The sequence below is a fragment of the Castanea sativa genome, chromosome 10 (genome assembly GCF_040712315.1).
Source record: "Castanea sativa cultivar Marrone di Chiusa Pesio chromosome 10, ASM4071231v1".
NCBI lineage: Eukaryota > Viridiplantae > Streptophyta > Magnoliopsida > Fagales > Fagaceae > Castanea > Castanea sativa.
Genome location: NC_134022.1, coordinates 3,856,107 through 3,957,738, shown reverse-complemented (window position 1 = coordinate 3,957,738; position 101,632 = coordinate 3,856,107). Strand labels below are relative to the sequence as shown.

At 34.5% G+C, this 101,632-nt stretch overlaps 8 protein-coding genes and 1 pseudogene across 10 annotated transcripts; 3 read left to right on the top strand and 6 right to left on the bottom strand.

The window, feature by feature from the left end:
* Nucleotides 1–12,687: 12,687 nt before the first annotated feature.
* On the top strand, nt 12,688–22,478 carry LOC142613378 (conserved oligomeric Golgi complex subunit 6). Its single transcript, XM_075785710.1, has 9 exons — nt 12,688–13,244; nt 14,516–14,623; nt 15,369–15,436; nt 19,645–19,768; nt 19,868–20,014; nt 20,111–20,374; nt 20,451–20,735; nt 21,279–21,425; nt 21,751–22,478. The coding sequence occupies exons 1-9, from the start codon at nt 12,819–12,821 to the stop codon at nt 22,264–22,266; spliced, it is 2,085 nt and encodes a 694-aa protein (XP_075641825.1). The 5' UTR covers nt 12,688–12,818; the 3' UTR covers nt 22,267–22,478.
* Nucleotides 22,479–26,674: 4,196 nt separating this feature from the next.
* LOC142613542 (uncharacterized) lies at nt 26,675–27,154 on the bottom strand. The gene has a single exon (XM_075785925.1). The coding sequence runs from the start codon at nt 27,152–27,154 to the stop codon at nt 26,675–26,677; it is 480 nt and encodes a 159-aa protein (XP_075642040.1).
* A 10,613-nt stretch (nt 27,155–37,767) lies between these two features.
* LOC142611791 (WAT1-related protein At4g19185) lies at nt 37,768–50,337 on the top strand. The gene is made up of 7 exons (XM_075783936.1): nt 37,768–38,201; nt 38,399–38,461; nt 39,088–39,204; nt 39,334–39,619; nt 41,851–42,006; nt 49,559–49,710; nt 49,968–50,337. Exons 1-7 carry the CDS (start codon nt 37,813–37,815, stop codon nt 50,176–50,178), a joined length of 1,374 nt encoding a protein of 457 aa, XP_075640051.1. The 5' UTR covers nt 37,768–37,812; the 3' UTR covers nt 50,179–50,337.
* A 3,040-nt stretch (nt 50,338–53,377) lies between these two features.
* LOC142612886 (uncharacterized) lies at nt 53,378–57,668 on the bottom strand. The gene has a single exon (XM_075785062.1). The coding sequence runs from the start codon at nt 57,441–57,443 to the stop codon at nt 53,613–53,615; it is 3,831 nt and encodes a 1,276-aa protein (XP_075641177.1). The 5' UTR covers nt 57,444–57,668; the 3' UTR covers nt 53,378–53,612.
* A 4,551-nt stretch (nt 57,669–62,219) lies between these two features.
* LOC142613541 (uncharacterized) lies at nt 62,220–63,493 on the bottom strand (annotated as a pseudogene).
* A 5,196-nt stretch (nt 63,494–68,689) lies between these two features.
* Nucleotides 68,690–74,462, top strand: LOC142613660 (putative apyrase 7). 3 transcript variants are annotated; one of them, XM_075786108.1, is made up of 4 exons: nt 68,690–68,964; nt 69,156–71,242; nt 73,225–73,549; nt 73,995–74,462. In XM_075786108.1, the coding sequence occupies exons 2-3, from the start codon at nt 69,211–69,213 to the stop codon at nt 73,524–73,526; spliced, it is 2,334 nt and encodes a 777-aa protein (XP_075642223.1). In that variant the 5' UTR covers nt 68,690–68,964; nt 69,156–69,210; the 3' UTR covers nt 73,527–73,549; nt 73,995–74,462. The 3 variants fall into 3 exon arrangements, with proteins under 3 accessions (XP_075642223.1, XP_075642222.1, XP_075642221.1); XM_075786107.1 differs by having other exon boundaries at nt 73,930–74,462; XM_075786106.1 differs by having other exon boundaries at nt 73,225–74,462.
* A 5,086-nt stretch (nt 74,463–79,548) lies between these two features.
* On the bottom strand, nt 79,549–82,496 carry LOC142611769 (putative carotenoid cleavage dioxygenase 4, chloroplastic). The gene is made up of 2 exons (XM_075783900.1): nt 81,019–82,496; nt 79,549–80,251 (listed from the first exon to the last, which is right to left on the bottom strand). Exons 1-2 carry the CDS (start codon nt 82,404–82,406, stop codon nt 79,822–79,824), a joined length of 1,818 nt encoding a protein of 605 aa, XP_075640015.1. The 5' UTR covers nt 82,407–82,496; the 3' UTR covers nt 79,549–79,821.
* Nucleotides 82,497–89,088: 6,592 nt separating this feature from the next.
* LOC142613018 (pentatricopeptide repeat-containing protein At1g31790) lies at nt 89,089–91,447 on the bottom strand. The gene has a single exon (XM_075785197.1). It carries the CDS (start codon nt 91,106–91,108, stop codon nt 89,801–89,803), a length of 1,308 nt encoding a protein of 435 aa, XP_075641312.1. The 5' UTR covers nt 91,109–91,447; the 3' UTR covers nt 89,089–89,800.
* A 5,017-nt stretch (nt 91,448–96,464) lies between these two features.
* On the bottom strand, nt 96,465–99,399 carry LOC142613004 (pentatricopeptide repeat-containing protein At4g19220, mitochondrial). Its single transcript, XM_075785184.1, has one exon. It carries the CDS (start codon nt 99,374–99,376, stop codon nt 96,554–96,556), a length of 2,823 nt encoding a protein of 940 aa, XP_075641299.1. The 5' UTR covers nt 99,377–99,399; the 3' UTR covers nt 96,465–96,553.
* Nucleotides 99,400–101,632: the final 2,233 nt, after the last annotated feature.

Here is a 101,632-nt window from a genome sequence, read left to right as displayed (position 1 = left end):
TTTTTGTTTTTTTTGTTTTTTTTTTTGTATCTAAATGTCGAGCACAAGTTAAGAGATCAATCAGTTTTTGGTGTAGGTGAGATTCAAACCTCATCTCTCTTATTCTAAGACAATAGACGTTATCAATTAAGCTAACTAGAAATAATATTAAAATCTACTGCTAAAACTTAGAAAAACAGAAGAGTCCATTTTTTAGGAAAAAAAAAAATATTAGAAAGCCAAATTAACATACATCAAACTATTTATTGCTACATTGCTTGATTTGTATAGATGCAACTAAAAACACATTACATCACATTTAGAGGCTTCCTTTTTAATATCCTATGCATTAAATATTAAGTTTAGTTTTGAGGAGGAAATTAAAAAGATACTTTTGGGCTCTCATTCAAAAAACAATAGGTTGGGGAGCCTATTAGCTTAGAACATATTAGGCCCAAATTCCAACATGCTTGTTTGAAAGGGAAGCGGAACTCAATGCGATTTTTACTCTAATCTCACACCTTAATAAGAGAGAACTCTTTGTTCTGACTAATAGCTCTTTCAGTGAAAGATGAAAGTGATGTAAAACAGACTGCTATGGCCTTTCTAGACTCTCAAACGTGTCTGAAATTGCTCAAGGCAAAAAGGCGCTAGTAAAAATCATTTGGGCTATGAAGTCTGAATCTCATGAAATTTGACAAGCTAAAGGGATACGGTCTTTTGACCAATAGTCTTCGTTTTGCCACGAGAGACCCCTTGATTTTGGTGAATTCCTTTGTTTAGCCCCTGAAAACCCTGATTTTATTATTTTTAGTAATTTTTGTTTCCTTAATTACTTTTTTGCTCAAAAGTCAAAACAAGGTCGCACTTGTTTTGAGACAACCCTTAGAGTCAATAGTTTATAATTTTGCATTTAGCTCAATTTTACCATTTGTGGTAAAATTCTGTATTTTGCCACCTAATCTCGTAATTAGTACAAATTAGGGTTTCAGACGTTTCCTTATCGTGCTAGAGTTTTACTTTCTCAGTATGTATATGTTTTATAGCCTCCAAAGGCAAGACAATTGATTATTACTAAAATATAAACGTTTTGTCAATTTCTTTCTTTGGTGGATTCTAGTTTATCACCTTATGAATTCAAGGAACCCTTCATAGATTCGATGTTTACTATCAGAAGCTAATAGTTTACTTTCTATTCGATCAAGAGAGCATCGTGTATGCTTTCTTCTGACTTCCGTGACATCAGAAAGGTCCCAACAACCTTTTCTAGGCCATATAGGTTAGCCAAATAGTCTTCCTCAAGATTGCGTAGCTTGGGGTTTGCCCTTGTCAAACTAATGGGCTAGTGTAAGATTTCGTACAAAGTTCAAGCACTCCTTCCCTCCTATTATCTCTGCATTTATTAGTGTCAACTATAATGAATCGCATTAGATTTGTGAATTGGGTAGGGAGAAAGGCATCGTCCTTTCTCTTGGAGCTCCCTAACAAGGCGTGAGGATGATTAACTAACTTGTTAGACTGTTGTGCTACTCTACCTCAAAACTAATTGGTAATGAACAAAACAAACTCAAGTCTTTTATGGCATTTGGCGTCGTGCCCTACGGACCTATTTTTAGATAATGGTCGTAGAGAATCAAATTGTATTTTTAGAGTGGTTGTAGTATTACTTTCAATTTCTTTTTCAATACTTAAATACTTATCTTTCCTTGAGTCTCATTTCAACATTTTCGAATTCTATTTTATACTCTCTTTAATTTAGTATTAATATTTGTAGACTTCACGCATCTATTCCAGCCAATGAAATGAATAAAAGCTTTTCATATATAATTTCTTTTTTTATACCAAAAATGAAGAATGTAGTCAAAATAAATGATGTAATTATAAAGATAAAATTGAATAAGGAAAATAAAATCTAATATGAATTATGGGAAAATGGTATTCACAAAACGTCACCTCCATCTTTTTTTTACATCATATTTATACGGGCAATTATTGGGTATTCCTGGAGTACCATAAATGCGTACTCCCTCCTCTTACATATAATTATGGGTTCTACTAACTAAATTTATGGTGAAACCCATAATTCATATGAGAGGAGAGAGTACACATTTATGGTGCTCCTGGAGTATTCAATAATTTTCGTATTTATACTTATTATCAAAATCAACAAAGAAGATTTGATATTGAAGCCAACACTTTACTTAATTATAACCATGATTATTTGATTTCCCATAAAAATTTGTCCACGCTGGTATAATATAAAACATGGACATGCTCACATGCACTTGAATAATTATACATGGTGTGTAGGGAGTATAATCGTCGTTTTTTGTGTAGTAGTAATAATTTTCATAGATTGACTAGTTGAAGTGGGTGCGTGGGAGGAGTACAAATTAATGGATGCAAAAGAATGCAGATAAGAGAGAGACACACGCATGGTTTTATGGGTTCTGCTGTCTACAAAATCTTAATAAATTGACTAAGTAACTCACTGAGTTAATTTGCATTGAATTTGCACACATTTCATTCTCTTCATCAAGTCCACATCATCCCACTTTAAAATGACTGCCCTCTCTCTCTCTCTCTCTCTCTCTGAACTCTTGGAATGGTGGCAGCCAGGGACATCATTTGGAATCTGTGAAAATATAATGTGTATCACACTAACGAGACTAACTACTATGTACTGCTATACCTATATATTCTTAGGGATTGGAAGAGAGCATTCATTTTGATTTCCACCCATATATATGTGTGTGTATAGGCCAGAATCTAGCTAGCTCTTATTCCAAGCCTTTCTTGTCTAAGAAAATTGCACTGAAAAAAGAATGCGGTGTAAGTAAATTACCAATCACTTTTAGCAGGACCTTTTCCATCATTTTCTACTGAATGTTCTTTCTCATGTGCTCATAATAAAGACAGCATCTAACACCAACTTGTCCTCCTCATATGCTCATAAAGACCAATATATATGCTCATGAAGAGACATTGTATGTAGCGTTGTTTGTGACCCAGAATCTGATATTGCGGAGATTTTTCAAACAAAACACAAGGATGACACGCATGCTGATCAGATTCTGGTTTGCACACATCGAATGAGTGATTGTGTATAGATTTGAATCAGCGATCTTAGACATCTTGTCGAATTATGTGGGTCTAGAAGGTAAAAAATTCATTTGAAAGATCGAGCACCCACATAAAATCATCATGAGAACCAAAATATATCCTTTCAAAATATATCCTTTTGTTTCAACTTTGTCATCTATTATTTCTTCTTTACAAGCATGCGACTTTACATTACATATGCCACAATCAACGTTAATTATAGACTTAATACCTTTTCTTGTCATCATTGTTGATTAATTCCTATTAACTTCTTGGAAAAGTCCACTGTCAGAGCTTTCTTTTGCATGAGTTTCCCTCAGCTCTCCTCTATTATGGATTTATGATTTATCAATTCAAGGTTTTGTACATGCATTTTACCAACATTTATAAGAGTTCTACAAGTGGATATCATGTTTTTCGATTACAAAAATTCAAATCAAAACTCCATTTTTATTATGGGCTTGTGTAAAAGATCACAAACAAACATTCAATAGGAGCTGATATATACAGAGAGAGAAATGATATGTTCACAACATTTTCACAACATTTTTGCAACAAATCTTAAATGACTGGTTGTTATTGTGGGGACAAAAAAGTAATCTTAGTGTTAGGTTCAAACTTGAACCAATAACAATTAACCACCTATGATTTGTTGTGAAAATGTTGTGGACGTAGCATCTCTCATATATATATTACCACAACTAAGATGAAATCACAATATTTTGAAAGAGAGAATACAAAGTGTTTACACACTCATAGAACACTCACAAATGAATAATAAAATCACTCTAGAAGTACCGCAAACTACTTCAATAGCATCAAGAAGGCTTAATACGTCCAACTGTGCTCTCTCACTTGAACAATAGACAAACACTCAAATTACGATTCAAAGAAACTCACTCCATATTCTTTTAAGAGTTTTTGTTTTCCTCCTAGGAGAAAACCTTTAAGCCAAAGCCACCAAATCTTTTCTTTTTCATAAAACTTCATTATGTATTTGTTAGTGGACATAATATATCTTTTTATATATATATATATAAAAGAAGATACCAATTTACTTCTTTAATAAGGAATAATTTCCTTCTACCCTACCGAAAAATGCAAACAAAGTCAAATTAAGATTAAAAATTACTAGAAATATAAAATATTTTACAATATTTATTAGGTACAAATTGTTAATGTAGTGAATAATTATTGGTAAGTGAAAAAGTGATATTAATAGTGGGTCTAAATGAAAACTAGTAAGTTAACCACATCAAGTTTATAAAAATATTATAAAATAATTTGTAACTATAAAATTAAAAAAATGAGACAATTTCTAACAAATCTCCCCATTGCTTCAAATTCTACCAAACAATCTTCATTTTCTTTTTTGTAAATATTCCATGTCAATACAAAAATTAATAATAAAAAATTAAACCAAACTCCATAACAGTTACAACCTCACCTAAACTATAAGATGTTTCCCGGGTACCATTATTAAAATATTAGCTTATTTGTCAAATATGTAAATATGTTGCCTTTTAAAAAAAAATTGGTATTAATCAACTTTGTAACATTTATTTATTTATTATTATAATATATATATATATATATATATATATATATATATATATATATATATATATATATATATATATATATTAAGGACAACATGAAATGAAGTGGCTCTACCATATATGACATAGTTCAGGAAGTAAATATGTTAAATGATGGAGTAAAAGAAAATGTAATTATTGTTAGTTAGCAAAGCAATACATTGGCTCATCAATCATCATCTTTGTCAAAGGAAAGTGGTTTTCCAAACTCATCTCCACAAGACGCATCATATCGATGTAACCCCATAAAAATTTTTAACTCCAAAGTCCAGGCTTCCACTCCATGAAAAATATATGCGTGCAACTTAACACTTACAACAGATGAATCTCACATGTGCACTTCAAGATTAAATCAAGGGGTGCCATAGTGGAAACCATGAAATTATGTTCTTGTCCTCAACTTTCAACAATTTTCTTGAGACATATATATAAGTCGAACAAAAGTCAAGAGACTACACACTAACTATTAAGATTTCCTGCATTTCAAATGACATAAGCATGTTTGGTATATTGAATGCAGATTAAGTTAGAAATAGTAATATGTGTTGTTACTTGTTAGTAATAAATAATAAAGGAACTATTCTTATTCATGCACATATATATTTGATTGTAAACTTAGAATAAAATCCTGCATTTATATTTCACAAATTGTATTTATAAAATATCTTACTTATGAAATTATATTTACACTCATTGTAGGACTAGATTGTCCTAAAAATTAAATATTTTTGAAGTTAACATCATCACTAATTTTTCAAATCAATAAACATAAAAAGAAAAAAAATCATATCCCAATTGCATAACAACACACACAACCAATGACAATAAACTCATAAACTTTAGTTTTCACTTTCAAAAAACGAGAAGAATTTCATTTCATTTAACCCAGATGTAGCTTGCTTCTTTTTGGGTATGAAGTAGTGTCAAAGTAAAATATCTAACAAGCATTAACTTTCCCTAAAAGATGAGGTGATTCAGCCAAACCTTCTATCATGGATATCTTGTTAGAGCATTCACACCTGAAAAATGAGGTGATTCAGCCACACCTTCTAACATGGATATCTTGTTAGAGCATTCACATTAGTCACTAATGTGAATGTTCTTACGAGTTCACTCTAATCACTTGTTTGCCTTTGGCATCACCCTCTTTATGGTTAAGATAACAACTTCGGGGTAGGACCTAGGGATAGGAATCCTCCTTGAAGTCTTAAGTTGCATACCTTGATAATCTTTACAGCATTCTTGACTAAAGGGGTATAGTGTCAATTTCATTTCTATATTTTGATAATTCAATATTGAGAGAGAGAGAGAGAGAGAGAGAGAGAGAGAGAGAGAGAGAGAGAGAGAGAGAGAGAGAGAGAGAGAGAGAGAGAGGGATTTTAACTCTGAATATCTTTGTTATAATTACCTTGAAGTGTCAGCTAGGGTTGATTTGATTGGAGGGGTGAAAAAGTGGGAGGATAGAAAATGGTGGAAGGATGGAAAAAAGAGAGAGGATAGTAAAGATTTTAATTTCCCTCATTTTTGTTTGGTTAGGAGTAAAAAAATGGAGGGATAAAAAAAGTGAGTTTGTATAAATTGGCTCATATACCATTGTTAAAAAATGATGCCTAATTAAAACAAAAAAGTGACAATAAACAAAAAAAAATACAATCACCCAAATTTATTAAAAAATAAAAACATGTCCAAAAAAAAATCATTTCTAAAAAAAAATGGAATGAGAAAAAAAGAAACACTTAACAAGGGTACTGAAGCCAAGGAAAGCAAAAGTTAATCGCTTATTAAAATTGGAATTGAAAAAATAAAAAATAAAAAATCGTACTGAAGCCATGTGCAACTTGCACATGGTAAATTTTGTCCTTCAGCCATTAGATTTTCCCTCACCAAGTTTCATCCCCATTTTAGGGGGGGGGGGGGGGGAGAATTTTGTGGGCCTAGGTGGGCTCTACCATCATTTTCCCTTCTCTCCCTCTCAACCAAACACCCTTCAAAAAGTTTTCATACCTCATTTTTTTTTTTTTTTTTTTCTATCCTCCTTAAAATCTACTCTACCAAACACACCCTTAAGTTACAAGGCTCTTTAAGATAGAATAATACTAGAAATATAAACTATTTTACAATATTTATTAGGTACAAATTGCTAATACAGTGAATGATTATTGGTAAGTGAAAAAGTGATATTAATGGTGGGCTTATATGAGAACCAGTAAGTTAACCACATCAACAGTTTATAAAAATATTATAAAATAGTTTGTGACTATAGCATTAAAAAATTGAGACAATTTCTAACAAATCTCCACACTGCTTCAAATTCTACCAAACAATCTTCATTTTTTTTGTGTAAATATTCCATGTTAATCCAAAAATTAATAATAAAAAATTGAACCAAACTCCATAACAGTTACAACCTCACCTAAACTATAAGATGTTTCCCGGGTACCATTATTAAAATATTAGCTTATTTGTCAAATATGTAAATATGTTGTCTTTTAAAAAAAAAATTGGTATTAATCAACTTTTTAACATTTATTTATTTATTATTATAATATATATATTATGGACAGCTTTTCTTTCAAACTATGGTTATAATTATATAATTGTGACGAAATTGGGAGGCTCATAGCAACATGAAATGAAGTGGCTCTACCATATATGACATAGTTCTGGTAGTAAATATGTTAAATGATGGAGTAAAAGAAAATGTAAATAATGTTAGTTAGCAAAGCAATCCATTGGCTCATCAATCATCATCTTTGTCAAAGGAAAGTGGTTTTCCAAACTCATCTCCACAAGACGCATCATATCGATGTAACCCCATAAAAATTTTTAACTCCAAAGTCCAGGCTTCCACTCCATGAAAAATATATGCGTGCAACTTAACACTCACAACAGATGAATCTCACATGTGCACTTCAAAATTAAATCAAGGGGTGCCATAGTGGAAACTATGAAATTATGTTCTTGTCCACAACGTTCAACAATTTTCTTGAGACATATATATATATGTCGAACAAAAGTCAAGAGACTACACACTAACTATTAAGATTTCCTGCATTTCAAATGACATAAGCATGTTTGGTATATTGAACGCAAATTAAGTTAGAAATAGTAATATGTGTTGTTACTTGTTAGTAATAAATAATAAAGGAACTATTCTTATTCATGCATATATATATTTGATTGTAAACTTAGAATAAAATCCTGCATTTATATTTCACAAATTGTATTAATAAAATATCTTACTTATCTTTTCAAAAAAAAAAAAAAATATCTTACTTATGAAATTATATTTACACTCATTGTAGGACTAGATTATCCTAAAAATTAAATATTTTTGAAGTTAACAACATCACTAATTTTTCAAATCAATAAACATAAAAAGAAAAAAAAATCATATCCCAATGGCATAACAACACACACACAACCTATGACAATAAGCTCATAAACTTTTTAGTTTCCACTATCAAAAAACAAGAGAAGAATTTCATCTCGTTTAACCCAGATGTAGCTTGCTTCTTTTTAGGTATGAAGTAGTGTCAAACTAAAATCTCTAACAAGCGTTAACTCTCCCTGAAAAATGAGGTGATTCAGCCACATCTTCTAACATGGATATCTTGTTAGAGCATTCACATCAGTCACTGATGTGAATGCTCTTACGACTTCACTCTAATCACTTGCTTGCATTTAGCATCACCCTCCTTATGGTTAAGATAACAACTTCGGGGTAGGACCTAGGGGTAGGAATCCTCCTTGAAATCTTAAGTTGCAGACCTTGATAATCTTTCCAGCATTCTTGACTAAAGGGGTATGGTGTCAATTTCATTTCTATATTTTGATAATTCAATAGTTGAGAGAGAGACTGAGGAGGGATTTTAACTTTGAATATCTTAGTTATAATTACCTTGAAGTGTCAGCTAGGGTTGATTTGGTTGGAGGGATAAAAATGTGGGAGGATGGAAAATAGTGGAAGGATGGAAAAATGAGAGGATAGAAAAAATTTTAATTTTCCTCATTTTTGTTTAGTTGGGAGTGAAAAAGTAGAAAGATAAAAAAAGTGAGTTTGTATAATTTGACTCATATACCATTGTTAAAAAATGATGCCTAATTAAAACAAAAAAGTAACAATAAACCAAAAAAAATACAATCACCCAAATTTATTAAAAAATAAAAACATGTCCAAAAAAAATCATTTCTAAAAAGAAAAAAACTGGAATGAGAAAAAAAGAAACACTTAACAAGGGTACTGAAGCCCAGGAAAGCAAAAGAAAAAAAAAATAATGAGAACAAAAATCAAACACTTATTAAAATTGGAATTGAAAAAATAAAAAACAAAAAACCATATTGAAACCCATGTGCAACTTGCACATGGTAAATTTTGTCCTTCACCCATCAAATTTTTCCCCACCAAGTTTTATCCCTATTTGAGGGAAAAAACTTTTTGTGGGCCTAGATGGCTCTACCATTATTTTCCTTTCTTCCCCTCTCAACCACACACCTTCCAAAAAATTTTCATTCCTCACTTTCTCTCATTTTTTTTTTCCATCCTCCTTAAAATCCACTCTACCAACCACACCCTTAGGATATGTTTGGTTGGGGTGAAAACAGGGAGAATGAAAAATAGGGAGAGAAAAATAGGGTGGAAAATAACATTTTTCACTGTTTGGTTGAGGAAAGAAAACAAGAGAGACAGAAAATATGAGAGAAAATTTTCCCTCCGGGTCCACATTTTTTTATCCTCCCAATTTTGGAGGAAAATGAGGAAGGAAAAATGCTGAAAGATGCACTTTACATCAATACTCTCAATTTAAGTTACATTTTTTTCTTTCTTCTCTCTTCCTTGGGCAGCAATGTTTCCCCATTTTTTTTCTTTTTCTGGCTTCTTCTTTTTTTCTTTTTCTGGGCAATCACGTTGTCACTTGTCATTTTTTTTCTTTTTCTTTTTTTCTTGGGCATTACCATTGCCTCTTTTTTTTCTAATTTTTTTTCTTTTGATTTTTTAGGGCTTAGGCGTGATAGTTTATTTTTATTTTTACTAGATGTGATTTTTTTTGGAACATGTTTTTTTATTTTTATAAAAAAAAAAATGGGTGATTGCTCTTTTTTGTGTGGTTATTTGTCACTTTTTTTAATTTGACATCATTCTTTAACAAGGGTATATGAGTAAATTTATTCAAACTCATTTTTTTTATCATTCCACTTTTCCACTCCCAACCAAATAAAAGAGAAAAAATAAAATTTTTTTTATCCTCCCACTTTTCTACCCTTCCAACCAAACGGACCCTTAAGTTACAAGGCTCTCTCTTAAAACTGTTTTTGTTAATATGATCATTACACCAACAAGGACTAGTGTGATTCCATTTTCCAAAAGCATGCTTTGAGGTTTTAAGGGTTTTTGTTGGCAAAATCTTCTTTGGAAAGATTCTATAGCAGAGAGTCATGCAAAATAAAATAATAAACGATTTTTTTTTCTTTCCTTTATAAGGGGTTTTATTTTTTTCTCTCCAAAAATGATTGTCAAAGCATGATGTTTTATCATGATGACTGATCAAGCTGCACAAGGAGGCAGTGACGGAACTATAGTTAGACTTGCCCACCAAATGTTTTTCAAAATTTTTTTAGTGTATATATGTGTGTGTGTATGTATGTATGTATGTATTAATTTGTAGAATTTGTTTCAATAAATTTGCATTTTGCCCTCTCAACAATTATTGATCTTTTTAAACCCCATAAAAAATTTTATTGATTTAAAATCTGAAATAAATTTAACAAGCTCAATAACAAAATTTACCAATAACAAACTTTAAGCCCAAACAACACCCCAAAACAAACCCACGCAAAACACAAACAAAAAATAAAATAAAATAAAAAAATTCCTAAGCCAATTCTAACTAGTCTAAGTGAACACTCACACACATCTGACAACACACAAGACACCTAAAAAAATGTTTAAAAAAAAAGCTTAACTTTCTAAATTAAAAAGTGTTACGTTCACAATATTGTACATGCGGTAAATTATTATTGGTTATAATTTGAATCTACAACTTAAATTACTTTTTTTTTCCACTCATAACAATCAATAATAACCTACCACTTACGATTTGTTATGAAAATGTAGTAAAAATATTGTGAACATATCATTTTTTTTTTCTAAATAAATGCTTGTTTGGAGTTTCAAAAAAAAAAAAAAATTTTAAATTTTGCCTCCTAACTTTAAGTCCTACCTCCGTCCCTGCAAGGGGGGAATTGATATCATTTGATAAATGTAAGAATCTTTGGTCATTGATTTGAGCAAATGAAAAAAAGATCTAAGGAGCACTCAAAGAAAAAAATATCTAAGGATCCATTCAATTTGTACCTTTCCTTTAGAAATTTTCTATTCAGTTCTCAGTCTTCCCACCATGACAATTGACATGTCACTCGAGAAAAATTCATATCAACTTTTAATGTCCCACCCACTGTCCTTATTTTCTTCCTCCACACTGTTTTTTCAATAAGGTACTGTTCGGTTGACATGATAGTTTAATGTAAGTTACCAAATTGCCTATTAAAGTGAGTAAAAGAATTTCGACAAAACTAATGAAGTATATTTAAAGACATGAATGGTTAAAAATTTTAACAAACACAAGAAAACATTTTACACTAAAAAATAAATGTGAAAAAAAAAATATATATTCACTATGACTACTAGATCAATTGTACAATTTTTTTAAGAGCATTATTGGACAAACTTAAATATGTAGAAAAGGGACGAGTCCTATTTTTGTAGGATAATAATTAAAATGTTAAATATTTATATATAATATTAAAATATTTTTAAAGTTTTTAACACCCACACATACATGTAGCTCCGCCCCTAGGTGTATTAGTTTATAGAAAAATTTTATCCGTATAAGCTTTTTTTTTTTTTTTTTTTTTGAGAAAGAAATATGTGAACTTTTTTCTTTTTTGAGAATCAGAAATATGTGAACTTTCATTAAAGTGAAGAGGCAAAATAGGCTGCATTACCATTACATCATAGAATTGAGGTGGAAGTAGTGGAACTTTTTTTATTGTTAAACAAGTAAGAATCAATAACATGTTTGGCATATCGTGCAAACCTATTTCCTTGGAGACGGACATTACATGGATAAAAAAAATTCAGCCGACTGAAATCAACTTTGCATCTTTGGAGAATATATCCCATAAACTTAATCTAGAAAAAGAAAAATATTCATTAAGCTACTATCTTTTTTGGACGGTCGTTGACTATATAACAAAAAAAAATAAAAAAGCTTCTTTTTTTTTTTTTAGAAAAAAAATATAGGATAAATTGCAAATTTCATCCCTAGAGTTTTAGGGTGTTTGGATTTTATACCATGAAGTTTTAGAATTTAAATTTTACTCCTAAAGTTTAAGGTGATTAGATTTTACACCCTGATATTTCAAAATTTAGATTTTATCTCCTAAAGTTTGAGAATGTTTGGATTTTACACTCAAACCATGAAACTTTAGGGTATAAAATCCAAACACCCCCAAAGTTTAGAGAGTAAAATCCAAATACCCCTAAAATATAGAGGTAAAATTCAAATTCTGAAACGTCAGTGTATAAACTCCAAACACCCCCAAATATCAAAAGATAAAATTCAAGTTCTGAAATTTCTAAATGTAAAATCTAATTACCCCAAACTTTAGAAGTATAATTTGCAATGTACCCAAATATATGTATATACATGTGTGTGTGTAAATTAAGTTACAAATCTTATGTAGAAAAAGTTACATATTAATATGTCATTCTTTAAAAATAACTATAATATTGAAGAAGAAAAAAAAATCAAGTTGAAAAGAGCACCTCAAATTTAGGAAATTCTTATGATTTTTGAAACCTAAATTATAGAAAGGAAAAAGAAAACGTTAGGTTTGGAAACTTGTAATATAGGGTCCAGCCCATACCAAACCACATTGGGCTGGGCTTTAGGGAGAGACTCACTCCTCTAAGAGACTCACTCCTCTAACTCTTCATCACTCTTCATTTCCATTTCCAACAAACAGATTTGAGAAAATCGAAACAACAATTTCATTCAGACATTTTCGCAAACACTTGGTACGCACTCACTCAAACTCTCTCTCGATCTCGATCTCGATCTCGAGAGAGATCGGAAAATGGGAAGCAGCACGGTGGGACTAGCGCCAGGACTGTCAAGAAAGCTGAAGAAGGTATTAGAATGCCGAACGGACTCGCCGGATCTCTTATCTTCCCTCAACACACTATCATCGTTCTACACCGAAAACACTCCTCAGTCTCGCCGCAACCTCAGGTACACTATCGAGACGCGCGCTCTCGACATCAACCGCGAGTTCCTCCGCGCCTCCGATCCTGCTCAGCGCGCCTTGGATCGCGTGGAGGAGCAGGTCAATGCGCTCTCCGATTGCTGCGACAGGATCGCCAAAGCATTGGACAGTTGCAGCGCTAAAACTGGAGACATCATCAGTACTACTGAGAGATTGAAGCAGGAGCTTGAAATCACTACCCAACGGCAAGAGATTGTTTCGTGCTTTCTTCGCGATTATCAGCTCTCTAACGACGAGGTTTGTTCTTCTAAAGTTTCTTGTCCTCCAATAAGAGATCTAGATTTACTTTTTTTCTTACTTTCTTTGAGTATGATTTTGGATAGAATAGAATGGAAGAAACGAATATTGCATTCATAGTGGACCTCAAATGCCATAACTATGCAAATGATCTCGAAATATAGTAACTCAAGAACATGATTGAATTTTTTATTTAATTTGTTGACCCAATTGCTTTACAAGTTATGCCTGTTGGGAAAAGATGTTTTGAATGTGAATTAATTAGGGAATCACATAGAAAGTTGGGAGCCCTTTTCTTTTTTATACAAGATAGAAATTTTACTCTAGCCTAAGTGTATATATGTGTGAAACTTCCTTTGAAGCCTTGAATCCCGGCACTTGTCCCCTACACTCCACAAGCACTTATGGAGTAACCATTGCATTAAGGATATGCAGCGGTGTTGGGAGCTCATTTCTAAATTCATTAGAACAGGGCTGTTTAAAAATTTGGAAGTTTCAGGAACAATTGAAGAATAATGACTTGTATTGTCATTTGCGAATGCATTATAATAGACACTTGAGTTGATGTTTTGAAAAATAGTGTTCAATTTTTGGTTTTAGGCTTATGCATGGTTCAATTCAAACAAGAATTTCATGTAACTCTATAAGCTTTTGTGTTTGGGAACCCCCCATAGAATTCATCATTTTCTGTACACTAGAGTTGATAAGTTTGCAATTGGTATTAAGGTTAAAGATGGCATTTTCCATTTGCAATCTAATAATTGTTGTTAAGGTTATGGAAAGAACTTTGGGACCAAGGCTTTGTTGTTGTTGACTTTTTCCTTCATTTCTTTCAAGTTTCAATTCAATATTTCTATCTAATTATTCCATTACATTTCAATTAACGAAACAAAGTAAGAATATGGATTCTGATAGAATAAAACAAAGGAAAAGAATACATGTGATTGACATTGACGAATCTATTGATGATCCCTAGCTAACCCCAAAAAAAAAAAGGGACTCGGCTATGTTATTGCTGATTTTTTGCTTCCTTTATGTCAAATTTCAATTCAATCTGTCTGTCTAATTATTCCATTACATTTCAATAAACGAGGTAATAAAGGGTATGGCTTGAGATAGAATTAAACAAAGGAAATAATACATGTGGCCTACTCTGACTAATATGTTAACTATGTTGACTATCCATAGCCGTTCCTAAAAAAAATTGGGATTAAGGTTTTGTTGTTGTTGTTGACTTGTCTATCTAATTCTTGCTTTTAATGCTTGGTTAGATAAATGCACTGAGGGATGAAGACCTCAATGAGAATTTTTTCAAGGCACTCTCCCATGTTCAAGAAATTCATGCCAACTGCAAATTACTGCTTAGGACACATCACCAGGTATTTCTTGTTCCTGAGATGAACATGTATGACAACCGTTTCATGTGCGCATTAGTTGTAATGCTTTCTTGTTCTTAATGTATCTGCTCATGTCTACAAATGGTTTATGGTCTTGATTTTTTCAGCTTAAGTTGTCCATAACCATAATAAGACTGGTAATTTAGTGCTATGAAGAATTGACTTCAGATATTACTGTTGCGAGATAATTTTTTTGGTTGATAATTCAATAGTTACAATAATGAGGGTGGGGGATAATTCGAACCTGGTTCTCCTAATAAAGGAGAGCAACAAACGTCAGTAAGCTACAAGGCTCTTGGCACTATTGCTAGATAGTAGATAAATCTGAATGCCTGGGGGGGGGGGGATAATTCGAACCTGGTTCTCCTAATAAAGTAGAGCAGGAAATGTCAGTAAGCTACAAGGCTCTTGGCACTATTGCTAGATAGCAGATTGATCTGAATGCCTCCAAGCAAAAGGGCTACAACCCAAGTACTTGTGGAGTAGACAAGAGAGTACTAGCCTAGATGGATCTGAATGCCAGGAGATTTAGTATTTATGTTGTTGGTTAATTTCTGATTTATTGTCCCTCTGTTGTCTGATTCACTCTTTTTTTTAACTTGTCAGAGGTTAAATTTCTTTTTTTGTTTCCATGCTTTTGGATGAGAGAGTAGCTTTCTTTTTTTCCTGCTTTTGAATCAGCTTAAATATATTGATAATTACCATTCACATGAGGAACTATTCACAGCGTGCTGGCTTGGAGCTCATGGATATGATGGCTGTGTACCAAGAAGGAGCATATGAGCGCTTGTGCAGGTGAAGCTTCTCTGAAACACACACACACACACATATTTCTTATATAAAAAAACATGTATATACTTTTTTATAAATTTTTTACTTCTGCACTTCCAAGTTGTGGAATGAGGTAAATTGGATCTGATTCTTTTTTGATAACATTAGATCTCTAGTTCATGGAACAAAGTGAATGTATTATATTTATGGTCAGTGGTTCATAATCAAGTTGATATTCTCTCTTTTATGGACAACCACTGAAACATAGATTTCTTTCACCAATTGGAGCTTTTTTCTAGCTGGCTGCACCTTTTTCTGCCTAGTTTCTTCAAATGTATTACTTGGCTTTTTGATTTTCATTTTAGTTTTCTTTGGTGGAAATGTGGAATATTCTTTCTTGGTGCTTTTCTTTTTTGGTTTAAGGTTCTTTGCTTGGGTGCATTAAATGTGTGATATACTCTACTCAGAAATGTCAAGGAATAGTTACATTTTGCACAATCATTCTCTTGAAAACCATGTAGATTTAATTATTATTGCCATTGGGTTTGACCGTTAGGAACCTAATCCATCTAAACAAAGACTGAATCTTCTCTATCAGTTAAGTGGATCATTGCTAGCAGAAACTGCCCTTGATCTACATGGAAGAGTTTTGAAGTTTGAGGACACGATCTAGACCCTCCTTTGTTTGAATATGAATTTAACCCATTCAAGTTGGTTGGAAAGACTCAAGATTGGTTTTCATTGTTGATTTGTTATTGTTCAACAAAAATGAAAATTTGAGTCTGCCCCATGAGGAATTCAGGCCAGGCGCGCAGCTCAAACTTATTCTGGGTAGAAGAAATGGGAATGCACTACGCACCATGTGGAGGAGATCCCAAATCACCAGGACTAGTGGGTTATAGAATCTTGGGACATTAGAGGCTTAGGAAACTGAAGAAAATGAGAAGGATAGTAGGTCAGATTTGCTATTATTGCTTGAAATTTGAGTCGGCAACCCATAGTTCATCCCTACTTATAGTAACTTCATGATGAAAGGTATCATCTAGAATATCCGGAGTATGTCAAGATCTGAATCTTAACTAAAAAAAAAAAAATCTGAATCTCATATAAAGCAATTGAGAGCAACTGCGTGAATTTGATCCACTTATATTAAGAGAGATGACCAAGGAAAAAGGCTCCATGCTCTCCAAGTTGTTGATCATAGCATGCTTGGCTGCTAGCTGGTGCTTCATTTCATATACTGAAAATGCTCTCTCTTTCTTAGCCCCCCTTCCCCCACTTCTTTGTATGGTAAGCGTAACTCTGGTTGTGTGGCTTTCTCTTATGGGGGTTTATTTTCTCTGACTTGACTTAGGGTTTCATTGTTGATCTGTCGTTTTTCCCTTTGTTATCAATAACAGTTCCAGTTATATGCTTTTTCTTCTTGTGTCCTTTGTATGATTGGATGGCTATGATGGGTGGTTCTTCCTTCTCTTTTGTTGTAGAGTTTTTAGATTTATGTACCTTCTGTTGAGTGTTGTCCTTTCTTAGTACACTGCCTGTGTACATGGAGGCAGGCATTTTTTTTTTTTTTTTCCTGTTCTTTTCAATAAAGTTTTCATTACTATTATTATTATTTTTAAAAAGTTCCAGTTATATGCTTTGTTTCTCTTTGACCCTAAGGTATTCTAAAAAATGATTGGATTAAATTAAAGCTCTTTCTCTTGCTTTGCATATGATTTTTTTGGTCTGACTGTGACAGTAATGTTTCTGGTTGTCTATAGTCAACACCTAGGGTTGGCTAGAGTCAACACCAAAGCATTGGGCAAATTTAAAATTTTAAAGAAACTTTATTAATATAGCAGATTGTCCCCATAGGTGTACAATTATTTGCTTATATGAACTACTAGGAATAAACCCTAAATCTAATTGACTTAGAAAATCCAAATTGTTGAATTAAAAATTCCCTTGAATCTAGGACATTTAAATAAACTAGAAATAACCCAATTAACTAATAATACCTAAATTAAAAATCTAGAGGACCAAAAAAATGCAATTGATTTCTAAAATTAAAAAAGTCTAAAGTAAAATAAAAGTTTCTTTGCGCTTCCAACATCCCTTGGTTGGAGACAACTCGTACTCGAGTTTTAAGGATAAGAATTATTGCTTTGGATACATGCACCAACTCTTGAATCATCTTTGGTAGCACTAAAAAAAAGAAAAAAAAAAGAAGCTTTTTGTTCTACCTTACCGTTGAGCTTGTCTGGAATGACAAAATCAATGGGTGGAATCATCATTGTAAATGTTATTGATTGTATCTTGATCCTCAGGAAACTTTACTATATCAAATTTTCCTGCTTCATCAAGCATGCACCATAGAGGGTTTATCAGAAAAAAATACATTTGCAACATGTGCACTCACTAATTCTTTACTCTCTTGCTGAAATTTTCTCTTCACCATGTAGTGGGAAATCTTCATTGTTATATATAAGCATCATACTTGACTCTCCAATAGGCTGTATTAAGTCTACTATACTTTGTTCAGGTATTTCAACTTGTTGATCAGACGTTGCATTATGTTCTTTTTGTGCTATAGCAAGGTTTGTTACTTCCATTTCAACACAAATTGGTGTCTCAACGTTATTTCCTCCCATGTGTGAACCTTTACTTTCGAGATTATTGGGTAGTTTTTGGATGGAAGCCATTATTTTGTCTAATTGGGTATTTTGCCTTGCAGTTTCTTGGTTTAGGTCTTGGATGGTTTTCAAGAGAGTTGCTAGTTTCTGTTCCTTGATATACTAATCTAAACTGGTTGTGTTGGGTTGGTCTGACGTGAACTTGTTTGGGCTCAGTTGAAGGGGATTATTTTTAATAGTAAGGGTTGAAGGGACTGTGGATTCTTTGATGGTTCTGGTTGTGATCTTTAGAAAACTGGGTGCAGGCCCTGAACTCTAGAAGACTGATTGAGGTGTGCTTAGAAAAATGGGTTGAGGGGCTTGGTGGTAGTGGCGAATCAGCCTCCTCAGTGGGTTGCATCGAAGTAATGTCTTTTTAGGCTGAAGACCCATATAAAATTTGATCGAGGCTGCCCATTAATATGAGCTGTAGGATCAAGGAACCAAGCTTGAGCTTTGATGGTTGTCGAAGAGTTTGTGTCATGGGCTCATGGGTTGGGTCTTGTTGTGATGGGTGGTGATTGGATCTGGATGTTGCATGAGTGATGGCAATACTGCTCTCTCTCTCTTATTCTTCTTCTTTTTAATTCCTTTTTCTTTAGAGTTGTAATGTTAAGGTGCTGATTAAGTTGTCTGTCATCGTTCAAGGTTGGGGACGATGATGTGGAGAGGATGGTGGTGACTACACTGGACACAAAGGAGCCGTTTAGGTGATGCCGGTGCGATGTTGAGGAAGCATACATGATGGATGAAGGGTTTTGGGTGACCCAGATTTGGTAGATGTCTTTGGGTGTTGATGGTGGGGGTTGAATAACTGGACTTTGTTAGCATGACTTGTGATTTGGTGGTAAAATGGCTTCCGATCAATGGAGGCTTCTTCTTTTTTATGTGGGGTGGGGGGGGGGGGGGGGGTGTTGGTACAAGTTCTGGGTTTGATTTCAATGTTTAGAATGCCGTTGAGATTTGGATGTGGGTGGGTATAGTTGACCGAATAGGGTCGCAATGATTGAACGCTTGGCTGGAGTTTTGGTGGTGCTGCTCGGGTAATAGTGGTTGTGGCCCATCAAAGTTTGCTCTAAAATTGATGTAGAACAATGATCTCTAAGACCAAAACTTGACACGGGACAAATACTAAAAGAAAATTGCAATAAAGAAACAAAGAAGAAAAGGTAAAAAGTAAAAACCTAGGAATCAGCACCTAAGGTTGGCTGGAGTCAACATCACACCATTAGGAAAATTCTAAATGAATTTTTTTTCAAGCAAACTGTCTCCATGGAAGTACACTAGTGTGCTTATATAGACTTGTAGGATTAAATCCTAATCATAATTTGGTTAAGAAAACCAAATTACTGAATTACAAAAATAGCCTTGACTCTAGGAAATTTAAATAAACTATGAATGACCTAATTAACTAATAATGCCTAAAATAAAAATCCAAATCCAATGGACCAAAAAAATAAAATTGACTTGTAAAATTAAACAAGACTAAATTATAATAAAATTTTCTTTGCACTTCTGCATGAAGTGATTGGAATGATTTAATCATACATATATATATCTCTTATACCTTTTTTATAGGTGGCTTCAGGGAGAGTGTAGGAAATTAGGCGACACTGATAATCCTGAAGTTAGTGAGCTTTTGAAGACAGCAGTTCGCTGCCTCAAGGAGCGGCCTGTCCTTTTTAAGTATTGTGCAGAAGAGGTGATTCTTTGGATAGCTTGCTGATCAGTAACTCAAAAACATGACATACATGGGTTTTCTAGCAGCTTGTCATAAAATGTGTATTCATTATTTTTACAGGTGGCAAATATGAGGCATAATGCATTGTTTAGAAGATTTATAAGTGCACTTACGCGTGGAGGACCTGGTGGATTGCCTCGGCCTATTGAAGTGCATGCTCATGATCCCTTACGATATGTGGGGGACATGCTAGGTTGGCTACATCAGGTGTGATATTAATGCCATCTGATTTTTGGTTCTGGCCTATTCTAATGGCGCCTCTAAAAAAAAGTTGTTAATTGTGTTTTATTGCTTTCTATGCAGGCCTTAGCATCTGAACGAGAACTTGTTCTTGCGTTACTAGATCCCGATGCTGTGGTAGATACTGGACCAACTGCAAAGAGATTTTCTACGAGCCTGGAGAGCGATTCTGGGAAGACAGAGTCTGACATGACATTTGTTCTGGATAGAATTTTTGAAGGAGTTTGCCGGCCATTTAAAGTGAGAGTTGAACAAGTTTTACAGTCCCAACCTAGTCTTATAATTTCCTATAAACTCAGTAATACCCTGGAGTTCTACAGCTACACTGTGAGTTGAGCTCTTTTCTTTTATTGATATACTAATTGTCTCAGATGCCTTGTTATAACTATGTATTTGTGTCTAGATTTCAGATTTACTTGGGAGAGAAACAGCTCTCTGTAATACTCTTTGGGCACTGAAGGATGCTGCTCAGAAAACTTCTTTTGATATTCTGAAAACTCGAGGAGAAAAGCTTTTACGGTATCCCCCCCTTGTTGCTGTTGATCTTTCCCCTCCACCAGCAGTGAGAGAAGGGGTCTCCGTGCTTCTTGAAATAATTGAGACCCATAACAGTGTGATGGTAACAGCTTCAGGGAAGAAGCCTGATTTTGGTCCAGTGATATCTGCTTTACTTGATCCTATTATTCAGGTGTGTTTTCCATATTTTCTGGTAAACGCCATATGCTTGCTAATTTGCATGATGCTTTAACAAATTTGCAGAATTTTTTCTGTGTACTTGGTGTTTTTCTAAAATGTCATCTTATATAGAGAACATTTTAAATGTTCAGGAGCTTGTCATTGTAGCATAGTATAATGCTGCAAAAAAGTGCTGCCTGTAAGTAGCAGAGCTCACTCAAGGTTCATGTTTGCATGCTAAGACTTGTGAGCCAAACTTTTGGAGTAAACCTGTTTGATCATGTCATCGTAATGCAAATGATGCAATGAGAACTTTCTTTTCTTATAACTTCATATAAAATTGTATTCTGGATTTGATTCAAGTTGAACTAAGTTGCTCAGTTGTACAAAAACTGGTCTGATTATGTAAAATAAGCTGAAGTACTACATATGTTTATTAGTTCTTCAATCTTCACTTATTTGTTTTATCACTTCAGTTCAAAACTTTAGAACCATTATTATCTCTTTGGTATATGCAATATTAAAACTGAAAATTTTAACTTCGCATTCACTGCAGATGTGTGAGCAAGCAGCAGAGGCCCACAAATCCAAAGGTGCTGGTTTCTCATCAAGAAGAAGTAGAATGAATTCTGACCCAGGACAAATAAGTAAATCATCAGTTGATGCTCTCCTATCAAGCAGCAGCTCTGTTCCATCCTCCCAGGTTTGTGCTTGTCTTGATGGTGCTTGTGTCCTCTCTGTGTTTCTGCTTGCTAGATTTCAAAATGTTCCCATGCCAATACTAAGATGTTCTTAACTCTCCTAGTGTTGTAAATTGTATTTGTTTATGGATGGAATGATGGTGCATGTTATTTTTTGAATAAACATGCATTGCTTTTCTATCCACAAAGTGATTTTATGTATGTATCCTGGTTGACAAAACTTTTTTGTTTGCGTGTCCAAAATAATATGATGTAATAAATTGATCTTGTTTGAAGTTTTCCTTGTTGCTTCTTTCTTAAAATTCCTGATACCATGTATTTGAGCAGAATAATGAAACTCCTTCCAAGATCTTCCTCATCAACTGCTTGAGTGCCATCCAACAACCATTATATGGACATGAGGTTGCAGCTGAATATGTAAAGAACCTGGGAGCAATGATAGATAATCACATGCGTGTCCTTGTGGAAAAGGAAGTTGAGGCCATCCTAAGAAGGTGTGGCTTGTCACAAAAGATGCTTCACTTCCATAACTCACTCAACAAGGAGGCTGGCAATACAAGGGCCCCATTAGCAGAGTTGGAGGACACAGCTCCAGCCTCTCTTTCAGAGTGCTTGAAGGCTTTCTTTGGGCTTGTTTTGGCAAGTGAGAGTTCTCTGCCGGAATTTGAGCAAATGCAGGTTCCAAAGCTGCGTTCAGAAGCTTGTATCCAGGTTGCTAAATCACTTGCTGAAGCTTATGAGCTTATGTACAAGGCAATCATGGATCCTGCAAATGGCTATCCAGACCCCAACTCATTGGCAAGGCACCCTCCAGATCAGATAAGGACCATTTTAGGAATATGAAGCTTTATAAAAGTGCAATTTTTTGTTATGTAATTCTTTTTTGTTTCTTTTTGTTTTCACATTATAAAAAATGTGTTTTTCTTTGTATTATAACTAGATTGATGCTACTATTTTCTTCAACATGATAGTTTTATTGTTGATACGACCGTATTAATATTCTTTATTTGTAGTTTACATAATTAATAAATGGGTCATTTATATGTTTTAATAAATGGGATTGATGGATGTCTAGTTAGATGTTGCTGGTATAAATTTCAGTAGATGGATAATAAGGTGTTTTTGGTACATGTTGGGTATGTATTCATTTTCACTTTTCATTTGCTGTACTCATTTTCTCTTTCTCAAATCTTGTACTTACTTTCTATTCCCAACTCATTTTATGTTTGGCACAAATTTCCGATGGATTTGAAATTCATTTCCATTTGGTCGCTCCAGTTCTCTTAAGCAGATTCTCCAGCTGAACATCCGTAATGCACACAAAAAAATAGATGGTCCAATTAACGTTTGTGCGGGGGTGGGGGTGGAAAGAAAAACAAGCGTAACTCAAATGTCAGTTTTTATTAGTAGAAATTGCTCGTATACAAATGGATCAGGTAAAGGCTATTGGTTCTCTTTCAGACGGAACTCGTAACTCAAATGTCAGTACTACATTGTTACTGTGTTTTAGCAGGGATTACTTGGTGCATCAAATGTATTGTCTTACTTTCACATATTTGTAGTGTCCATTTTTATATGAGAGGTGTAGAATACTGGGTGCGGCGAATAATTTCAGTGTTTTAAGCAAGCATAAAGTTAGTTCCAGAGAGGTATGCAGGTGAAAATGGCCAAATATCACCATTTTCAGAAATTTGTGGCAATTAAGCACTGTTTCGGAACTAAATGGGAATCTACCATTTTTTAGGTACTCGAGCTCACTAAACTCGAGCTCTAAACGGTACTCAAGTTCCTTGTTTCCTTCCACCGTGGCGCTGCTAACCTAGAATTTGTGCAATTAAAAAATAATAATGTGGTACTTGAGCTTGGTAAACTCGAGTTCCATGGAACACAATACTCGAGCATGTCGGGCTCGATTATGTTTATTTTTATGTTTATGTTAATTTTTTTTCTATGGTACTCGAGCTTGGTGAGCTTGAGTTACTTGTAATATGGAACTCGAATTTGCTAAGCTCGAGTTCCTTATAACTTTTTTTTTTTTGTTTGTATAATCGACAAATAGATATAAACATAAAAATAAGTAGTTTTTTATGTTTTTATTTATTTAAATAGAAGCATTGTAAAATATAGAGATTTTAATTTCAAAATATGAATTTTTAGGCCACTCATATCCCTTGTTCATTCATTTTTAACACACTCATGCGTCTGAGGTTTTGTTAGGCTAGGACTCGACAGTGAGGAGAACAGGGTCATTATTGGCAAGTGGGGGCATTTTATATAATATAGGCCAATATGTGGCTACATGTTTGACAGGACTAATTTTACTGGTAATTAAAGCATGGACTTACTCCTCTTGTATGTGTAACATTTAGATTAAACTCTTCGTTTTGTGCACTGAATTAACTCACTTGCTTAAATTTTAATTTGAATTGTAATTGAATTTTCTCTCAAGTTTTAATTAATGCAGAAAAATAGATTCGATTATTGTAAAATTCAAACATGAAAAATCATTCAGATTTGGCTTTTAAATTTAGAAAACACAATTTCATTAGGTGTTTTATGATAAAACAATAAACAATTTGAGAATTTTCTTTTACATGTTCTAATTTCTCATTGTAATCCCCAATATTTTAACCAATTTGACCATAATGCTTTTGAGAAGTTAGAAATTGATGAGTGTGTTAAAAATGAATGAACAAGGGGTATGAGTGGCCTAATAATTCATATTTTGAAATTGAAATCTCTATATTTTACAATACTTCTATTTAAATAAATAAAAACATAAAAAAAAAACTACTTATTTTTATATTTATGTTTATTTGTTGATTATCCAAAAAAAAAAAGTTATGAGGAACTCGAGCTTAGCAACTCGAGTTCCATATTACAAGGAACTCGAGCTCACCAAGCTCGAGTACCGTAGAAAAAAAAAATTAATATAAACATAAAAATAAAATACTCGAGCCTGGTATGCTCGAGTATTGTGTTGCATGGAACTCGAGTTTACCAAGATTGAGTACCACATTCGAGTATTGTGTTGCATGGAACTCGAGTTTACCAAGCTCGAGTACCATATTTTTTTTTTTAATTGCACAAATTTTAGGTCAGCAATGCCACGGTGGAATGAAATTAGGAACTCAAGTTTACTAAAATCGAGTACCATTTAGAACTCGAGTTTAGTGAGCTTAAGTACCTAAAAAGTGGTAGATTCCCATTTAGTTCCAAAACGGCGCTTAATTGCTACAAATTTCTAAAAATTGTGGTATTTGGCCATTTTCACCAAGGTATGCTTGCTTATTATTGATTTGAGTATGCATCATATGGCAGTGTTTTTATTGTGAGGTCGAGTCATATAAATTATTGCTACAGTATTGTAGTGTATGGGTTCTACAAGTTGTAAGTATTACACGAGCCTTGTTCATGTGGGTGAGGTAGTTGTAGTATTGGAACCAAGGGTGTCCAGACCCAATTGGAGCCCCAAAAACTGACCAAACCGTCCGACGTTGACCTGATTCCGGCCTGAATCGAAACTCCAATCAATCAACAGCAGGTAATCAATTCCAAGAACTAATGCGGGCGGGTCGAGTGGTGGGTTTGCTTCCCCAAAACCTAAGCAAGCCAAACCCGACTAGAGCTATATAAGAAATCTAGCCAAATCTAGCAAAATCAAGCTAGATCTAGCGAGATCTCAACTAGATCTAGTGGATAAAATTCAACCAAATCCCAGCAATTTTTAGCAAAATTTGTAGTTTTTGGCAAAAATTTTGTAGATTTTGGCGGAAAAAAATGCAGTTTCTAGCAACGCTTTGTAGTTTCTGGCAATTTTTTGCATATTCTGGCAACCAACTGGCCCCCACCCGAACTCGAAACCGACTTGACCAATTGATGCGGTCAGTTTCGGGTTCCTCCACCCTCCACCCGATGCCGGCGGGTCGAGTCCAAGTTGGGTCCAAAACTGACCTGCAAATAGACCTAACTGGAATAGGTTAACCATGATATTTTATTGGGAAAAATACACAAAATCCCCTTGTGATTTCTTCATAAAACATGAAACCTATTGAAGTTAAGTTTCAAGTGTAATACTTAATCCCGCGGTGTTATTTTATGTATGAACTATTAATTGTATTACACCTAATCCTCTTGGGTAGTGTAGTACAAAACCTCCCCATGTGATATTGTTTTATGTGAAAATGGAATATATATGAACATATGTCACCGTACGTGAAACTTGTTGTATATTTTAATGGATGTTTTAATGTTTCACGCATTGTTTATTTTAATGGATGTTTTAATGGTTCACGCAATGTTTTGTTTTAATGGATGTTTTAATGGTTTACGTATAAAACAATACCACAAGAAGTTAAGAGTTTTATTTAAAGGGAAAAGTTAATGGATACTTTAAGGATATAAGTTTAGGAAATATTTTTAGACCTTTTTTATGGGAAAAGGAAAAAAAATTATTATTTTTAACATTTTTTTTATATTTCTCATGAAAATGGTATCAAAGTTTTCTTAAAATGGTCTATTATTAAATTCCTGGGCACTTGTCAACAAAACTCTTATTTAAAACTTGAGAGAATTCCATGTTTTAGGAAGGAGAAATTACATGGAGTTTGTGTATTTTACTATTTTTCCCTACTTTATTAGAACATCCACAACAGTGGAACTAAAAATTTAGCTATTTAGCACCACAAAAAGTTACTTTATCTATTTTACCTACTCACTTTACAAAACATACTGCAACAATGGATCTATTTTAGCTCTTAACACAATAAAATAATATAAACATCACAATAAAATAATATATCTATTACAATAAACAACAATTACAACCACCTACAACCGCTATCGCCGCTGCCACCGCTGATTTTGCCACCGCCGCCGCCGCCATATGATAGCATATAATCGTCTAGTAATAACAAGTGATTTTTTTAACCCTAAATTATTCTTATACATTTTTTTTTACTAAAACAATTTCTCAATCATTATGATAGCAAATAATCATCTAGTGTAACAATAAGAAATGGAGGAACTTTATAAGAAAACATATAAAATAGAACACATATTATAGCTGGAACAATGTAGTCCATATATTAGTCACATACATAACTCAAACCAAATTACAATAAAACTCACACACTCGCACAAGTTCCTATGACTCATGCTTCTCAACATATAAAAAAGGAAGTTTCTACGACCCGCTTTGCAATTGCCATAAATGTTCAATGAGGTCCAATTGGAGTTGAAAATGAATTTCTCAATCTCTAATGCGTCCATACCTCACAATGTATGACATAAATCCATCACTTTGTTCATGTAACAATTGCATAAGAGGATTATCCACTCCATCAATTTGTTCATAATCTAAGTCTACCACTTCATTATCATCCCGCTCATCTTCAACAAGCATGTTATGGAGAATTACGCACGTTTTCATGATCTTTTGGAGTGTTTCAAGATGGAAAAATCGTGCAAGTCCACGAACAATTGCGAAACGTGCTTGAAGCACTCCAAATGCACACTCAACATCCTTCCTATACACCTCTTGGGCTACTGCAAATAATTTTTGCTTATGTCTTTGTGGAGCTATGATTGTTTTCACAAATATTGCCCACTTTGGATATATGCCATCAGCAAGGTAAAATCTCATTGTGTAGTCATGACCATTGATTGAGTAATGTACTACAGGAGCACATCCTTCAGCAAGATCATTAAATATATGAGACCGCTCTAACATACTAATATCATTATTTGAACCAAGTAACCTAAAAAATGCATGTCATATCCAAAGATCATATGATGCTACTGCCTCCAAAATAATAGTAGGCTCACGAATATGACCACAATATTGACATTTCCATGCAAATGGACAATTTTTTCACTTCCAATGCATGCAATCAATTGAACCTAACATACCTGAAAAATCTCGGCTTTCGCCATGAGCTAACAGTCTAGCAATGTCTTCATTGTTTGGCTTTCTCAAGTATTCCTCAAAGAAAACATCAATTACCGTAGTAACAAATTTTTTTCAAACTTTCTAATGCAATAGTATCTTCAAACTATTGGTGAATGGGTATGTTAACACTATTGCAATATAATTTATACCTTATTTTGTTCAGTTATACTACTTTGATGATGTGCGTTAACTTAAGCCATGCACCCAGAAAACTTATTTGTCTTTTCACTAATCGTTCCCCAACGACTTAATAAGGAGATAACAGTACGTGTAGTACCGGATGTATTGTACTCTGTGAAGTATTCCCAAACTTTTTTATGAAATGTATTTTGTGTTTGTTCATTACTGTTTATGGCATCAACACTAGTATTGAGTCATGCTGACACTAGGAGTTGATCTTTCTCTACACTAAAGTTAGAGCCCCGTTTTCCTTTTGTAGAAGAGGCATTTTCAACTTGAGATGGAGAATTAGAAATTGACATAGGAGTATTTTGAGATGTTCCCCAAAGTTGTGAGTCAATATCTATATCTCCATTCATGATACCCGTGTAATATGTTAGGTCTCTATGTGACTCCATAAAATTAGAAAGAAAAAAAAATGTAAACTTCCCTGCATACAGAAAATTCTCAAAGTAACATTTATATCAAAACTTAAAATCATTGACCACAACAAAAACTAAAAAATAACATTGTAGCCTTCCCTGCACACAAAAAGTTCCCAAACTAACATTTTAAAACAAAAATATAAATTCCTGCAAACAGAATATTCCCAATACATTCCAATCCTCAACTCACAACTCACAACAATATATATGAATCCAAACTGAGTAACTCACAACTCATTGAAATAAGGCATGAAGCAAAAAAAAATATAAATAAGGTAGTAAGCAAGTTTCTGTCCATTCATGGATGCTCTAAATCAAAATGACTGGATGCTTTGAGATCAAATGCCAGAACTTTTCATTAAGTAAGAACAACAAAAAAATTGTTGCATCTAAAATAATAAATTGAAAGAACAAGAAAAAGAAATCATTGACCACATTGCTAGTTATCTCAATTTTGTCTCCTAAACCCCCAAGCTGAAATGGAAAATAGAGGACACCCGTTCCATTAGAGAACAAAATATCCATCTTTTTCTTTGATGTTATACCCATTCTTTGATGTTATACCCAAATCAAAAATCCCAAGCATGTAGATGAAGAAGACAGAGACAACTGACCTGAAGTGGATCAGCAGAAGAGAAGTGATCGGCGACGTGGGTCTGAGGCTGATCGGCGGCTTGGGAGTTCGACTAAGTGGGTTGGCTGGTGGGATGGTGACGTCGAGCTTCGGTGGGCGGTGACGTTAAGGATCAAGTCAGGCCGACGGCGGTGAAATAGAGAGGTGAGAGTTTGAGAGAGTGAGCTTGAGAGAGTTTTGAGAAAATGTGAGACAGAGAGATGTGAGAGCTTCAGAAAGTGAGTTGAGAGTGACACTGAGAGAGAGGCACAGTGAGAATAAAAGAATATAAAAAAAGAAACAAACATATATTATTTTAATCCAGCTGGAGAATCAAACAAAAAAAATTTAGCACTTAGCTACAGTGCATAGCCATATATAGTTGTGCAGTGTAGCAATGAAGGTAAAAATTTTACCTTTAGCTTCACTGCTGTAACCTTCTTTTTTGTTTTGTGTTTTGGTGTAGCTAAAATAGCTATATAGCTATTTAGCTACACTGCTGCTAATGCTCTTATGCACGGGAGACATGGATGAAACATTCCATGTTATTCCACGTTATTCCACTATCATGGAGAAAATGTTGGGAAATTGCCTTAAATTCCAATTGTGACTTGGAAAGTCAATTAAGTTTCCTAGTTGAATAAGGAAAAATTAATTTAGGTTTCCTTGTTGTAGAATAAAAGACTATTCCTTGGTGTGGAAGGAAGTCTATTCTTTGTTAAAGAGGTAATGTATTTCTAATCCAAGAGGAAATAGACTCCTTGTTAAATAGGTAATGTATTCCTAGTCCAAGAGGAGATAGCAAAAGAGTCTTATAAATAAACAATACTACAAAGAATTTGATGGTTTTGGCCCAAGGGTCCTCCCTATGGGGAGAGAGGGAAAATAGAGCGTGAAACAAAGAGAAAGAAAAGAGATTTTCACTTGAGAGGAACGCAAAAGGAAGGAGAGAGTAAGATATTGCCGCCTCAAGAAGATAGCCAAGGAGGAGAGAGTAAAGGGTTGCCGCCTTCGAGAAGATAGTCAAGGAGGAGAAAGCAAAGTGTTACCGTCTTTGAGAAAGATAATTTGTGTGTGTGAGAGTAAAAAAAAATAAGAGAGATTTTTTTCTTTAGCCGTGAGACATACATAAGAATTATTATATTTGATTCGATAATAGTAAAATTATTTGGAGTTTGTCCAGTGGTTTTTTTCTCTTCAAAGAGAAAGGGTTTTTCACATAAATATATGTGTTCTTGTGTGTGATTGCTATTTTGGATTGCTAATATTGTTGATAATATTATTTGGGACCCAACAAGTGGTATCAGAGCCAGATTAGAATGGAAGCAATGGCCGGAGAAGAAGGCAAGGCTTCAGGAATTGAAAAGTTTGATGGAATAGACTTTGAATATTGGAGGATGCAGATTGAAGATTATCTCTATAGGAAGAAGTTGCATCTGTCCCTTTTGGGGACGAAACCTGATACTATGAAGGATGAAGAATGGGTTCTTCTTGATAAACAGGTATTGGGAGTTATTCGATTAACTCTATTAAGATCAGTTGCGTACAATGGTGTGAAAGAAAAGACCAACAGTGGTATTAGAGCTTGGTTGATTTAGTGGATGAGTCTTTGTGTGAATTAAGATGGAAGAGAAGAGATTGTTTTGATTAAAGTGGAGCTATTCCAAGAGGAGAAGATGACTACTTGATTAAGGTGGAGCTATCCCAAGAGGAAAGAAGATAATTGAGGACATTTGATGGAATTTGAGTCAAGGTGGAGATTGTTGGGAAATTGCCTCAAATTCCAATTGTGACTTGGAAAGTCAATTAGGTTTCCTAGTTGAATAAGAAAAAATTAATTTGGGTTTCCTTGTTGTAGAAGAAAAGACTATTCTTTGGTGTAGAAGAAAGTTTATTCCTTGTTAAAGAGGTAATGTATTCTTAATCCAAGAGGAAATAGACTCCTTATTAAAGAGGTAATGTATTCCTAGTCCAAGAGGAGATAGCAAAAGAGTCTTATAAATAGACAATACTACAAAATATTTGATGGCTTTGGCCCAAGGGTCCTCCCTATGGGGAGAGAGGGAAAATAGAGCGTGAAACCAAAAGAGAAAAAAAAAAAAAATTGCTTAGAAGGAACACAAGAGGAAGGAGAGAGTAAGGTATTTCTGCCTTCAAGAAGATAGCCAAGGAGGAGAGAATAAATGGTTGCCGCCTTCAAGAAGATAGCCAAGGAGGAGAGAGTAAAGTGTTGCCGCCTTTGAGAAAGATAATTTGTGTGTGTGAGAGTAAAGAAAAATAAGAGAGATTTTTTTCTTTAACCGTGAGACATACACAAGAATTATTGTAATTGATTTGATAATAGTGAAATTATTCATTCGGAGTTTATCCCATGATTTTTTTCCCTTCAAAGAGAAAGAGTTTTCCACGTAAATATTTGTGTTCTTGTGTGTGATTGCTATTTTGAATTGCTAATATTGTTGATAATATTTTTTGGAGCCCAATAGAAAATTGGTATGTCATTTACTCATTTCCATGGAAGCCGTGAGAATTGCAATATCATCATGGTTTTGTTCTTTAGTGATTGTCCATGAGCATAATCTTTTGAGGAAAAGGAAAAACTAATATACCCTTTAGTTAATCAAATGTTTAAGTCATGTTAATGACATTTCCTGACCTTTCGATTGGCAAATAGAGGTTTTATTTTTCTCTGGGTTTTTATGTTTTGCTTATTTAATTTATTTTTATTTTAAGTGAGTTTTCAAGTTGTTGAAAAGCCCCCTTCCATCTAAATGGAAACTTGGTACACCAAACTTCTTAATGTTGCTTGTGTAGGAAGAATGAACCTTATACAACATCTTCAATTTTGTTTACATCTTTATAAAGTTATATTCAGGCTTCGTTGGCATTTCCTTGATCTGGTTATTGATTTCTTTTTTTGCCTCCTTTTATTTGCAAAGTTTCATTTTTTTTAAAAAGGAAGAAAATTTCCTCTATCTCATCAATGCTTTTTAAGGTTCAAAAATTACCAAAGAAAAACAAAGAAAATAAGGAAGCAACAATTCAATAGAAGAGCAAACAAAATACTGTTACTTTTCAAAAGCGTTAAAGAGATTAAATTCTTTATATAATAAATTGTTATTTTTCATAAAATTGAACATATAATCAATCAAAATTGAAAATAATCAAATAAAAAATCCATAATTTGATATTGCTCTCAAGTTCAACTCAAAAAGTTTAGACTTATAAATGGTTAATATGATTAAAAATTGTTATAATTTAAGCATTTTATTAGTTTAACAAAAATTGACATAAACTACACTTGAGATTTATCTAATTACTAAAAATCATTAATGAGATTTACAAGTAAAATTTTGGCAATAAAAAAATTATAACACGACTTTTATATATATATATATATATATATATATTAAGAGGATTTAGAAAGTTAGTTATGGTTTCAAAAAATGTCAAAAATACTCATAATTTAATTAGATAATCATTATTCTTTAAAAATAAAAAATAGAGTTAAAATTGTAATTTAACAAAATTCAAAAACAAAAAACTACCCAAGAAATTTTTTTCCTAAAAATTAGCACACTTTCTATTTAAATATATCTCATGCACGTTTGATACATTTTTTTCTAAAAACTAACACACACTAAATCCAGCAATTTACTCCAATTCAAATCTTAAATTTTAGTTTCTTAAAAAATTCTTCCTATATAACCTCACTAACAATAGATAAATTCAAATTGAAAAATGACATTAAAAAAAAAAAAAAAAAACCTCATCGCACGTGTGGATCGCATCTGATGAGACTAGTATATATTAATAGCCAAAGTTGAGAGAAAATACAATTAAATTCTCAATTAGGGTCTAATTTTGCACCACATATCTAATTTTTAAATTTGTGTGTCAAGTGAATTATTAGGTGTAAAAATCAAATATTCTAAATTCAATTAGATTCGATATATATATCTATATATATATATATATATATATATATATATATATATATATATAGATATATATATATATATATATATATAGCCGAGCTAAAAGAAAATACAATTAAATTCTAAATTGGAGTCTAATTTTGCTCCATGTGTCTTATCTAATTTTTAAAATTGTTTGTCGGGTGAATTATTAGGTGCAAAAATCAAAGAGTCTAAATTCAATTTGATTCTAAGTTGAATTTTAATTGAAGTTCAATTTTGTGTCATGTGTCCTATCTAATTTTTTAATTTTTGTGGCAAGTGAATTATTAGGTGTAAAAAGCAAAGAGTCTAGACCCAACTAGATTCTAAATCATGTCTAATTTTGTGTCATATGTTTCATCTAATTTTTAAAATTTGTTTGTCAAGTGATTTATTAGGTGCAAAAATCAAATTGTCTAAATTCAATTAGATTCCAAATTGAATTTTAATTGAAGTTCAATTTTGTGCCATGTGTCCCATCTAATTTTTTTAATTTTTATGGCAAGTGAATTATTGGGTGCAAAAATCAAAGAGTCTAAATCTAATTAGATTCTAAATCATGTCTAATTTTGCACCATGTGTCTTTTTTAATTTTAAAATTTTTGTATCAAATAAATTATTAGGTGCAAAAATTAAAGAGTCTAAATTCAATTAAATTCTAAATTGAATTTTAATTGAAATTTAATTTTGTGTCATGTGTCACATCTAATTTTTTAATTTTTGTGGCAAGTGAATTATTAGATGCAAAATTCGAAAAGTCTAGATCCAATTAGATTCTAAATTTCACACACACACACACACACATAATTGTGATTGGTTTTAAATGTACCCGTGCATATGCACAGGATTACACACTAGTCTACACATCTACACATATATTAATAGGTAAAACTGAGAGAAAATTTAATTAAATCTCAAATTGGATTCTAATTGTTGTCTAATTTTGCGCCACGTGTCCTATTTATATATATTTTTTTAATTTTTAGGTGAGTTAATGTTGTGCAAAAGACAAATAATCTAATATAAAAAAAATAAAAATAAAACATTAAAAAACCCAATAAAAAAAGGTAAACTCGTGTGTATATCAAAAAAATAAAAATAAAAAAAATAAAGAAGAAAGAAAGAGTAAAACTCATATATATATATATATATATGACTTAAACAATATATAATTTGAATTCATATATGTGTAATTGTGTTGTTTTTAATTGTACCGTACATATGCACGGAGTTTACACTAATTGACTTAATGGATGTGTTATCTTTTTATGGATTTTTTAATATTAAAATATTTCAAGTATAGATAAATTCAATGCAATTATATGTCTAATTTTCTTATTTTTTTTAAGTAAACAACTATGTATTTATAAGAAACCTAACATAGTGTTTTAAATTACAAATTGTGGTAGGCTTAAATGTGACGTAATAGACAAATTGGTGTGGTAGGCTTAGGTGTGACATAATAGAAAAATTGGTGTGGTGAAATTGTTATGAATGTCTTTCGAGAAAATGGGTGACTATTATTTATCTATTTATTATTATTAATATTATTATTATTTAAATTTGATTAAATTTCAAAAGATGTGATGAAAATATGCGTAAATGTACTTTTAGTCCCTACATTTTGATATTTTTTCATTTTAGTCTTTACATTTTATTTTTACCACTTTTAGTCCCTAAACCAATTTACGCGTGTTATTTTCGTCCTTTCCGTCTGTCAACCGACAAAAATAGCTGAAGTGGCAGCCGGAGACATTAAAATATTATTAAAAATATCACGTCAGCATCTATTTTTTTTAAATAATTTGTAAATTTTAATTAAATAAAAAACAAAAATAAAATAAAAAATCACTAAAATTAAGATAAAAAAACTCTCTCTGCTGTTTTCTCTTCTATCTCATTTTTCTTAAATTAGTTTTTCTTCTCTCTCTCTCTCTCTCTCTCTCTCTCTCTCTCTCTCATTCGTGTTTCTCACTCGTGGTACCTGGTGGTGCAGTGGCTCGTGGTGGGTTGAGATCGGGGTGGGGTGGATGGTTTAAGATCGGCTGAGGTGGGTTGAGGTTGGTCTGGGTTAGGTGGGTTGAGATCGGGGTGGGGTGGATGGGTTGAGATCGGCTGGGGTGGGTTGAGGTTGGTCTAGGTTGGGTGGGTTGAGATCGAGGTGGATTGAGATCAGGGTGGGATGGGTTGAGGTTGGTCTGGGGTGGGTGGGTTGAGACCGACTGGGGTGGCTGGCGTTGAGCTCGGGGTGGCTGAGTTTGAGGTTGGGTTAAGGTGGGTGGATTGTGAGCCGGCTTGGGTGGGTGGGTTGAGACCGGCTGGGGTGGCTTGAGTCGGGGTGGCTAGGGTTGAGGTTGGGTCGGGGTGGGTAGAGATCGTGGTGGCTGGGGTTTCGACCGAGTTGGGTTTCTGGGTTTGTTTCTGGGTTTCTGGGTTTCTGGGTTTGATGTTTGTTTCTGGTTTCTGGGTTTGATGTTTGTTTCTGTTTCTGGGTTTGATGTTTGTTTCTGGTTTTTGGATTTGATGTTTTCTGGGTTGTTGTGTTTTGAATCTTTGAAGCTCTTTTAATTTCCTTGGCATTTGATTCGTGTTCTTGGGTTTGATTTTTAGGGTATGTGTTCTTTGATTTTCTGGGTTTGTGTTATTGTGTTCATAGGCATTTGATTTTATTGTTTTTAATTCTTTTTTTTTTTGTGGTTAAAATTGACAATTTTTTTTTTAAATAGATGCTGACGTGGCATTTTTAATAATATTTTAATGTCTCCGGCTGCCACCTCAGCTATTTTCGTCAGTTGATTGACGGAAATGACGAAAATAACACGCGTAAATTGGTTTAGAGACTAAAAGTGATAAAAATAAAATGTAGAGACTAAAATGAAAAAACGTCAAAATGTAAGGACTAAAAGCGCATTTACGCTAGGGCTGTCCATGGGTCGGGTCGGGTCAGTTTTGGACCCAACCCGGACTCGACCCGCTAGCGTCGGGTGGATGGCGGAGAAACCTGAAACCGACCGCCGAAAAAATTGGTCGAGTCAGTTTCAGGTGAGGGTGAGCGTCGGTCTGGTCGAGTGGCTCGCTGGAATATAGAAATCATCGAAATCTGGAAAAGAAAAAAAAAAAAAAAAAGTCTCGCAGGAATCTGGAAATACCTACCGGAATTTGGAAATACTTACCAGAATCTGCATTTTCTCGCCGGATTCTGCATTTTTTAGCTAAAAATAGTTGAGATTTGGTTGGAACTCCTCGAATCTAAGCTTGATATCGTCGAATCTCCTCGAATTGAAGCTCGATCTTACCAAATACAGTTGAGTTCTCACCAGATCTCCTCGAATCTCCTCGAATCGAAGCTTGATCTTGTCGAAGTTGAGGGATTTGTACATAACATCGGTCGGGTCGGGTGGCTGGGGTTTTGGAGAGGAAAACCCGTCACTCGACCCGCCGGCGTCGGGTCTTGGGTGCAGAAACCCGTCACCGACCCACAGGAGCGTCAGTTCGGGCTGAAATCGGGTGAAGGTCGGGCAGTTTGGTCGGTCCAACGGGTGTGGGTCGGGTTTGGACAGCCCTAATTTACGCCATGAAAATACTTAGTTTTATTCCGAGGACGCAAACTTTTTTGTCTTTTTGTGAAACAAAAATAATTTAAAGATCAAATAAATAAGTTGATGACTTTTCAAAGTTGTGATTTTTGGTAAGAAAAATAAATAAGTAAATGACGACAAGATTTAGGATAAGGCAAAGGGGTAGGCTCATTTGGCTACGAATAAATGGCAACTAGTGGTTGTGTTGTGCTTGTGCTTCTGGGGCTTAATTTGGTTTGGATCCAAGTCTCATCTTTGTCAAAATATAAAAGATGATAAAACAAAAACAAAAAAAACCTTTATTAGCGGCCTGGCAAATGAAAAGTCCAAAAAAGAATTTCACTATATCTCAATTGATATTTTTTTTTGTAGTTTTCAAGTTTCAACCAGATATTATAATTCAAATTAGAAGAAAAAGTCAAAGTATACAAACACAACAAGATTTTATAACATTTTGTTTTGAGTCGGATGTATCTAAAATATTCTGTCTTTATTTTATTTTATTTTATTTCATTTTGATTTATGATAAGTTCGGAGTAATATATAAATTTGTTATAAAAATATGGTAGAATTTTGCTATAACAATAAAGAGGTAAAGAATTCAAAAAAAAAAAATCATAAAATATCTCAAAATTTCAAGGTAACAAGTTATAAATAATAAATGGTAAAGTTACTAAATAAAATAAAATAAAATAAAATACATGGTAAAGCGATATTAATGGTGGGTCTAAAGTAAACCAATAAAATTTGTTTCCCCCTCTAATATAAGGAAGCAGTGTCCTAACTTCAAGCTTACTATTCTGTTCTCTACCCCTGAAAACCCTATTGACCAATAGCTGTAGCCGATGACTTTAGAGTTCCGAATTTATAATGTATCATTAAATTTATTGGAAAAATTATTGTATACTTCTAGAGTACCATACATGCGTACTCTTTTCTCTCACATGAATGGTGGATCATACTAATTAAATTCATGGTGAGACTCACCAAACATGTGAGATGGGAGACTACACATTTATGATATTTCGGGAGTACTTAATAATTTTCCAATCTATTGAGCTCACCATTTGGGTATCCTTAAAGAGTGAACTTACAATATAAAAAGTAATGTATTAACTTTCGGCCGGACTACTTCCTTTTTCTGGTAATTATTAGGTACTCCCGGAATACCATAAATATATACTCCTCCCTCTCACGTAACTATAAGTCATATTATTTAAATTTATGATGAGACTCACAATTTATGTGAGAAAAATAATTACGTATTTATGATACTCTCAGAGTATTCCATAATTTTCCCTCATTTTCTATCCATAAAGACCTAAAAAAAAAATCTCATAGGTGTATGGTATTGTGGATAGAATTTTGGAATTTCAGATTGGGTATTAATTATCACACAATTAATGTTGCGCACACCGGGTATATACTCTTTTGAAATCGTGTTTAAGTAATGTTGTGAGAATTATTGTGAAAATTAGCATTATTAACTCAAAATAATTTTTCTTCTAAAAAAAAATCAAATGAATTTAAGCAAAAGAAAACAAAAGGAATTATTGAGATGGATATTAAATATGAAATCTTGTATCATGAAAAGCACGTTTCCATAACCAGCAAGTACACCAACAAAAGGAATTGCTTTCCATTCGTTTCCTTACAAACCAAGAATGAATACAAACAACCTTTGATGTTGAAAGGGAGACATGGGAATTTTCTATTGACTCTCTCTCTCTCTCTCTCTCTCTCTCTCTCTTCAACTTTCATGAACACAAACAAACACACACACAGATACCCAAAAACCACATTGACTTCAATCAAAAGGCAAGGAAAAATCGTCAATAGTAGTCTCTGTCTCTGGAGAAGAGTGATGGCCATGGTGGCAGCAACTGTAGGAGGAGGAGCAGGAGATATATGGAAAGCACACGCAGCCATGGCAATGGTTCAGCTATTCAATGGAGGGTATCATGTGGTAACAAAAGTTGCACTCAATGTTGGGATCAATCAACTCGTTTTCTGTGTCTTCCGTGACCTCCTTGCCCTTGCCATCCTTGCCCCCATCGCCTATGTTCGTGAAAAGTACTCTCTCTCTCTCTCTGGCTTTTACATATTCAATGAAATTCGTAGTATAGATCATGGTATAAAATTACTGATGTTTCATTATTCAATGGATGATTCCCTGATATTTGTTTATGTTAATTATAATTGTATGAATATTGAACACACAAACAAAACACTGCCATCTTTGTGACATTGATTTTGTGCTCTGTTTGTAGACGGATTCGACCACCGATGACTAGACGCCTCCTCATGTCGTTTTTCTTTCTTGGCTTAACTGGGTATGTTTCCATATGCTTTAACTTCAGTCTCAGTTGTCTAGTTGTAATTTACTAAAGGCCGGACCCAGTGTACAAAGCTCTCATTTTTGTGGGGTTTGGGGGAGGTGATCGGTAGGCAGCCTTATCCCAATCTTTTTTGGAAGAGGCTGATTTTCGGAATCAAACCCATGGCCTGTCACTTTTGGGGCAAGCCTGCAAGCCACATTCCTGACCATTTGGGTCATAGATTACTATATCATCTTATTATTGATTGATCAATCTATCTTATTTTGTTTTACCTTAAATTCAATTACTAAGATTGATCAATCTATCTTGTTTTGTTTTACCTTAAATTCAATTACGATATTTGACATTATAAGTATAGATAAAAAGTTCGCACTTTTGCGGGGTCTAAAGAGGTGATTGGTAGGCAATTGTACCACCTAATTTTTTTTTTTTTGAGAGGCTGATTCCTGGATTTGAACTAGCGACTTGTTGCTTTTAGTGGAAGGCACTTGCCATCCCACCAAGGCCCAACCTCTTACTTGTAGATTACTGTATAAAGTTGTTATTTACTGATCAATCTATCTTGTTTTATTCTTATCAAAAAATTTATTTTGTTTTGTTGCTTCTTTAAATTCAATTAGGATATTTGGCAATCAGCTTTTATTTCTCATTGGTCTTGGCTACACAAATCCAACTTATGCTGCTGCAATACAGCCTTCAATTCCAGTCTTCACTTTTTTATTGGCTACAATGATGGGGTCAGTTTGATAAATTCTTACCTTAACTCTAATTCAGCTCATATTTGTTTTATGCAAATATGCTGAGATGTGTGTTTCATTTCATTGGATTCTACTTGTTCAATGTCATATTTGGACCTGTTCATGCAGCACAGAAAGAGTGAACTTGCTCAGAATTGAAGGTCAGGCCAAGGTTGGAGGTACAGTCATATGTGTTTCTGGTGCCATACTAATGGTTCTATTCCGTGGCCCAGCTTTGATTGGAAATCCAGAACCAGATTTTGCAGCACAAAATGAAATAAGTGCCAGGGGTCAGCCAGAGCCTTCTGGATGGTTGATGTCCAGTTTTCTTGAGTATGGGATTGACCATTTTCACCTTGGAGTTTTATGCTTAATAGGAAACTGTATGTGCATGGCTGCATTTCTAGCCATTCAGGTATGGGACCATTATCTTTGTTTTTAACTAATGATTTACAAAGTCATCAATGAAACAAGAAAACACAGATAGCAAAGATGAAAATATTCTTTTCATTTAGATAAGGTACTCGTCATTTTTTGTCTGCTGAATGCATCATTAGTTCTTTACTTTTAAAAATGTATGAGACAATTTAATATATTCTGCCACATCACTGATGTTAGACTACCAGCCAATCTAGATTGGACAAAATCCCTTTGTATGCCACATCTTTGCCTGGTAGGTCTTAATTCACAATTACATTCAATTGGAATCCTGATCAATTTTGGATTAGGATCTTTGTTCATGCAGGACAGCTGGGTAGTTCTTATAACTAAACTACTAAAGGGATGTTGTGCTAGAAAGGTAGTGAGAATAAGTGGGGAAATTATATAAAAGATGAAGAGAAGCTTGGGGTGGCTACTTAGAGGGGGGGAATAGCCAGATTTGATTAGAAATCAAATTATGAGAGATTATGAGATGAGAACGCTGAGAATTTCAGCAAGGGGAAAGGAAATAACTAGTGATACTATCAGAAACAAAGGGAGAAAAAGCTGCTGAAAATATCAAGAAAATAGGATAAAATAGAGAAAAATAACATACAAATATTTTTTATCAATACAATTAGTCTTATTTATCAAATGAAAATATATAAAATACTAGAAAGGAAGAGACAGAGTGGGATGGAGGGTGATTCCTAGTAAACTCAAACAAAGTCAACTTCAATTCAAATCATCACCTCCAAAAGAATATTAGTTATATCCTTTTATAGCCAAGATTACTTCCTGAAGAAGTATTCACATGGTCCAATGAAAAACAACTCACAAGTTACTAGGATAGTTCAAAGTATGGCAGCTGACAGCTAGAGACAGCCAGCCTTCTTCTCTGTAAGTTGCAAACTACTTTTATTCTGAGCAACTTACTGCTAATTGACATAAATCTAGAAAACTATCGGTACTTGGCTAAAAGTTAAGCTAACAAGAATTTCAAGAACCAGCTGGTGGTTGTTCTGTGTGTCCTTGTATGGCTGTTTGGCTTTGTACATAGCATGCTTTGTCCTGCCAGCTGCTGTTTCACTTGGTTTCTAGGCTAGTGACTTGCTACTGCTAAATCATCTATGCTTTTTATAAAGATGATGATAGAGCACATAGGTGAGCTGCAGTCCTGCAACTAGATTTACATGGCTTTGCAGGTGGTTGCCTTTGGCTAGGTGAGCTTGTTTGGTTAATAGTTCTTGAACTTGTTGCTTTTTTTTTCCTTCACAACCTAGTGATGGTTGTTTATTTATTTATTTTTTCCTGCATGAAATAGAAGTGGGTCTCAGCAAAAGATGTGAGCCTGTTAATTTGAGTGCATGTAGCAAACTGTACAGCAACACATTTAGATGATAAGAAAGACATTAACTGTATCTGTGTATATATATTCATGTCCTGGTTCTAAGAGTATGATGGGATATTGTATTTCCATGTGTTGAAGGACATCACTAAATGGGAATGTTGATAACTTGGTATGTTATTGCTACATTGAACCTGGGGAGATCAAGTAGAATTTACTAGAATAAACTTCTAGCAGTTGAGTCAGCATACACACAAATGATATTTCACATTTGCAGTATGATTTTATAATAAGCAATTATGCTGATGTAATTGAGATTTTGGTTTCAAGTTTCTGATTTGGAAGTTGATCAAATTCAAGAAATGTAATGTGTTTGTGGGCCCAAGTGGGTTTTTGCTTATAGTCATGGTGTTGATTGAAACTGTTACGGCCTAGTGCTGCTATATATGAACCATTCTGTACACTTTTACTCTATCAACGGTCCCTGTGCCCCTTCCTCCCAAAAGAAAAAAAGTGTCTCAGTTCTTATCACTCTCCTACACTTAACTCATAGGTTTTCAGTTAAGTAAAGATCCCCTTCAACACCTTCACTTGTGGGAGGCAAATAGGCAATGGATGCCAGATGGTGGGGAAAAAGAGGGCTGAAGAGCGCCTTTTTTTTTGTGGCTGTGGAGGGGGGCTATAATTTCTCTGATAATAACAAAAAGAAGGATTCATAATAACAAGCACACTCTATAAGAAATTTGGGAATTAGCTTTACAATGATTAGATACTTGATGAGTCCATGTATTTCAAGATAAACATTGCTGCTTCAATTCTTATCTGTTTTTTTGGTTACTTTATGTCTGTGTTCAATCTAATGCTGTGAAAATTTTCAGGCTCCACTTCTAGCAAAATATCCCGCAAGCCTATCAGTGACAGCATATTCATACGTTTTTGGGGCTCTATTGATGGTGATAACAGCATTCTTTATGACCAATGAGTCGACAGACTGGAGTTTGACAGAGTCTGAGTTTTTGGCAGTCATTTATGCTGTAAGTTTCTTACTAGTATCTTGCCTCTGACATTTCTCCATGCCAATTTGTTGCTAGTCTAAGCTATAATTCCATCTGACGTCAAAGAATATTTTGGTGGTTTTTTGATCCTCTGAGTCCATGTGTGATGGTGATAATTCTGCTTCTTTTTTTCTTTCCTTTTTTTAAATAAAAAAAAAAAAAAAAAAAAAAAAGAGGGCATTCTCAATTTGTGGAGACTATAGTCAGTTGTGATGGTTCGCCTTCACCAATCATGCAAGTTGGAGAACAGTTTTCTCTAATCTTTTGCTATGTGGCTCTTCATTTCCTGATTTATAGTTTGATTGGATTTAGCTGTGCATTCTATGATGCTGACAGGAAAGAGTTTCAGGAAAAACAAGATTAAAAATAAAATGATTTAAGAAATGTGGTATAGTTTTGAATTTGGATGTTGGGCCTTCTTAGCACCCTTCATAGTTTGAGTCTTAGTATTAAGTTTCTAGAAAGTTGTTGGTTCAGTTTTAATTAAGTTTTATTAGAATAAGGGCAATCTGGAAAATTCTAGATTTTTTTGGAATGGGTTGTCCTTGGGTGAACCATAGGCCCATGAATCTTATATTGTATTTTGAGTATTTTCCTTTTTGGTTTTGAAGTTCTTAAATGCTTTATTTTTGTTATTGATAGCCCTAGTCCTTCTAGGAATAGGTTATTTTGTATTTTTGAGACATTTTCCTTCTTGGTTTTGAAGTTTTTTAATGCCTTTATTTTTGTTATTAGTAGTCTGACTCTTTCTAGGAATAGGTTATTTAGAGTACTAGTTCTTCTAGGAAATGATTTAGCAATAGCCTATATAAAGGCTTTATTGTATTGAATAACATTCATAATGAGATCGATTTTAATAACATTCCATCAAGTTATTTTAAATTGACTGTGTGATTACCTTCTCCTATCTAGGTGTGATTTCCTAGTGTTTTATTTGTCTTTATTTTTCATTCTATTCACTGGTCAATACCAAACATTTTAAAGATCCAATCTTTTACTACCTAAACCTTAGGTAAACCGTTAAACATGAAATCCTATTCAAGAACCCTTCAAGATCTCACCCACAAATATAATTTAGTTGAATTCTGAAAGATCTAAAATTGGTATCAGAGTCCATTAAGGCTCCTGTCCTGTGTCACTCTATGTCAAAATAGTCATCCATTAAATAGGTGGGAACTTTTAGTACAACATAAACAAAGCATTAGTCCCCCAATTTTTTTTTGTTTTTTTTTTTGGGGGGGGGGGGGGGGGGGGGTTAGCAAAATCATTATTTTATTAATTTTTTTCAACATCTAGTTCTTTCGATCACACTAAAGCACGCCAATGATCTTGGGAAAGGAAGACATTACTATGGTTGGTTCAGTGGTAGCATTGACTCAGCTGTTCAGACAGAGTTCCCTGGGGAGAATGCCTATGACCTCTTAGGAGTTTCATAGACTAGCTCATTCACTGAGGTCAAAGTGTTGTTTCGCAAACTAGCTAAACACAATGGTGGCCGTGGCCGTGGCTAGCACCACTTTCTGGTGTGACTTTGTGGACTGCATCATCATTCAAGTGCTGTTTGATTTGTGGATTTAGTGGGTTTTGATTTGATTGTGGGTTTGATTTGGGCGTGGGTAGGTAGAAGATTGGGTTGTGGGAGAGAGAAGATAAACAAAGAAGGAAAGATTAAAAGAAATTAAGAAGAAAAAAAAAATGAAATAGAGTTTAGAATTGAAATTCGGATTAAGGGTGTTTGAAATTGTCTAACTAAAATACAAAATGATGCAGGGAGCACCAAATTGATGTTCCCTGCATCATAACATGTAGGTTCTTATTCTATGATTTTCCTATAATTATGGCTAAGCCCATGTGAGTGCTCTAAAATCATATTGTCTGTTACTTTAATTAACATGTCATTTGTTACTACTTATCATAGTGGTTTTTTAAGTATTTCTTTATCTTTTTCATTACTTAAACCTGATTAATCTTCCTCATTGGTTTATTAATTTCTCTCTTTTGCACATGAATAAATCATCTTTAGCTATTCCCTCTTCTTTTCATTAATAGGAGCCACTTTGTCTTTAAAAAAATTCCATCATGTCCTATCTTTTCTTGTATATATACTTATCCATTTCATTCGCTCATTTATGGACATGTTACTTTGTACTAGTCCAATATTCAGGACCATATAGCATAGCCAGATTTAGTACCCGTTTGGGTACAGCTGAAACGCAATGCGTCTATGTTTCAGCGTTCTTTTTTTTTTTTTTTTTACCAGCGCCTCTTGCACTGTTGTGTATTAAGGCAAATGAACAGTGTTTTGTGAGTGTGAATAGTAACTGGAAATTATTTTCTTATTGTTTTCAATTTTCATTTTTTAGCAAAATAAGCGGTATCCAAACGCACACTTACATGAATCCTGTAAAACTTTTGCTTTAACTTAGTTGGTATTCTATGACCACACAATAATTTTGATGTGTTTCTCCATTTTATCCACCTTACTCTCATTCTATGATTCATATCATTTACAATCTATCCATAAGATAATGCAAGGGAATTTAAGCCTAAGGAAAAAGGTCCACTATTCCATTGTCTTTTATTTATCTATGTTATTTTTTTAATGCCTCAAGTATTAGGAAAGATCATGTGCATAGCATATTAGCATGTGACTTTTTAATGAAGTTGGATGGTTAGGATTTAATTGTTATATGTAAGATGATGGTTTAGGATTCTAGGGTTACTAAAGGCTCTTATAAATATCATCTTTTGAGTCATAGGTAGTCTTTTCTTATCTATTAATAAAAAAACTATTTGAATATTTTTTTAAGCTCCTTGAGGCTAGAAATTGATATATGATTGTCCCAAACTACAAACTTTTTTTTACTTGATTTAATCTTGTTTGTTGCTGAAATTTTTCTTAAACGCTTCTTCAACACCATATCTAAGTTCTGACTACATCAAGTGGTATAATTATCAAAGCAAAAGACCCTAGATTTAAGCCACAAAATTCAAATGTTGCAACTTTAAGCTATGGTTGGTCTAGGTAGAGATTGTGATGGTAGAGGAAATAAAGGTAGCAAACAAAGATGGCTAAGATGAAGTGAATGATTGAAGATTTTCACAAGCTGCAAAAGCACTTTAGCAATGGAAACCAGCGGGAGTGTGTATGAAGATTTTGAAACCCTTTGTCTACCCCATATTTAGTTCTTCTAACCATGTAGGAGCAATAATCGACTTTTATCTAGAGGGTTGACTTAGCAGTTGGGTTAAATTTGATCCTACACGTAGATTTCATTGAAAAATGTCATGTGGACTAAGTGAACACTTCCTTGAGTGAACTTTTGATCTCTATTTTCAAATCTTAGGGTTAAAACTCAGCAAAGTCATTTTGTCTAGTGGAATGCTTGGCCACAAGCAAAATTTGTCTTTCGTAGAGCTGCAACGGTGGGACCAGAGATTCAAAGCTGGTGCCAATACTTTGCAGTTAGGATTCTATTACTAAACCAAATGGATCCACTGGTCAAATATGAAAATCTGGGCATTATGTTTGATTTTAATTGGTTAAATTTTGGTGTTGGTGTGATTTTATCTGCTAAGATCTGAAGCTGATTAGAATAAATTAATAATAATAAATTATATATCAAGATATACTTTATGAGCAATAAGCATTTCTGATTAAAAAAAATATTAATTAAACTCATGCATAAATTTATTGACATATGGATCAAAATGAAATCCTGATGGTTAGGACTCAAAGCCTACCTAGTCCACACTGTCAGCCCCAGTCCTATAGGCTGAGCTGGGTTTTATGAACCATGCATGGTGATGTAAGACAAATTAGGGATTTGACTACGTTTAGTTGTGGTGGGTTTAGGGTTAGGAAAGAAGAAGAATTAAAATGCTATGACGTGCACCATTGAATGGTAACAGAAGGGCGTCTAATTTCAAATTAGAAGGACAACAAGGGGTTAGTTTGATTTTGACCCAAAGTTTAAGTGGAGTTTTTGCATTTTTTGTAAAATGTTCAATCAATGATTTGACCCTTAATTATGCTTCAGATTCCAATCTAGTTACTTATGTTAATTTAGTCATTGAAGTTTGAAAACGCTTCAATATTAACTTTGGCTTACTTGCCTATCAATGGATCAACAGAAATAGCTGGCGTGACTAACATCATTGTACATCTGTCTTAATAAATTGCTGATGTGGCACATGTTGATGTTACATGGTGTCAAAATTTGAAAAACACAGGTATGCCATCCTTAGGCCAAAATAATCCAAGCAACCCCAACAAAAAATTGAGCCATGTCTGCATGGTTTTTGGTGGGTTCTGCACCACAAAGTTGTAGTCAATGGGGCTCCACAACACTATTGGGTCCGCCACCATTTCATATGCCTTGCTTAGGAATGGTGTTGCTGGTGTATTCGTGCTAGACATTGATTACAATGACCTTACCTATAGAAATAAAAAAAATGGTTACAATGACCTGGCTGCCAGCCTTCACTGCTGCTTGAGCGGGATGCATTGCCCTTACAATGATCAGAAATACTACAGATTTGGCCAACAGCATCCTTTTGTTTCTTTCCATTCATGGGTATTTCTCTTCTTTTTTTCTTTCTTCTTTTTTTTTTTTGTAAATTTTTATTTTCCTCTTTCTTCATTTGCCTGGGTTAAAACAAGAGATTCAAAACCCTTTTTTTTTCTTGGATGTGGCTTTAGTTGGTTCACATGTGCTTTTGCGTTGCAGATTGGCGCACCATGTGTTGTAGTTTTGTTGGTGATCAAGTTTTCTTGGGTTGTGTTCATTGAAAAGCCTAAACGGGTTTGTGTTTCTTAGAGTGCAATAATTGGAGGATGTGTGTTTAGTAATCACGTGTTTAGAAAAATGTAGATATTGAGAACTCCACTGGAGAAGTGGAGGTCATTTGAGGATTATTCCTGAGGAGAAGAGGTTTACACTGGAGAAAGAAAGGAGGTGGAGGTGATCAATTTTGATTTTATGTTTTTTCAATTTCTTTTCTCCTTCTATAAAAAAAATTTCTTTCAGAAAGATAATGAAATTGTATCACAAACAGTCAGAAAACAAAAGAGAGGAGCTGCCTAAAGGCATCATCAATGACTGGAACTCTCAATTTTACCCACACTATGACAGAAAATTTTGAAATCTGCCCTCATTTTGATACAGCATGCACTCATTTCTAAACTCAATTTCATGGACTTGAGCGATTTCATGAGGATAAAAAAACCCCAAATGGTCCTCTTAGCCTCCAATTCAGAATTTGGTACCCGATTTGCCTCTTCATCTCAGTTTGATTATGAAGTCACATGGGTGCTGATGTGATTTAAGTTTTTGTAGGTGTTGTTGACTTAGATCATATGATATCCCATATAGGATTGGATTATATGAGTGTCATGTGAGTATATGATTTAATTCACACATGTGTTATGTGAGCGTATGCTAAGTCCCACATTGGATGTTTACTAGGTGATCTTGGCTATATATAACTATTATGAGGAGCTTAATTATAAATTGACTAGTCCTTTTGAGGTATAGTGCATATGTGGTTAGTGGCTCCTTAGGTTCTTAGAAATGATATCAGAGTCAACTTGATACCACCACGTGGCTCCCATGTTGGGTGCTTACTAGGTAGATCTTGGTTATATACTATGAAGCACGGGTGCGTTTCGGGATTCGGGTGCGGGTGCGGGAGCGGGTGCGGGACTCGGCAATTTTTGAAAAAGTAGGGTGCGGGTGCGGCGGGGTGCGGCGATTAAAAAATTATTAAAAATATTTTTATTTATATTTTTAATATATTGCTAAACATACTTTTTTCACATTATATAAATATATACCAAATTTAAGAACAATAGTAAATAATAACTAGAATGCAGAGAATAGGAGAGAGCCTAGCTGAAGAGTAAAGGTAGAGAGTGGGAGAGAGGCTCAAGAAAAATGAAGAGGGAGAGGGTTGGGTTTTGGTTTTTTTCCAAACGGTGCGTTTGCACCTCTTTTTTTTTTTTTCCAGCCATAAGCACCTCCTGTTTTTTTTTTTTTTTTTTTTTTTTTTTGAATTTCGGCCGGTATCGGCCGATTTCGCCGGTATCGGCTGGTATCGGCCGGTATCGGCCGATTTCGGCAGGACCGATATCACCCGATACGGACCGATTCGGGCCGAATCGGCCCGATTTCGTGCGCGTCGGCCCGAATCGGCGCCGTATCGGCGCGAATCGCGCCGAATCGCGCCGAAAAAAATAGTTTTTTATTGCCGGACGCGGCACGGACGCGCAGGCAGCGGCGTCGCCTGCACGTCGCCGCGTCCGGCCGCGTCCGACGCGGGTGCGGCGGCCCAAACGCCGCACCCGTGCTTCATAGGTTATATATAACTATTATGAGGAGCTTAATTATAAATTGACCAGTCCTTTTGGGGTATAGTCCATATGTGGTTGGTGACTTCTTAGGTTATTAGAAATGATATCAGAGTCAACTTGATACCACCACGTGGCTTAGGATCAATTTAGCACAACGCGGGTCCTAACAGGATTATTAATAAGTTTATCTTGGCTATATAAGTGATTTATAAGGAGCCCTAAATGCAACTTGATTAATCCTTTTGGAGTATAGCATAGATGTGGCTAGACATTCTTCCTTAGGTCATGATAGATCATTTTTGGCTTTGAGATGCTGATTTGGCTCAAATCCTTTAATTTTGATACTTTGCAACATCAACACACATCAAAATTAGCATTTTTTATGTTAGGGTACAATAATGTTGGCCACGTCAACTATTTTTGTTGGGCCATGGGCCAGTAATAGTCAAGCAATCCAAAGATTACATTGAAGCATTTTCAAATCTCTAGTGACTAAACTGACACAATCAGTAGTTTAACGACGAAATTGAAATTCAACACAACTCGAGGATCAAAATCGTAATTTGCTCAGAATAAATTGAGTCTTTTAATATATTGATGTGTCCACCAGAGCATTGATTTATTGTGATTTTATTTCAGCATTTTAGTTATTTTTTTTATTTGTATTAGTTCACTCTGTTTGATTTTGCAATTATGACATTTACTTTGGTTGTATTTGGGGAGCCCATTTGAAGGAGGCCCCCCAGACATTTTGTAAGGTTGTGCATTTGGACAAATAAGATTAATTCAGAGATTTGTTCAACTTTTGTTGGTGAATCCAAACACCCAGACAGTGTGTGTGTGTACACAAGCTATTGGGATGCAGTGAAGCAGGAGCCTACTCTTCCTTAGATTTCAGAATAAGGCACCAAATGCCATTAATTCTGGATGCTGACTCTGTTGCATGCATATTTGTAGGGTGGTCACTTAATCCTCTTGCAAGTAAAGGAATGATAGAAATTTGCCATGAATGTCTTACAATTTTTTTTGTTTATACAAATGACTTTGTTAATAATCTGAGATATCACGTGTGCACACACATATATGTATGTGTATGTATTCACTTTGTAAACTTTACGTTTTTCTTTAATCTATAATTGGAAGGGGAAAGTATGGCTACTCCTTTTTTTTTTTTCTCAGGGAATTATTGCATCTGCCCTTAATTATGGACTCCTAACATGGAGCAATAAAATCTTGGGCCCTGCTATGGTTGCTCTCTACAATCCAGTCCAACCTGCAGCTTCTGCCTTCCTGTCAAGAATTTTTCTTGGAAGCCCTATCTATTTGGGGAGGTTTGCTCCAATCACTACTATTAAAATTTTTTACTTAATTTATAATTTGCTCTACCATGGATGCAATGTGAAGATACCTTGATTTACTTAATGAAATCATATTACATTAGCCCCCCCCCCCCCCCCCCAAATATCCCCCGAAAAAATTCATTTTTCTGTCAAATGTACTATAATGCTATTGTTCCAATTTTTGTAGCACTAGAACTTGGCATTTTGTCAGAATGATGCTTACTTGCTGTTTTTACATGTGGAAACAGTGTTTTTGGGGGATTTTTAATTATTGCTGGTCTTTATTTGGTGACCTGGGCTACTTTTAGAGAAAAACAAGCAGCTATGGGAAATATTCCTCATGTTATTCGTCCTACCGAGCCGCTCATTCACAAGGATTCACCTATTCCCAAGATCCCATACCAGAGGGGTCTCATTTTCTCAGGGTCCTCTACCACATTGCCAAAATCTTCAGATTAAGCCAACCTATGATGAGATGTGATGTAGAGTTCTTATAATTTTCTTCTCTTTACTGTAGACTTTGTTCAGATAAAACAGCATCATCTTATAAAGTTCTCATAATTCATTCTGTATCTCCTTAAAAAGTTCAAGAAAAAACATGTTCTATGTTTTCTATTTTGATAGGGTTTAATCTTTCAAATTTTCAATTGTTCATATATATGATGGGTCCACGTTTTACACACCTGGGTAGTATTGATGGGCTTCTCTTGGCCAGTTGGACCTGTGCACTGATAGCCATTTGGGCTACTCAGGAGATTGGGGAATCCTCTCAATGATATCGGGGCTATGTAAATTGATCAGGTTTAAATAAAAAAAAGTGGCAAACGTGGCGTGGTTGTTTTCATATCAAGCTGTCATTCTTAGGTTGCGTTTGGCAAGTTTAAAAAGTCAGCTTATTTTATTATTTTTACTACTATTCATGAGTTTGACTGGACTTTTTGATGCTATTTACAGGTTTTACTGTATTATTTCAGCTAACTTTTACCTTTATTTACAATACTTTCAGCAAAAAAAATTTAGTTTCAACTAAATAAATTGTTCTCAAAAGGACCCTTAGTTAGCTTCTCAAATGTACCATTGTATGTGAGTACAAGCAACAAATAATGCATACCTTGGTGGCCTAAACTTGCAACAGTAGTGACTATAAGTATAGAGTCAATAATTTTCAAAAAACATTTCATAATTGTTTATATGACAAGTTTTGAATGGGAAATGATAAAATCTTATCGATTGTGAGCTTATAGGGGTACCGAAAAAAATGTGGTAATTTAACTTAACATTATTTAATTTACAATCTCTTTATCGGTAGTGAGTATAGAGGCATAACACCTACATTATTTATTTATTTATTGAGAATATCTAATAGTTTGAGAAAGAGAAATTAGCAAAGTATAAATTTTGGGCTTACAAACGTGAGGATCTTTCTAAAAGAAAGAGTAAAGTAGAAAGTTAAAAGTAAACAATCAAAATTTTGTCATCCAACTCCATCTGCTTCAAGCTTTGCATAAGCACAGCCAAGAAACTAAAAAAATAATTAAAATTGTTCTACAAACTTTTTTTTCTTTTTTTTTTATAGAGTTTCAACTTATAACATTTGCTCCTAATTATTATTCTTTATCATTAGACCAAAATAACAATTAGTTTTTGACATACAACGCAAGAATTAAACCTCAAATCTCTTATGCGACAATAAGAGAATTTACCTCTTAAGCAAACCAGATATATATACATATAAACATTTTCAGCAGTTTGAACTTTTTGAACTGATTTTGGAGCCACCGCAAGTGCACTTTGCTATCGATTGCACTAAAGATTCTTCTTTCAAATTGATTAACAATGAAATGAGCACAGGTGAAATATCAATCCCAAGAAAGCAAGCATCTCCAGTAAGGGGCGTAAAATATCAAAGATTATTTGGCATAATTACTTCTAATATTTTTTCTGGCCAAAAAAGATCACCATCCACTAAATCACAAAGTATCTCTACAAATACTATTGTGGTACGAAGCACAAATCTATCTCCAAAACACTAACATCGACATTTAGAACAATTATGAGACTTAGTTGTTGCAGTTCCACATCTGTAAACAGAATAGGATTCCACACCTGTGACGCCCAATACAAAAAGAAAGTTAAGACAGCATTCAAGTATTCATAGAAAAATACCAAAGACTTTCTTATAGAAATCAGGTCCTCATCTTTATAAATGTTCGTGGGGATGCAACAAGATTCACCATTGAATAAACCACAAACAATGCACCACTGATCATTTGATTATTGATGCTAATGTGACGGATTTTTGGCATGTGATCTAACTTCAAAGAAAATAAAAGAATATAAAATTGCATTAGACAAGCTCCAACTTTTAGAGAAAACTTACTTCAAGCATCTAACCTTAATAGAAAATCTGGATTCACATCAACAACACCACCAAAGATTATTGACAAACGCAAGAAACCGAAAGATTCAAACAGTTGTCTTTTTCACATTTATCAACAACAAGCATGGTCTGCGAAATCATGGGGCCAAATAGACAAGTTATGCTCTTACAAAGATCTCATTCAGGCCAAAGCTTTAAATGCAAAATTTTCTTTTCTCCCTTCTAGACCCCCTTCCTATAGAGCACCACACAGCTAAAACGATACAGTGATGCACCATAAATGGCACCGCCGTTTACCCATCCACAAGAAGCAACAGCATAAGCTAATAGAGAAATGCCAGGCAAACAATCATCCTAATAAACACCTTACAGGCAATCCTTCAAAACGTCAATCATATGGACTAAGCTTTATCAATTTGAACTTTCCATTAACAATTTTACACAAATTCAAGCAGCGACATCAAATTCATGAAATTACTAATTACAATATGTGCTACTACTCAATTACAATATGCTTGGACTCAGTTTGGTAAAAAAAAACTATAGATTCAAGAATCTTGGCAGTTCGATCAGGACAAAGAAAGGAATTTCATTCTTTATGATAGTAGGACGTAATATACTTTAGCCAAATAAACTCCAGTTGTGCATGAATCACTTCTAAAATTAGTTATCCTATGAGAGAGAGTAACAATGACACATAAATATAAGAGTAAACAGTATACAAATGATGAAAGCAATTAAAGCATAACTTGTTATAGCAGAATTTTTTATTTTTTATTTTAAAGAGCTATAACAGAAACAATGTAAACCTGGCTAACTTTTCTTCCCTTTCTGATATACAATTTCAAGCTTCAGACCATGTTAACCACATGGAATCCTAGTCCAATATCCACAAATATGCACTGTGTATCCAGCCTGTAAAAATGCAGAGAGCCCCGAATAGATTTCTAGAAAAGAAACAAGAACCAAAAGGATATATTTGAAACAAAAAGAACTAGAAACTGCATTTACAATCCAATGCTAACTCCCAATTTATTAATCCAACTCTTACTGAAACAGAAACCTTAACCCTAACTCCCAAATGATTAATCTCTCAGTCTCTCTCTCAGCCCTTAACTTTACAAGGTCTTTCTCTAAATTCAATGAGGTTGCAGATTGTTGATACTAGATTCTAATACCACAAACACACACACAAAAACAAACACCACCACCACCACCACCACCACAGAAAGGAAATCTAAGAGTGAGTATAGAAAAACATACTTCAAACACAAGAAGTAACATGAGAAGTATGAGAATCAATAACAATTAGTTGGAATACTCCTACATACATAACAGATTATTTAAGAAGCAAACAAGGTGGAAGTACCCACAGAGACATAATAGAGAGTCAATATAGTTTAATTAACATACTGATTTAAAGAAATTACATTAGCCAGGAGAAGTAAATTGCCTATCATGAGAACATCAGTCCCCATGTGATCTGCTCTCTAAGGTACAATGAAGCTGCACTTTAGACAAACATCATTAACTCAGGCCTACTGTATACGTTGTTCTGCTCGTCCTCCAGTGTAGGATAAGCCGCCACAAGCGCATCTTGTGCTCCAATATACAGTGAGTTATAAATCTTCCAGTAGACCTCCCTAACCTTACGGGCAGGATGGAATAGCCCTTGAAGGCAGTAGTTTAGAACAATAGCAGCACCCAAGGCCACCCTCATTCCTTCAATGGCCTCCATGACAGCATTTATCACATGAGGGGAAGTCTCGAATATGTTTGGCCACACGTAGTTCAGCAAGTGGACTAAAGCATCCTCACAACCCAAACCAGCAACCCCCAAAGCCATGTGCTTGACAGCAGAAGCTGCAGTCTGCCTGTGAACCAAATCCCTATCCATGAGGGCATCTTCAAGTAATGGGGTCACAGCATAGATGTAGTCTTTTCCCATTTCACCAATGTACTCAAACAGAAAAGAGAGGGATTTCAAGACACCATTCTGCACATTAAGCTCTGGCACACGATACTCATTCATCAAGGCTGGCAGCACCGTAAAGGGAGAGCAGGTTTCTGCAACTATGGCAATTGCCACAGTTGTGCATACACGGTTCTGCCGCTCTTGCACCTTGAGATTATTCAACAGGGTAGCCAGGACATCTTGTGGTCCAATGGCTTTGGCAATGTATCCAAAGGTGTTCACCGTGGCTCGCCGAATACCCTTCTTGTGGGCTTTAAGCATCTCAAGAAGCTCAAAGCAAATCCTCATCCACTCCCTTGCCGGAACAAACTCAGCACCGCGGTCAGCAATTCGCCCAACAAGGTCAATGCAGTTCTCCTGGACTTTCTCATGCCTATTCTTCAAAATTGGTGTCAATCTAGGAAGCAAATCCTTTATAGGAGGAGTCATCTTTGTCATACCGATAACATTGACAATTGCTTTCAGAGCTCCCAGAATCGATCCCAGAACTTCAGGATATTCTTCTCCCAGATACTCATACAAGACAACACCAAGATGACCCATCAATTGTTCCTCTTGGCACTGCTTCATGACAACAGCAATCCTTGAAATGAGATCAGCTGCTTGCTGTCTCACCTTTGCACTCTTGTTATTCAACCGCCATTTAATGGTACCACAAATCTGGGGTAGGTAAGGCTTCACTCTCTGCCCAAGTGCATTCACAACTGCACCAAACCCATTAAGCATCACATTGGCATCATCACTGGTCTGCTCTTGGAAGGCGTAAAGGATTCCATCAATAAGAAGCTCCTCTAACCGAGCATCAATATCAGATGCACCCAAGTTTGTAACCACTTTTTCTATGGTTTCCATAACCATTCGTCTGTAAGGCTCACTCTCATCTTTAAGATCCTCAACAATTCTCCCTACTATATCGGCAACACCAGTTTTATTTGCTATCTCCACCGTTGTGTCCACAAGTTGCCTATAGTTTCTCCTATCCAAAGCCATCCTCCTGACCCAGAAATTCCTAAAGAATTCAGGAAGTATATCACTGCGAATGTAATCAGCCTCCACACCCTCTGTACTCACACACTGCTTCACCACCTTCAGAACAATCTTCTTCATTTCTTCATCCGGTGACTGGAACTCACGAATCAGAATGACCATCACCTCCTTAGTATAGTAACTCGCATACAGAGCATCCATAAGCGGAATAATAAAACCAATTGCCTTCAAGAATGCAGCCAACACTTTCCCACGGTGAGACCTGATCCCCTTCCACAAAGGCTTCAGCACCGAGTCAAAGCTCTCAATACCATATGGGGCAGCAGCCTCAGCAAGAGCAGCCAAAGACAACGCAGTGATTGTCCTCACCTTCTGATTCTCATCAAGCAAACCATGCTCAATGATTTCCACGAGGGACCTCAGATGAGGAAGCACAGCACAACCAATCAAAATGGCAATCTGCTGAACAATCTTAATCCCAGTGTGCCTAGCTTGCCACGATTTCTTACTTTGACAGACAGCCTTCAAGAAGGGCAAGAGAGCAGGAATCCCAAGAGCAGAAGCAACCACACTGAAAGCTCTTGCAGTGGTGTTCCTAACATATTCATCAATATTATCAATATCCGGGCGCATAGCAGCAATCATAGTAGCCAAACCAGCAGCTTTACTAAGATTAGAAATAATCTCTCTACCCTCAACACGCGCATAATAATCCTCATCAATTAACAAAGGCTCAATCACAACAAGAATCTTATGAACATAAGGTCGTACCAATTCATCAAGTTTGTAAAGCACTCTGTCAATAACCTTCACCAAAAGATGCCTCTCCTGGTCCTCCAAAGTTGGCTGCATAAGCAATGGCAGAATCCGGTTAAACAACGGGCCAGCCCCAAACTCTCTTGCCTTATCTGTAAGCTGCCTCAAAGCCGTTTTTCTCTGCGGTGGTGTCCCATTCTTAACCTTAAGCAGAAGCTTCATAATCTTCCTCTCTTTCAGCTCATCAGAAGTCATTTTCTCTTCCTCCTCCTCATTCAACAATGCCCCAAAGTACTGGTAATCCTCAGGCTTCATGAATGGCAACCCACCAGGTGCTTCCTTCGGCACATCAAACTGCTGCCCACGATTCTCCTCCGGAATGGCATACAGAGGAGTCCCCATCGGTGTTGGGGTAGCAAGCAGCTTCCTCGCCGGAGTCCTAATTGGCACATAGGATGCCGGTGGGTCCAAAATCTTATACCCTTCTTGCGGAAACATTGCATCCAACTCCTCATCTGTCAATGGCCTATTCCTATCCTCAATATCCTTCTCCCACCTCAACAAATTATACTGCTCCGGCGTGATTGCTCCCCGCAAATTAATTGCCCCAGGAGTCGGGGTTGCAAGATCAAGCCCACCAACGGGAGTAACACCGGGCGTAACTGCAGCCGGCGTAGCCCCAGCCATTGGGGTTGCACTCCCCATAGTAGCCGGCGTTTCATCCCACCTCGACCTCTGCTTTTTTGGCGTCGGCGTGGCGAGACCCGCTAGCTTTGGCGTGGCATCCCAAGTCATACCTGCCGGTGTTGCCCCCGGGGTAACGCCGCCTGCAGCCGGCGTTGCATCCGAATCCACCACTCTCCCCGGTGTCGGAGTCTCGTCCCACCTATTCCTCCTCCCCACGGAAGCAGACGGCGTCGCATCCCCTAATCTCCCAGGAGTCGGCGTCGCATCCCACCGGCCAGGAGTGGTATCCGGCAAGTCCCAATCCGACGTAGACGAAGTTTTAGCCTTCTTCGCAGCAGCGGCACCGGCACCGCCATCGTCCTGCGATTGGTCCCACCGGTTCCTTCTCTTGGGCGCCGCCGCCGCGGAAGAATCCGCCGGCAGCGGCTTATCGGAGGCGGCTTCGTCTTCCTCTTGCTGCTTCTTCTTCTTAGCAATGAGCTTCAAAGTCTCCTCCTTCTCTCTCTTCAACGCCTCCTCCCTCATGACATCGGCGTAGGTCCTAACCGAAGGGTCCGGAGTCTTCTCGCCGGCGGCGAAAGCGTCGTGTCTCTCCGGCGAGATGACGCGATTCAACCTCCGCTTCCGGTAATCGTCCTCGCGATCGATGATTCGCTGCGGCTTCTTGAACCCCGAAACGTCGTCGTTCTCGTCGGAACCCCTGGGCATCTCTTTGAGGAGGGATTTGGGAGCGGTGTAGGAGGCCAATTTGCGAGCGACCTCGTTGTCCATGAGGGAATCGAGGTTGTCCTCGTCCTCGTTGACGGGGATGGAGGTGACGTAAGCGTCGCGGTCGTTTCCGCCGTAGAGATCGGTGTCGAAGGTGAGGGAAGTCATGGAGGCTAATTGCTGCTCCATTTTCCTCCGCTCCTCCTGAGTCTTGGCGATCTCTGGGTCCATTGCTTTGGACAGAGATGAGAAAGCTAGGGCTAAAGGAGAGAATGAATGAAGAAAATTTTAGGGTTTTAGAGAGACTGATGAGGATATTGTGTGTGTATTTGTTTGGGATTTCGAATTGGGGTTTTGGATTTGGAAGAAGAAGAAACCGTACGTAACCCTAGGTCGGTCTAAACTCTAGAGAAGAGAGAGACTAGAGATTTGAACCAAAAACCAAGGCAGTGTGGTGAAAGTGAATATGATATTATTTCCATATTTTTAGCAAATAAAAATCGTGTGTGTGTTTTTTTTTTTTGAAATAAAATCATGAGTGTGTTTCTACTTTCTTTCTCAAGAAGATAAATCAATCAATTTTTTCTATTAAAATATTATATATATATATATATATATAATAAAAGATAAATCAATTTTGATGTATAATACATAGCAAAACGGGCCAAAATTCGCTAACCTGACTCGAATTTTCCTATTTTGACTTAATCCTAACCTATTCGATTTAGCTCGGTTTGAACTTGATTTTTTGGTGAATAAAATATGAGCCAACTTGCGGCCTGCCTGTGTTTTGCAAGCCAACTTGACCCAACTTGTGGCCTGCCTATTTTTTAACTTTTTTTTTTATCTAAAAAATATTTAAAACTACATGGCAAGGGCTCCTAGGTGCATAACATAAAAGGCACAATTAACTTGTATGCTGTGCCCACTATTTATTAAAAAAATAAAGAGTTAAACGAAAGCCAAAAAAAAATAAAAGGGAAAGCTAAAGCCCAAAGCATTCACTATCCAGTCTCTGCACAAATTACGCTACTAAGTAAGCAGCACTAACCACTAACTATTAAGCTTTACTTTTAGTTGTAACATTCATTAACTAAGACTATTAACTATTAAGTAACTAAGTTCTACTTCAAAGACTACAAAAAGTTGTGCACTAAAAATTAGTTATATGGATTTGAAGGTATTTTAATTTATTAATAGAGTTATAGAAATTATACATTTTTAACTCTTTATTCATAAGTTTTGATTTGCTTTCATTATACACTTAAATAATATTAAAATAATTATATTGTAAATGAAGATACTAATGAAATTGGCCAACTTGAGCTATAATTGATATAATTCTTGAAGGGGATAAAAAATAGAAGATGGATATTCTCATAAAACTTGAAGGGACGCGACTATGACGGTTAACTTTTGCTGAGTATCCGTCATGTATGAATTAATTGTAGATTCCAGGTGGCATGTCATTTGATATGTTTCAGATGAACCTTTGCTTTATCCCCACGCAAACGTGCACGCTTGGACTTCTTGCGACACACGTTTGAGAAGACTCCTATATGGAAAAGAACTTGAGAAGGAAGTTGTATCCTAAAAGAAAGGTAATTTCACCCAATATAAATACCCCAGAAACCCTAGATATGAAGGTACGCATAATATTCTTTACTCGAGCACTCTGGGGTTAAAGACACAAGATTCTAACTTGACTTTCGGAGGGTTTTTGGCCGGCACCACACCGGTGCTCTCTTTAGGTACTTTATCTTCTTTTTGCAGGTGTAGCTTTAGGCGGAGGGGTGCTTGCAACTCACTGGTGATATTTTCGGTATCATCAATTCTTATAAAATATTTACTTGTTATTTTTTACGTAAATTGTTATATTTATTTTTTAAGCTTTTTTTATTTACTTTATCTTTCTATATAATATCACTTTATGATTATTTTAAATGCAACATGAATTTGTACACTTAAGAAGGCTCATAACGTGACATGGTTCATAACATTTAGTTTTGTATATATATATTGGATCTTTTATGGGAATGATATCATTAGTGAATTTTGGATTTGAAGTATGTAAATAATTTTAGTCTTGCTCAAAAGTCAAAACTATCTGAATTGCAAGGATATGGAAATCTTTATATTTTTTGGTTTGTTTATTTTTTCCCCTTTACATGTATAATAGTAAATTAGTAACAAATAGTCTAATTATTGATTTGATTCATTCTCTCTAAAAAAATTGGCATTTATATATATATATATATATATATATATATATATATATATATATATATATATTTTTTTTTTTTTTTTTTTTTAATGTGAAAACTATGGGCCAACCCGACCCTACCCATTTTCAACCCGTTTAAAATGGCCCGTTCTGGACCTCAACCCGAATGAACCGACACAAATCCAACCGTTTGCCATGTCATGTATATGTCTTTTATAGGAATGTACACACATATTAAAATCACTTGTGACTTTTTTTTTAGGAAATATTTTTAGGAAAAAACTTTTTTTATGGAAATTCTGTCTAAGGACACCATTAACAGTACCCATAATTAAATTCAATTTAATCAAACAAATTATTTTTTTCTAACTAAATGATGAACATGAATGCTATTGAAATTTAGAGATTTCTTTTGAAAAAGGTTTAAATTTTAATTTCTTAATTTCATGTGAGCTCACAGTTTTATTGTTTTTGAAACTTAATTTTAGGTTATGGATATCTCATTTTATTCTTTTACTTTAATTAGTATTATGATCGTGAATGGTTTATTCAAAAATCATATATAGCTTCTTTTTTTTGAGAAACAAACACACACACATAAGAGAGAGGGAAATAGATTCTATATAAATTACATTAGGCTTAAGTCTTATTAATTGATGTAAGTTCAAATGTAATAATGTGTTAAGTCATGCTCACAAATATTTTCTCTCTCTCACATGGAAATGTAGGGTCCTCCTCAGAGGAGGGATACATGCATTGGAAGCATAGTATACCTCATTCTCAATTCGCAAATATGAACATTTGTAGTGCTGAATCTACTACTAACGTTGAGTAAATTAAGATATAATTCTTATAAAATATTTACTTATTATTTTTTACGTAAATTGTTATATTTGTTTTTTAAGTTTTTTTTATTTACTTTATCTTTCTATATAATCTAAATTTATTATTAATTTAAATGCAACATGAATTTGTACATTTAAGAAGGCTCATAACTTGACACGGTCCATGACATTTAGTTTTGAATATATATATATATATATTGGATCTTTTATGGGAATGATATCATTAGTGAACTTTGAATTTGAAGGATGTAAATAATTTTAGTCTTGCTCAAAAGTCAAAACTATCTGAATTGCAAGGATATGTAAATTTTTATATTTTTTTGTTTGTTTATTTTTTCCCCTTTACATGTATAATAGTAAATTAGTAACAAATAGTCTAATTATTGATTTGATTCATTCTCTCTAAAAAATTGGCATTTATATTTTTTTTTAATGTGAAAAATATGGGCCAACCCGACCCTTCCCATTTTCAACCCGTTTAAAATAGCCCGTTTTGGACCTCAACCCAAATGAACCGACACAAATCCAACCGTTTGCCATGTCATGTATATGTCTTTTATAGGAATGTACACACATATTAAAATCACTTGTGACTTTTTTTTTAGGATATATTTTTAGGAAAAACTTTTTTATTTATGGAAATTTTGTCTAAGGACACCATTAACAGTACCCATAATTAAATTCAATTTAATCAAACAAATTTTTTTTTTTCTAACTAAATGATGAACATGAATGCTATTGAAATTTAGAGATTTCTTTTGAAAAAAAGTTTAAATTTTAATTTCTAAATTTCATGTGAGCTCATAGTTTTATTGTTTTTGAAACTTAATTTTAGGTTATGGATATCTCATTTTATTCTTTTACTTTAATTAGTATTATGATCCTGAACGGTTTATTCAAAAATCATATATAGCTTCTTTTTTTTGAGAAACAAACACACACACACACACACACACACACACATAAGAGAGAGGGAAATCGATTCTATATAAATTAAATTAGGCTTAAGTCTTATTAATTGATGTAAGTTCAAATGTAATAATGTGTTAAGTCATGCTCACAAATATTTTCTCTCTCTTACATGGAAATGTAGGGTCCTCCTCAGATGAGGGATACATGCACTGGAAGCATGGTATACCTCATTCTCAAATTGGCATTGAAAATTATTTAAAATGTACATTGTGATAAACTTATGTGTGAGATAGTAGACTAATTTAAGAATGTTGTGAAATTTATTTGCCACTAACTTTATTGAATTATGTGTTATTTAAAAAATTTGTGAGTATAAGACTTGATTTAAATATATAATTTTTTAAATATATATTTATAGATTGGTATATATAATATTATATTATATATGTATAAGAATATATTTATTTATATAGATTTAATATTACATTTTATAAATAAGTTACCTCCCACAATGGTATCTAAGTGATGGGCTCCTTAGAGCATCTTCAGCAGATTTTTCAAATTTTTGTACTGTTTGGAGAATGAACAATGACTTTTACCTTTTAACTACTCACTTTTTCAAATATACTTTCCAACAGATTCTCTATCTCATTTAAATATTATTTCTTCATTCATTCTTTATTCTTTCTTTAATCTTTCTTTATTCATTCCCAACAACTATATTTCAAATTCCTAACATCTATATTTTTAAATTTCCCAACGGTAACATTTTCAAAATTTTCAACAATTATATTTTTTCAATACCCTTTTTTTAAAGGGTCATTTTTTCAAATAATAATATTTCTCAATAGTCATATTTTTCAAAAAGACTTGATAAATTTCAAGATTAACATAGATTTGATAAATTTCAAATTACATCGAATTTCACCTATACAAGACTAACATAAATGAAGAGAAATTTCAAATTACAATAAAGACTAAAGACATAAAAATTAATGCGAGCATAAAACTTAAAATTAGATGATCCTACAACTCGCTATATTGTTGCCACAAGTGCTCAACGAGATCCAATTGGAGTTTACAATGAGTTTCTCTATTTCTATTTTTTTCATGGGCTGCAATGAACGCTGTAAATTGACTAAATTCTTCTGTAGGCTCGTAGGACACTGTTGCAGGGATGCTTTCAGACACTTGTTCATAATCAAGGTCTTCTGCTCCAATGGTATCACGTTCATCTTCAATTATCATGTTATGCAATATTATGCATGCCTTCATAATGTAATCAAGAGCCTCTGTTCTCCAAAGACGTGCAGGCCCACAAACAATTGCAAATCGTGCTTGAAGCACTTTAAATGCACACTTTACATCCTTCCTTGTTGACTCTTGAGTTGTAGCAAAAAGACTATTCTTTCTACCTTGTGGAGATGGGATTGTCTTCACAAAAGTGGACCATGAAGGATATATACCATTAGCAAGATAGTATCCCATTATATAATCATGACCATTGATTGAGTAATTCACCGAAGGTGCACAGCCTTGAGCGAGCTTGGTAAATATAAAAGAATGGTCTAGCACGTTGATGTCATCATGAGACCTAGGTAACCCAAAAAATGCATGTCATATCCAAAGATCATATGATGCTACTACTTCCAAAATAATTATTGGCTCATGACTATGACTAGTATACTGACCTTTCCACCCCGATGGGCAATTCTTCCATTTCCAGTGCATGCAGTCAATGCTCCCTAGCATCCCTGGAAATCCACGACTTTCACCAACTCTTAGCAACCTAGCAATGTCACTGCTATTTGGTGACCTCAAGTACTCTGTAGATAAATATTGACTATGGCTTCAACAAATTTTTTTAGACTCTCTATTGCAGTGCTTTCTCCAATTCTCACATATTCATTTGTAAAATCCGCCACTACTCCATACGCAAGCATCCTTAGTGCGGCAGTCATCTTCTGAAGGGAAGACAAACCAAGCACTTCGACAACATTTCTTTCTTGAACAAAATATTCATATTTCTCTTCTAGATTAGATTTAATACGTTAAAAAAGGGAACGACTTATTCGAAACCTCCTTCGAAATACGTTAAGAGGATATACTGGTGATTCTGCAAAATAGTCTTGAAAAAGTATTTGGTGGCCTTGCCCATGATCACGTTGGATGAACCTACGGCCTAGAACAGAACCACGATGTGATGTTGACGCCCTCTCTCTTTCTAATCGTTCTTCTTCCAATGCAAGAAGCGCAATTATCTCAAAATCATCATCAAAATCCGAGTCATTTAGAAGCATATTACGTGCATAATTTGTATTACGACCCGTGGAACAAATATCCCAAGTTGCTGCTACAAAAAAAAAACACACACACACAATTATTGCAGCATGTGTGAACAATTCACATATTGATACTGTAAGAAACCCCTCAGACATATTTCACAACCTGAAAAAATTAAAACAAACGCACTCAGACAGATTTCACACCCTGTAGAAACCCCTCAAGCAGATCATATATTGAGCTCAAAAAGGCATAACACATGTAGAAACCAATAGTAAATTAGGTCCTGGTATCACTTATCTATTGGCTCAAGTACTTAATGGTTAAGCTTTCTCTAATTGAAACTTTGGACCATTATTTCCTTAAAGTTTATTCCCTACTGTTAGTGTCTTGTAAATTCTTTATTACCTTATTTTTTTGGTGCAATGCAATTATCCTTCCTCTATAAAGTCAGTGTCCCTCTTATAGGTACAGGAAAAAAATATATTAAGCTTATCTAAGACCCAACATAAAGGAGCATCTCTTTTTCATACTTGTGGTACTTGGATACAAAAATAATTCTAACACAAACATCTTCACATGGAAAATATCTTTGTATAATTGTATGAACAATTTGTAAAAGAAAAATAAAAAAGTTGTGGTGATTTAAATAACTAAAAAGAAATTGCCTATGGCAGGGTAGGCAAAGTGTAAGGACATGGTTTCAGGACATGTTAGTCTCACCAGTTCATAGTTTATTGGCATCAAACTCCCAGTTCTATCATAGTTTCAAGCAATTAACAATAATTTATCTCAATTACACAAAAACCATAAGGAACAAAACTACAATGATCGCCACATTCTAAAAAACTCAACCTCATAGCTGTCCATAAATTTTTCATTCTCAGCCCAAAATATTAACAGCAGAAGAGATCTTACAATTAAGATTGTGCATTCAGAAACAATTTTCACAAAATCTCATGGAACCAAGCAACATAAATTACCACATTCTAGAACTACACAACTCAATGCAACATGAACTCTTAGATTAGTCACTAACATTTTCATTCATAGAATTTTTTACACTCACATAGCTACACAAGTCAATTGCAACAAGAACTCTAAGATTTTCACTACTTTTGAATTCATGGCCCACACAATTCAATGCAATAGGAACTCATACATTTGTCAATAAATTTTTTAATTTTTAGCTACAGAAACACACATATTCACTCATTATCAATGAAAATCACATTCAGAAACAAAAATTCACAGAATCATATGGAAATTATGACAATACTCTCTAAAAAGAACAAAAATAAGAATTCTCAGAAAACATTTTCCAAAAACCATTCCAACCACACAGATATCAAAAACCCTCCAAGCAAAAATGACAAACATGCAAAACCCAATATGAATTCAGTGATCAAACATCATTGCCATTACCAAGAATTCTTTAAAGTCAACGTAGTAGAGAACACAGCCACAATCAGCAGGGTTGACCCCAACTCAGAAAAAAAAAAAAAAAATCACTGGATCAAAAAATTTTGATTAGAGCTTGAAACCCATCACAATTTCAACTACAAAAAAAAAAAACCCAAAATTCAGATTCTCAATATTTCCACACCCAAAAAAAAAAAAATAGAGACATAATAAATTGGGTATTGAATTACTGACCTGATTATTGAAGAGGCAAAGGAAAGCAATGTATAAAGGCATGAAATTTGGGTTGGTGGGAATCAAACGAGGAAAACGATTCTATTTTCTTTTTTTTGTTGTTTTGTTTGTTTGGGTTTTATTTGTTTTTCTTGGTTTGGGTGTGTAAAAGGGAATCAGATTAGATAATTGACTCTAATAAGATTAATTAAATAGAGAAAAGATCAAGAACAGAGTGAAAGACAGATAAAGAGAAAAGAACCAAAAACCAAAAACCTAAACCCAGACAGTGGTGAAGAACAATAGAAATCATTCAAAACCACCAAATCATCAACTCGTACGATAAACTAATAAATTCAAACATGACAAAAACCCTATTAAATCGAAATTTTGGATACCGATATTCAAGGTTGAGCCAATGTTTTCAGAACTCCCTTCTTCGTCACAGGTGGTTGAGCGAACTTTGATTGAAAGACACGCTGCGAGTTCTTTTGTGAAAGACATGGTGCGAGTTTTTTATGAGAGAGAGCAGCGGCGAGGGTTGATCTTGTGAGAGAGGAGTTCTTGAAGAGAGAGAGCTTTCTGAAGAGAAACCAAGAGCACAATAGAGAAGAAGGAAAAATGTTTGGATGAGAGAGAAAGAATAGTAAATTAATACCACTGTTCAATTTTTAAAGATAAAATAAGGGAGTAGAGTTGCTACAGTGTTCTCTAAATTAAGAGTAGTACTATAGCAACTTCAAAAAAAAAAAAAAAGGTTTTGTTGATAGAGAACCGGTTGGAGCATGAACAATAGCATTTTTTGGAGAAAAAATAGAGATACTGCATTTGCTGGAGATACTCTTAATTTAGACAATGACATTCAATCTAGCATTTTATATTTTTATCGGTCAATAGGATTTATGGGGTGTTTCATTGGTTATAATATATAAAAAAAATTATAATAAATCCATAAATTACAAATCACTGATAATATATGTCTAAAAAAAATCATTTTCATAATAAATCAGACATTTGGGCTCCAAAAGTCTCTTGGGCTCATTGAAACTTATAAAAAAAAAAAAACATTTTTTTTTTATACAAGATATAATTTATACTCTAGCCTAATCTAAGTATATATGTGTGTGAAACTCCCTCCTAGAGACTTGAACCCCGGCCCTTGCCCCCCACACCCTACGAGCATTTATATTTGTGGAGTGACTGCTGCACCAAGAGTGCGCTGTGGTAATAATAAAACATTTAATTGAAGAGTTTGATTTTTTGGGTTTAGACTAATCTTTTTTTCTTGTTAGCAGGCAAATGAAGTTGTGAAGGCAAATGGTTTAGCTGGCATAATTAGGAGGGTGCATGGAGTGAGTTGGGTAGGTGGAGGGCAATATATTTAATCAATCTACCGCCAACCAACTAATCTATAAATCCAGTTAGAACTACCTTATTTAGAAATTTAAGAAACTAAATTAATTATACAAAAAAAGAAAAGAAATTAATAGTATTAATAATTGAGGGCTAAATTAAACATTAAGTTATAATTGAAAGACTTATTAGAGTTTGTTTGGCATCAACTTTAGCTTTTATGTACAGTTTTTTAAAACCTCATTTTTTTTCTCGAATTTTCTTACTTTTTCAAATTTTGTCAAGGCCAGTAGAATTAGCATCATTGGGCTTGGTCCGAGGAGTATGAAAGCCCAACTATAAACTTATTTGACCCAAGCAAAATGAGAGAGGAGTCTTTAAACCGAAGAGTCACTTAAGCCAAGGAAGACACTTGGACGAGGACCGCGTAAAGAAAGCAAGATGAAGACTACTTAGGGCTAGAGCATATGATTCGAAGAAGACAATAGTGACTAGCTTGGATACGGATGAAAGGAAACTTCCCAAAAAAGCTCCTATCACCTCCGCATTGAATGCATTGCACTAACCATGCTAGCTGCATTAATGACTGAATAACGCTTGAACAGTGCTAACACAACTTGTAATCTACTCAACATGACCTCAAAATGAAGGATGAGACAAGTATCCTAGAGGAAGATCAACAAACCCTCATGTGGAGGGCTAGAATCAAAACAGAAACACTATTAAGGAGAAGAGATCTCCAATGAACAATGATCGAGTTCAAAACATTAGGCAAAAAACTACTTATTTTTGTAATTCATCAAGTGCAAAGGTTCCTCAGCTATTTTGAGGAAGATATATTTAACTTTTTATTCCAAATCAACCTGTTTAAACCCAATCCTTTTGTCTTTACTTTCTTTTTTTAACATAATCTATCATTTAGAGTCCAAGTGTTGGTCCTTGAGCTCATATCTACAAATTAATTGTAATGAGCTTTAATCCAAACCCAATCATCCTTTGGGCCTTGGATTTCTACACCCATACAAGTGATATAAATAGTACACATGATATTATTAAGCGAGAGTATAAACATTGAAAACATGATATGAGCCAAAAAAATTATTCAGTGCCTCAATGCAGTGTAACTATTTTAAGACTCAAAATTGAACCAATATACTTTGTTACTCGTCAGTCGTCAATCGAACCCTTTATAAAATCCCTAAAAAAGAATTTTTAGAAAATTTAGTTAACATGCTATTATAACAACATTTATAGAGAATAGATTTTTGTTTGGGTGTGTATTTTTTTTATAAAAAATTTATATACCATTATTTTTTTTAATACAAATACCGTGATGTTTGAGTTGTAGGATATATGACATATGCTGATATGTTTAAGAAGTGTTTGTATAGTTTTAAAAAATGCTAATTTTTTTTTTCTAAAATTTATCCAGGTTCAAATTTTGTCCTTGAAATTTAAATATATTTGTAGTTTCATCCATAAAATAGGGGACAATTACATAAAAGTACCCAAATTTTATATATTATTTTAGATTGGAGTTCAAAATTTTAATTTTGGCCATTAGATACCCAAACTTATGAAGTAATTGTTTCAATTTGAAACCCCAATCCATCCCTGTCATTAAATATTGTTATTTAATGTAGTAACTAGATAGTAAAAAATGGAAGATTGTTCATAAAACTTTGTGTTTCACTTGGGTAATCAACTTCAATTTTTCCTAAAAAAAATAATAAAAAACTTCAATTTTTGGGAATCACATTCTCACTTTATGCCAAACATTTTCTCTCTAAATGAAGCTCTCTCTCTTTACCCAATAGTTATTAAAACTTATTTATGTATAAACTTTAAGTAAAACACATTGTTTAATTAATAATTTCCCACCTTTGGCTACTCCATTACTGCCCAATATAACCAAAAAAAAATGTAGATAGAATAGAAGTAAATTTTAAATTGAAATGTGTCCAAAAATTTGGGACTTTAGACATAATCAAAAACAGAAAATAGAATTTATAACTTTTACATAATTTTTCTAAATATATCAAACATGTTATTTTGTTAATTTCATCTATTAAATTTATTCTAGAGAAGAAAATGAATTATACATAATTTAGTTAAAAAAGGGAACAGAAGTGTATTTGAGGAAAATATGGGGATTGAAAAGAAATAGATAGATAATAAGAAAACGTAAATATAAAGTAGAAAAGGAACGGTTACAGTAAGTACAAAGGAATTTACAAATGAGGGTCTTTTCTTTCTTTCATTCTCTTGCTGTCGAAAAAGACCATTTCCATGTCAGACTCATTGTTTGTTGGATCTGAATCTCTCTCTTTTTCTCTCTCTTTCTCTCTAACCAAACACATACAAATACCCAAAAATCATAGTCTTACAACAACTACTTATTACAACTTGGGACTTACAAAGAAGATCAAGAGTTTTTGTAATTCCTACAACACAACAAATTGTTAATCAAAGCAAACAATGAAGACCCATTTTCCTCCAGGTAACCCTAAATTTTAATTTTTTTTTTAAAAATGATTTCAATTTAGCTATTATAATTTCTGATCTGTTTGTTGGGTTTTTTATTTTTTGTCATTTCTTTCACTATAAAAAAAAAAAAATGCCACTCTTTGATCTTTACTTTTGTGTTTGTTAATATTTTAATTTGTGGGTGTTTTATTTATATTTGATCAGGATTGTAGAAAATGTGTGTTGTAATCACGAATACAAACCATAGGCCAAGAAGTTAATGATAGAAAGAAACCTCAAAAAACAGTTTAAGATGTTTGGTAGAATTGCTGATGTTGTAACAAGTCGTTTGTCGGGGCAACAGTTGTCATCATCATCGGTGGCAGCCGCGTCTTCTTCTTCTTCGTCTTCTTCGTCGAGTAGTGTTGCCTATATGTATGCTCAGATGCCTTATAGTAATAACAAGAACAACCTCAGATTATCGTCGTCTCTCCAGGATTTAACAGCTTATCATCCGCTTGATAATGATGTCACCATTGCGAATGTTGATAATAGGGCTGCTGCCCATATAAAGTATCCCCATTTGTTGCATAGAGACAATGCTGCTGTCTCAAGTTTTTCAAAGGAGAGGGGAATGGCAGGAGGAACCCCGTCCAAGCGTAGCAAGTTTTTGAGGCTTTTCATGCTCATGTTGTGCTTAGTCTTGTTGGGTGTTTTAATTTATATGATTTCTGTTTATGTTTATTCGTATTGGACTCGAGGGGAATCAAAGTTTTATGTTGTGCTTGATTGTGGAAGTACTGGAACTAGAGTTTATGTGTATCAGGCATCTCTTGATCACAACAATGCGGGCACACTTCCTATTGTATTGAAATCGTTTACGGAAGGTATTCGTAAGAAGCCTAGTTCGCAGGTCGGACGGGCTTATGATAGAATGGAGACTGAGCCTGGGTTTCATAAGTTAGTGCACAATGTGACTGGCTTGAACGGTGCAATTAAACCACTTATTCGGTGGGCAGAGAAGCAAATCCCTAGGAATGCACATAAGTCCACCTCTCTCTTCCTTTATGCTACAGCAGGGGTTCGCAGGCTGCCCAAAGCTGATTCAGAATGGCTTCTAGGCAAAGCACAGTCCATACTGAAAACTTCACCCTTCCGGTGTGAGGAAAACTGTGTTAAAATTATCAGTGGGGCAGAGGAAGCTTATTTTGGATGGATAGCACTTAATCATCGCACTGGTATGTTAGGGGTCATGCCAAAAAAACCAACATTTGGTGCACTCGACTTGGGCGGCTCATCATTGCAAGTTACGTATGAGAGCAAAGGACCTGTACATAACGAGACTAGCATAAAACTTAGAATAGGAGCTGTTAATCATCATCTCACTGCCTATTCTCGTGCGGGTTATGGTTTGAATGATGCATTTGACAAGTCTGTGGTTCAACTTTTTAAGAGGCTTCCAGAGGTCACTAAGGGAGATCTAGTTAACAAGAAAATAGAACTAAAGCATCCTTGCTTGCATTCTGGGTACAGGGAGAAATACATCTGCTCTCAGTGTGCTTCGCATTACAAGGAAACCGGGAGCCCTGTGATTGCAGGGAAAATTTTGGGTAAAGGAGGAAAGTCAGGCATTGCTGTGCAACTTGTTGGTGCTCCGAACTGGGAGGAATGTAGTGCGCTGGCAAAAGTTGCTGTTAATTTGTCTGAATGGTCAAATAAAAATCCAGGCATTGACTGTGATTTGCAGCCTTGTGCTCTTCCTGATAGTTTTCCTCGCCCTTATGGCGAGTTCTATGCGATGTCTGGCTTTTTTGTGGTGTATCGGTTTTTTAATTTGACTTCAGAAGCCACTCTTGACGATGTTTTGGAAAAGGGTCAGGAGTTCTGTGAAAAGACCTGGGAAGTTGCAAGAAAAAGTGTTGCACCTCAGCCCTTCATTGAACAGTACTGCTTTAGGGCTCCGTATATTGTGTCACTGTTAAGAGAGGGCTTGCACATTACAGATAGAAAAATCATTATTGGTTCTGGAAGTATTACTTGGACTCTCGGAGTTGCCCTGTTGGAAGCTGGCAAGGCATTTTCATCAAGAATGCGGCTACGTAATTATGAGATATTTCAAGTGAAGATAAACCCGATAATTCCTATTGCCATTGTGTTTATTTCATTGGTTCTCCTAGTTTGTGCGTTATCATGTGTTGGCAATTGGATACCAAGATTTTCCCGGAGGTCATATCTCCCACTTTTCAGGCATAATAGTGCATCGAATATTTCATCTCCTTTCGGATTCCAGCGTTGGAGTCACATCAGTTCTGGTAAGCTTCTCTTCAAGATTTTTGATCTGTGCATAGTTTTGTAATGTTTTAAAATCAATACTGTTTCATATATCCTGCACATTTTGAAGTATGTCTTATTCTTTATGACTATTGATTGCAATTGTTGTGTTTTGCTTTGGATGAGAAAATTTACGTTCTAACTCTCCAGCTTTTGGTAATCTCTCCTTTGGAATAATCTTTTTGTACTTGACACTATGGACAATGTCATGGCACAATTAATTTGATGTAAGATGACAACTACATGAAAGGATTTAGAGGTTGCTTAAATTATTTCAAAACTTGTGCATGTCTCAAGATTCATTATAAAAGAGATCTTTTAGGCATGGATAATTATAAGAGTATATCTTGTTGGTTACATCATTTTGTTCTAACTTTCGAGTGTATTCTAATATGACAAACTATTTTGATCTGATAGTATCTCTTGGATACGAAGATCATCCCAACTCCTTAGAGAAAATTTTTACTTATTAAAAAAAAAAAGAACTCCTTAGAGATATTTAAACAAGAATATGGTTAAGATAGTAATTGTATGCTAATATAATTCTGCATCAAACAGGACACTGTAAGCTTTTGCATGAAATAGGAGTTTCTTTCTTCTATTTTTTATTGGGTGGCCTACTATTGCTCCAAATTTCTTTGCACTCTGCTGGTCATGGATGAAAATTTATATTTGATTGTCCACATTTTGAGGAAAAATCGGGGAAAGCTTTGTAATATTGAGTTCTAATTGATTTAAAGTTTCTATGCAATTCTATTGATCAACTATCTATGTGTGCAGTTACTTTAATGTGGCGTTTGGTACGAGGTAATGTTTTAGGATTCTCAGGAATGTTTAAAAATTCCCATGTTTGGTTGCAAATCACACTAAGGAATCAGATGCTAGGGGAATCTAGATTCCCCTCTCAGTAGGAATGTGGATTCCCTTTAAAATAGATGGGAATCCAGATTCCCAAGCTTAAAGGAAATTGTATTTTTTATAAATTGACAATTTTAACCATTTTTCATTATCATTTAATCAATTAAGATAAAACATAAAACAAATAATTATGGATTAAACTATTTTAAAAATTATTATTAAAAATAAAAGTATTTGAGAATTTAAATAGTTATTTTTGTATTATACCTGTCATTTTGAAATGTTAAACTATAATTTTAATGAATTTTTCATAATTAATTGTTTATATTTGGTTTTTCATTATTTATTTAGAGGAAGATTTTTTTTAAGGACTTGGTAGTTCGCGTTCAAATCTAAGGATAGAATAGGAAAAATAAGTAATTCATTTAAATTCTTGGGAATAAACCAAACATTATCATCTCACATTCTTAGGAATCTTAAGACATTTCCAATGAAACCAAACATAGGAATAACGACATTCTTAGGAATGTGATTCCTAGGAATTTAGATGCCAAGAATAATGTGAATTTTCACGTACCAAACGCCACATAAGGGGAGAGGCTATACTGCAACTTGATACATTAATTTTACGCTAAAATTGGCACCAAGTATTTGACAAACATGATTATATATTTTAATGGATGAACTGTGCTTGCCATTTTTACATGACTGTTTAAGAATTTATTGGAAACATGAGAAATTGAGGGCTGTCCAAGAAGAATATTCTATGGCAAACTGATTACACACATTACATATGTTTACTTGCAAGGGAGGATAAAGCGAAATTTGAAAGCTAGGCTCAGTATAGTTTCCTGGTTTTGAAGTCTTTGCTATCTTTTTCCATTTAACATTTAGTTTTTCACTTTCTTAACTCTTCCGACTGGGCTAACCTTGTTATACATTTCTGCAAAGCATTGTTAAGCATACTTAATTATGGTCTTACTCTATATTTTTTTTTTATACATGCTTCTTGCCATTTCCATGGATTTTATTTTCAGTTGATTTGGCCATTTATCTTTGACAGTTTTTTAACTATTTATTTTATTGTTATGTTGTGTTCTTGTAGATGGAAGAAAGATGCCGCTGAGTCCAACAGCCCAAGAAAGACCATTTGGCTTTGGACATGGTCTCAGTGGCAGTGGCAGCGGCGGCAGCAGCAGCAGCATCCAGCTCATAGAGTCCTCGTACCCATCAAGTAGCAGTGTTTTACATAGTTACTCCTCAAGTAATTTGGGCCAGATTGATGGTAGTATCATGGCTTCCTTCCGGCCCCCTCACAGAAGTCAGATGCATCTTCAAAGTCGGAGATCACAATCTCGAGAAGACCTTAATTCTTCTCTAGCGGAAGCACACATGGTGAAGGTCTAGGGCATGCTTATCCAGAAATTCTGGTATGGTCACTTAAATTTTTTTCTTTCTCAAATTGCATTTCTTTTAATAGAAACCAGTTTATCAAAATCTCCTTAGAAAGTCTTGCTTTACCTATTCAATTCTAGCCATTCTTTTGTACCATATAAAAAAACCCACTTCAGCTGAGAATTAGTTTGACACAGGTATTTTCTTTTGTTACGTGCTTTTCTCTAACATGCTCGCTATGTCAAGAGCCTTGTAAGTCAACTGACACTTGCTGTTTCCAACGGAAATTTTTAGGGTCCAAATCCCCCCTCCCCCATTATAACTTTCCAAAGAAAAAAAAAATGCTCGAAATATATAATAAATGAAATGGTCTGCTTGAACCTCTCATCTAGTAACAACTTGCTCTTGCGTGTAGAGGATTTTTTTCCAAGGATTATTGTAGGGCTAATGGTGTGCTGGTCTGATCACTGACTCCAACAGATTCTGCTCAGCAGAGATTTTGGCACTTGTTAATCAGATATTCTTTCACAAATTACCCAGTTTAAACAAGCTAGCTCTTTGGGATTCTGGGTCATGGTTTTCATTCACTCCATGTTGTGCCACTCCTGTCAGTTAAGTTTTTGAAGCCCCTCCAAATCCAATTGTATTAACCTTTGATCAGGGAAAGCCATTGACAATTATTGGGTGAAACATTTGTCTGATGGGACAAAAGATGAATGGTTTTATTCCTCATATCATGATAGACTAGACTCGAGTTAGCTGTCACTTGCCAGTACTTCTCCCCTTCTTTGATTGAAGAGATGAATCCTGGGAAGTGATCATAAAATGATATACACAAATCACCTCTTATACATGAAATATATGTACATTGTTCAATTTCATTACAATGCAGGTTCTTCCTAATCTTTTCTTGGAGAAGTAAGTATTTATCCAAAAGATAATTAATCATATTACAATTTCTCTTCTTGTACTCTCTTTGGGCTAAAAGTAGTTATCCAAAAGATAATGAAAAAAAAAAAACTAAAATACACTTGACCCTTAAAATTTGGGGTGGTCTTCCTTTTGGTCTTTTATGTTTCAATTTTTTTTTTTCAATTAGCCCTTCATGTTTGACTTGTTTTTATATTGGCTGTTTGTGGTTAAAAGTTTTCATTTTGGTCCTACGTGTTTGTTTTAATTTTTTTGTTTGACTTTTTAAGTTTCAAAATTTTTATTTTTATGAAGAGCTAGAATGAAGGGTCAATGAAAATTTTAAGGTCCAAAAGTGTTCCTTAGTTATATACATATATATTATTTTTACTTCTAGAACCATGTGCAGGCTTTATTTGCTTTTAGTTCAGGTTTTGGCATCCAGGATGCTAATGCTCTGAGTATGTCATATTAAGGACTCAATTTTGGTTAACATAATAGTGATACATATTATGCAAAGCTCATTTCTGCAATTTGTACAAAAGAAGGTTAAACGGCTGTAAAATTTACTACAAAGTACAAATCCTAACCACACGAGTTTGGATGCTTGCTTTACCATTTTGTTTTGGGTACCAATCGAAATAGAACTACATTAGCTATAAACAGTAGGGTACATACAGAGTATTTGAGCAATCAAACTCTAATGCTCTTAGAACATGTTCTGGAGGAGTTAAATAAAGATGTGCTGTACTGGAAACAAAATACAGTAATGCTGCCAACACAAATTTTTTCACAAAAAATTTCATAATTGCTAAATTGGTCAGTTGTGGACACAACTTAATGATCATGGATCCACCAATATTTTTCCTGTCATAGTTGACTAACTCAGCAATTATGAAATTTGTTGTGGTGTTCGTAGAAAAAAGAAAAGAAAAGCTTAATAGTCAAAAGGGATTCAGTTTCAATAATCTATAAATAGGTGACACCCCATGTCCAAGGTCAATGGATAAACTGTTTTATTTATATATATATATATATATTTTTTTAATTAAGCTGTAAAAGCTGGTTGAAATGCCAATTGCCCTTGAAAATCCTCTCAACCATGTGCAATTGGAGCCCCTAATGAGCTGCCTCCTCCTGCTAGGATGCACAGATATGGTACCGGTACAATGAAGTGATATAAGTAATTTTTGAAAAATTATAACATGAAACAGCAGGTATGACACCGGTACGATATAGATATGATATAGATACGGCATCTTAAATGAAGTGTCCGCGCATCTTAGATCACTGATCCAATTAAAGGAGAATATATATATATATATATATATATATATATATTTTTTTTTTTTCTTTTCTTTTCTTTTCTGTGCTCTTTCGTCTCCCAGGATTACGCAACAAGGAATGGAATTTTGTGAGGCACAATTGGGTTTTTGAGTGGTTAGGTTTGGTGGGTTATTTTTTTAATAACCACTTTGCGTAGTAAGTAGTAACCATATAGTTGCATAGGCCTAAGGAGAAGACTTTGGGCAATGAACAATGTGCTCTAACCCAATTGACAAAAAGTCAAAGAAAACGAACTGAGACACTTGTTGGTCTGCTCCATATTATCCCACTTTGGAAATTGACTGGTTCGGTTTTCAAAAAATATGGTCTAATTTAAGCTTTATTCATCATGACATTCTTTAGTGGGAACTTATCGTGTGTGATGGGAAAAATCTCTCACGTGGAGTCCACTGCCTATGAGAAGCAAGTTTCGCATAAGACACTAACTCCAACCGATGGAATTTAGGAATTTTTTAAAATTATTTTCGTACTTGTAAATGTCAATTATATTTATATTTATTACAATTTTGTCAATCACATAGGTTTGTATGGTTTCTTTTCTTTATTAAGCTTATTATATGCCAATCTTTTAATCAATGGAATTTATTCTCCAACTCATAAAATTGTGTATATAGTGTTTTTTTTTAAAATAAATAAATAAGCTAAAATTATGAAAATTTTACAAATAAAATGGTTATTAATATATTTTAATATAAACAGGTGGTATCCACATTCCTGTATTTTTTTTATTTCTTTTATAGTGATAATTATAATCTTAATTTAATATCTTTGACTTAAATTTTTTTTTTGGAGCACCACCTTTTGAATAATTAAAATACAGTTATTTTAATAAAGTGATTATGCGATCGTGGGGGTAGCAGGGTAGGTGTCTCCTTCACGTCGATTGTGGGCCGAAAAAGGACTATGGAAGTAGCAACTTAGGAGGGTGGGATTGGGCCCAAGCCTCAACATCATAAGCCCAAAGGCCTAAGAAGAGCAGAATGGCCTGAGTTATCAGCCGAGGTAATCTGAGGATCCCTTAGCGGAGGAAAACTTCAGCAATATATCAGAGTATGAGACCTGGGCCTAGAATTCTCGTAGAGGACACAAAGAAAACGGCACAAAGTTCAAAGCAATAGTCACCTCCGCATTAATTAAATGTTCCTACCTAATCTCAGCCACATTGAATGATAAATGACGGAACAATGAGAAAACCTCAGAAGTCTCCCTTCATGATCACAAAGTAAGGAAATGGGTATTTGATGGGACCAGTTTCCTTTGACGGGACCAGTTTCCTTTGACATCCAACAAGATGATGAACGGCTGGAAAGAGAGGAGCTGGGAGGATAAAAGGAGAAATTGACCCCCCAGAAAGGGGGATTGGATTTTAGAGAGAATAGAGAAAATGATAGAACTCTAATTTGTAATAGCTAGAATTCAACTTGTAATCCTCATCTAAGGCCATTCTTTAGTACATCACAGTTAGTTAATCGGTCTTAATCTTCAATTTTTCTGTCCAATCTTCCCATTATGGATTACCATCTCTTTTCTTACTAATTAGTTGTGTTGATCATTTTTCATCGACTTGTGCTTCATTCTTGGTGTTTTTGGATCCCCACAACTATGTATTCAACTCTTTTTTTATATTATGATTATTATTTTTACACTGATTTTTATCTGCTATATGGAATTGTTTGTCTTTTAAGAATTATAAATAACTTTTTGACATGGCTTGATGTCCTCATAAACCATATCTTTTTTAAAAAATACTGATTTTCTTTGTGTATTTGTTAATTATAGACTATTACATTTTAGAATATTTAACCTAATTCATTACGGATAATACACTTGAGATTGTCGTTATAAACCTAAGAATATTTGAGGAAGAATATATAACTCATATAAAATTGATAAGAATAAATGAAACAGAAGATTTCACATTTTCGAAAATTTTATAAAATTCCTAATAAAACCCACTACATATAGTATATAGACAGTCCGGCCTCTTGATTCTCATGTATCCCATATTTGAGATTTAGACTTCCATGGAATATTATTCCTTTTAAACAAACGCCACCTTAAAATTTAAAATTAAGAAATGTAAACCCGAATTTATGATATATTAAATAAGCAATGTGAATATTATCAATGCGTGCATGTTTAAATTGATAGTATGATTAATTTATAAGATTGAGATTTGTGTTTAGGTGAGTTTCAGTTAGTTTATTAGTAAACTACTTTAGTAAATTTTCTATGGTAAAAAAAATGAATAACTTTTTTGCCAGTTTTTTCGATTTTTCATAAAACATTTTCTAAAATAAGACATATATTAACCAAACGAGTAATGCTACAATTATAAACTATTTTACAACTTAATGCGTTAAACTTTTTCTTGGTTTTTATCCAGATTTGCTATAAACATCACTTTTTCAATTACTAATAACAACTCACTACATCAATGGTTTGTAAAATTTTTTATAAAGAAAATTTGTATCTTTAGTATTATTCAGAAATAAAAATGATTGGGACATTGACATTATAATAAAGAGAGCAAGTTTATCGGAAACTTTATCAAAAAAATATTTGTGTTCATAAATCATATCTGGAAACATCAAATACTGCTTTGTGTGGTGCCAGGAATTTGCGTCCCCACTGTATTGCAACCATAACATGGAGACATGTGATCAGTGAGGGGAATCGTTATCATGAAGTCAAGAAGATATTATTTTGGCAACCAGACCCACCACTCCTTCACTTGTGTGCATTATTGGCAATGTTAGTTATGGCGATAGCGATATGAAACAATTTTTCGTTGAGACGGTTTTAATTTATGGTTTCTACCCTGATGATAGTTTCAATTTATGGATGAAATTTTCAACTCATAGTGTTTACTTTTGATGATAACTATTAAGGTATTAATCGATTTTTAATGCAGGTGAATCTTATATTTTTTATTTAATTATAAAACTTTTACCAAAGTTAATTGCAACTCTTGATTGATGGGGCACATGCTTATAACATTGCAAAAAATAGAAAAAACAAAAAAACAAAACAGCCCTTCATGTCAGTCAAGGGACACATGATGTGAAGTTAGGCTTTCGGTGAAAAGTAAAAGTAAAAGAGATTTTTTTTTTAGAAGAAGTGAAAGAGATATTGTTTCTACGGAAAAAGAAATAGTGATATTAACTATGATACATGTGAGTTGGAAAAATAGAAGTGATATTAATGATAATTTATTTGAAAATAGTTATTTATTGTACACAAATACAATAAAGCTACTTAATTACATTCAAGTTGTTAAAGTTAAATTTCTTAACAAGTTGCTATAATAATATCAATAAGTTGGCTTGCTACTTAATTACATTTTTATTCCTTCTCTCTCTCATAGTTTTTTTTTTGTTTGGAGAATCCTCTCTCTTATAGTTAAATGAATTTTTTATTGTATTGTTTATATTATTTTATTGAATTATTTATATTATTTTATTAGATTTGCGTGTTAAAACTAAATATGAAATAAAAAAACAAAAGGTTTCTTCTCATTTTTTCTTAAAATTATGCTACTTGACAAAATTAGCCTAACTTACCAGTACCAGCACTAATTATACTAGAGCTTGTTGAGGTCGTTTTCATTTCCAGGACAAACCATCCATGTTACCCATAAAAAACCTTGTGTGGTAGTTTCATAGTGGCCACACAAAGTGTCTTCAAGATTGGGAGATCAAATCATCCATCTCACAAAAAACCTCGACTCTTCTGCCTTCACATCATGCACAACCAACCCCACTTGTTAGACTCTTATTGAAACAATAAATCTCATAATCATTTATGGTTGTAGCTGGTATATTACAATAATGATATAACTAATTAATATGATTTGTTGTGAAAGATGTTTAGTATAACTTACAACCTCAATTAGTGAAATTTATTATCTATATAACATTGTCAAACTCCTTCTCACGTTATAATAAATTGTATATGAATAGTGAATCTCATTAATAAAAATTAAATCAAATTAATGAGATTCACTATTCATATGAGATGGTTCGACATCATTGTATTCTCTATAATTTTGCTAGATCTTGTTGAGGTCACTTTCGGCGACAAATAATCCATGGAACCCATAGGGAACCCTGCGTGGGAGCTTCACGGTGGCAACAAGATCAAGATTGGGAGACTTGGCATCCATCACCAAGAACCTTGACTCTCCTGTATTCTCATCATGCACATAAGACATAACATACCCATCATCCTCATCTGCATCCAAATTCTCTGCAGCCTCTCTTGCCACAAAGAAAGGCTCTCCCCCATAACACCCTTCCCCATACATTCTACTTGCCACAGTGCACTCCTCACGTTGATCTCCTTTAGACAAGTCCAACTTCACCACCCCAGATATCTTTGGCATTGGATCACCCACCCCCGCGTACACATACTTGTTCTTCTTCCCCATGTATGCTGGGTTTATAACCGCAAAATCTAGATTCCTCGCTGATATGGGGTACCTTTAGTGACAGAATCAAAGACTTTAGTTCGATTGAGAGCAAAATTAATTGACATTAATAAAAATGAAGAAACAAATATTTTATAATGTAAACATCATACAAAATGTAATATATTATATAATATAGTATACGTTTGGTTATAAATTATTTTCATGACAAAGATTAATTTTATCTTTTAACTGAATTAAAAAGTGATGTGAAAAATCCATTAAAAAAAAAAAAGATAAATTGTAAATTATAACTCTAAAGTTTGGGAGTGATTGAATTTTATTTTTTGAAATTTTAGAATTTGGATTTTATTTCTTAAAGTTTGGTGATATTTGGATTTTAAACCCTAATGTTTTAAAATTTGAATTTTACCCTATATATTTTAGGAGTGTTTAGATTTTACTCTTTAAAGTTTTGAGCTGTTTAAATTTTACACTCTAAAGTTTTATAATTTAAGAGTATATAATCCAAACAATTCTAAACTTTAAGAATTAAAATTCAAGTTCTAAAATGTCAAGATCTAAATCCTAAATACCCAAACTCCAAGGGTAAAATTCAAAATTTATAATTTTAAGGTTTAAAATTCAATCACATGGTCTGTAATTTGTAATTAAAAAAAAAAAAAAAAAAAAGGTGATGTGAAAAGGGACGTGATACGAGAAAGTTGACTTTTACCTTAGTTATTATGAAAAGACCATGAATAATAATAATAATGACTTAAGTTTCAAGAAAATACTATGTTGGTTTATTAAGATCTTTTCTATCTCTTCTGCACTTACCTTTTTACAATCCCTGTGTTGAGGTCGATCCTCACTTTCTCCACCAACGCATGAACAAGTTCCATTCTCTCCAAGGTGTGTTCCACAGACAATATGTTAGGTGCAACCATCTCTATTACATTGCCATCTTCTTCATCCCATGCATTTATAGCATGTATAATATTGAAACCAGGCACATCAAACCATTTCATCTCAGACTCGTCCTTTGCATATCGAGGTATCACTCCAATTCTCGACACTTTCGACGGGTCTGATCCCACAGGAGACCCTCCTGCTATCATTTCCAAAGGGTTCATCCCAATTTGTATGTCAGCAAATATTGCATACTTCTTTGTTATAGCAAAGTCATGCAAAAAAGAAGGACGGGTCATGGAGAATATGGGCACATCTGGTTGTTTCACTCCATTTTTATCGAACCTGAAGTAGGTCAAAAATGGAGGAACTGGGCCGTATCGAAACGCAAAGGCTTCACCGGTGTCGGAGTCGATTTTAGGATGAGCAGTCATGCTCATAAAAAGTTTCCCATCAAAATCATAGCGTCCCAAAGTTTCTATATCTCCATTTGAGCTCAGTTTCACCGAGTAAGGCAAATCAGACTCGCCTAGTGCAAGCAAACGATTCGCAAACAAAACCAAACTCGTATTCGCCAGGCCAAAGCCATTGGAAAGATCGACTTGACCTGTGAGGATTCGAGCAGCAGATAAAGCACCACGTGCCGCTGAGGCAGTGAGGCCATTGAAACCAGAGAAAACATTGGGAAACAGTGGAAACCCTGCTTCGCGTTCCAACGTGTACTTGTTTGTCTTCACGTATCGGCTGCAAAGCCAGGCTTTGCCTTGTGAGATGCGTATAGAGTGAAGCATACCGTCACCATCGAAGAGGTGGTAAGGGCCGCGAGGGAGGAACTGAGGGTTCGGGCCATTGCGAATGTATGCACCGTTCAAAGACGGTGGGAGTGAGCCTTGTATTACTCTACATTCTGTTGGGGGAAGCTCGTTGAGTACAGGAGCAAAGTTTTGGGAGAGAACGTGTTTTGGATCCACTGATGGTTTGGTAGGAGGGTCTATGAAGGTGTTGATTATGTCGTCAAATGCATTGAAAATCAGTGCTGGCACTGATGGCTCTACTTTTCTCTTTGTTGTTTGTAAAGAATTTGAAGATGATGATCTTATGGAGGATGGGTTTTGGGACGTTGTTTTTGGAATTGGAGGTGGGGTGGTTGAAGTGGAAATGGGTTGTGTAGTTTTTGTTGTTGGGGCTTGTTGGGGCTTTTCTTCAATCCTAACATTGAGGATAGTAGATGATGGTGGCGGTGGTGGTGTTGTTGTTCGGTAGAGAAGCTTTTGGGTGGAGAAAGTAGAGAGGAAAGAAGAAGATAAGGCATCCATGTTGTTGTGGTCCTCTCCGAAAGAAATGTACAACCACCCCCACTAAATGGGTAAACACAACAAATGTTATGAGGAAGCTAGGGAGGATTGGGTTAGAGATGTAAGTTAATTATTGGGGTTATTTATGAGCCTTGAGAGGAAAGTAAGCCAGTGAGCCATAGCCACAAAGTTTGATGCTTACACTATTGGTTGCATTTTGAGTTTGCAAGATCCATAAAATTAGAAGGATATTATGATTATCCAATCGAAATGGACCCATGTCTTTGTCTCATGAAATTAGGTATCAATCACGCAATTCATTGCCTAATCACTAAAAATTAAAGAGATCTTTTACAAGTTAGAGCCCCACCACTTGAAATAATTATTTTATGAGTTTAACTTGATCACAAACTATTTTACACATACTCTTAAAAGCAACTGAAATCGTAACTTAGTTACTTTTAGGGGTATGAAATAGTTTGTGTGAATAAACACTACTCTTATTATATACATTAATTGCATGCAACCGAGACATAGTTGACAAAAATCATACATCCGTATACTTCCCATGTTATGAGAAATTGCTTACATATAACCATTACACAAGACCCTTTGAGTCTGATAGATTCTTTAGGAAACCTTCATCCCAATCACTTATAAAATCTACTTTGTATTTATGTTTTCTTAGAATAATACTTAGGTGGCGTTTGGATCCGGATGAAACTACGTTTTGCGTCTACATTTTTTTTTTTAGCTGTGATTTTTGACTTTTCTGTATGTGAATTTTCTGTGAGTGCACTGTTCACACCAGCAAAATAAGCGATGGACAATGCACACCAGTGGGTCTCGTGCACTGTTCACAGGACCCAAAAACCTTACTTTGCAGCAACTTTTTCATTAAAAATATGTCCCATAGCACTATTCACACATTTAAAAATTATTTTACTACAATGTTTTTAGTTTTTAATTTTCAACAAAATAAGCTGTATCCAAACGGACCCCTTACTCTCCTAAATTTTTACTTTGGCATAAAAAAAGCATATATAATTTTTTGGATGAAGAAGAAAAACTCCTAACAGGTTTTTAAAATTGGCAAAAATATCTCATTCCACTCAACCCATTGTACTTTGCAAGAGTTTCTCTTAGCCTCTCTCTCAACTGATGCGAACCTCCATCGACACGCTTTGACACCCAACAAACAATATTGGAATATTTGCCCAAGAAAGCTAAAACTCAGATTTTTGATAGAAACCCTTATCCAACGTTTATAATCGAAACGCGAACCAAAGGTATAAGTATGACACCTTGACACAATGATTATAATGAATCATGAACCGAAGGTATAAAGTTTGAACGCCACAAGGAAGAATCCCTGATAAGTTCACAGTTCTTAAAGAACCAAAAGAAGAGCAAAGCCTCACATTTTCTGATTTTTATTCAATAATCTATGAAAAACGTTTACAGACTTAAGGGCTTATTTAAGGGCTCCATTAAACTTGACAAATAAAAAAAAAAATTCTAAAATAACTCCTAATTGATATTTTACCATATCAGGAATCAAATTTGACCTAAAAAGCATTAAATGCATCTAAAAACAAGGAAATAAATTATCCAAACCTAAAATAACGTTTTTACATAAAAATACCAAAAATAATAAATTACAATAATTAAACAGTAAATTGTGTCCTACATCAGACCCCTCCGCTTGAAACAAACTTGTCCTCAAGTTCATCTTTGAAATCTGAAATCTTCCGCTCCAAATAAACAAATACTTCGAATGCTTTATTGACTTGATCCGGTTGTGAAACTTGAATCCTTCATAAAGTGTAGCAGAAAATTTTTTCTCATCTACTTTCAATTTATTTGCAACATCAATCAACAAAGGGTTGATAATAAAATTAAAATTTTCTACTCCAAGAAAATCAACATATTGTATAGTCATCTTCAACAAATCAACTGAGGCTTGAGGATTGTGAGTTGTGGACTCATCCTCATATTTGACCTCAATTAAATCTTTCACAATGTTCTCAATGATTACCATCTTTTTTTTTTTGGGTGCTTACCCATTCTTTTTCTCTCATCTTTCTCTTTGTTAGTATCAAAACCAACCCGCTTTGGCTTGACCTATCTACTTTAGTCTCGCATGAATTTTTCTTGCCTTTAAAAAGTGAACTAGACAGCCATAATCAGATTCAGACCCATCATGCCCTGTTTTCATCCCTATCATTGATGGCTTGGCTTTTACTCTTGGCGCTTAACAAGTAGGGCCCGTCGGCAATTTCCAAACTGTTCGCAAAATCCATTCCATTATTGCGTCCAGTATGGGCATCTAAATGGTGGGGCAATGGGTTCAGCAGTGAACAGTTAGTGAATTATTTTGACAGATCTTCGGAAAGCGTACACTGCAGGATAATCAGGCATAAGCATCAATGAACTATGAATGAGCAACGCCTAAGTACACATAAAAATTGACTACATTTTTTTCATCATCTGGGTTGGTAAGCTTGTACTGAATCTCATTTTAGGCCCACTTTTGACGTATTTTATTTATTTATTTATTATCTATTACTAATAATTTATCACATTAACGAGTGTCAAATTTTCGTGCTTATAAACTTTCTCATAAAGATGCCATTTTGTAATGCAAGTTTATAACACCTTCAACATTCTTTGGGCAATACTGTATCAGAAATTACCGTGGCATTATCATGTTTCTTTCAATCATAGGTTGCGGCAGTGATTTAGGAAATTTTAGTAACCAGTAGATTTTATTTACAAAGGCAAAGTAGAGGTGCAAAATATTAAAAATTATTTTTCTTTTCAGCAAAATTTTCATTTAAAGCAATTTTAAGCCCAACTTTTAAAAGAGTTTCAACTTATAACGTCCGCTTCTGATGATAAAACCCAACTTTTCTTATATAGTATATATTTGAGTAATGCTACATACATAAACTATTTTATAATATTTTTACAAACTGCTGATGTGACTTTAATATTATCCTAATAGTTATTGTAAGTCAAAATGTGATGTTAGAATAAGTAAAAATTTATCATATCAATAGTTTGTAAAAATGATGTAAAATAATTTGTGGCTGTAGTATTACTCTATATATTTAATGGTTATATATTTATTTTCCTTTATAGTAATTTTAATGTTTTCCTTAGTAAAAAAAGGAAAAGGAAAATGAAAGCAGAAATTCCATAAAACTATCCTATTCCTATCCTATATAAAAGAGTAAAAATTAAGAAACGCAAGACCAAGCGTGAGGCAGGAGCAAATTTTTTGGACCACAATTTTGAAAACACACAATTTCTTTTTCTTTTTTTTTTTTAGAAGAAAATTTATATTTTCAATGACACAAGAAAATGTACAATTTCCATAGTAAGACAAACTATACTATCCATATATGAAATACAACCATACAAGATAAAGCGGGCCCCTGAATCTATTACTCTACACGAATGTAAAATGGGCCATGGCAATTGGGAAACCCATACATTTCTCTAATTTTATAAATCCGTATAAGAATTAAGTAATATCCATTTTCAAAAGGGATGTTTAAGTCATGATTTTCAAATTTTAAAACTTAAGAGTTATGGTTATGGTGCATTTATTCACCGATGTCAATGCATACAAGTGTGTAATAGACATTGTCCTTACATATTTTGTTACAATTATTTTATGTAACAGTTTGTGAAGAAATTATATGGTTCTCATGGTGGACCACGTCATTTGTCCATCATTTCAGTAAAAAACTTCCACCTATTTAAAATTGCTAAGTCAGTATTCAATTTTTATTTAAAACTCCACAATTTTAAGTAAGTGGAAGTCTTTTACTGAAATAGTGAACCACATCACTTATCTACTATAAGGACTTACAATTTCTCCAAATTGTGATTAGTTGTATGTTATATGTACTTATTATTTTTTCCTCCATCACTCTCACAGTTTACCACACAGAACACAAAGTGTGTACGAAAACATATGCTACCCTAGTTTTATTGTATCTAGATTCTTGCCTCCTTGGTTAGGTGGGCTAACCAGGGATAGGTATTGTGAGGTGGAAAAAAAGATGCTCAAAGTTGATATTTCTTGCCAAAAGTCTAGAGACATAGACTGAAACTCTCTCTCTCTCTCTCTCTCTCTCTCTCTCTCTCTCATTGGTATTTTGCGTACTTGTTGTATGCAATGTCCCATTCCATGTGAGAAGGAGATGAATTATGAGTGAATGAAATTTTTGGTGTCTATAGCAACGTTCTATTTCTTTTGGTATCGATAAATGCGCTAGGGGACCATCCCAAACCAAACCCTCACTCACAACCACAACACAAAAAAGAAAAAAAAAAAATCATTTTCAACCAAGGGAGGGGATCATGAACATCCCAATTACGATAATATATTTATTCTTCCTTAATACAGAGTTTCTATATTAACAAAATTATTTCCAAAGAAACAATTGCAAAGAATAAATAAATAAAACTTATAAAAAAAAATATTGTATACCAGACATTACTATTTTTTGAGATCAAGATAATTAAGCAAGTGATTTTTAGCCCCAGTCTTAAAGTTCTAACGTCTAATACCACTTTTTCTAGTTCAATTCAACCCAGGTTGAAAGATTAATAAACCAAACAAATTGAACAACCAATTAGTCAATTGTATCTTATCAAAAAAGAAAAAAGTCTTACATAAAAAATAAATAAAAAACCAGATATTCATATGTGGTGACTAGTGAGGATGTGTTTTCATTGCTAATCCTTTTCAGTGAGCAAGCAATTAAATCCTCATTACTTGCTTTATCTGGTCCAAATATCGCAGTGCTAATACATCCACATGCAATTCAGGAGAAGAAAAAAAAAATTACACATATATATCCAGATGCAAGAGGGACCCGATGTTGAAAGCAAGAATCTCATTAACAAAGGATCTGTCAAGAACTTATGCAATGCACAAAAAATCTTACAAATGGAGTTGAGATAATCTTTACCTTCGTTATCAGAACATTAATCCTCCCGTCAAGAATAAGGTTGGAGATGTTTACAATACATTACATCCACTAACATTTCATCCCCATCTGGCATGGACAAAGCTCATATATGCCTCATTGTTCATTATCATTGGTCCCTCCCCCTCCTCTCTGAAAACAATTGTCGGCATCCGTCACCCTGCATATTGTTAAAGATCATCACAGCCACAGGTTACATATACGTAAATTCAACATCAACAGGCATTATTAATGTCTGACTGATACACCATCTAGAATCTAATAAAAAATGTATGAACCTGAGATTATGTGACCAAGAATGTTAATTTGTTTTTTTCTTTCTAAGACACCTGATATTTGTGAGAAATGAAGCCGTCGAAGAAAATATTTTAGATTCTTCTCTCTAATGGACAAAGAGAAGGAATCCCATAACAGGATGTAGGTCTGTCTTATGACAACTTTACAGATCTGTCCAATGAGATATTTGCTAAGAAAGACATGTTCTCAAAGTATGATAGAGATCTTCCCAAAAGAATTTTACTGAGGAACGGCATGCTTGAGATTGTCTTGTAGCAATCTTAATCGTGAGATATTTTCTATGGAGATCTTTCCAAGGAAAGTTTGAGTAATGTCTGGGATCGATTAACTTGTATTTTCTATGGAACCAATAAATAAGCCTAACTTGTATTTGTCAGAAAATAGTAAAACAAGGGGTTCATTTAAATTTCAAGTATCCATGGCATGAAAAGTTAAGTGCATGCACATATTCGCCAAAAAAATACAGATTGTAATAACACCAGGACTCAGACGATTTTACAATAATGTGTAGCATTAAAATGCATGACATACCTTTTTTTTCCTGAAAGATGATAATATATTTTATCATGAAGTGCAATTTTGCCACTCACTGCAACTGCTTGGTGAATTCTGGAACCAACAATTACAGTTTATAGCTCAACCACCGTACTAAAATCCATCTTAGTATCCTTGTGTATTAATTAGGAATGCTAATTCACCCATTGGCTATGTATGCCACTATGCCTCCCATCATAAAGATTGCAAGAAATCTCCCATTTTCATCAAGGGGTATTGTAAAATGGCTGCTTCTGAATACATAATATAAAAGATCAAAATTAAACTCCCGGAAATATTGCCCATGCATCTACCCTTGCTATTATTGAAGTTGTGCTGATATGTGTGTGTGTGTGTGTGTGAGAGAGAGAGAGAGAGAGAGTAGGACTTACTTACTGCTCAATAATCTATTTCACAATAAAACAAGAAGCTCCCTAGGTCTCACCAAAACGGACTAGTTTCAGCAATAATAAGAAATCCTCTTTTATTTTTTCATCTTCTTTGTGTCGGAATAAGATAGGAGGGACGGGAGGGGGGGGGGGGGGGTGCAGAAGTGTTACTGACATGAATATTGACCAACATCCAGAATAAAGAAAAATAAAATAACTTCATCAAATAATGAAGATTGTCAGTGCGTCTAACCCCATTGGATGTGTTGATCCACACCCCCCCCCCCCTTGATTGTGGCTGACTTGCATGATGCTATTTGTTCAAAGCACTGTTGGTAGTAAAAAAAGAGTCCTGTTTAAACTGAAACCAATTTTGGCTTTCCATTGTTGCCTTTTGAGTAGATCCTTCAAAATGTGTTCCTACAGAATAAGAAAATGCTCTAGAACCAAAAACTATCAAACCTTGCTTGGTATCGAGCAAAAAATAGTATATTAGAGAATTGACTTTTGCAAAGGAAGGATAATCTTTTGAATAGAAATTGATGCAGAAACTAAAAACTAATCCTAACTCAGCTTATGCAGATATGCCATACCCATATATCAGCACCTCCACCAGTGGTTAAACATACCTGTTCAACTCAACATCATCATCAACATCAGAAATTCCAAGGGAAAACAAAGCCAACAGAACAACTGCAAACCCCTACCCCTCCTTCCCCAAGTCATAAAAAAAACACACGGATCTCACATCAATAGCTATATATAATATTAAAGCACCAGGTCAGGCTGTTCAAAACTTCAAGGTAAACAGTGACACCAATGATTTTGAACCTGGATACCTTGGACAGCAAATGCAAAAATCTCCAGATCAGTAGTTCAGATGTGTGGCCCAAGATGAATAAATACCTTATACTCAAATATGTTGTATGTTTTATTTACAGTAGCTAAAAGCTAATTTTAGGTTCTATTGCAGATTATACAAGCACAAACTTAAGAAAAATTGGGGGGGGAGAGGGAGGGGTTGGGTACAAAAAATATTCCAGTTATGGTTTGTTTCAGTGGTGCTATGCAAGGTCGTCCATTCAATGCTGTTAGATGGACAAAGATGTCATGCGCAAATGATGATGAGTCACAGAAGAAAACTATAAGGGCATGTCATCTGCCTCAAGTATACATTCCACCTGTCTGTTTAGATCTTGCTCTCAGTAGTGTTACTACCACAAGCTATCCTCAGTTGGTTGAGCAGAGATTCTGGGGGCTGCACTCCAGCTGCCTTGATCTGATACAGAAACTTGACGGCTTCAATGTAAAAGCCATTTCGCATGTACCCGGTAACCATTGCATTCAAACATGCAGTGTTTCTCTTGTTGTCACTATTCATCTCAAACACCAGTTTTGCATCTGGCAGTAGCCCACTTCTTCCATACATGTCAATTAACCCACACTGCACGAAAGTATCTGTATCCAGCCCAAGCTTGATGGCATTGGCATGGACCTGTCGACCGCAATGCCCATGGTCCTGAATCCCACCACATGCCTTGAGAACACTAGAAAATGTGAACTTGTTTTTCTTAATTCCTGCCCTTCCCATCTCCCTAAAGTAAGTAAAAACATCATGGAAATGCTCTTCCCTGCAGCTGCTAATGATTCTGGCCGTCCATGTCAGGGTATTGTGACGTGGGAGTTGATTAAAGACAAAGTCAGCACCTTCAAGGCATTTGAATTTCCCATAAAATTCGATTAGGGAACTGTTGAGAAAGAAATCATTAGCAATACCCAACTTCAGTAAGCTGCCATGGAGTTGCTTTCCGAGTTCCATATCCATAGTGTACAGACATGCCTTGAGAACACAAACTATAAGCCATGTGGGTAATTCGAAAAACTTAAATTGAGATTGGGATTGCATTTTCACAAACAAAGTTACGGCTTCATGGTAGTCTTCATTGCTGGCATAAGCAACAATCATGGTGGCCCAAGTGAGGATGTCCTTACAGAACATTTGTTCAAACAAATGCCTGGCAGTGTCAAATAGACCGCATGATACGTGCATGAGAAGGAGCCGGTTAAGCAAAGGCAATGGAAGTTTGAGCCTCGGGGTGATGCGGGCATGCAACTCCATAGCTCTTGCAGAGTCCGCAGCGAGAGTGCATTCTTGGATAAGGGAAGCATACATATCATGGGGTATGGGGAGGCCAAGCACATCCATCAATCGCAAAATATCCGAGCTTGTGCACCTGCTGCTGCCTCTCTTCTTATTAGGAGGAGTAGTAGTTTTTATTGCCATTTCCATTGGTTTTGAAGTATCGGTTTTGTCATTATTATTTTCATCATTAATGATGAAAACATTTTGTTTGGGGCTGCGTAGAGGCTGCCGAATCTGAAGTGCACACTTACTTTTACTTAAACTAGTACTACTAGTGAATGTGGATGCAGTATGAGCATGAACACTACTTAGTCCTACTGCTTTCAACTGAGGGGCTGCTACAACTACTTCCATTGTAGCTATCTCATGATTGAGATTTTGAGATGTTGGCAATAAGAGGAAGAGAGAAATGCAAGGATAACTATGTTGATTTTTGGTTTAGACAAAACGTCAAACAGGTTCAGGGCATAAAAATAAGGCAGCGAAAAGTGAGGTCTACCTAGGCCAAATCCCAAGCCGGGAACTTCAGCAACAGCTACACAGACTAGTACAACCCAAGAGGTTGAAAGGTGGTGAATGGAAACACAAACCAACTGTGTTGAAATATAGAAAAACTCATGAAAACACAAACCAACTGTGTGGGTATAAGTTAACACAAATGAGACAAGCAGAAGAAGTGAAGAACCCACTGATGCTCGCGCCCCACGTTATTGGTAGGTACTAGCAAAATCGAGCTTTAAATGGGTTTTGTTTTTATATTTTAAAATTTTTAATAAATTTATTAAAGGTGTAGAAATCAAATGTGATTTAAAATTTTATATTATATGTATGACCCAATTTATATTAATTAGCTTATAACTCATACAAACGCATAGATGTATTTAAAATTGAATACAATTTTTATTATAAAAATATAAATAATTATTTAAATTATTAAAAATAAATAGCATGTAACACATGCATACGTATAGACACATTAAAAATTAAACAGTTTTATCATAAATATATAAATAAGTATTCAAATTATTTTTTTTAAAAGTAAATGTAATTAGTCTTATGTTAAAATTCTTACCTAAATTTAATACTACTTATGAGTTATGATCATTTTTTTCTTCTTCTAATTTTTAATAAGATAGAACATTTGGTGATTTTTGTTGTGTGGTGATTTTTTATTAAGTATAAGTGATTCTTTTTTTTTTAATAAAAAATTTATAGTTCATTAATATTAGAGTCTTAGTATGTTGTACTCATTAACTCAGTTGACACAAAAATTAAAAAAATTTAAGTGAACATATGACACAAACTTATTAAGTGGATAATTATGGTGTGGTCTTCACATAAATTTAGATACATGGCGCAAAATTGGATTCTAATTTCAAACTCTCTCTCTCTCTCTCTCTCTCTCTCTCTCTCTCTCTCTCTCTCTATATATATATATATATATATATATATATATATATATATATATTTGATCCAAAAAAATAAAATCTTAAAAGGTGGAATTAAAAGGTCAAGAGGCATGTAAGCTGTAGTCAATGTTATCAATTTCATTCCGCTCTAACCGAAATGATCGAAGAATTCCATTCCAGTTAATTAACCGGCAAGAATCACATTTTTGTTTCGTCTCATTTTAAATTCCAACTTAGTCCTGTCCATTTAGCTTGTTTCGTTCATTCCACTAAATTCTAGCTGGTATATAAACAAATAATTGTTTTATTAAACCTTTTTTTTTCATCACTTTACTCACATATGAATTTTTTTAACATTAAGAATATGTTTTTTTATTTAATTTACTCATATATAACATGTTAGCTAGTAAGTTGTTACTGGTTCTAATATGGACTCACTATCGACTTCATTTTTTTGCCCACTAATAACAGCTTGTCACCTAAAATTTGATGTGACATTATTGTGAAAATGTTTCGAAAGTATTAAATTAATAAATTGATATGATAAAACATTATGCAATGAAGAGTATGTATACTTTTTTTGTAATATATATATGGAACCAAATTGAGAATTTTACTTGTAGCTTAAGCGACATTTCTTGGTGTTTTGAGGACTAGGTTCAAATTCCTCATCTCCCAACTATTGAATTATCATAAAATTTTTTTTAAAAATAAACTTGTGAAATTGAAAGAATTTTCATGCAAACCATCCGTCTAGAGTTAGATATCTATGCTAGGTTGGTACTTGGTAGGGCAACATTAATAAAATCAATGGTACAACCGTACAAGCACTAATGAATTATATGCAATATTAATCACATTTTGGTCCATCTAAACGGTGATAATAAAAAATATTTCAATATAAAGGATTTGAACGGGATAAGATCTCTAATTCACTTTTATTTTATCTTGATGTAAGACATGTGACATTTAAAAAAATCAAATAAATGCTACATGTTGCACATTAGGTCAGAGAATTGGAGGGGATCTTTTTCCGATTGGGACTCACGGATCAACCTAAGAAATGTGGGGAGTTGGGATTTAGGAAAATCAAGGATGGTCTTATTACTCTTTTTTTTGTACTTGCTGTTTTATTTTCCAATTAAACCTATTTCTCAATTCAATAAAATCCCAAAGATCCACCCTACACTATGGGATCAAAAAGTAAAAATATTTTAACCTTTATAAAAAGAAAATTAATTGTTAAACCCCTTTCATGCTCATGTCACGTTGAGGTACTGCAAAAGAAAAAACTGTGAATAAACTCTCCCTAAAAATCATATTTTCTTGATCCAGCACAATTGGTAACTACAAAAGGGACACAAAAAATCTTTACCAATTTGCTGCACACCACCATATAGGGACACCTCTTAAACTCACAATCTAAGACCTATGAATTTAGGCCTACTTATTTTATATTTACTGCTCACTATTATTATTATTCAATGCATAACTTCATTCACACGTGCATACCTGACGTAGACAAAGAATCAAGGAAAATAAGGCAACATGCTCTTTGTAGTGGCAAATTTAATGAACCAGGAAACAAGCAAATTGGATATCCAGAAGCATATGTTCTTTTGATTAAAAAACTGTTTCAGCTAGTAAAAATTCATTTTCTAAATATACGAACTACATACAAGATTCTAAGGATGTACCAAAAGTCTAGGAAGTTTATTACCAAATCAAGGTTTTGGGTGGAACAATGGGAAAATTTTTATGGAAGCTTCTTTGGGGCAGTAAAATTCATAAAAAGACTGAAGGTATTTCTATGGAGAATAGCAATAAGGCCTTATCAAAGAGGAATGGGGTGGTCAATAGGTTAGGGGGTGCTGAAAGCTCTTATGTTTCTGTTTAATCTCCTCTTGTTGTTCAATAAAAATTTTCCTTTAGCAAAAAGCACCAACAAAATCGTCAATGTGAAGAAAATTTTATTTCACCTTTCAACTTTCTTTCTTCCCCTAACTGTCTCTCCAAGCAAACACTTATCCCAAAATAAAAAATGTATCTCCAAGCAAACAGAGCATGTCTTCCACTTTTTCCTTTCAATGTTCAAACTGAGCATAAATTTCTTTAGCAATGCACTTAATATGTTATTCGAGAATTCACAAATTCATGAAGATGTCATCTTATTAACTAGTCTAACATTATTTTTCAAAGACTGGTTTACCAAAAGTGAAAAGTGTAAGTTTCAGAGATTTCAATATTTCATGTCATTTTCCAAACTATATCATGCCAAATATTTCATATTTGAACATCAAATAGCTATAACAAATCCTTAGAGCATCCACAGCAATGGAGCTAAAAATTTAGCTATTTAACTTCACAAAAAGTTATTTTATCTATTTTACCTACTCACTTTACAAAACATGCTGCAGCAGTGGATCTATTTTAGCTTTCAACACAATAAAATAATATAAATATCACAATAAAATAATATATTCACTATAATAAAATAATATATCAATTACAATAAAATAATATATCCACTATAATAAACAACAATCACAACCACCTGCAACCGCTACCGCTGTCACCGACTCTTCCACCGCCACCACCACCGCCACATGATAGCAAATAATTGTCTAGGGTTAACAAGTGATTTTTTTAACCCCAAATTATACTTACACATTTTTTTTTAACTAAAACAATTTCTCAATCATCATGATATAGCAAATAAGAAACTCGAGTAACAATAATATTTTGTTTTAACCCCAAATTATATATGTACAAAACTCAAACTAACAATAGAACATGATTATGCATAAATACTTAATTTGACATGTAGCTTAATCCCACTGATAAAGAAAACCACACAACAAAGTCCTGCAAACAGAAAATTTCCAATACATTTCAATACAAATACATTCTGTCCATTCATGGATGCTCTGAATCAAAACAAATGGATGCTCTGAGATCAAATGACAAAACTTTTCATTGAGCAAGAACAACAAAAAAATTATTGCATCTAAAATAATAATCTGAAAGAACAAGAAAAAGAAATCATTGACCACATTCTTTGATGTTATACCCAAATCAAAAATCCCACATTCTTTGATGTTATAAACTGAGCTGATCGGCGATGTGGGTCTGAGCTGATTGACGGCTTGGGATGGCTGGTGGGTCTGAGGTTGAGAAAGTTGATTGGCGGTGGGTCTAAGCTGATCGGCGGCTTGGGATGGCGGTGAAACAGAGAGGTGAGAGTTTGAGAGAGTGGGTCGGTGACATTGAGAGAGTTTGAGAGCTTGGGATGGTGTGGGTTTGAGGCTGAGAGAGTTGATCGGCGGTAGGTCTGAGCTGATCGGCGGCTTGGGACAACGGTGAAACAGAGAGGTGAGAGTTTGAGAGAGTGGGTCGGTGACGTTGAGAGAGCTTGAGAGTTTGAGAGTTTGAGAGCTTCAGATGAGATGAGAGTGACATTGAGAGAGAGGCGTGAGAATAAAAGAATGAAAAAAAAAAAAAAAAAACCACCTATATTATTTTAATCCGGGGCTGAATAAAAAATTTTTTTTTTCTATAGCTCTCAGCAACAATGCACATGTATCTATAGATGTGCACTGTAGCAATGAAGCTAAAAAAAATAGCTTTAGCTCCACTGTTGGATGGTGGTTTTTTGTATTTTGGTGGAGCTAAGATAGCTATATAGCTATATAGCTCTGCTGCTGCAAGTGTTGTCCCAAAAAACTGTGGTCTCATTGATATTATTTTCTAAGTTATTTTACATAGCTTCTTCTTATTGAATTTGAAGCAGTGAGATTGGTGGATAGAAATTGTGATACCCCAATTTGATTGATCGTGTGATGTGTGTGGGTATGTGATGAGTCCCATATCGGGTATTTACTGGGTTGAACTGGGCTTTATTAACAACTGCAAGGAGTCTCAATTGTGACTAGTCCTTTTGAGATATAGTGCAGATGTGGCTAGCGCTTTTCCTTGGGTCGTTACATATGGTATCGGAACCAGCCCGGTAATCCTGTGTGGGCTCGGATACACTACCCCACAAAGTAGGCCCTAACGAGGACATTAGGGATTTAAGTGGGAGAGATTGTGATACCCCAATTTGATTGATTGTGTGATGTGTGTGGGTATATGATGAGTCTCATATCGAGTATTTGCTAGGTTGAACTGGGCTTTATTAACAACTGCAAGGAGCCTCAATTGTGACTAGTCCTTTTGAGATATAGTGCAGACGTGGCTAGCGCTTTTCCTTGAGTCGTTACAGAAATAATCAAAGAATATAATTACATTAGATAATTCATCCATGATATTTTCTTCATTTACAAAAAAGAAAAAAAGAAAAAGAAAGAAAAGACACTATGTTGCCAAACTCAACACATTGATGAACTCTCACTCACCCAAAACCAACATCAATTAGGCTGTAACCTGCTGGCTTTGTCAACCTTTGATCCTGAATTGTTTTTCTTAATTCCACAGCTTCTTTCCATCTTCCAGAAAAAACGTACATATTGGACAGTGAAATGTAATATGCAACATTGTCAGGTTCCAATTTGAAAAGAAGCTTTGCCACTTTTCTTCCCATCTCAATGTCTCCATGATAGTTGCAAGCACTAAGCAGTGCCCCCCAAACACCTGATTCAGGTTGGCTCTGCATTTGCTTGATAAATTCATAAGCCTCATTGAGCTTACCACACCGACCCAGCATATCAACCATGCAGACGTGATGCTCAGTGACAGGCTCCACTTGATATTCCTTCAACATATGATCATAATACCAGATACCTTCATTGACAAGCCCAGAGTGACTGCAAGCCGATAAAAGGCTTATAAATGTACTTTTAGTTGCCATAGTTCCAGCCTTGTACATTTCGTGGAATAGTTCAATTGCTTTCTTACCATTGCCATGATACCCATATGCAGAAATCATAGAATTCCAAGCTGCTACAGACTTTTCCTGTGTATTTCTAAATATTTGGATAGCAATGTCCAATCTTCCACAATTGCTATACATATCCAGAAGAGCTGCAGATATAAAAGGATTTTCCTGAAATCCAAGACGAAATACATGACCATGAATCTCCCTTCCATATCTTAGAAGTCCAAGTTGAGTACAAGCTGAGAGGATGCCAATAAAGGTGATCTCATTAGGTCCATATTCAAGACAACAAAATAGTTCTAGTGCTTTTCTAGCATCCTTATTCTGAGAAAAAACGGAGATCATGCAATTCCATGAACATAAATTGCGATTTGAACAGGAATCAAATACTGATCTTGCACTCTCAGCATCCCCACATCTGCCATACATACTAATTAATGCATTCTGCACACGGGTATCTGATCCCATTAAAGTTTTAAAAGCAAGCCCATGAAGAGATTTTCCTTCAGAAACCAACTCTAGATTCCCACAAGCTAATATGACATTAACAAGAGTAACAGAATCATGGCTGATATTAGGTTCCTGCCTCATTAAATTGAAAGTGTTTATAGCCTCATGGAAATGGCCTTTCTGTGAGCAGCCTGCAATTACTGTGTTCCAACTAGTAATATCTGCCACAATATTAATTCTCTGCAGCAATGAGAAAGCGGCTTTCAAGTCTCCACAATTAATATACATGTACATGAGGGAATTAACTGCAAGAATTTCATTTGAAAATCCCAATTTCAACTGCCAAGAGTGAATGGATTTACCAAACTGGAGAGACTCATGGGAATCACAGGAAGGAAGTATAGCTAAAAGCGTTGACAAGCTGCATTTTGAGTATAATTGGAGTAGTTCCCTAAATAAGTTTTGAGCTTCTTCAGAATGCCCATTCTGAGAATATCCAGATATCATTATATTCCATGACACCAGGTCTCTATCTAGCATAGTATTGAACAAGAGTTCAGCCTTTGTTGGTCTATAGCATTTTGAATACATGTCCATGAGGCAGTTTTTTACTGATAAATCTGATTCCATTTTCCTACGAATGGTGAATCCATGAATGGCTCTTCCTTCTCTCAACAACATTTTTTCTGCACATGATGGAATTATGGTAACTAGGGTCACTTTGTCAGGTTGAACAGACCATGTTACTTGCATTTCATGCAGTAGATCAAATGCTTCAGAAATCTTTCCACTTGAGGAAAATCCTTCAATCATTGCATTACATGAAACAGCATCCTTGTGTTTGATTTCTTTGAATATAGTTGCTGCAGCCTCAGTGTCTCCACATTGTGAATACAAAGAAATGAGAGAGTTGGAAACCGAAATGTGAGAGCTGTCCTCATAACCCAGTTTAATACCGCAACCGTGAATGACTTCACCAAAAATCAGCTCTCCTAGACTAGTAGATGCTGAAATAGCACTAGACAGAGTTACATTATCTGCTTGTTCTCCAAAAAAAGCCATCTCTTTGAAGTACCATAAGGACTTCTCGAAATGACTGTTATAGACACATCCACTGATCATTGAATTCCACGAAACAATGTCTCTCCATTCCATCCCTGCAAACATAAGCTCTGAAGAGCTCAAATCACCGCATTTTGAGTACATGTCCAAGAGAGCATTGCATAGAATAGAATCAAAAAGCAACCCAGATTTCAAACTCAACCCATGTATTACTTTTCCTTGTTTCAAGTGATTTGCATGAGATGAGGCCGACACGACCACCAAAAGAGTCGTTGAATCAAACCCGGTTCCTTCTTCAGTCATCTCCACAAAAAGTTTCATTGCTTCACTAAAGTATCCATTTTCAACAGATGCAGTAATCATAGCATTCCAAATGATCACATCCCTATTATGAATTTCATCAAACAAAGCGAATGAAGAACCAAAATGTCTAGCTCTAGAGTACACAGTGAGAAGAGACGTGGAAGTGGGCAGGTGAGCTAGACCACCTATCTTGAGAGCAATGCAATGGCCAATACTGGCAGTTACAATGTTGGGTCTTACGGTGCAGGATTTGACGAGATGAAGAGCGTGGTAAAATCGGTTATCATGTGCATGGTGATCTCTTTGTGACATTTCATCGAACAGTTGCAAAGCAGTGGAAAAATAAGAAGAATGAAATAGGGGGCTAGTTTTTGGGATAAGAACATTGTAAGTATGGAAATGGAAGTGAGGAAACAAAGCAAAGGAGGCTGATGATGAAAGTCTAAGTAGCAAGGCCAAGGAGGTGTTCGATATTTGTTCAACTGTTCCTCTTATTTTGGCCTTCACTGCCCACCCCGCGCGCATGCCCTTTGTTTAGCTTACCGTTGTTTCAGTGGACTAGTGGAGTGGAATAAAACTAAACTTAAATAAATAAATTTACTTTTTTATTTTTATAAAATAATGGGAAAATATACTGCTTTATGGATTTATTATTATTATTATTTTTTTTTGTGTGGAAGATTTTTTTTTTTCTCATAGTTTGAGATTTACAAAGGGGGAGAGAGAGATTTAAATCAAGATGTGCTCGTTGAAAATATGAGATGTTAGTTGAGCTACACCTTTTGGCACTTTATAGATTTGTTGATTAGCTAGAAAGTAATATATACATCATGTGCAATGTGATCTCTTATTTTTGGAAGTCCTAAAACACGATTTTTCTTTGGAAGCATCAAATGGATGTTTTTACTTAAAATGATGTTTTTTATTTTTTAATTAATTGACAAATACATAGGATCATAGGGTTTGAATTTATGGTGTTTGTAAGGTTGCAATTTGTACCCGAACCCAATAGTGTAAAGGGAACAGGCCCAAAAAGCCCAATACAATGAAATTTATAGAGAGTGAGCTTGAAATCTAGGTTTTATGGATATTGGATAACAAAAATGATGGGCTAGCTCCCCAATTCAAATGCAACGAGCTGTTTATGTAACAGAAAGTCTCCTCGGACATATGCCGAGAACGATTTGTATTGCTTTTCTTTGTTCTAAAGATAGATTACAATTGAGGGTGGTGTGTACAATGTTTTTTTCTTTCTTCTCCAATCCCCCCACTCGAATGCCTTTCTTTTCCTTTTATATCATCCTCCTTCTTCCCTCCATCTTCCACGTATGGATCAAATCACTGATCCAGATCTTTGTCCCATCCACCGCCCTTTTGAAATCTTCAAACAATAGCTGTAAGACTGATCATCACTGTTCAGATGTCATTTCCTTATTAATGCGGCCAGAGAGGTAGGTGCAGAGTCTTTAATGCGGTGGTAGCAGCTTTTTATAAGATATTTCTCGTTCATTCTTCCTCTCTGTGCCCTTGTGGAGTACATCTTCACCCACGAGACCTTTTAGAATATCATCCTTATCATCAGGCTATATCATTTGACATTCACTTCACTTAGCCGAGGATACGCCCCTCCTTAGACCATTCCCATCAACCTCATTAACAATAGTAGGCCTGTGGACTTTTAAGTTCGACATAGTTATTCCCACTAAACCCTCCTCGAACAGATTAATACCTTCGAATCTAGATCAAGACCTAAAAACATATTTTGACCCTTCTGCCCCAACAATGTCCCTTTATGAAAATTAATTACTTTTTAGATAGAATTCAAACTCAAATTTCTTATTTGAGGATAAAAAACTTACTAGTTGGATTGATTGAAATTCGATTTTTACTAAAATTGATACTTGTCAAATAAATGGGTCTTGAAATGGTTGTTTAAAATGAGTTACAAAAGCTCACTTTTTTGGGAGTAGGGCCAGCTAAAGGTATGAGGCAAATGGGCAACCGCCTAAGGCCTCAAGGCTCCAAAATTTAATCCAATAGAGATATTTATGTATTAATGATAGTATTAATTAAACCCCAAATATTAGCCAATAAAAAAAAAGTAATTTTTTTATCAAAGGAAAACTAGGAAAAAAAAAGAAAAGAAATTTTTTTTAATTGAATGTGGCAATAGCTGTTTGTTTTTCTCATTTTTAAAGTGTATAACTCATTGCCCACCCACAAATAATATCACTCTCTCTGTCTCTCTCTAAAATAAAAAATAAAAAAAGGTTGGAAAGTGATTCTTTAAAGCTTCTTAGTTGCACTTCAAACCATCTTCTCCATTGAGCTTCGTGACGAGTCTACTCCTTCATTTCAGGTTTGACAATTCTCTAAAACGTCTGATTCTTGCTTTACCTTCCATTTGTTTTATATTTGAAACTTAGCTCTTAGTTTTTAAATTTATTTGCTTAAAAAAAAAAAATTCACGTTCACTTTCTTTGTTTCTGTCCATGTCAACACCTCTATATAATAAATAAAAAAATTGAAAAAACAAGTTAAATAAATATATAACTTTTTTTTTTTTTTTGGTTAAACAAAGCTATGCCAACCCCTGGGCAAGACGCTCGAGTTAAAACCCATCCTTTTTTGATGCAACTAATACTTATGGATGTCCACCAATGAAAGACTACTAGCAACAGAACTTAAACCTAGATAGGTTAGACGAAGTGTCTGAACCTTACCAACTGAACCATTTCCCGCTGGCAATATATATATAACTAATTGCTAGTAAATAAATTT

Excerpts from the sequence above, each read along its gene's own strand:
- LOC142613018 (XM_075785197.1), bottom strand. The coding sequence starts at position 91,108 with ATGGAAGTAGTTGTAGCAGCCCCTCAGTTGAAAGCAGTAGGACTAAGT.
- LOC142613004 (XM_075785184.1), bottom strand. The coding sequence starts at position 99,376 with ATGCGCGCGGGGTGGGCAGTGAAGGCCAAAATAAGAGGAACAGTTGAA.
- LOC142612886 (XM_075785062.1), bottom strand. The coding sequence starts at position 57,443 with ATGGACCCAGAGATCGCCAAGACTCAGGAGGAGCGGAGGAAAATGGAG.
- LOC142613542 (XM_075785925.1), bottom strand. The coding sequence starts at position 27,154 with ATGTTAGAGCGGTCTCATATATTTAATGATCTTGCTGAAGGATGTGCT.
- LOC142611791 (XM_075783936.1), top strand. The coding sequence starts at position 37,813 with ATGTTGAAAGGGAGACATGGGAATTTTCTATTGACTCTCTCTCTCTCT. Across the intron at positions 38,202-38,398 it reads ATCGCCTATGTTCGTGAAAA|ACGGATTCGACCACCGATGA; the intron begins GTACTCTCTCTC and ends CTCTGTTTGTAG. Across the intron at positions 39,620-41,850 it reads CTGCATTTCTAGCCATTCAG|GCTCCACTTCTAGCAAAATA; the intron begins GTATGGGACCAT and ends GAAAATTTTCAG.
- LOC142611769 (XM_075783900.1), bottom strand. The coding sequence starts at position 82,406 with ATGGATGCCTTATCTTCTTCTTTCCTCTCTACTTTCTCCACCCAAAAG. Across the intron at positions 80,252-81,018 it reads AACACAGGGATTGTAAAAAG|GTACCCCATATCAGCGAGGA; the intron begins GTAAGTGCAGAA and ends CTGTCACTAAAG.
- LOC142613660 (XM_075786108.1), top strand. The coding sequence starts at position 69,211 with ATGATAGAAAGAAACCTCAAAAAACAGTTTAAGATGTTTGGTAGAATT. Across the intron at positions 71,243-73,224 it reads TTGGAGTCACATCAGTTCTG|ATGGAAGAAAGATGCCGCTG; the intron begins GTAAGCTTCTCT and ends GTGTTCTTGTAG.
- LOC142613378 (XM_075785710.1), top strand. The coding sequence starts at position 12,819 with ATGGGAAGCAGCACGGTGGGACTAGCGCCAGGACTGTCAAGAAAGCTG. Across the intron at positions 20,375-20,450 it reads TGGAGTTCTACAGCTACACT|ATTTCAGATTTACTTGGGAG; the intron begins GTGAGTTGAGCT and ends ATTTGTGTCTAG. Across the intron at positions 21,426-21,750 it reads GCTCTGTTCCATCCTCCCAG|AATAATGAAACTCCTTCCAA; the intron begins GTTTGTGCTTGT and ends GTATTTGAGCAG.